This window comes from Thermobia domestica, chromosome 5, assembly GCF_964235325.1.
Source record: "Thermobia domestica chromosome 5, izTheDome1.hap1.1, whole genome shotgun sequence".
NCBI lineage: Eukaryota > Metazoa > Arthropoda > Insecta > Zygentoma > Lepismatidae > Thermobia > Thermobia domestica.
In genome coordinates, this window is record NC_137458.1 from 172,691,943 (window position 1) to 172,836,121 (window position 144,179).

The window sequence follows — 144,179 nt, forward strand, 5'->3', positions numbered from 1 at the left end:
AATGACTTCTCACGAAAGAGGGTAATAATTTCCCGGGCAAATAGTACCCTCTTGCTAAACTTTATAGAATTACAGTATACATTTCTCCTAAAAAGGGTAATAATTGACCAGGAAAAAATGACTTCTCACGAAAGAGGGTAATAATTTCCCGGGCAAATTGTACCCTATAGCTAAACTCGCTTGAACTACACAGTAAATTTCTCCTAAAGAGGGTAATAATTGACCAGGAAAAAAAGACTTCTCACGAAAGAGGGTAATAATTTCCCGGGCAAATAGTACCCTCTTGCTAAACTCTACAGAATTATAGTATACATTTCTCCTAAAAAGGGTAATAATTGACCAGGAAAAAATGACTTCTCACGAAAGAGGGTAATAATATCCCGGGCAAATTGTACCCTATAGCTAAACTCGCTTGAAATACACAGTAAATTTCTCCTAAAGAGGGTAATAATTGACCAGGAAAAAATGACTTCTCACGAAAGAGGGTAATAATATCCCGGGCAAATAGTACCCTCTTGCTAAACTCTGCAGAATTACAGTATACATTTCTCCTAAAAAGGGTAATAATTGACCAGGAAAAAATGACCTCACGAAAGAGGGTAATAATTTCCCGGGCAAATTGTACCCTATAGCTAAACTCGCTTGAACTACACAGTAAATTTCTCCTAAAGAGGGTAATAATTGACTAGGAAAAAATGACTTCTCACGAAAGAGGGTAATAATATCCCGGGCAAATAGTACTCTCTTGCTAAACTCTACACAATTACAATATACATTCTCCTAAAAAGGGTAATAATTGACCAGGAAAAAATGACTTCTCACGAAAGAGGGTAATAATTTCCCGGGCAAATTGTACCCTATAGCTAAACTCGCTTGAACTACACAGTAAATTTCTCCTAAAGAGGGTAATAATTGACCAGGAAAAAATGACTTCTCACGAAAGAGGGTAATAATTTCCCGGGCAGATTGTACCCTGTAGCTAAACTCGCTTGAACTACACAGTAAATTTCTCCTAAAGAGGGTAATAATTGACCAGGAAAAAATGACTTCTCACGAAAGAGGGTAATAATATCCCGAGCAAATAGTACCTTTTGCTAAACTCTATAGAATTACAGTATACATATCTCCTAAGAAGGGTAATAATTGACCAGGAAAAAATGACTTCTCACGAAAGAGGGTAATAATTTCCCGGGCAAATTGTACCCTATAGCTAAACTCGCTTAAACTACACAGTAAATTTCTCCTAAAGAGGGTAATAATTGACCAGGAAAAAATGACTTCTCACGAAAGAGGGTAATAATTTCCCGGGCAAATTGTACCCTATAGCAAAACTCGCTTGAACTACACAGTAAATTTCTCCTAAAGGGGGTAATAATTGACCAGGAAAAAATGACTTCTCACGAAAGAGGGTAATAATATCCCGGGCAAATAGTACCCTCTTGCTAAACTCTACAGAATTACAGTATACATTTCTCCTAAAAAGGGTAATAATTGACCAGGAAAAAATGACTTCTCACGAAAGAGGGTAATAATATCCCGGGCAAATAGTACCCTCTTGCTAAACTCTACAGAATTACACTATACATTTCTCCTAAAAAGGGTAATAATTGACCAGGAAAAAATGACTTCTCACGAAAGAGGGTAATAATATCCCGGGCAAATAGTACCCTCTTGCTAAACTCTACAGAATTACACTATACATTTCTCCTAAAGAGAGTAATAATTGACCAGGAAGAAATGACTTCTCACGAAAGAGGGTAATAATATCCCGGGCAAATAGTACCCTCTTGCTAAACTCTACAGAATTACACTATACATTTCTCCTAAAATGGGTAATAATTGACCAGGAAAAAATGACTTCTCACGAAAGAGGGTAATAATATCCCGGGCAAATAGTACCCTCTTGCTAAACTCTACAGAATTACACTATACATTTCTCCTAAAGAGGGTAATAATTGACCAGGAAAAAATGACTTCTCACGAAAGAGGGTAATAATATCCCGGGCAAATAGTACCCTCTTGCTAAACTCTACAGAATTACACTATACATTTCTCCTAAAAAGGGTAATAATTGACCAGGAAAAAATGACTTCTCACGAAAGAGAGTAATAATATCCCGGGCAAATAGTACCCTCTTGCTAAACTCTGCAGAATTATAGTATACATTTCTCCTAAAAAGGGTAATAATTGACAAGGAAAAAATGACTTCTCACGAAAGAGGGTAATTATTTCCCGTGCAAATTGTACCCTATAGCTAAACTCGCTTGAACTACACAGTAAATTTCTCCTAAAAAGGGTAATAATTGACCAGGAAAAAATGACTTCTCACGAAAGAGGGTAATAATATCCCGGGCAAATAGTACCCTCTTGCTGAACTCTACAGAATTACAGTATACATTTCTCCTAAAAAGGGTAATAATTGACCAGGAAAAAATGACCTCTCACGAAAGAGGGTAATAATATCCCGGGCAAATAGTACCCTCTTGCTAAACTCTGCAGAATTACAGCATACATTTCTCCTAAAGAGGGTAATAATTGACCAGGAAAAAACGACTTCTCACGAAAGAGGGTAATAATATCCCGGGCAAATTGTACGCTATTGCTAAACTCCATTAAACTACACAGTAAATGTCCGCTAAAGTTGGTAATAATTGACCAGGAAAAAATGATTTCGCACTAAATGGGATAATAAAATCTGATTCAAATTATACTTTATAGCTAAACTCCATTGAACTAAACAGTAAATTTCACCTAAGGAGGGTAATAATTGACTAGTTAAAAATTACTTCTGACGAAAGGTTGTAATAATATCCCGTGCAAGTTGCGGCATGTGATTTTACTGCATTTGGAAACTCCAAGGACGATTTTTTGAATCAGCTTGTGACCCAGGATGAAATGTGGTTTCATCACTTTGATACGAAAGCCGAAGAGGAGTCATGCGAGTTGCACCACTCAGGATCTCGAAGGCCGAATATATTCAAAAGCACAAAAGTCCGCAGGAAACGTGCTTGCCTCAATATTCTGAAATAAGGATGATGCTTTGCTCTCAGACTACCTTCCAATGGGCCAAATCATAACTGCAGATTATTACTGCAGTCTGCTGGCTAAGGTAAAGGACGCTATTAATGAAAAGACCCCTGAAAGTTGACACGAGGTGTTTTGTTTTTTCAGGACAATGCTTCCTTCCACAAGGCTAGCTGAACAATGGATATTCTGAGGGACCTAGGGGTACAGTGCATTGACCACCCACCTTACTCGCCAGATCTGGCTTCTTCTGATTATTATCTTTTTCCGAAACTCAAAAGAACAGTGAAAGGACAGAAATTTCACAGTGATGAAGGGGTGATTACAGCTGTGGAACAGTTTTTTGCAGAACTTGAGAAATCTTGTTTTATTTTTATTTTATTTTATTTTTTTTGAGGGGTTGGAAAAGTTGCAGAATCGAAGTGTCAAGTGTTTTTACCTTCGAGGGGGACTATGTTGAATAGCCTCAAACTTTCATGCCTGCAGTTCAAGTCCTTCTGGGTCGGGCCGAGAACTTATCAGCCCAGCCTCGTAGTTATGTGGTACAGACAACAACATAAATTAATACACAATCAACTTTCACACACACATTTAGAAATGCATTAACTTCTTACAATGGCACGTTGAGATGGTATACTTTTTGCATTGCTAACACACCTCGTGGGAAGAAATTATAAGAAAAAAACTATACGAATTCAAAACAATGTACTTTATAGATATCTTAATCAAATTAAGATCTACAGTACAATTTTCATGGGAAAGGAAAAACTTTTTAATGTTAAGTATAATCTTTTGTTATATACCGCACCTTCACAAAAATTTACAAACTACTTATTTAGAATCTATTTGATGTACAATTTGTACCAGGTATAGTAACCTCTTATATTGTGAAGTCATTTCCCTTTGTCAATATTTACTCTCACTTCGAAAAATATACTAAACTTTTAGTGAAATTTTTACAGCTATTTCCTGAGATTCCATTTTTTGGTCAAAATCTACCTAATTCTAGAGTCATTTACTACACAGTTTGATTAAATTTACCAAGGTGTAAAATTTTCAAGGAATATTATTACAACTTATTTTGTGAAGCCTTTTCAAAATTTACACACATATATATAGAACTAATATAAACAGTTTAATGAAATTCAGCTAGTCGGTACAATTTATCAGGGATATTGTTACCCCAAAGAATGCTTGATGTAAAGAAAGAAGTTTGTTTGTGATTCTTCGACTGCCTGAAAGCTTCTGAAAATACTTAAAGAAAGCGCAGTCAACTGGAGAAATCGACGACTCATTCAAAACCTGTACACACGACAACGAATGAAGCTGCGCTTGAATGAAAGAGAAAGAAACAGTATGAAGATTGAAAGAGGGGTCACACAAGGATGTAGTTTGTCACCCCAATTATTGAATATTTACATAGAGTTTAAAGAAAGAAGCATTAATGGGAATTGGAGATTTCAAGATTGGAGGACGATCATTCACAAGATCAGGTATGCAGATGATACGGTGATAATAGCTAACACCAAAGGAGGAATACAGGAGAAGATTGACAAAATAGTTGACTCTGGAAAATTGTATGGAATGGAAATTAACATCGAAAAGTCGAAAGTCATGAGAAAATCCCGTGGAAACACGGCTTACGGATCAGTGTACAACAAGGAGAACTTGAGGAGGTAGACAATTTCAAGCATCTGGGAAGTATTTTGACGAGAGACACTTACTACACCAAAGAACTCAGGTCAAGAATTGCCATAGCCAAAGAAGCATTCAAAAAGAAAAGATCAATCTTAACTAGCAGGCTCAATATTGGATTTAAAAAGAAGTTGGTCAAGTGCTATATATATGGAGCATTGGACTGTATGGCTCAGAGACTTGGACATTACGGAAGTTAGAGAAGAAATATTTAAAGAGCTTCGAAAAGTGGTGTTGGAGGAAGATTGAGCAGATAAAATGGACGAGAGGACAACAAATGACCAAGTTTTGAAAGGGATAGAAGAAGACACATCTAGGCACCTTCCTTCCTAAAAATGCGAACTGGATTGGACACACCTTGCGAAGAAACTGCCTTCTTCACACTGATAGGAAGGAAAGATAGAGAGGAAGTGAGGAATAGGAAGAAAAAGGACATGACTGACCCATGATTTGAAGGAAAGGAAAAATTATCGGAAGTTAAAATAATAAGATTAACATCGAAAAAACTGGAAGAACCACATCTAAGCCTAAATAAAAAATTGAAAAAAAAAACCTCATTAGTCCCAGCATATGCCTAAAATAAAGAATACATAAAAATAACAATTATCATTAACACCTTCTTGCTAAATAATTTTTTTGCTTAATTATTACCAACCTTTGGAAAAATGTAGAATGCTATGTAGTTGAACAGAGTTTAGATAGCAGGAACAATTTGCCCGGGATATTATTACCCTCTTTCGTGAGAAGTCATTTTTTCCTGGTCAATTATTACCGTTCTTAGGAGAAATGTATACTGTAATTCTATAGAGTTTAGCAAGAGGGTACTATTTGCCCGGGATATTATTACCCTCTTTCGTCAGAAGTCATTTTTTCCTGGTCAATTATTACCCTTTTTAGGAGAAATGTATACTGTAATTCTGTAGAGTTTAATAAGAGGGTACTATTTGCCCGGGATATTATTACCCTCTTTCGTGAGAAGTCATTTTTTCCTGGTCAATTATTACCCTTTTTAGGAGAAATGTATACTGTTATTCTGTAGAGTTTAGCAAGAGGGTACTATTTGCCCGGGATATTATTACCCTCTTTCGTGAGAAGTCATTTTTTCCTGGTCAATTATTACCCTCTTTAGGAGAAATTTAATGTGTAGTTCAAGCGAGTTTAGCTATAGGGTACAATTTGCCCGGGAAATTATTACCCTCTTTCGTGAGAAGTCATTCTTTCCTGGTCAATTATTACCCTTTTTAGGAGAAATGTATACTGTAATTCTATAGAGTTTAGCAAAAGGGTACTATTTGCCCGGGATATTATTACCCTCTTTCGCGAGAAGTCATTTTTTCCTGGTCAATTATTACCCTCTTTAGGAGAAATTTACTGTGTATTTCAAGCGAGTTTAGCAAGAGGGTACTATTTGCCCGGGATATTATTACCCTCTTTCGTGAGAAGTCATTTTTTCTTGGTCAATTATTACCCTTTTTAGGAGAAATATATACTGTAATTCTGCAGAGTTTAGCAAGAGGGTACTATTTGCCCGAGATATTATTACCCTCTTTCGTGAGAAGTCATTTTTTCCTGGTCAATTATTACCCTCTTTAGGAGAAATTTACTGTGTAGTTCAAGCGAGTTTAGCTATAGGGTACAATTTGCCCGGGAAATTATTACCCTCTTTCGTGAGAAGTCATTTTTCTTGGTCAATTATTACCCTTCTTAGGAGAAATGTATACTGTAATTCTATAGAGTTTAGCAAGAGGGTACTATTTGCCCGGGATATTATTACCCTCTTTCGTGAGAAGTCATTTTTTCCTGGTCAATTATTACCCTCTTTATTAGAAATTTACTGTGTAGTTCAAGCGAGTTTAGCTATAGGGTACAATTTGCCCGGGAAATTATTACCCTCTTTCGTGAGAAGTCATTTTTTCCTGGTCAATTATTACCCTTTTTAGGAGAAATGTATACTGTAATTCTGTAGAGTTTAGCAAGAGGGTACTATTTGCCCGGGAAATTATTACCCTCTTTCGTGAGAAGTCATTCTTTCCTGGTCAATTATTACCCTTTTTAGGAGAAATGTATACTGTAATTCTGTAGAGTTTAGCAAGAGGGTACTATTTGCCCGCGATATTATTACCCTCTTCCGTGAGAAGTCATTTTTTCCTGCTCAATTATTACCCTCTTTAGGAGAAATTTACTGTGTAGTTCAAGCGAGTTTAGCTATAGGGTACAATATGCCCGGGAAATTATTACCCTCTTTCGTGAGAAGTCATTTTTTCCTGGTCAATTATTACCCTTCTTAAGAGAAATGTATAGTGTAATTCTATAAAGTTTAGCAAGAGGGTACAATTTGCCCGGGAAATTATTACCCTCTTTCGTGAGAAGTCATTTTTTCCTGGTCAATTATTACCCTTTTTAGGAGAAATGTATACTGTAATTCTGTAGAGTTTAGCAAGAGGGTACTATTTGCCCGGGATATTATTACCCTCTTTCGTGAGAAGTCATTTTTTCCTGGTCAATTATTACCCTCTCTAGGAGAAATTTACTGTGTAGTTCAAGCGAGTTTAGCTATAGGGTACAATTTGCCCGGGAAATTATTACCCTCTTTCGTGAGAAGTCATTTTTTCCTGGTCAATTATTACCGTTCTTAAGAAAAATGTATAGTGTATTTCTATAAAGTTTAGCAAGAGGGTACTATTTGCCCGGGAAATCATTACCCTCTTTCGTGAGAAGTCATTTTTTCCTGGTCAATTATTACCCCCTTTAGGAGAAATTTACTGTGTAGTTCAAGCGAGTTTTGCTATAGGGTACAATTTGCCCGGGAAATTATTACCCTCTTTCGTGAGAAGTCATTTTTCTTGGTCAATTATTACCCTTCTTAGGAGAAATGTATACTGTAATTCTATAGAGTTTAGCAAGAGGGTACTATTTGCCCGGGATATTATTACCCTCTTTCGTGAGAAGTCATTTTTTCCTGGTCAATTATTACCCTCTTTAGGAGAAATTTACTGTGTAGTTCCAGCGAGTTTAGCTATAGGGTACAATTTGCCCGGGATATTATTACCCTCTTTCGTGAGAAGTCATTTTTTCTGGTCAATTATTACCCTTCTTAAGAGAAATGTATAGTGTAATTCTATAAAGTTTAGCAAGAGGGTACTATTTGCCCGGGAAATTATTACCCTCTTTCGTGAGAAGTCATTTTTTCCTGGTCAATTATTACCCTTCTTAAGAAAAATGTATAGTGTATTTCTATAAACTTTAGCAAGAGGGTACTATTTGCCCGGGAAATTATTACCCTCTTTCGTGAGAAGTCATTTTTTCCTGGTCAATTATTACCCTTTTTAGGAGAAATGTATACTGTAATTCTGTAGAGTTTAGCAAGAGGGTACTATTTGCCCGGGATATTATTACCCTCTTTCCTGAGAAGTCATTTTTTCCTGGTCAATTATTACCCCCTTTAGGAGAAATTTACTGTGTAGTTCAAGCGAGTTTTTCTATAGGGTACAATTTGCCCGGGAAATTATTACCCTCTTTCGTGAGAAGTCATTTTTTCCTGGTCAATTATTACCCTCTTTAGGAGAAATTTACTGTGTAGTTCAAGCGAGTTTAGCTATAGGGTACAATTTGCCCAGGAAATTATTACCCTCTATCGTGAGAAGTCATTTTTTCCTGGTCAATTATTACCCTTTTTAGGAGATATGTATATTGTAATTCTATAGAGTTTAGCAAGAGGGTACTATTTGCCCGGAATATTATTACCCTCTTTCGTGAGAAGTCATTTTTTCCTGGTCAATTATTACCCTCTTTAGGAGAAATTTACTGTGTAGTTCAAGCGAGTTTAGCTATAGGGTACAGTTTGCCCGGGAAATTATTACCCTCTTTCGTGAGAAGTCATTTTTTCCTGGTCAATTATTAACCTTCTTAAGAGAAATGTATACTGTAATTCTATAAAGTTTAGCAAGAGGGTACTATTTGCCCGGGAAATTATTACCCTCTTTCGTGAGATGTCATTTTTTCCTGGTCAGGTATTACCCTCTTTAGGAGAAATTTACTGTGTATTTCAAGCGAGTTTAGCTATAGGGTACAATTTGCCCGGGGTATTATTACCCTCTTTCGTGAGAAGTCATTTTTTCCTGGTCAATTATTACCCTTTTCAGGAGAAATGTATACTATAATTCTGTAGAGTTTAGCAAGAGGGTACTATTTGCCCGGGATATTATTACCCTCTTTCGTGAGAAGTCATTTTTTCCTGGTCAATTATTACCCTCTTTAGGAGAAATTTACTGTGTAGTTCAAGCGAGTTTAGCTATAGGGTACAATTTGCCCGGGAAATTATTACCCTCTTTCGTGAGAAGTCATTTTTTCCTGGTCAATTATTACCCTTCTTAAGAGAAATGTATAGTGTAATTCTATAAAGTTTAGCAAGAGGGTACTATTTGCCCGGGAAATTCTTACCCTCTTTCGTGAGAAGTCATTTTTTCCTGGTCAATTATTACCCTTTTTAGGAGAAATGTATACTGTAATTCTGTAGAGTTTAGCAAGAGGGTACTATTTGCCCGGGATATTATTACCCTCTTTCGTGAGAAGTCATTTTTTCCTGGTTAATTATTACCCTCTCTAGGAGAAATTTACTGTGTAGTTCAAGCGAGTTTAGCTATAGGGTACAATTTGCCCGGGAAATTATTACCCTCTTTCGTGAGAAGTCATTTTTTCCTGGTCAATTATTACCCTTCTTAAGAGAAATGTATAGTGTAATTCTATAAAGTTTAGCAAGAGGGTACTATTTGCCCGGGAAATTATTACCCCCTTTCGTGAGAAGTCATTTTTTCCTGGTCAATTATTACCCTTTTTAGGAGAAATGTATACTGTAATTCTGTAGAGTTTAGCAAGAGGGTACTATTTGCCCGGGATATTATTACCCTCTTTCGTGAGAAGTCATTTTTTCCTGGTCAATTATTACCCTCTTTAGGAGAAATTTACTGTGTAGTTCAAGCGAGTTTAGCTATAGGGTACAATTTGCCCGGGAAATTATTACCCTCTTTCGTGAGAAGTCATTTTTTCCTGGTCAATTATTACCCTTCTTAGGAGATATGTATACTGTAATTCTATAGAGTTTAGCAAGAGGGTACTATTTGCCCGGGATATTATTACCCTCTTTCGTGAGAAGTCATTTTTTCCTGGTCAATTATTACCCTCTTTAGGAGAAATTTACTGTGTAGTTCAAGCGAGTTTAGCTACAGGGTACAATCTGCCCGGGAAATTATTACCCTCTTTCGTGAGAAGTCATTTTTTCCTGGTCAATTATTACCCTCTTTAGGAGAAATTTACTGTGTAGTTCAAGCGAGTTTTGCTATAGGGTACAATTTGCCCGGGAAATTATTACCCTCTTTCGTGAGAAGTCATTTTTTCCTGGTCAATTATTACCCTCTTTAGGAGAAATTTACTGTGTAGTTCAAGCGAGTTTAGCTATAGGGTACAATTTGCCCGGGAAATTATTACCCTCTTTCGTGAGAAGTCATTTTTTCCTGGTCAATTATTACCCTTCTTAGGAGATATGTATACTGTAATTCTATAGAGTTTAGCAAGAGGGTACTATTTGCCCGGGATATTATTACCCTCTTTCGTGAGAAGTCATTTTTTCCTGGTCAATTATTACCCTCTTTAGGAGAAATTTACTGTGTAGTTCAAGCGAGTTTAGCTACAGGGTACAATCTGCCCGGGAAATTATTACCCTCTTTCGTGAGAAGTCATTTTTTCCTGGTCAATTATTACCCTCTCTAGGAGAAATTTACTGTGTAGTTCAAGCGAGTTTAGCTATAGGGTACAATTTGCCCGGGAAATTATTACCCTCTTTCGTGAGAAGTCATTTTTTCCTGGTCAATTATTACCGTTCTTAAGAAAAATGTATAGTGTATTTCTATAAAGTTTAGCAAGAGGGTACTATTTGCCCGGGAAATTATTACCCTCTTTCGTGAGAAGTCATTTTTTCCTGGTCAATTATTACCCCCTTTAGGAGAAATTTACTGTGTAGTTCAAGCGAGTTTTGCTATAGGGTACAATTTGCCCGGGAAATTATTACCCTCTTTCGTGAGAAGTCATTTTTCTTGGTCAATTATTACCCTTCTTAGGAGAAATGTATACTGTAATTCTATAGAGTTTAGCAAGAGGGTACTATTTGCCCGGGATATTATTACCCTCTTTCGTGAGAAGTCATTTTTTCCTGGTCAATTATTACCCTCTTTAGGAGAAATGTATACTGTAATTGTGTAGAGTTTAGCTATAGGGTACAATTTGCCCGGGAAATTATTACCCTCTTTCGTGAGAAGTCATTTTTTCCTGGTCAATTATTACCCTTCTTAAGAGAAATGTATACTGTAATTCTATAAAGTTTAGCAAGAGGGTACTATTTGCCCGGGAAATTATTACCCTCTTTCGTGAGATGTCATTTCTTCCTGGTCAGGTATTACCCACTTTAGGAGAAATTTACTGTGTATTTCAAGCGAGTTTAGTTATAGGGTACAATTTGCCCGGGATATTATTACCCTCTTTCGTGAGAAGTCATTTTTTCCTGGTCAATTATTACCCTTTTTAGGAGAAATGTATACTGTAATTCTGTAGAGTTTAGCAAGAGGGTACTATTTGCCCGGGATATTATTACCCTCTTTCGTGAGAAGTCATTTTTTCCTGGTCAATTATTACCCTTTTTAGGAGAAATATATACTGTAATTCTGTAGAGTTTAGCAAGAGGGTACTATTTGCCCGGGATATTATTACCCTCTTTCGTGAAAAGTCATTTTTTCCTGGTCAATTATTACCCTTTTTATTAGAAATGTATACTGTTATTCTGTAGAGTTTAGCAAGAGGGTACTATTTGCCCGGGATATTATTACCCTCTTTCGTGAGAAGTCATTTTTTCCTGGTCAATTATTACCCTCTTTATTAGAAATTTACTGTGTAGTTCAAGCGAGTTTAGCTATAGGGTACAATTTGCCCGGGAAATTATTACCCTCTTTCGTGAGAAGTCATTTTTTCCTGGTCAATTATTACCCTTTTTAGGAGAAATGTATACTGTAATTCTATAAAGTTTAGCAAGAGGGTACAATTTGCCCGGGAAATTATTACCCTCTTTCGTGATAAGTCATTTTTTCCTGGTCAATTATTACCCTCTTTAGGAGAAATTTACTGTATAGTTCAAGCGAGTTTAGCTATAGGGTACAATTTGCCCGGGAAATTATTACCCTCTTTCGTGAGAAGTCATTTTTTCCTGGTCAATTTTTACCCTCTTTAGGAGAAATTTACTGTGTAGTTCAAGCGAGTTTAGCTATAGGGTACAATTTGCCCGGGATATTATTACCCTCTTTCGTGAGAAGTCATTTTTTCCTGGTTAATTATTACCCTTTTTAGGAGAAATGTATACTGTAATTGTGTAGAGTTTAGCTATAGGGTACAATTTGCCCGGGAAATTATTACCCTCTTTCGTGAGAAGTCATTTTTTCCTGGTCAATTATTACCCTTCTTAAGAGAAATGTATACTGTAATTCTATAAAGTTTAGCAAGAGGGTACTATTTGCCCGGGGAATTATTACCCTCTTTCGTGAGAAGTCATTTTTTCCTGGTCAGTTATTACCCTCTTTAGGAGAAATTTACTGTGTATTTCAAGCGAGTTTAGCTATAGGGTACAATTTGCCCGGGAAATTATTACCCTCTTTCGTGAGAAGTCATTTTTTCCTGGTCAATTATTACCCTTTTTAGGAGAAATGTATACTATAATTCTGTAGAGTTTAGCAAGGGGGTACTATTTGCCCGGGATATTATTACCCTCTTTCGTGAGAAGCCATTTTTTCCTGGTCAATTATTACCCTCTTTAGGAGAAATTTACTGTGTAGTTCAAGCGAGTTTAGCTTTAGGGTACAATTTGCCCGGGAAATTATTACCCTCTTTCTTGAGAAGTCATTTTTTCCTGGTCAATTATTACCCTCTTTAGGAGAAATTTACTGTGTAGTTCAAGCGAGTTTAGCTATAGGGTACAATTTGCCCGGGATATTATTACCCTCTTACGCGAGAAGTCATTTTTTCCCGGTCAATTTTTACCCTCCTTTCAACAATATATTTGATTGACATGTAGGGTAATATTTTCACGATAATATTTGTACCCCTATTGTTGACGTCTAATTTTCCCGGGCAAATTTTACCCTCTAGGGTAATAATTTGCTAGGGTAAAAATTGCCCGTTACACCGGGATCACCACGAGGGGGAGGAGAGATGTACCGAAACATGTAAAAATAATCCAAAATGGCCTATATTAGTGTGAAATCCTTAGTTTTAACGGTTGCTGAGATGAATGGTGATTCTTCCAGAGGCGTTGACTTCTAAATACAGCTTCCAACGCTTGGGTGCCAGAGGCGTTCTTTTTAAATTTCGAACCAGGGGGTCTCAAGGGACGTTTCCCGCGATATGTAAAAGTAGTAGAAATTACCGATATATTTTCGTTTCGTTGTTCAGTTTATTTACATAGATATTTTATCTGACCCATGCGAAAAGTGGTTATTTTCAGCTAGTTATTATTAAATGCAAGAAATAAATTATTAATAATATACAAGGTGGCCCAAAAGTACGTATACAGTACCGTACTGTTCATTGCATTTTATATAATTTCTTATTTTTATCTATCAGGTAGACTTAGTTTCTTTATTATTTGTTCTTAATATGTTTTTACTTTTATATTAAGCTCAGAAGAGACAAAGCAAATGAACTCATAAACTAGAACGTTATAGTTGATCAATATAGAGGTGTATGCCTGTTTTTGGACTACGTGAACAGATAGGAATGTATTTTGAAAGAAAGCAACGAAAGTGTAAACATACATAACCGTATTTGACTTTATATAATCTATCCTAAACCGCGGTCACTAATCTAAGATAATGTAGGAAAAAATGCAAGAAAGTAATTAATAATAATAAATAAGAACATATAAAAATATATTTTGAAAGAAAAAAGTTCCCCTGGCAGAACTTGTTTACTCCAGACGCCGAAGCGTTAACCAGGGTTGGAGTGGGTCAGTAGGTCGGTGGGTCAAGTGGGTCGAGTTTTCTGAGTGGGACGTGGGTCAACAGCATGTGTCCCACTGTGAGCCACCACCCACCGTGACCCACTGCGACCCATCACCCACCATGACCCACTCTGCTCACTGCATTATAAACAGCATCTTCTGAACAGCATATTTTTTTCACCCTCGACTCTAGCCATTGAAACTAAAAAATAAAAAGAAGAGTATTGAAGAAGCAGTTGAAGTTAAATTTATATCATGGCAGACAAGGTGGTTCATATCAAGGACTGCCTAATATCAATATTAGGCAGTCAACTAATATCGATCGTTTTCAATTATTTTTAGAAATCAATCCTATATATAGAAATGCCCCCTCCCCCAACAAAAGGGAGTTTTAAAAAATGATATTGAGATCAGGGCCTAACTATGTATATGCCAAATGTCATTTCAGTTGACTTTGCAATTTGATCATGATGATCACGCATACATAGTTATGTTCAATTTTTCTATAATAATTCATACATTATAAGTGAATCAAAAATAATTCCAGTAGTTAGCTCCTCTAAAAACTCTCAGGCTGTGTCTGAAAAGTAAAGAAGTAAGTCCTATTGCTATTATTACAATTGCAAATATGATCAATTTCCTGAAGTCCTGCAAGAGTGCCTAAAGTTCTTTCTTCAATAGAAACAAATGAAAAAAGAAGAAAAAAGAAGGCATTGAAAGTAAAACTTAGAAAAATTCACCAGTGCTCAGAAGAAGCTGTCTACAAAAGTTTCAGTCATTTTTTCCGAAATACAGAACATCAACATTTTCGGTTACTTTCAAAAAAGTGGCCTCATAGTGGCCAAGCGCTCACTGATTATTGGCTGTGCCCATTAAGACTTTTCTCAGAGTCACAATATCTACAACATATCAAAGTTTGAGTCAGTTTTACCGAAATCCAGAACATCAATATTTTCGGTTCTTTCAAAAAAGTGGCTTCGTAATGTCCAAACGGCCAGTGATTAGTGCTTGTGCCTATTAAGACCTTTCCTCCGAAATCCAAAACATATGGCCATCTTCGGTTACTTCCAACAAAGTGGTCTCGTTGTGGCCAAACGGTCAGTGATTAGCGGGTGTGCCCTTTGAGACCTTTTCTCGGAATCACAAGATCTACAACATATCACAGTTTAAGCCATTTTTACCGAAATCCAAAACATCACCATGTTCCGTTACTTTCAACAGAGTGGCCCTGTAGTGTATTGGTTGTGCCCATTAGGACATTTTCTCAGAATTACAATATCTACAACATGTCACAGTTTCAGTTATTTTTACCGAAATCCAGAACATCACAATTTTCGGTTACTTTCAAAATAGTGGCCTGGTTGTGGCCAAACGGCCAGTGATTATTGGCTGTGACCATTAAGACTTTTTCTCAGCATCACAATGTCTACAACATATCACAGTTTCAGTCATTTTTACCGAAATCCAGAACATCAATATTTTCGGTTGCTTTCAAGAAAGTGGCCTCGTTTTGGAAAAACGGTCATTGATTAGTGGTTGTGCCCATTAAGATCTTTCCTCAGAATCACCATATCTACAACATATCACAGTTTAGGTCATTTTTATCGAAATCCAGGCCAGCAACATTTTCGGTTACTTTCAAAGAGTGGCCTCATAGTGGGCAAACGGTCAGTGATTATTGGTTGTGTTCATTAAAACCTTTTCTCAGAATCACAATATCTACAACATATCACGGTTTCGAGCAATTGCAATGAAATCCAAAATAACGTTAAGTTCTGCTGTTTGCAAAAATGTGCCTCCGTAGTTACCAAACGATCAGTAATTGGTAGTTGTGCTTATTGAGACTTTTTCTCAGGATCACAAGATCTACAACATATCACAGTTTCAGTCATTTTACCGATATCTAGAACATGGCCATCTTCGGTTACTTTCAACAATGTGGGCTGGTTGTGGCCAAACGGACAGTGATTAGTTGTTGTGCCCATTAAGACCTTTTCTCAGAATCACCATATCTACAACATATCAAAATTTCAATCATTTTACCAAAATCCAGGCCATCAACATTTTCGGTTACTTTCAAAGAGTGGCCTCATAGTGGCCAAACGGTCAGTGATTATGGGTTGTTCTCATTAAGACCTTTTCTCAGAATCACAATATCTACAACATATCACAGTTTTAGTTATTTTTACCCAAATCCAGAACATCGCCATCTTCGGTTACTTTCAAAACAGTGGCCTCGTAGTGGTCAAACGATCAGTGATTAGTGGTTGTGCTCATTAAGACCTTTTCTCAGAATCACAACATCTACAACATATCACCGTTTCAAGTAATTGCAATGAAATCCAAAATAACATTAAGTTCTGCTGTTTGCAAAAATGTGACTCTGTAGTTACCAAACGGTCAGTGATTGGGGGTTGTGCTTATTGAGACTTCTTCTCAGGATCACAATATCTACAACACATCACAGTTTCACTTATTTTCATTGAAATCCAGGATATCACTATGTTTGGATCTTTTAAAAAAAGTGGCCCTGTAGTGGCCAAATAAACAGTGATAGGTGGTTATGCCCATTAAGACTTTTTTCAGAATCACAATATCTACAACATCAGGGTTTTAGTCATTTTGTCCAAAATCATGAATGTCGTTTTCTTCGGCTTTTTTTAAGAAAGTGGCCTCGTGGTGGCCAAACGGCCAACGATTTATGGTTGTGCCCATTGTGACTTTTTCTCAGAATCACAATGTCTACAACATATCACAGTTTCAGTGATTTTTACCGAAATCCAGGCCATCACCATTTTTGCTTACTTTCAAAATAGTGGCTTCGTAGTGTCCAAACGGCCAGCGATTATTGGCTGTGCCCATTAAGACTTTTTCTCATCATCAAAATGTCTACAACATATCACAGTTTCAGTCATTTTTACCGAAATCCAGAACATCTCCATTTTCGCTTACTTTCAAGAAAGTGGCCTCGTTGTGGCCAAACGGTCATTGATTAGTAGTTGTGCCCATTAAGATATTTCCTCAGAATCACCATATCTACAACATACCATAGTGGTAATAGAACACAGAAGAAACGCAGATCAGGGTATATTCACACTTTATATTGAAGTGTGAATACAAGATGATCTGGGATTCCTATGTGTTCTGTTACCACTTGCACATGAAATAACATCATTTCCCTACGTAATGCAAGAGTAAGAAGTATCCTGGAGCACCGAAAACAAGGGTGGTCTCATGTATACTATTACCCTAAGTATTAACGTATAGATAGAGCAAATAGTGGAAATTACCTATGGAAAAAGACGAATTGTTAGCCCAATCGTAATGAAAAATCGTCTTTACTGTAGAACAGGTTCACTTTACGTGAGAAAATAAATAGCTCGGTTAGTTAAAGCAACGAGTCTGTATGCCGAAGGTAGTGGGTTCGAACCCCATGGAAGAGCTTTTGTGATTTTTATCAATAAGGTTATTTTATTTATTTTATTTGGAAAAGAATCAAATTGTAATATATGTGTAAAACTCATGACGATACCAAAAAAGAGAAAATGTCTTCGCATTTGCATTAGTGTCTCTAATTTTTGTTTGCAAACAGTTTCGTAATTATTTCCCCTGTGCTCACTGCTCACTCCATGCTCACTGATGCATAAGGAATGTTTTTTAGTAAATGTTAATTCTAATTTGGAGAATTTTATAAAGTTCACAATGTTTCTCACTACATAGTCTTCAATCTACGTGTTTGGGTATTCTGATAACAGATTTCCCTATTAAATGTTTAATTTTCCCTATAAATATTTGTCTTAAAATTAAATTGTTTTGAATTTACTACATAAGGAAAGTTTCCCGAAGGAGGAGAATTCAAGTAATTGATATTCTACGTAAAAGTAACCTATTGTAGAATGATGATGCTTCTTACCTTCAGCACATAACCTTAACGTTAGAGAGTCAGAGAGAGCGAAATCCTGTTTTTTCCTCCCCTATGACCACTCATCTTAAAGCTTTACATATAATGATTCGTGTCACATAATTTCGGCTCTCCAAAGACATTCATGTTATTATTATTATTATTATTATTATTATTATTATTATTATTATTATTATTATTATTATTATTATTATTATTCCTGAATATGTCACCCTTACATAATGTAGTAACTTTAGACATCTTTGTTTAAAGTGTTTTCTTTTGTAATAATTTGAGCAACCACGTCACAAAATTTAAGCTGTATGAAGGGGCACGTCGTTTTATTTCCCCCCTCTCTTTTCAGCACCCTCCAACAGAAAGTATTTCTGAGGAGCAGGGTAGTCAAAATGAATAAGAAATATATTTAGAGCATCCTTTCCTCCTTCGTGAATGGAATATCACGTAGCATTTTTTATTCTACTGAAGATGACCCTAGGTCGTTATGGTTAGGTAACAAAAGAAATACCTAATATATTTATAGCGCCCCTTGACTGTAATATTACCTCTTCTTTATTTGTTCGGGGCTACCGTACACCACCAAGGGTGACAAAAAGAATAGGAAAAGTGTCTAATGATTACAAAGCACTTTATATTTTGTCAGAAACAAGGCACTATATACACAGCATTGCTTTCGTTAACAAGTGTTTCATCCTTGAGTCGCTTATAAAATTAGGCAGAATAAACTTTTGCCGATCATTGTTCCAAAGGGATTTGTCCAGGATGGCTAATAACGATGAGTATGTTTATTTACATCACCGTTAAAGAAATAGCAAACTTTCTGAAAGGAACTTACTTAGGAAATATCAAATCCTCCTTATACTTAGCCAGAGCCCACTCTGAAAAATTGCATCTGGCGTTCTGAGTGAAAGTTCTATGGGACTATTAGAACAATATATATATTCCCGTTTCCACGCTGATGGTAGAATTTCTTAAGCAGTTATTGAATTACGTTCGAACCATTGGCGTAAATAGTGCCCCCGCAACCCAAAAAATTTACAACCCGCAACCCGTGTGGACCGCACAAGCTGCAAGGCCAAAAAATTTACAGAAAATACGCAGAGGCGGAGCAGGCCAAATTATCACACGGGCAAAGTGACTTTTTTGCGCCCTTCCCCTAGTACTAGCCTATATTTTACATTTTATCATAGTGTTTTTAATATTTTACACCCATTTTTCAAAAAGAAATCCATTACCTAGGGAAACTTCACAAAGAATATGGTCCAGTATAAACAATACGAACTCCGCCCCCCTGGTCTAGTAGCTAGTACGCCTGCCTTCCGTGGTACCGGGTCCAATTCCCGGTGGATTATTGTTGAACTATAAAAGTGGTTAGGATTCCACTATAAGTAGTATCCACATCTCCCTTGGCCATTAAGGCATAACCCTGGAACGCTAAACTCAAGTAATCAAACAAACAATACTTACTTCACGGCACTATATTCTACATGCCATCTCTCCATTTGTCGATACAGCCCCCTTAGTACTATGAAACTCTCTTCTTCCACAGTGAAATAAAAAAAGATCATGTAATTGCCACTATTTTACAAGAATATAAACCAAAAACGTCAGTAGAAAACACATTATAAACTTTACTTTTTGAGGCTCGTTTTGGCGCCCCTCTTTCTCTGGCGCCCCGGGCAGTCGCCCGGCCCTTGGTCCTCCCCTGAAAGTACGGACGCATAACTAAGGACTGCGGAGGAAAGGTTAACCTTCATGTTATGCCACTGGTTTGACGTGTGTGAAATGTTCAGTAAGTGATCGGTTAGTGAGATAATTTCAACGGTTACTGATGTTTAAAGTTTAGCTAAGACAAAGCTATCTAACCAATATATTTGATATCGCGATGTCACAATTTGATTTTTCCTCGCATAAAAAAGATAAAAACAATAGTAATAAAAACCCTTACTCGTACTGAACTCGAACTAACAACCTAATTCGTACAGACTAGTTGCTCTGACCAACTGAGTTTCGATTTCTTACGCGAAAGAAGTCTGTTATATTAAGAGGCATGCTTTTCATTATCAAAACTGTTCGAAGTAATATGAACATAGCTTAAGAGCAGAGACGGAACTGAATTACCACTCGATCGACCTTGAGGGCAAATCACCAAAGGGTAGCTATAAACGTAAGTTCAGCAGGCATTTTTGTGGAGTTCTGTTCAGTATTCCTATCTGCCAGTTATGCTTGTTCGTAGGAGTAATATTTCACAAACCTAATCTTTCGATAGAGCACATTGGCAGAGAACCAAAGGAAATGAACTCTTGCCATTGTGAACGTGGGATACCACCATGTGCAATAAAACTGTCGCGTCTCCTTGAAGTGATATTTCATCGAAAATAACTCGTTGTCCTTTATATGGTCTATCCGAAGTTTCTGAGGGTTTCAAAATGAGGAAACGTTACTGACCAACAAGAACGAATTTAGGGGTGGGTCCAGGGGGTCCGGACCCTCTCTGAAATCCCAACTTTTCTCTAAATTTAGCCTAACTTTGGGGATTATCTTTTAAAATTTTATTATAATTTATCCTAATATTGAAGTCGGATCCCTCGCGAAATAAATTACTGCATATGTGTCTGCTGACAATTTTCAATATATTCGTTAAACAATAAAGATAAATAACTAAATTAGGAGCAAAACGCTCGAACACGGGCTAACTTTTGTCCACTGCCAATATTGTTAGAAGGGATATTAATAGCTAAAACTGCTAGTCAATGCTGAACCTTGGAACGTCATCTTGAACAGCAAGCCTATTATTGAGAAGTACATATGAAACATGTTACCAAACTTATCCAGCTTTTATGTGGCATGAAATTATTATATACACCAAAATTCACTCTCCTAAAATGTGTATCTAAACATTGCTCTACGTATCTACGAAGCAATGAAATTTTTTTATGGAAATATGTGAGCAGGAAACTCTAACAGCCAGCCATTTCATTTAAATCGTAATAAACCCTCTAACCGTGCGTTAACGTGAAGACAAAACTTGGTCCATTGGTAAAGTGTTCGAAGAATGAAAATTCAATGTTCGTAGGTTCGAATCTATCCACTCACCAAAACACTTTATTCTAATGTGTAACGATGAAATAAGAAAGAAAAAATGTATAACCGTTAAGACAAAACTTCAACCAAGTCTCAAGAGAACAATATTAAAATAGTAACACAATGACGTCAACCAAGAATTATTTCATGTAGCGTTTGAACGAAATTACAGCTGTCAACAATTGCAGAAGTAAAAACAGGCTGATAGGTGTAATGCAGTATAGACTTCTGAATGCATTTACTTCCTGAAAACTTCCGTCTCGTCGTTGGTATGCCGTTAGTCATTGCAAAACTTTTAAATTGGAAGTGATATGACACAAACTAAAACAGTTTTAAATCAAATGGCTACGTATAAAAGTAGGTGTCTCTTATCTGTAGTTCTGAGTTCCTTTTACTTTGAAGTGACAAATGAGAGAAGAAAGTATGGTGTTCGAAAAAAATCAAATTTGAGATTTCAACGAATTTACACGTATTATAGCCCCTAACACCAAAAAAGTTATTTTTCGATACATGTCCATCTGTTCGTCCGTTCGTTCGCTACACTTTTCTGTGCACTCGCCTAAAGGCCATACCTTTCAACTTATCTGCACCAAATTTTAGTTTAAGATTTTGTTAGTATTTCCTAAATTTTATTTTATTTCCCTCCTACTCCCAAAACAAGGGTAGTTTCCTGTACGATGAAAACAGAAAAAAGATATTTTCTCATAACTGGCTCTAACGATCTTGTTTTCTTTCTTTTTTTATAAATCAATATTTAAGTAGCAACCCTATTTTGTGGTATAAGGCATTTATCTTAGAAAAATCTACAAGGGGTAGTTTATACTAAAGGGGTGAGTTTTTTCTCAGTGATTTTCTCAAAACGGACTCAAGTGTTTTCGTTCATATTTCATAAATGAAGATTTCATTAATAACTTAACAATATGGCATAACTCGTTTGTCCACAAAAATGCGAGGGGTAGTTTATTCTTGGTGGAGTGTGTTGTCTGGCCTATTTTCTCAAAAACGACTCAAAAGAGTTTATTCATATTTCAAAAATAAATATTTCGTTAATAACCGAACAATATGGCAAAACTCGTTTGTCCTGAAAAAATATGCGAGGGGTAGTTTCCTCTTGGTTTTTTTCCTCCATGGTTTTCTCAAAAATGAGTCAAGCAATTTTGTTCGTACTCAGAAATAGATATTTTATTAAAAAGCTAATGATATGGAATAACTCGCTTACCGTGAAAGAATCCTCAAGAGAGAGTTTATTCGGGGAGTTATTTTTCCCTCCCGATTTTCCCAAAAATTGCTCAGACAATTTTATTGATAATTTATAAATAAGTATTTCATTAATAACCCTATATTTTAGTATAAGTCATTTCTATGAAAAACAATTACAACGGATAGTTTATTTTGGGGGTCAAGGTTATTTCCCCGACAATTTTCTCGAACGACAGGCGATTTTGTTCAAATTTCGCAAATAAACATTTCATAAATAACCAAAAGTATATCTTAACTCATTGTTCGAAATAATTCACAAGAGGTAGGTTACTCCTGACGTGTTCTTTTTGAACGACTTTCTCAAAAATGACTCATTTGATTTTTTTCATATTTCATAAACAATGATTGCATTAATTGGTCTATTATATGTCTAATGAAAATGTGCTCAAAGTGTGAGTTAGTTTTGTAGTGTGGATTTTCTTCAATCGAAGTTTTTTTTATTCGATAATCTGACATTCGATGTATTCTAATAATACGATAATTTTATTCGTATTATCCAAATACACACTTCAGTAACAACTGCCGCTTAACACAGTTAAGAAATTGAATTGAAAAAGTTTAGTGCGGTGGCCCTGTAATTGAATATTTTTTGGTAACCTCCCTAGCTTTTTGTAGAAAACTCAGGGTTTTTTTCGAGTGACAAGAGAGAGAAGAAAATATAGTGATTGTGAAAATAATATATAAAATTCAGATTTCAATGGATTTACATGTTTCATGGCGTCTACATACCGAAAATGTGACTTTTCGACACCCGTCCTTCCGGTCCGTCCGTTTTATGCACTCGCCTAGAGGCCATACCGTTCAACTTATCTACACCAATTTTAAACTTAGGGTTTACGTAGTATTCCTACAGGAGATTTTCCAATTTTTTTCCTACCACCTAAAATAAGTGTGGTTTACCAACAGCCGAAAATCGAAAAAAGCTATTTTCTCAAAAATGGCTTTAACAATTTTGTTTATTTTTCATTAATCAATATTTAATTAACAACCAGATATTGCAGTATCAGATATTTCACTTAGAAAAATTTACGAGAGGTAACTTATCCTTGTAGGTGACTTTTTCTCGAAGATTTTCTCAGAAAAGACTTTTGTACACACTTCATAAATAAATATTTAACCTTACAACATGCTATAAATCAATTGACCTGAAAAATATATGAGTAGTAGTTTATACTTGGAGTTGAATTTATTCCCAGTGAGTTTCTTAAACACGACCAGTTGGCAACCCTGTATCTTAACAACCAAGCTGAATTCGTAAACTGCAAGAGGACCATTTGTCTCCTTTTGATGACACGAATCATCTCCCGAAGTTTGTGGACATCTTTCAGGTTCACCCTTAATGAAGCTTCTTTTCGAAAAGTTAGCTATTAACTTTAGGCATTGTTTATCTTTTTTAAATCACAAATGCCGTTATTAATTTTAAGGCAGAGAACTACTTCTGGGAGAATAGATTTTGAAAGTTAATTTTAAAACTTAGACTTTTGTTTTCCAGACATTCCAGACAAGACGAGACATTTTACAAGCTATCTCTGTCCAAAACATTTGCCTCGTCTTATCTTGGATGTCACAAAGCGCGTCTCGTCTCTTTCTCGAGACATGTCTTATCTCGTGTGCATTCCTTAACACTTGGAAAGGAATATCTTTCTACTCAAAGCATTGTTTTTATAATGGTTGCATATTTATGATAATTGCTGTCAACATAAATTACAGTCCTTTCAGTTGAATTAATTTTTATTATTACTATTAAAATTAAAAATAAAATGCAATATCTAGTTTAACGTTGCACAATTATGCACCTACGCTAAGAGAGAATGATGATGAATGAAATGGTGAAATGAAGAAAGTGTGAGGAAAATGGAAAATCTCAAGAAAACACATACCCATGCACACGGTATTTGTCCACCTCAAATTTCACTTGGCGCGAAGTGGAATCGAGCCACGGACCCTCTGCATCAAAGGTGAATGCTTTATTATTATTATTATTATTATTATTATTTATATTATTATTATTATTATTATTAATAATAATAATAATAATAATAATAATAATAATAATAATAATAATAATAATAATAATAATAATAATAATTGAAGCGAGCTTAACGAGTTTCAACCGTCCGACTCAACCAACGTTTGGGTGCCTGTTCGTTCGTCTGCTCCATGACAACTTCTCGTAAAAGACATTTTATTTTAATGAAACTAGTAAGTGCCTTCTTTTAGCTTTGCAAAGTAACTATTGCTTGGAATTTGAATCTCCAAAATATAAGAGGTAAAATTAACCAAATGGTGCAAGTTTCCACTCATGTATACAAAACAATTTGCAATATCAACTACGTGAATCTTGTCCCATAAAGGAGCCGAAACCCCTACGAAGAGCCCTCAGAGATTTGATCATTGTCCACACGGACTGAAATTGTCATTTGAAGCCAAGACTTTGATATGCAGCCAATAATTTCTTTAAAATAGACGAAAAATTGGAAAGTTACAACCCTTTTCATATTTTTGCCATTTCCCATAAGGGAGCCGTAGCCCCCTATAGTGAAGATCTCACCCCACGAGATTTGATCATTGTCCACTCGGACTGAAATTGTCATTTGGAACCAACACTTTAATACTATGCAAAATATTTATTTAAAATAGACGAAAAATTCGAAAGTTATAAACATGTTAATATTTTTGCCTTTTCTCATAAAAGTGTCGTATTAGCCCTCACTGAAGAGCCCCACGAGATTTGATCATTGACCACTTGGACTGAAATTCTCATTTGAAACCAAAACTTTAATATGAAGCCAAAAATTAAACTTTTACATCAATTTAAACTGATTGGGTTCCGGTTCACCCCACTATTGTTTTGTTTAGTTAAGTGTAATTTGTGACATCTTCACATCATCAAAAGAATGTTTCACTTCCCCGCCCCTCCCAAAGGAGTTCGTGCTGGATCCGCCACTGGAATCAATAGACAGTTTTCCTATTCTTTTTTCACCCTTGATTCTGTAGGGGCTCCCTCGTACAAATAAAGAAGCGGTAATATTACAATCAAGGGGCGCTATATATATTAGGTATTTCCTTAGTTCCCTACCCCTAACCGCACAGGGCCATCTTTGGTAGAATAAAAAATGTTACGTGATATTCCAATCATGAAAGGGGAGAGGATGCTGTAAATATATTTCTTATTCATTTTGTCTGCTCTGCTTATCAGAAATTACTTTCTGTTGCAAGGGTACTGAAATGAGAGGGGCAAAATAAAACGTCGTACCCCCTCCTACATGGTTGCTCAAATAATTCCTAAAGAAAGTATTTTAAACTAAGATATTTAAGATTTAAACTAGGAAACTAAGATATCCTTACATTATGTGAGGATGGCATATTCAGGATTATTATTATTATTATTATTATTGTTTGAATGTTTTGGAGCATCGAAATTTTGTGAGACAAACAATGGTATGTAGAGGTTTAAGATGGGTGGTCATAGAGGAGGAAAAACCAGGATTTTTCTCTGTCTGACTCTCTAACTTAAAGATTATGTGCGGAAGGTAAGAAGCATCATGATTCTACAATAGGTTGCTTTTACGTAGAATATCAATTACTTGAGTTCTCCTCCTTCGGGCTACTTACCTTACGTAGTAAATTCAAAACAATTTCAATTCAATACAAATACATTGTAAAACTTTTCCGTAATTAAACATCTAGGGAAAATTAAACATTTAATAGGGACATCTGTTATCAAAATATCCAAACACGTAGATAGAAGACTATCTAGTGAGAAATATTGTGAAACTTTATAAAATTGTCCAAATTAGAATTAACATTTACTGGGAAACATTCGTTATGCGTCAGCGAGCATATAGTGAGCAATGAACACAGGGGAAATAATTACGAAACTGTTTGCAAACAAAATTAGGGACGCTAATGCAAGTGCGACAACGACATTTTTTTCTTTTTTTTTGTATCGTCATGAGTTTTACACATATGTTACGATTTGATTCTTTCCCAAATAAAAAAAAATAAATAAAATAACCATAGTGATATAAATGACCACGGCACTTACATGGGGATCGAACCCACTACCTTCGGCACACAGACTCGTTGCTTTAACTAACTGAGCTATTTGATTTCTTACGTGAACTAAGCCTGTTCCGGTAAAGACTATATTTCATTACGATCGTGCTACCAATTTGTCCTTTTCCATAGATAATTTCCACTATTTGCTATATCTTTACGTTAATACTTAGCATATATTCATATATTTGGAGTTTGCAGATAATGCACGTAATAAAACATATTAGAAAGGTTTCGTTAAAAGTTTCGTTTGCAGATCCACATTTCCCACAATGACATAGATGCTGCTTCGTGTTGAACTGCAGAATTCCCTCGCGTTCTTGAAAATTTCCCAATTTAGCAGAGTTGGTAATTCTTGTGATTTCGGTCGATTTAATGTTTTTTGCTTCTAATTTATTTATTTTAAGCTAATATCTAACACAAATATTAAAAACGGGTTTGTTATTAACCTGTCCTGCTGGGGAAACCTTCCGAAATTTCGAACATATAAAGAAAACGGAGATATTATCAAAAAACTTCAAAATAAAGAGACGCGTCATTTATTTTGCTCATAGTAGTACATACATCTCGACTAGGGATGGCCATAATCGAACGAAAGTACTCCAATTGGTCGATTATTTTCGAATTGGTCAAAGTGTTCATGTTGTTCCATTCCAATTGCTCGAGCGACTCCTCACTAGCAGAACACATATTTTGAAATAAAGTTGTAAGCAAACTGATCAAGCTTCCAACTGTGTTTTCTTGCAATCTTGAAAGTCAATTTGTTTGATTTGTAGAAGGGAAACTTTTTATTTGTATTAAAGAAACAAGAAAACCATGCAATTATTCTTGACTCTATATCCCTCGATATGATTCACTCATAGTACCGAGCTCTTCCTAGCCCTACAATGGTGTGAATTCACTCGAGCAATATGTTTGGAGTTCTTCCCATGATACGAGAATTGCTAGAACAAAACAAGCATTAATCTCACTGCTGGGTTTCTGCTTTCGCTCAGTTCCTAATACTACTATCCAACAATTATTTGTGTATAGTTTCTAAACGGTGAATTTATGTCTTCCACTCTACAATGTAACTATTTACTGTATCCAAGAAATTTGTTACTTAAGATGCGTATATCTACTTAAAAGTATTAGATTACAAAGCACAAATAAGGAAAATACACCGCTAATCATTTCTTTACAATGCTTTTATTTTGTTACTTTGCTATTCGTTTCTTTGTTAGAATCAAATCTTGCAAGTCGATTTTCACGTGGACATGTAACCCGATCGTAATACAATATTTTTACATAATTTCCGTTCTAGTCAGTGACGACAGTAACATTTTCGAACCAGGGGAACACAAACTACTCTAAATTTTTTAATAGATACAAAGTCCCGAAGACAATAAAATATATTTTCAAAATTTTCCTCTTGCCATTGATACTAAAAGTAGTATTTTGGAGGTAGAAGTACAAGCAACTAGTTCATTCATACTGTATTAATTTCAACTTTCTTTTTCTTCTCCTTTCATTGTAATTTACAATATTTCCCAAGGCTTTAGCCACAAAATTAAAATAAATTAAAATATTTTTTTAAAAATTCCTTTAAAAAGAATGCTTTTATAAGTTACAGTGAAAAGGAGAAAATTTTCTGTGAAATAAAATGGAATAGAATTAAGGTCTAAATCACTGAGCGTTCTTAGTAATTTTAAAGTGAAGCAATTTGTATGAATATTAAATCGCGTCCAGTGATTTTAGCCCTAGTCGTACTTGTTCACTCAAAGTTACGAAAAGTTTTCTTTCAATGTAGTTTATAAATGTGTTTAACATTAATTTTACGGTTAATATTTTTTTTTTTTTAGTTTTTAGTCAAATCATTGTAAAATGATACAGAAATAAAAGAAAAAAGTAAGCGAAATTTAAATTAATATGAAGTCGTTGTTTCTGCTTTATGTTCCAAAATACTTGCAACTCCAGTGCCAAAGGCAAAACATATATAATAATATTTTATTATTATCAGGCTCACCTATTAGTAAGAAAGTTCAGAATTTCAGTTAGTGTGGAAGTGCGTGATATTTAAGTTACGAGATCTAGCCCTGACATGAGAAAAGCATTAAGAAGTCAACAACAGTAATAGAAACCGGGAAAGAAGATGGAGGGAAGAATGGTTGGGTATTGTATCTCGATTAAGCAGAACATGAAACTTCAAATATACTCAAATATCAACATGTATTTGTTTATTCAATAGAACTCAAGTTTACTCCTACTTGGAGTGTCCCGTTAGAACTAGATTTTACAAAGCGAACAGTATTTACCAATGATCTTCCAGATCATATATCCAACAGTGAAAAATCATTGATTCCTGATGATCTCAAAATGTACGCCAAGATAAACTCTGCGAACGATTGTCTTGATTTACAACACAGCTTAAAGACTGTTGCAAACTGGTGTTCAGTCAACAAACTTATAGTAAACATAACAAATGTAACATATTGTCTTTCAGCAGAAACAAAAATAACCTTAAATACGAACTTAGTAATACTTCTATCCCTTTCCAGCCCGAATTATTTTGTGTGTTGGAAAAACATATGTTCACAGTATTTGCTGTTGCAATGATGACACGTCCTAGACGATCTGTTTTGCTTCACCGCGAGTAAGTAGAGATACCAAGTTATGAGATTGACCCGAAAGAAGAGTGCTATGATTACATGGGGAAACTGCATGAATTAATATTAGTTTTATGATTATAAAAAGTTAGTGATTCGAAATGTTATCATCGGGCTGGAAAGGGCTATAAGCAGACCTAATACGGTTAAAGATCCAGGTGTTCCATTTGACCCGAAATTAATGTTTATTAAACACATCGAAAATGTTACTAATGATTCTTTTAAATTATTAGGATTCATAATTAGAAGTGGTAAGAACTTCAGTAATATTAAACACTTTTCAAAATATATTACTCATATGTACAATCCAAGTTGGAATATGCTATTGTGATATGGAATCCCTTGTAACAAAAGTATCTTCAACAAATTGGAAAAGTTCAACCAAAATTTCTTAAGTATTTGATACACAAAGTAACTGGAATTTATGCCTCACTGGAAAATCATAATAAACTAATAGATAATTATAATATTTACTCATTAGAACAAAGGCGTAATATTACCTATCTGGTATTCCTCCAAAAAATAGTTCACAATGAATTCAATTCCTCAAACTTTATATCAACATCAAATTTTCATATTCTTTTAGTTGGAACTAGTACTAATAGTACAGGTCCCGTCTATTGCAAAACGTCTAGGACAAATATAATGCCGAAATCACAAATCTGCAGAATATGTTCTGTCTAGAACGAACTATGTCAAAAATATGATAAAATTGATACATGCATAATGTTCTGCAGACAAAAATCAGATACATACAGATCTTGTATATGTACAAAAAACTGTTGTAAAAATATATTGTAATATTACAACATTCCAATTGGGCATCTGCTTCTTGTGTTGATAAATAAATCAATAAATAAATGTGTTGTTTTCCCTTTTAAAAAAACTGCTCGGTTGAGCTTGTGAAATTTTAATCTAAACGTTATTACCGAATCACTATAAATGTTTATCGATATTTACATCTTAGACTTTGCACTCTAGGAGACACATTTTGGATTCCAATGGGTGTACTTCCCCTCCGTTCTCGTCGTCAATAATTGAACATCACGTGTTTATTAAAGGTAACTCAAGGGTGAAAATTTTCGTGAAATTTTCTCTGATCTTCTCACAAGTTTAATTGACTTAAATTAAATTTTCTAAAAAAAAAAAAAAAAAAAAACTATATTAGCTATTTGTAATAAATTAATATCTTTAACACCTGAAAATATATTGCATAAACTACCTGTGCTACCACTAAGAACAGGAAAACAACAACTAAACCTTCCATTATGGATTGGACAGAAACATATATAACGCTAACGTCCCTCTCTTTTTACACTCCGTAACATCACATAACGTAAGAATTGAATACCGTGTTAACATCACAAGAGAAAAAAAATGGTATTACGTATTTCATATTAAAGACAGTACATTTTTAAATATTTATTAATATTATTTGCTACATTATGTACTCATTTCGTTATCTATTAAAAATGGGAATTTGTATTTTCAAGTATGGAAGCGCCTTCCTGTTTAATGACCTGTACCTCATTTCTAATTTTCGTTTCTTTAAACTCTATTGCAACTTTAAATGATAATGCTATCTCTACTGCTTAAACAATCAATGTAGAGCTTTGTTCTTTTTCAAGACTATATTTCTGTATAGCATGTATCACTGTTGAGTTTATGCTATGGGTTTAGTGGCTTTGTATTATATTTGTTTTATTTTATGTTCGAAATAGAAAAAAATAAGAGAAAGCATAAGTTTAAAAGCAAGATATAGGATTAAAACATACATGTAGGACATTCTGGAACATCGCCTTTATTATCGCCTTTATTATTATCGATTACCTGACGTTTTCCTTCCGCTTAACTGGCAAAGCTTTCCTTGAATACTTTAATTGTAGAAAGAGGACTTAATGTCCTACTTAACAGAGAATGAATATTGAGATTTACTAGATGAAGAAATATCTGGAACTAGCATCGACCACCCGCTTTCCTGGGTTAAAATGAAAATTCAAATGCACAACTCCGCATTTCATGTGTTTGGTATCAGTGAAATATGCTGTTTTCGTTTTTATTGACATCGATTTAAACGACATCGGAAAGACCACTGTTCATCTCAGCCACCCAGAAAACTATGGATTCGACACTAATATCAGTCATTTTCGATCATTTTTATATATTTCCCCCTTCTCCTACTCCATGTTGCGGTGCATTGCATCGGAAATGTCACCATTCATTTCACCGACTCCGAAAACTATGGATTCGACAGTAAGATCGATAGTTTTCGATCATTTATGAATGTTCCTCCCCCTCTTTCCTTCCCAAAGTTGCACCGCCAAAGTGATACAACAAAACCATTACAGGTCTAAACCTCATCTATGATGAAAATGTCATCGAGATTGGTCTTGTTATTGAAAAGTGATGAAGCCACAAAGACAGTTACTTTCCCTTATATATATATATCCCCCCTGCCTTTCCCCTAAGTTGCACTGTCAAAGCAAAATAATAAAAATCATCAGAGGCCCGAACGTCACCTATGCTGAAAATTTGATTAAGATCGGTCGAGTGGTTCAAGAGTAATGAAGTCACAGAAACAATCACTTTCATTTTTATTTTTTTACATATATCTCCCCATCCCTCCCCTAAGTTGCACTGCCAAAGTGAAATTATAAAAATTATCTCAGGCAGGAACGTCATCTATGTTGAAAATTTAATCAAGATCGGTTTAGTGTTTCAAGAGTTATTAAGTTCTGTTTTATTATATATTTAAATGAAATTATATATATATATATATATATATATATATATATATATATATATATATATATAGATAGATAGATAGATAGATAGATAGATAGATATAGATAGATAGATAGATAGATAGATAGATAGATAGATAGATAGATAGATAGATAGATAGATAGATAGATATAGATATTTCACCTCCTCCGCTCCTAGATTCTACTGTCAAAAAGAAAGAAAAATACAAAAACTTTTCAGTTCTGAATCTCATTTATATTGAACATTTGATCGAGATCAGTCGGCTGGTTCATGAATTATTACGTTTTATTAATTTTTATATCTCTCTCCTCCCTCTCATCCTCCCTTAAGCTCAACCAACAAAATGATATGATAGAAACCACCCCAGGTGCTAACCTCATCTATGTTGAATATTTGACTGAGAACAGTTCGGTGGCGCAAGAGTTATTTTATTTATTTTCATATATATATATATATATATATATATATATATATATATATATATATATATATATATATATATATATATATATATATATATATATACCTCTCCTTTCCCCCCTAGGTTTTACGGTCAAGATGAAATTATAAAAAACTTTCTAGTCCCAAATTTAATCTATGTTGAAAATGTGATTCAGACCGGTCATGTGGTTCAAGAGTTATTAAGTCACAAACCTAGTATCTTTTATTTTTTTATATTATTGTTTTTATTATTTTTATTTATATTTATATTGATTTATATATCTCCCCTCTCCTACCTTGTTCCCTCAAAGCGAAATGATAAAATCCATCCCAGTCTAAAATCTCATCTATGTTGAAAATTTGGTCGAGATCGGTCTGGTGGTTCCAGAGGTATTAAGTTTTATTTATTTTTTTCTATTTGCACTACCTCCCCTCCCCTAAGTTCTACCGTCAAAGTGAATAGCTAAAAACACTTCCAGGCCAGAACTACATCTACATAAAAAAATGGATCGAGATCGGTTTAGCGGTTCCTGAGATTAAGAGTTACAAACATAGTAGCTTTCAATTGTATAATACAGATGTAAGAATTTAAAGATATTTATGCTTCCTAATTAAGTGTTATGTAATTGACTTCCAGCGCCAGTGAAAGTTTGCTCTTTATTTTCAAACTTAAAATACGACTATTTACAAAATATCACATGTGTGGTAAATGAATAATTATTTTCCCTTAACAAAATTTTCAAATTTTCTTTCGTCCTCCAAGATGGTTACAGTATGAGTCGTTGGTGCAGGAAGCACGAGTTCGATCTCCGGTGTGAGCTCATGTGATTTGGATCCCCCGTATCATAGTATAGTTTCCCTGCTGAAAGGGACATTAAACTCCAATCCAAGCATCGAGGACATTTATCATATTATCACTTGTTGTCTCTCTCAAATACATTTTAACTGATTTGAGCTTTGAAAAGCTTCCCTTTACCGCAACTGTGGAAGAAGTATTTTCAGCAGTATATTCTGTGTGTTTCTATTTCCTCATAAGGTCAGGGAACATAGCTAGTGTCGCCAGTGATCAGAATCAAGGGCGATATTAACATTTTCAAACATGAAGCTAGAATTTGAAGTCAGCCCTTTTATTATTATTTATCCTCATCATTCCTCCCAAAACCCAACGAAAAAGACGTACTGTGCAATGTGTTAAAAAAAAGACTCTGTTTGCAAGTAGATGTGTTTTCTTTCGGCCAATAGTGTATGTTGCTTGTCAACAAGCGGAAACAAATTCGTAACGAGAAAGCAATAATTTTAAGAATTAGTATCGAAATTAAACTGACAGCTAGATGCTAGGTAAGAAGTTACATTCAAAAATAATCTTGTCATAGCACCCTTACGCTAAGACTGGAAACGCCACCATGGCAGTGACCGACTTCTAGGCTTCTTTTCAGTCGTAAAGAGATATCTCTTTCTCTTTGTGTGTATTTCATATGTTTATGTGAAAGGACCTTAAGAATTTGAAAGGGCAGACCTGCTGTGTTTAATTTTTAGTTGATTTTAACTTTTTATTTTCTTATTTACTCTTTGATTCTTTTAATTCATGTTAATATTTACGTCTTTTCTGAACATTTCAAAGTACACACAGGATATTTTCTTTCAAGAGAATAAGAGATTTTTTATATAATCTGTTAAGGAAATTGGAATCCCTTCTGGTTTGGCATATATATTCATGTTATAAGTTATCGCAATTATATTCTCGAGAATCGAAAAGGTCAGGAAGGTTAAATGCGTTTATTTTACTTATACTTAACTATTCGCTAGTTTTGGTCAGAGTAGGTCTTAGAACGGTCCGGTCCACAAAAAAACTTCTGTCTTTAGGGTGCTAGGTTGAAGTATAACTATCCCTCGGAAGAAGTATTTTAGTTCTTTAGAATGGTGATAACGTTCTACGAACAACGTCTTATTTTAACTTCTTTGTAGTTGTGTTGAATGAAACTCGAAGAAATTATTCGTCAACTGAATTACACATACATTTTTTACGTCTATGACGTATTATCGCTTCTCTCAGTGGTGGCGATTGGACGTTAAAAGTGGAGGGAGCAAGACTTAATAGAAGTTTGTATAACTAATAGGATACTATCTTTTTTTTTGTTAAAATACCGCATATCGTATTTCATATTTTATTACGTAAATTGACAAGACCAACGCAAGTAGGTACTAGCCCTTTTGTACTCTTAAACAGAGATTTGATTCCTTGCTCATGAACATCTTAAAATACAAAGCGGCTGATTAATATATTGAATCCTTGTAAGAAGTGAAAGTATGCTGAAATTGTTGTGTTTCAATAGGTTAATTTTTGAGTTATTTTCCGTGGTAATTAAAACGCAATTTCTGCAGCTTTCTAAACTCCACGGGAGGATAACCATCACGTACTCACGCAACGGCGAATATTATATGGCACAATTTTTTTTCTATGAAACAGTAATACATACAAACATTTTACATTTCCAAATCAAAATATATACATAAATGAGTTACATCAAAAAAGTGGGGGACAACTGCCCCCCTTTTCCCCTCTAATCGCCGCCCATGGCTTCTCTCACTTAGCTGTCGATGAACATTGATAAATTCCTTCCTCCCCTTCCCTCCTCTCAAGAGAAGCAAACGATTTACAACACGCTATTCTTCGAACGTATATTTCGCCACACACTTAGACTAGAACGGTTCCGCCAGGAGACAGTGCAGCGAACTTCCCAAGAGCCAGATTCTGGTTTTCTTATTACAATTCAAAGATCATTTCAACAGTATTTTAAAACCTTTTGTGTTTGTACCTCCTGCCATTCTCAAAAATCAAGAAAGACACCTTAGAACTTCAATGGGCCTCAAACATTAAAGAAACATATTCCTACACCACAATTGTCATCCATAAACTCATAGACAATTAATTAACTTAAAAACGTTAAAAAATCAAATTACCAACTGTTTTATTAAACGAATGGAAAGTACGTGTATCAGCAGTTATATATCACACTTAGCATTCTTCATTATCCAGAATCTTTGTCCTTATATCCGCTCACTTGGGTATTAAAAAAACAAAAAACTCACAACATATGAACGGTATAAGCTACTTTCCGAAAACTTAAACTAAAACCAAACTAATTACAATTTATAATTACCCTATAAAGTATTTTGGATTCATTCAATACTCTTTTTATTTCCAGTATATTTACTTCAATGGTAAAATGAATCTTTGGTTTCTAATTTTTGTAAATTATGTTGTTTGGTTAACATAAATCTTTTCTAAGTTAATTTTAATTGCGGATTTCAAAGTAATGAAAACTCCATCAGGAGATGAACGAATTACATCAGATGTGGAGTTAGTAATTTTATTTCAATGTGGAGCGGCAAAATAAAAGTCTTGTCACAAACATTTTATTATTAAAAATAATAAGTCTTAGCTAAATGGTCACATAAAATATTACACTAAATTAAGTATTATTATTATTATTATTATTATTATTATTATTAATGCCAACAGTTGCTCAATGGTATAGTACTAACCTCTGGTGCGAAGTGCTTCTGGTTCGATCCCAGGTCACGTGATCCTGTGATCGGCGATATCGTATTTGTGGGTTTTATCGGGCTTCCCCATTTCCTCCCACATTTTGATTCCATCAATTGTTTCATATGTGTTCGCTGTAATTAGTAATCCACTTACTTTAATCAACAATGCATAAACTAGACCATAGTATAATAATAATAATAATAATAATAATAATAATAATAATAATAATAATAATAATAATAATAATAATAAGAAGAAGAAGAAGAAGAAGAAGAAGAAGAAGAATAAACATTCCCTGTTTGATACAAACATTGGTATAGAGGAAAACGATCCTGAATAATATACATACGTATAATAAACATAGCTCTATACTCCTTCCATACATGAATTCCTGTTGTAATGTATATTCGTGTGCGCCCGCAGAGTGGAATAGGTGGAGTAGTAGTTATCTTCCCCTGGATTTTTGGAAGGATTTCTGTTCTTCGAAATACATGGCGAGACATATTATATTCACTTACTCACATGACAGAGGCAAAAGAAAGATATTCCGCGTGTATGCTACATCAAGGACGAAAATAACGAGATTCTGAAAAGTGAGAATAAGTTAAAGAAGAGATAGAACGACTACTTCCAGAAACTTCTTAATGAAAAAAACGCGAGAGAAACGTGAGGAAGTCTACCCACGAATCAGGAACTAGTTCGGCCTGTGACCATGGCAGAGGTAGAAAATGCCATGAAAAAGATCAAAAGTGCTAAAGCTCCAGGACCGGATAATCTCCCTATTGATGCACTGAATAGGTTAGGTAAAGATGGAATGCAGTGAAGCACTCAACCTTTAAATACGATATTGTAAACGGGAAATATGCGAAAAGAATGGAGAAAAAGGTACATTGTATCTTTTAAAAAACAAAAGAACATTTCTCTGAAATATTTGAAGTATATTTGCCAATGTGGACTGATTTGTTCCAGATCAGGTAACAGATAGTAAAATCTAAATGACTGAATCAGCTAGTGCTGAATTTCCAAACTAATTATACAGTTTTGATTCGTGGCAAGTGAAAATTTTACATCATGATTTGTGAGTAAAACTTAAATCACTACTATACGTCAGATGTTCGTAGATTGGGGTAAACTTAGATTATCTTTCTATACAATGTTTTCAACTTATGTTTGAACCACAATGGTAACCTAACTGTAACAAGTATTTAGAGGCTCTCAACATTGAAAGTCTCCTTGTCGCCACGTTTATTTCTTTCGGCATACGAATTCAAAATTAAAGTAAATATGCTCAGTAAACCAATTTACGTACCAAAGGTGAACAAGTCGAATAATTCAGCACAGGTTCATGTATTCTTGTGGTTGGCATGCGAAAAATATAAATATTAAGGGTTTATTATGATTTAATGTGTGTGTGTGTGTGATAACATAGATGTGTGAGTGTAGGTAGGTAATTAGTGAATGAACGTGATTAAGTTATAATGTAGTATTTAATCGTCATTAAAGTGATTGATATCTGTCATTATCGTAATGTTTCACATCTTGTGTATGTATTATCGGTGGCTCAAGTATGTAATAAGGGAGCCAATGCTATTAACAAGCAATATGTGTGCAAGTTGATATGTTAATGGTGGGAAAGTATGCACAGTCTACTGGAAATGTTATACGTAGTACATTGAAAGAATGCTAAATGGTGCATTCGGACTGTGAATGTATATCCTCAGTAGGTAAAGCTCAGAAGGGCAATAGAAGTCCGGGAGCTAGCTACTGCAATAAGAGGTAGCCAATGAATAATTGTGTTCCTTTTTTTTTTTTTTTTTTTTTTTTTTTGTATATGTTATAAGTAGGGTAGTTGTACATATCACTTTCCTCATAGTCACTAATTACAACGCATGTTAGGTTAAGTAGTACATTGCGTATTTAAGCATGTGTTCGTATTTAAGTTATACTAACCAACTAATGCATGTGAATCAATCAAATAACAATTTATTAACGTAACTATGAATCTATAACTGTGCTGATTCAATATTGTGGAAGTTATTTGAGTATTCTACATGAATATTTTGTTAAGCTGATCATCCAGAAGTTTCGAATACTTACTGTATACTGTACTGCTCCGAGTACTGAAAGTTGTATGAAAGAATTTTTTCGCGGACGTACCATGTCCGAGATGTCAGTTTGTCAACCCAAAATTAACAAACCAAATGATAATTAAAATAATTTGCAAATGAAGCTAAAGATTTCTTTATTTCATAAGTGTTAGTGAAATCAATTACTTAACTGATATACAGTAAAACTCAAATATTAGATACTACTGAAATGAAATGAAATTTAGTTGTGCTTAATGAAGAAGCAATGATCCAGTGGATGGGGAAGTTCTGTCCCTGACAAGAATTTGGAACAATGTTTTGTATTCTTTTAAATTATGACAAATTTCGGCCAAATGAACATAGAAATTCCGTTGCTCAATAGTTGTTTGTTATCGTTGGGTTATTGTGTGTTTATATTTGATTCAGTTAATTGTGTTCTGTGTAATCTTGAGTCTTCCCTGAGTCTAAATTGACTAGTCCCGTTCCCTAATAGGTATCCATATTGTTAATATTATCTGTAAACATTAAGCAAGCTATTCAAAACGAATATGTGAATTATCGATCTGTGTAGGAGATAGACTCTGAAGTCGTGTCCGTTCAGTCCAGATTATAAATGCTTCACAATTTCTGTTTCGAGTTAAAACGTTACAGTGATTATTCATTATAGATTCATGAAGATAGGTTTTTGGGATTCATATTAGAAAACCGTACTGGTCCAGGGAAGAAGGTAGACTGTTCTACGGAAAGAAAAAAATGAATAAAAAATAATAAAAATAATAAAAAATGTAATGATTCTTTAGAACACCTCAGTTTTGGAAACCACTACGACCAACGTATAAGTCCTCCATTATATAATTATTCAATTTTAAAAATAACAATAATAACAACGAAATGAATATAACCTTTTATTCAAGTTGTTATGACAAGGTAGATTTTAATAACATTAACAAAAAAGTACCAATTTTCTTTACGTTTACACTCCAGCAATGAGAGTGAAAAAGGAAAATTTATTCAGTCATTGTAAAATGTGACTACATTGCATGTAAAATCAGGAGTTATAAACTCTGTTCTTTGAAGTAGGAACATGCTAAAAAGAGGCAAGCCAGAGCAACTGAATAGAGTATAATACCAAATATTGTGATTTATATTGCATTAATAAATCTTTTGTTAACACCAATTAAGGTTGAACGCGCCATACCAATATAGTTAAAACAACTAAAGGCACTACTACGACTACGTTGCAGAGCCGCCTTTGTGTGTACGCTTAATTAGTTTTCGTTCCAGAGAAATAGTTGACCTCCTTCTGCTCTCAGATCGGTATATATGGATTCTCTATTTGATGAGAATAAATAGGCAACATTTTCATAAGTTGATTTGTTCTAAATATTTGAAATTGATAACACTCATTTCAGTTGAAAATAAGAACCAGTGACTAGACCGAAAGCGGGAACCTCCGATTTAATCTTCGTGTTAATTACCTTCAGAAGATTCCAACTAACGTTCTGTAGACGATAACTTATTACTGAGTCAGAAAGTGTCCAATGCCCTCTTATTGAAAGGCGTTTTTGTTTTCAACTAGTAATATTCCTCTTCGTGTTTCCTTAGTCTACACGACTATGTGTGTGATAGCTTCGCCAATAAGAGAAGATAACATGCTCTTAATAACACTTTGTTAAGACTTTAGTTGGTGCTATTGACATTTTTATTTATTTAATTGCAAGGTATAAGAAAACTGCAGAGATGACCATACTCATGTGTATTTAATTCTCTGCAGTAAGTTGACCTTTGGTATCGCTCGAGACATTATTAATATCATTATTTTCTTACGAGAGAGAGAACTCGGCCCAGAGTTTAAATAATGCTTAATATGTTATTACATGCAAATGAAGTACTGTTTGTTAAACAGAAAAACCTCCCATTAGTTTGCAATAATCTTCATGGTTGCTAATGAAAGTGAAAAACTATGATTTGGAAAAGTTATTATTGGATGCTAAATATAGCTGCTTTCCCATATTTATGTATTTCTTTAATGTGGTGTTCTACTGTTTGAAGGGGAAAATTCGTGGTTGAGTATTTGATAGCATAGGCTCAGTTTATGGTTAAACGGTATTATTACAGTAATATTATAAACGTTGCTTTCACAATGGATATGAAACAGTGTAATTGTAATGTCACCAAATATTTATATAGGCAGCTAATTTTATTCAAGTAATTCAGGATAAGATAGTTATTTTATACATCAGCAAAACTATATCTATTATTCAGAACTCGTTCAGTTTTATTTCATACCTTTGTTAAATATTGTAATTGTGATAATTAAAAGATGTAATATTATTTGACAATATTATATTAGATTAATTGGTGAAAAGGAAGAACCACATTTCAACGCTGTTAACAATAAATTGCAACATTGCATTTTCCTTCAAAAGTGAGAAACAGTTCGCATCTCTATCTACATTTTTTGATTCTCTCTTTTTTAGTTTAGTACTTTATTTCCCTTTAGAATAAGTAAAGGAGATCTGTCCTTTCCGTCTTCTTCAGGATGGATGAATAATAATATTAAAATGAATGGAAAACTTACAAATATTCAACACAGTATTTTTCATATGGTGGTTATGAAAAAAATGTAGTTTGTAGTTTGTAATCTTCTTTCGTTCCGTAATTAGAAAACTCTTACAGGTTTTTTTTTTTTTTTTTTTTTTTTGTAATTAGAAAAATCTTACAGGTATTTTATATTCCTTCTTGACTTGAAAGGACCGTAAGTTTTACACAGATAGCAGTGACAACATAAAATAATTACATGTAAGCAGTAAAATAGAATTTGTCGAAGCTATGCTTTATTGGTCAGATTGTGACGTCGCAGCACTTGCTTTAACAGTGGTTTTTGGTAAGACAATTTTTCGTAAGTCAAGTGAGAGGTCACGGTATAACTTACGGAGCAAGGCGAGGATCCGTTTATGTTGGAAACCTATGAAGTAGGTGTCTTAAAGTTAATGCATAGAATATAATTTCTAAGGAATATATAATGCACTTATTCTTCTTTGTAGTATCGCTCGATATGCGTATCTGTAGACGTTGCAAATGTTTTCAATTCCACGCATAAATAAATTATGAATACACTATGTTGTTTACTTCAACAAGGAATTCCTAAACATCCGCAAAGCGTTAGATGAGAAGAGAGTGAAAATAATTGTATCAGTTTTTGATCGTAGAAATAAATAAATGTTTATGAAAGATACACACAACAGATGTTTAGATTTTAGTTTTATTTTTTCATTCACTGAAATTTACATATGTGATTTAATAAAATGTACCGTATGGTCTACAAAAAGTGTTATACTCCACTATTAGTTTGAATCCAGTCTCTATAATATGATACTCTTGTGTATGCGGAAGGTGCACCACTTGCACATCCTTCATCACTGACGAAAGAAGTCACACCAACTTGGACGCCATCAACCACCAATGGACCACCACTATCACCCTAAAATGAAAATAAAGAAGATAGTTATAGAATAATATATATTCAACTTAGAGATAGATGCAAGGGCGCGAAAAAGAACGACTTTTTTTGGGAAAAAACTCGGTTTTTTCTGCTTCGCTTTTTTGCTTGGGAAATTTTGGGCTTTTTTGAAAATTTTGCTTTAAACTGATAAAGCAGACTTTGTTTCGCTTCTCTACAACAAAAAACTCATTTAATTAGTGGTTGATGCAGATAATAATATGAAACCTCGAAAAAAACCGTGAATTTCAAAAAGATTTTTTTAAAATTCTTAACATATTTACATTATGAATTCCAAAGGATTAACTAATATATGTAATAATATTTTAACCTCTTATTTACAATAAGTACTTTAAAAATGATACAAAAATAACTAGCAAAATTGTATGTAGCATTTTTACTTCAAAATATCACACACTCTTTTTGAAGCAAAATTAAGAAAAACTTGAGAGAAATCTGCACATCAAGAGCTTCGTTTCGGGTAGTTCTGTACATTATTGAAATTTTTCAGTTAAATGTTAACTTTCATATACATTGTATGAATATTTCGAAGAAATTTTTCACTGATTGATCACATACGTAATAATCTGTTACCACCTATCAGGTGCTTCGTATTTGCAAAATAGGTAAAGCTCCAAATTCTGTAATGCACTGACTGTTCCTTAAGCTTGTTCAGAATCGGAAAAGTATCGAATTTTCTGTTCATGGATCATATACGTAATAGACTGTTCATCTGAGCGTATGGTTTCCTAGGCTGTAGAATACATAACCACCATCACGGTTTACCCAGTCCTGAAGGTTTCTGAATTTTTAACAAGAAAATTCAACATATCTTTACGAAACTTTTTTAAAAAGAGGAAAACTATGGAATACATATAAAAAGAATGGAAGAATCAATCACTGTTAAAATTCACAAGAAATACGACAAAATTCATTGTAATAATTATAGAGGCATTTCTCTTAATATTCTATTAATAAGATTGACGCCACACGCAGACGAAATTATTAGAGATTATTAGTGTGGATTTAGTCGCAATCGATCAACTATCGACCAGATATTTACCATTCGACAAATACTAGAAAAGAAATGGGAATATATTACCCAGTACATCAACTGTTTATTGATTTTAGAAAGGCTTACAACTCGATTAGAAGGGAAACATTGTACAACATTCTTACAGAATTTGGAATACCGAAAAAGCTAGATTTATTAAGTGTTTAAATGAATCCCAGAGTAAAGTCCGAGTACAAGAATGCGAGCTTCCACGTCGAGATTGGCCTGAAACAAGGATATGCGTTATCGCCGTTATTATTCAGCTTTGTTCCGGAGTACGCTATAAGGAAAATCAAAGATAGGAACCAGGGCCTGGAGTTGAATGCTATTCACCAGGTTATGGTATATGCTGATAATGTAAATCTGATAGAAGAACAATCGAAAGAAATGCAGAGGCCTTATTAAACTCTTGCAGGGACATGAGTAAATGCAGAAAGAAAATTCACAAGGATCGTAATACGGCAAATTATGAATGCGTTAAAATATCAATTAATACTTTCGACACATTGGATACTTTCAAATATCTTGGATCAGTATTACCAGACCAAAATCATACCCACAAAGCAATTAAATGTCGACTGAAATAAGGAAATTCTTGTTATTATCCAGTTCAAAATATTTTGTCGTAGCAAATTCTGTCACGGAATTTAAAGCTTAAATATATAAAACGATAATCATGCCTTTTGTTCTGTATGGTTGTGAAACATGGTCGCTTACTCTGAGGGAAGAACGCAGACTGAAATTATTTGAGAATAAAATTCTGAGACGAATATTTGGACCCAAGAGGAACGAAAATGGAGAATGGCGGAAACTTCATAAGAAGGAACTACGTACTTTATAAGGTTTACCAAACATAGTTAGTCACCAAGTCTAGGAGGCTCCGGTGGGCAGGTCATGTACTCAAAATCTAAGAAAGTAGGAACGCTTTCAAAGTTTTAACTGGAAATCCAATCGGGAAACTTCTATTAGCAAAACCTAGACCCAGATGGGAGGACAATATTAAGATGGATGTAGCAGAAATAGGAATACAGAGTAGAAACTGGATTGAATTGGATAAGGACAGAAGTCAATGGAGAGCTTTTGTGGCCATAGAGAAAGAGAGAGAGAGAATACATTTAAGTTATTCACAACTGCACAACAAACATGAGTGAGTGGTTAGCTTTCGCGCTTCTATCGTGAAGTCCGGGATTCAACCTCGCATTCCACCATTTTGACAAAAGTTTTTCTTAATTACATCTGTGATTGTAGAGATAGTGCGTGTACTGTGAGTCCTGGCCGACTTCCTTTCTAATCGTTTTTAATTCTTTGTTATTACTAATTACCAGCAGTGATGGATTTGCGAAGAAGGTTAGGGTGGGGATGTCTTTCGAATTGAAGACTACTCCGAAATTACGGAATTTCTAAAACAAACGAAATATTAGTTTTGTCTTTACTCATAAAATTCAAGCTGTCCTCAAAAAATTAGGAATTATTAGAAAAACTAAGCATTAATAAGAAAAGCCCCTCCCAAAATACTTTTCTAAATCCACCACTGATTATCTGTATAAAATGTTCTTCAAGGTTGTATCTGGAAGATTATAGCTAAATATACAAACGAAACGAGATATTTGTTATGACTGTACTCATAACCTTAAGCTTCCCTTAAATAAAAGTTAGGAATTTTTAGAAAAACCAAACATTATTCAGAAAACCTCTCCCAAATATTCTTCTAAATCCGATACTGATTATTTTTATCAAATGGTATTCAAGGTTGTGTCCGGAAGATTATTGTTAAATCATTGCACAGCTACAGTATAACGGAAATGTGGAAGTAAGTTCTGGCAGATATATTGAAAAACGTACGCTCTGATAGATATACTGAAAAACATAAATTTAATTATGTGCTAGAAGTTAGAGTACTAAGCTCTAAGAAGCGAAATAGAGACGACTAAAAGAAATGATCTAGAGAAGAAAAAATGTCGATAATTCAGAAGTTAAAATAAAGTTAAATAGCTTCTAAAATTGCCCTGAAATACTACGCATTTTATGTTTACTTTAATTCATAAACCCTGTGCTCCATCCATCATGATGGTGAATTCCAGAGCAAAATATGGCATTTAAGTCATGGAATCTTATTAACCTTTAAAGTATACTATAAGAAAGCTATTTAAACATAAAAATTATGAAAATGAAAAAAGCCAAAATTTCCAAAATTATCGGTTTTTTCCCCCAAAAAAGCCGGCTTTTTATATGCAAGAAACCATCGGTTCAAAGCTTTTTTGCATCTCTAATTCAACTACAAATCAGTGCTAATATTATAACACTATAAGATTAAACTCATAATAGTCAGCATACTGAAATATCAAAGGAGTTATGCTTAGGTTACTAGCTGAAGACGACATCATAGTTATCTTATCCAGCTGTGTTAGAGACGAGAACGTGTAGCATGGAAAAATATACACTTTGAGAATGGAATTTGCATAAAGGGCTATACAATGCATCCAATAACTAGATGGATTTCAAACCAATGCTATTAGTAGATGTCTTGACTCATAACTTCGGTGTTGCATAAAAACGTGAAGCACAAATCCCAAACTCATAGTGTGAAATATAGTTGAAAAACTTTAACAAAGCACATTATGAAAAGTTATTGATAGTGCAGAAAGTTCTTTTGTATTTTATAACTTAAATTTCATATTCTGTAACTTAAATTTCATATTTTGTAACTTAAATTTCATATTTTGTAACTTAAATTTCAAAAAGCTCTGAACTTGTATAATAGTTTCTTTGAGTAAAATAAAAAGTGATCTATTAAAGTTTTACATATAAGATGCTTAAGAAAACGTGTAACATTATACATTAAGTATTTCTTTGTGCTTGTCTACATCTTCTATATTTGAAGAGAATAAGTCAAACTATTGAATGTAGGCTTTCTTATTAGAACAAGTACTGTATGTGATTACTAATATGACATCCACTTTTGTAGATGAGCTTCTAACTTATCAGGTAATAGATATGGCTTTTTAAAATTTATCTAATGAATAATATTTTATAAGTAAACAATTATTATCTTATCAAGATAAAACTACACATTCTATATATAATACATATTTTATGATAATATAATGTTTTTTTATACACGAACCGTGTGTTCCGTAGTTTTTCGATATAGACTACAGATTTTGTGTACAACGCTGAGATTGAAAATATTATTCTGATTGATTGATCTCTGTACAATATAACATGAAAGTATAATTTGTCTGTCGATTAACAAAACATACTAAATATTTTTAGCATTATATAAATTGATTGAGCTGTTCCTATTGATTTTCTAGATTCAACAGTGAAGCAACTAAAGTGACTTTAAGATGCCTCAATTAAGGAAGCTCACCACGTTTTCTAAATTATTACGAATTATTCAAACGTTTTTAAATGTAAAAGTAAAGAATGCACTTTCGGACAGTGTTTTCATAATCTAACAATGTTCTGCGTTACGTGTGTTGAAGGAATAATGTATTTTCATCTTCAAATTCATTTGAATTGATTCGATTTTAATCTTAGAACAGCAGTATACTATTTCCTCAAATAAGAATGTTAATTTTCTTACGACACCTGGAGGAGAACGCGATATAATTTACAAGGTTAAAATTAAATACTTTTTGCTTCTCGCTGTAATGCATTATACTTATGAACAGACTGAACTGAGAAAACTGAATTAGTTTAGTTTGTTTTCGTATTTATTTTAGTGCATCAAGTTAGTAAATGTCTCCCGACTTTCTAAGGGTCGGTTATTCATATTTTGAGAAACTGAAAACATTCCTTTCCAAACAGGAAAATGTTTCCTTGGATACCATACTAGCAGGGCAGGATATCTCTGGTTTTCTTTAGTGTCAATTTCATTATACAATAAATTAAAAGGTAAAAGAATGTTGTGGGTAGTTTTCCAAATTTTTTGGGTATTTCATTCCTTTCTATACAATTCACTAACACGACACATAAACATCGTCAGATGCAATTAAAAAATATATACTTTGAGCACTACTTCAGATATAGTATTAGCTACAACTTCGAAAATTAAAACTAACAATTTCTTAAATTCATACGGAACTCGAAGAGTTGGCACCTGACAGGTAATCGCTACAGAGAATAGTTTAAATAATACACATAATATAGCAGATTAGAAAATATTCTAAAATACCTGTTCACACCGGAATTGTTATCATTTTAAAGGAACTATGTGCTTTCAGCTGAGTGAGTGGGTGCAAGTTTTTTTTTTTTTTTTTTTTTTTTTTTTTTTTTTTTTTTTTTTTTACAACGAATTTGATATGAATGTGTTTTTCTGTTGTAAATATGTATGTACCAGACAGAAGAAAGTAATGTATCTGGGCAATGTATATGATGATGATGACTTAGAATTCAAATTTCGATCCAAATGTTACAGAGGCTTTTCTACCGTATAGCTACATTTTCCCATATTTTAACGAAACACAAGATGGATCAATACAACATACCTAGGTATGAAAACGAGAAATGCTAGTAACGTTGTACTCGTTTTTGTTATGAAATTGCTATAAATTGTGTATTGTTTCCGCTAGACATTTAGACTACATAGTACACATATTTAGAGAAATACGTGTACTGTGATGAGAACTTAAAAATGTAGCATATACTAAACTAAACTTCAACTTTTGAACTATGTAACTTTCTTTCTTAAGATTATCAAATAGCCAGAATATCAACAATATCTAAGCATTCAAGTTAAGAATGTCATTTTCATAACTGGTGTTCTGCACACCCATTAGAATCTTACTGATCCTTAAAACAGAATAGAATGTTAAAAACATATAATTACTGGTTGAAAGATTTTGAATACACTAGTATGATTCCCTTTACAACGGAGTGAACACAGTGTGTCTAACACTCACCATTATTTTGTGACTAGCATACAACTTACAACTTAGCGCTAAGGTACAGCCACAAACACAATTATCTATCTGAATCCCTTTCATTGTAGCTTTAAAACTGCGTTGCCCCAATTAAAAATAAAATATAATAAAAGTAAATCACTTGTAATAAATATTAGTGTTACCTTTTCTGCAATGTATCATTACCTTCATTAGAAACATTATATGAAAATGTAACACTTATTATTATTTACTTATTATTTACTAAAACTGATTTGCTATGGTTAAATTTTATTTACAATTATCCAATGGATTTGTAATGTTCTGACACTCTCATAACAAACACTAATGAAGTACTAAATTGTGTTTAATGTTCTCAGCACCAGTGGTTGAATGGCCTAATCTAAAACACATCTCAGTTTGTTTTCCAAATCATTAACTATAGATAATACTGTTCTTCAGCAATATTCTTACTAAATATCTAATAGGAAATTGTCGTATATTACCAGATCTCGTCTTTGCAGAAGATCCAAACAAATGATAAGAAAGAGATCCATGATCATTCCAATAACTTGGGGACATTTCATTAAGATCTTGCTGCATTACAGATCAATAATGAGGGATCCTCACGTGCTCGAAATTACGTATATTATCCTGAGTTCTCCCAGTTTCTATTGGTAATAATTATTTACGACCCATATTTTAAAAATATATTTATCGGAAGTTGTTTTGCTGTTAATTATTATATGTATCTACTGATCAAGGTTGCGTTCCAACTCATTAAGTAGAGGATTTAAAACTGCCTAAACCACATTTACTGACTGAAAGTTTTTTAATATCAATCATTTGTCACTTTGATGTCATTTTATCAGTTTTCAAAATTATGCAGAAAATATAAAACAGTGTGATATATCCTTACACGTTACTATTTCTACAGTAAAACTAAAGTTTGAAATGTTTGTAATGATGCTTATACATTTTCTACTTTCGTACATGGGCTTAAAAGAATCACTGTTCATAGAATCAGCGAATGACAGGAATGTGTGATCTTTAATCAACATTTTAAGAAACTTAGTTGATATATGAGGCTGGAAATGTCACCGATTTCTGTTTCAATTCGCATAAGTTATAAAAAGTATATACCATTTTAGTACTATTCGTTTCCAACTACTATTAACATTTGCTAATTATTATATGATACGTTCTTATTAAATATATACTTGTTGTTAAGAAGCGGAAATTGAAAACCTTTTTTTTTTTTTTTTTTTTTTTAGAATATCCTATTTATAATACAAAATAAATGTTAGTCTCTACGCAACGATACCTCAACAGGTGAAGCTGGATTGTGCGAGGGCATAGGCAGTCAATATGGCGTGTGACCACCACGAACAGCTATACAGGCACGACATCTGGCCTGCATGCTGCAAATCAGAGTGTTGATCAAGTCTTGCGGCAAATGGCGCTACTCCTCGAGGAGAGCTGTTTGCAGATCAGGGAGAGCGCGTGCTGGTTGACTGCGCTGCGCTATTCGCCGCCTAAGAGCATCCCACACATGCTCGATGGGTATCAAGTCCGGCTAATATGCAGGCCATGCAATACGCGTAATGTTTTTGCACTCCAGATACTCGGACACAAGATGTGCACGGTGTGGGCGGGCATTTTCATCCATGAATAGGAAGACTGGGCCAAATGCTCCGCGGAAATTGCGCACATGTGTATTGAGAATTTCATCCCGGTACCGTTGTGCTGTCAAAGTGCCATGCTACACAATATGGAGGTCCGTTTTCCCAACCAGCATAATTCAACTCCACACCATAATGGAACCACCGCCATAGGACGGCCGTTCAGCAATGAAGTTTGGATGATAGCGTGTTCCTGGCTCTCTCCACACTGAAGTTCGACCAGAATAAGACGACAGGCTGAACCTCGACTCATCGGAGAACATGACACGCCCCCACTGGTGTTCCCGCCAAGCAACATGTTCCTGACAACATGTGTAACGCGCACGTTTGTGCTGCAGTTTCAGTGGCACACACAGCACAGGCCTTCTTGCATACACTCCTGCTCTATTGAGCCCCCAACGAACAGTTTCACGACTCACGCATTGTCCTGTAGCCTGAAACAACTATTGGCCAGTTGAGAGTACGAAGCTTGACAGTTACGTTTGGCAGCAATTGTGAGAAATCGGTCATCGACGGCCGACGTCTTCTTCGGACGGCCTCTTCCATGACGTCTATTGACTTCACCTCCATTTTGGAAGCGACTCCACAGCCTCGACACAATTTTTTGTTCACGTTGAATTCCTGCGCCATTTCCACTTGCGATCGGACCAATTCCAACCGACCAATTATTCGCCCGCGGTCAAAGACACTCAAATGTCTACCAGCCATTGCAAGGTGTGTACCCCACACAAAAACCACTAACTCAATGCTTGGAGCCTCGGACACTATTGGGCTGTGGTGTACGCCTCATGGCATAATTTGTTCACCGTGGTTGCAACGGTGCTGATTATGATATAGAGTGGGTGCTCGCCTTGCTTGTGTGTCTCTGTGTATGTGCATGTCACTAACCAGTGTTGAATGGGCCCCACAAGTCACTTATACCACGTTCTCTCGGGTTGCTTAAGTTTTGTGGAGCAGTGTATATTCAGATTTGATCATTAATATTTATTTATTTCTGCAGCAATACTTTATATGGATTTAATAGATTTAATTGTAAAGTGAACTATATCTGTTTCAATTTATATTTTAGAAAATGGATAATGGTGATCCTGAATTTGAACGCACATTGCTATGTATTATTAGAAGAAATAAAGAAATGGAGCTATTAACTAAGCAAGATTTATCCTTTAGTGCACAGAGGGTAGAAGACTTAGGTGAAACAATTAGTGGCAATAAAATTAATGTTACATCGTGAAATTAGAGTTATCTACTTACATTGCAGGGACTCTTTCCACCTGGAGCACCGGCGCAAATCTTGGTTTCGTCGATGACATCTCCATAAGACTCAGCACATTCATCGTTGGTAATAATGGGTAACTCTACGTATCTCAGCTCTGGACTAATACTGACAGCATCTGCCAAAAAATAAATAAATAAAATAAAATAAAATAAAAAATAAATAAATACTTGATATAGTGAATATGCTGGAACAAATACTACTATAAATTTACTATCAACATTCTATGAGAGTTTTTAGATTATTTCCCAAATTTTCTACGTTTAATGTTAGTTCAAAATTTTCAAATTGCAACCATTTTATTGTTGCGTTGATATAGATCAATATAAAACATAATTCATTGCATTACATTTATACAACTACAAGGGAGTTAAGGAACACTGTGATTATTTCTCATAACGTATTATTATGTGCAATTACGGCATCAAAAGTTACGCAGTGTATGAACATAAACCAACTCAAAATTGGTATATTTAACTAAATGGCACTAAGTTTACCTAAAGATAGTAAACGTAATACATGATTTTCGTTTCCAAAAAAATTAATTGTTATATTACAGACATACATATTCAATTTCAGCACTAGAAATGAGATTTTTAACCTATTGAGATTAATTGTTTTCTCGTGAAAAATATAAAATTTCCATTAGGAACTACTAAAAAATATAAATTTCCATTAAAAAACTACTAAAAATACGTAAAAAGTCCAAAAAGTTAATAATATCTATAGATCAATTGCAAAACTCTTGGATGTATTTCTGTCTATCGAACTATCTCCTTTAAAAATTTATAGACAAATCAATTTTGAATAAATTTTAAATAAAGTTGTTTGAATTTCAAAGTTCCATCCCGTTCGAGTTTTGAAAGAAGTTCGTTTGTTCTCAAGAGAGAAAATAGCTGGTATGTTTACTAGTTTGCTAGAAAATAACAATGAAAGTCGCAAATGAAATTGGAAAAGTTATTTTTATGTTTTGAAGTTGAAATAAAGAAGAAAAGTACAAGTAACCTGTGGAAACATTATTTTGTCGAAAATAGAATTTGAAACGTTTCAACCATAAATAATTATCATTATATGAGGTTAATAATGAATATAATACTCTTACTTTATATATACAGGGTGATTCTTTGTAGGGTTTACAACTTCAATCAATTTATAATTCTTTATTGGAACCACATGCAGACTTGGTTTATATGTCATTATACTGCAAAACACTTAGTGGTTTGACTTACGTAGTGAGTACTTGCGGAGTTGACCACACGCTGCGCCACCGGTGAGTCTTTGAAAATGAAGACTTCCACTGGTACTGAAAGAGCTAAGTGCGTGCTTTTGTTTGAAGAAACGAAGTCAGCACCGAGTGTACAGCGAAGTCTCGCACACAATACGGCAAAGAACCATCAAGTAGACCAACCGTGCACAAATGGCACCAGACATTTGTTGAAACAGGTTGTTCTGTGCGACACACAAAGGCTTCAAGGCTCTCACCTGTGATTGATGATGTGGTGGAAGCAGTTAGGAAGAGTTTTGTCCGAAGTCTTCGAAAATCTACACGACGTGCATCAGAAGAAACTGGTTTTCCTTACAGCACTTTTGGTGTGTGTTGCATAGACGTTTGTCCATGAAGCCATACAGACTGTCTTTGGTTCAAGCACTGACTAGGGATGATACCATACCGGGACCAGGTACTTGGGGAAAACCTACATATCGTCTGAAAGTTCTTGCCATCACAAGTACGAAACCGTTTTCAAATCACGGGCAAACCCTAAAATTGACCCTATATGGAGCCAGTTTGTTGGTGTTTGTGACCCTATGTATGGTATATTCAACAGAAATAAAAATGAATATTACGATGCATCACACGTAAGTCCCTGAGCCCATCATGTTTCAAATTGGCTCACTGCTAGAACGTGACTCGGGTAAGGGTTTGATAATATCACTTTGCATCCAAACGTATACATTTCGTTAGTGTTGCCAACGAATTGTAAATACACCGTGGCAGATGGTTTCTGTACTACTCGATCAGGCACGTAGCCAAGGGGGGTCGGGGGCCGGACCCCCCCCCTCGAGACCAGAAATGAAAAAAATAAGGAAGGATGAAAAATGAAATGAGAAAAAGAAGGATCGCGCTAAAAAAAATTTAAAAAATCAGGAAGCTCTTGGTTACTTTTTCTTATGAGATTTGTATTACTTGAAATATATGGTGGCGAGGCGAGCGAGATATCCTGGAAGAGTCAGGGAATATTAGATTTCTAGAAAATTCACGGAATTCTCAGAATTTCTGCTGCTAGTCAGGGGAATTTCAAGGGAAATTTAAAGCTTCTGAAAGTATAGTACCGTTGTGTAACAACGTGGACATTTTTTATCATAAATTTTCGTTATCGCATCCTTGCAGTATCAAACATGTTATTTCAAAAACAAATTTCTAATGCTCCTTGAACATGTCATTGGAACAGACAGTAGTTAACGGAATAATAAAAACAAAAATTTATATGGAAAGAAAGTTCTGTTAACATTTGATTCAACAGAGAAAGGAACGCAGGTATTGTAAAATATTTTACAAGACATTATTGAGCATGTACTTTTTTATAATAGTGAATATGTACTTTTTATAATAATTGGGGTCATAATGAAAGGAAAATTGTTATATTTGAATGAACAGAGGAAGGATGTAATTATTGTAAAATCTTTTTCAGCACGTTTTTATTTTTTTGTTTATTTTTTATTTTACTCGAGATTTCTAATAGTTTATTAAAATATAATCATTTTATTGTCCTAACAAACCAATATATGTTGATAGTAATGTAGTTTAGATTGATCGAGCTTCTGGGCATTCAGAATTTCATGTCACCCCTCCCCCCTTCCGTGACGAAATCCTGGCTGAACGAACCAATATATGTTCCAGTAAAATAGTTTAGAATGATCGACCCCTGTTGTGATGACCACAGTATTTCATGTGACCCTCCCCCCTTCACGAAATCCTGGCTACGTGCCTGACTCTATGTATATCCATAAAAACGCGACATAAACATCATTCGTCACTGGAGAAAATATACTTCGGAATATTCCTCTTCCAAGGTCCCCAGTTTATCACTGTTGCCAACCAAGTATAAAAATTAGAAATTGTAAAATACTTTCCGTATGAGACGTATGTATGAGACGTTTATACACCAAGCTTAGCAGGAACATCACACGAACTATAGCAAAAGGATATTGAGTGTGGCCGTCTCCCAACCATTCTAAGTTGTAATTGTTGCCAACAAGTGCAAACATCACAATGTTGAAAATGGCCTGACTGCCATTGAAAGAATATATGAAAATATGACAGAAGCAGCATTGGACAATGGAAAATAGTATACGTCCCCGTCTCCCAACTATTCGAGTGTAGTAGTATTGCCAACCAATGCGAACATTCAAAATTTTCGCATGAAGTCTACCGCATTGGCAAACATGACATGTTAACTTGTGAGTTCACTAACATACTACAAACTTAGTATGGGCCACAGTCTAATTATATCCGCCACACTGAGGTGCTTTGGAGATGGGAACACTCACACTATCTTTTCCATTGTCCAATGCTACTTCTATCACTTTTGTCATATATTTGTTCAATGACATTCACGCCATTTTCAAAATTGTGATGTTTACACTTGTTGGCAACACTGACAACCTAGAAGGTTGGGAGACGGCCACACTCAACATCTTTTTTCCATAGTTCGTGTGATGTTTCTGCCAAGCTAGATGTATAAACGTCTCATCGTACGGAAAGTATTTTACAATTTCTAATTTTTATACTTGGTTGGCAACACTGATAAACTGGGGTCCTTGGAAGACGAATATGTCCGAAGTATATTTTATCTAGTGACGAATGATGTTTATGCCACATTTTCGTGGATATACATCGAGTGGTACAGAAACCATCTGCCACGGTGTATTTACAATTCGTTGGCAACACTAACGAAATGTATACGTTTGGATACAAAGTGATATTATCAAACCCTTACCTGAGTCACGTTCTAGCAGTGAGCCAATTTGAAACATGATGGGCTCAGGGGCTTATGTGTGATGCATCGTAATATTCATTTTTATTTCTGTTGAATATACCATACATAGGGTCACAAACACCAACAAACTGGCTCCATATAGGGTCAGTTTGCGGGTTTGCCCGTGATTTGAAAACGGTTTCGTACTTGTGATGGCAAGAACCTTCAGACGATATATAGGTTTTTCCCAGGTACTTGGGCCCGGTATGGAATCATTCCTAGTAAGTGAAGCGGATAAACATACCTGACATGAATTCTATGTTATCATGTTGGATGGCATTAATGGTGATGAGTCATTCTTGAAAAATACGGTATTCGGTGACGAATCAACTTTTCATCTTTCCGGCCGAGTTAACACACACAATTGTCGTATTTGGGGCAAGGAAAATTCACATGCGCACGTGGTTCGAGACAGCCCCAGAGTGAACATGTTTTGCGCTGTTTCCAAAGCAAACGTGTATGGACCATTCTTCTTTGCGGAGAGCACCATCACTGGCATCGCCTACCTTGATATGCTCGAGAACTTCCTTGTTCGACAGTTAGATGAAGATGACCACTATGGCCGCTTATGGTGACAACAATATGGCGCCCCGCCGCACTAACTGATTGACGGAAGGGAATTTCTTGGTCAGCGTTTCCCAGATAAGTAGATAGGTCGGGCTGGACCAATTGCTTGGCCGTCACGGTCTCCAGATTACACGTAACTTGACTTCTTTCTGTGAGGGTTTGTGAAAGATAAGGTGTACCCCTCTCCTCTACCTGATAATTTTTATGAACTGAAACATCGCCTCACAACAGCCATCGCGGACGTTACACCAGAAACAGAAATTCCGGATACTGTTTGGCAGGAAATCGGCTTTCGCTGGGATGAGTCCAGGATGACCGCAGGTGCTCATATTGAGCCTTATTGGATTTGTCACAAAAAAAAAAAAGAAACTTGAAGTTTTTTGCAGTACAATTACATATAAACCAAGTCTGTATGTAGTTCCAATAAAGAATTATAACTTATTGAAATTGTAAACCATATAAAGGACCACCCTGTATAGATATATTATATTTCTGAATGTGTCATGCTTTCTTAGATTCCTGTTTAAAATGTCATAGTGAATAACGTTTAATAATTCTAATAATAGCAGTAACGAAACAAGAAAGAAAATTAATTTTAGATCTATGTTTGTTGAATTTTCCTTGAAATGTTACACCATTGTTATGCGCATAGTTAGGTTTAGCAAAGTTTTTCTTCACTTGGAATATTATTTCATTCTTTTTAGTTAAAAACACACACCTCATTTTCATACTATACCATTAGATCTATTTTATCTTATTCAGTTATTTCATTGAAACCAATTATTTATTTATTGAACAAATTCCCAGATACAGCATAACTTTGCCATTTTACACAGGGAAATGTTAACCAACAGAAAAAAAGAAAAACAACAACGACAACAACAAAAACGATGTCAATAAATATTGCAAAGATAATATTGTTTTGTCAAAACTCGTTCAATTGTTCTTTCAAACGTCCACATCAGTTGTTAAATGATTATAACAATTCGATATTCTGTAAAAAAAAAAAAAAAAAAAAAAAAAAAAAAAAAAAAAAAGAGAGAGAGAGAGAAGATGGAATCGGTGGGTGTTCCGGGTTAGGCTCGAAGGGACACGTAATGATAGTTCTTGAAGTAATTTTTCCGATCTCAAGTTTCCAGTAACTACTTTATGAAGAAATTTCAGATCAGAGTTATTTCTGCTGACTTCCGGAGTCTGAATATTAAGATATCGCAAGAATTCCTCCCAGTGGCGTAGCAGCTGCCCCCGCAACCCCCGCAGTGCGGGGGGCCCCGAGGTATAGAGGGCCCCGAAGTCTTGCGATGAATAAAGATTTAAAGAAGTAGAACTTCAACCTTACTTCTGTCGGCTTTACAACTAGGGCCCTTTCTCTATACTTTGCGGGGGGGCCCGCAAAAATGTGCTACGCCACTGATTCCTCCTTAGGTAATATTCGAAGTGAGGGAATACGAAAGCGTACTATTGCAATAATAAAGAAATTATTAATAGAATCAAGTCTAGAGAGATGTGTTGGTGAGTCCATGGCCCATATGGGAGAGAAGTATTCGATCTTAGGCGCTATTCGAGTTTTATAAAAAAAACTTGCTAAGGATGAAACAGTGCGTAGTTCAATAAATCGATAAAGAAGTCCCAATATGCGTATTGAATTCTTAAGTATTGAGGAGATGTGGTCAGAGAATGTGAGTTCCGAGTCAAAGATAACACCAAGATCATTATGACTAGCAGAATGTGTAATGGGGAAATTGTTGATGTGGTATGTAGAGGAAACAGGAAACTTTTTCAGTGTAATTAATGGTAATACTGTCACATTTCTCACTAAGTTTCAAGTGCCACTAATCTTAATCAAGCATCACTTGTTTCTATCTTGATGTTGTTACCAATTTCTAATTTTCAATACTACTATAAAATTTGTTCCCTTCAACCCATTTATAACCAATTTTCATGTATGTATCAATTAGTTGTTAACCATAAACTGAAAATCTCCTGGACAGAAGCGAAACCTAAAAACCGAAAGACAATACACATGAATAGGAGGACTTATGTATTTATAAAATGTTAAAGTAAAACGACGTTAAAAATTTTACTGTTAGTTCGCACAATTTTGAACTATTTTTGTATTAATATTGCTACATAATAGTTATACTTACCGTCGGAAGGCTTACCCCACCCACTTTCAGTGGCTGTCGAACCTACATAGTCATTTGATCCGCTTGCAAGGTCAATAGTAGCGACATAATCTGTTTAAAAGAAAATACAATTAAAACATATATTGTTCACAGAAAAAATATAAGAAAATATTTAAGTCCAATTTAATAGTATCATTAAAACAATAAACAAATGGACGGTTTCCTTGCAGCTAGAGATTAAAATCATGAAATCATTTTCACATTCAGACGTTCGTAGCAAATATTATTTACGTTTGTAGTAATATTGTGAAAAAATAATTGAAGGACAATTAACTGATAAATACTAATGTCATGTACATCATTATTGTGAATGTATGTACAGGGTGTCCAAGAAGTCCTTCCCTGATTACAGAAATTGATAACTCAGGCTAGAAATAAGATAGAAATATGAAACTGGTGTTGAATTGTTTACAAACTATAAAAGTTTTTGTCTGTGTTAGGTTTGTTCTGTTTTACCAAGTCTCAATTTTGTTTGTTTTAGGTTTGTAGTACATAAGTAAGAAGCCCAAGAAGCCATGCCAACCAACCAGGAGAAGGCACAGTGTGTCCTGTGGTACCATGAGACACGATCACCAACCACGGTGCAGAGACAGTTCCAGACAACATTTGGGAGGACTCCAACTGATGTCAAGAGCCAATGTATATAGAGTATTACAGGTAGCACATTTTCTGATATCGAGAGAAAAAATTACCCAGAATTCTTGCGCGACGTGACGTCACATGGAAGAGAGCACGAAACAAACACATTGTAGGGAATACAGTAAGCGGTGTCGATGCGTGAAATTTATAAAGAATGGGTAACTATTGAGACAAAAATAAATAAAAATAACTTTGTTGTTGCTCAATATCCGAATTGATAAAGGAAGACTCCATGTATAACATAGCACCCCTTCTCTAAAATGTTGTTGGTACAACGACAGTGAGTTTCTCGGTGTAAACGCGCAGACAGAATCGATATAACAATGCTATATTTATTCTATTTATTTCTTACCAAAAAATTATGAGGCAGACTTTCAACACGAACTTCATAAGGTACCTGTAAGAAAAAAAAGTTCCGCCCTCATGCAATTTCTTCTCTGCATATATCGAATTAGCATGGTATTGTTAAGAACGAACGGAAGTAAAGGCTTAAAAGAAAATAATTTACTTTTCAAACATATGAAGTTGAAGAACTTGAAAGAAATTTAAATAACTAGTCATGGATGCCGATCCTGTAGGACGAGCAAAAATGTTAGAAAAGAGGATTTGTCCATTTTGTCCCCATAACTCGATGAAACCAAAAAAATAATCGAGACAAAAGTGATTGGCTGCTCTCTTTTCCACCAGTAATGCTCGCTCGAAACTAGGTTTTCCGTATGCCAACTGTAGTGTTCATCGCGTTTATTCTTATTTAAATATTCACTTTAACGTTTAAAATGGTTACATGTGCAGCTAATGGATTCCTGTTCGTTACCTTCAATGGGGCTCGCGTTCTTATTTCCGTTGAGGCTCGTGCTCACTTGGGCTAGGACTCATCCTCCAATAAGGATCACACTGAGGATGGGATCCAGGATTTTCTGAGCGGGAGTGCACCAATAATTACCAAACTAACCAATCACACTGAAACTCTTCAAAGTGACGTGTGACAATATTCTTTACCCTTGACAACGCTGATACATAGAACGGGGGAGGGTGTTATTTTAAAGAAGGTCGCATGTTTTCTGACCTACATGACAAATGTTATATTGTTTTTACTTGGTGAATTCTTTTCCTTCAACCTTCAGAAAATCGACTTAATGTATTGCTTTTGCAAAGCTCTGCTTTCTCTTAAGCCCCAAACCGAAAAATAATGGCAGAAAGTTTCGGAAAGTGTTGCTATTCTCACTGCTAGCTTCTCATATTAGATAGTGTATATTTACAACGAAGGGGTGCACGTGCACCGGTGCACCCCCTAAATCCGGCCCTAATCACACTCACTAGACTGCTGGGAGCTCGTGCTCACTAATTTCATTGGGGGTGGAAGCGCGGTGGCTCAGTAGTAGAGCGTTCGCCTCCGGTGCTTGGGGTCCCTGGTTCGATCCCAGCTCGCGCCGTATAGACTTTGTGGTGGACAAACACCGTGCTCGTGGGTTTCTCGAAGTTCTCCCAATTATTCCCACTTTCTTCATTTCACAATTTCATTCATTTCTCATAATAATCGTCTCCTTTAGCCTAACCGGCATAACTGTGGGACGTAAAACTTAAAGATTTCATTTCATTTTCATTTTCATTTCATTGGGGTACACATTTATTGGGTTTGGGCTCACTACACTCAATAAAGCTCGGTCTTACTAATCTGAACTAGAGTAAGTGTCGTGCTCCATGACGTCAGTAGAGCTTGCAATGAGTTCATTACTTTCAGTGGGGAAAGCGTTCACTATTCTCGTTAAGGCTCGCTCTTACTCAAGCTAGGGCTCATATCCTTCAATGAGGCTCGCGTTTACTCGGTCTCGGTCTCACATCTTCCAGTGAGGCTCACTCTCACTAGGCTCCTTGGAGATCGCGCACCCTAATCTATTTCGAGTGAGCACACGATTAGTTAGGTTCGGGGTAACTAACCTTAATTAGACTCTTGCTCACTCGCGCGTGCTATCCTCCGTCAACTGGGGTCGAGCTCACTCATCAATGGGGCTCAAACTCACTGACAGAAGTGTGTATTAATGCGGGCTCGGGTTCCATATTTTCAGTGGGGCTCGCGCTATTTATTCTCGTTGAGCCTTGAGCTTTCTTGGTCTAGGTCTCACATTCTTTAATGAGGTTCGAACTCACTAGGCTCCTTGGAACTCGCGCTCTCTAGTATCCTTCGGTCACACACTTGCTTGGATTCGGGCACACTAATCTGGATTTGACTCGTGCTCACTTGTGTTGGCTCACTTCCGTCAGCTGGGCTCGATCTCAGTACCATCAATATAACTCGAGCTCTCTGATTTCAGCGCGGTTTTCACTAATGTGGGCTCGGGTTCATTACCTTTAGTGTGCTCGTGCTCATTATTCTCGTTGAAGCTCGTGCTTATTTGGCCCCGGGCTCATATCTTTTAATGAGGCTTGCACTAACTAGGTTCTCTGGAGCTCATGCTCTCTGATCTCGTTCTGGCAAGCGCTTACTTGGGCTCAGACTTCAACATTCAGTGGGACTCGAGCTCACTGGCGTTAGTAGGGCTTGTACTCATTTTTGCTTGGGCTCACATCCTTCATTAAGGCTAGTGCTTAGTCAGGTTCTGGCTCAGATCCTTTAATGAGACTTGCAATTATTAGCCTCCTGGCACTCGCGCTTACGAATTTTGTTTGGGTACATTTTCCGCGAACTAAACCCAAACTATAGTGGAAACACGTAAAAACAAGAACATTTATTTGAGTAATCTCAACCTAAAAAAATAAAGCCCAAAGAATGAAGAAACACGGTGCAAGGAAACAATCAATGCGTCCCGGGTTCTGTGACTTCTGAGGGCTGCAATTAAAATTATCACTAACATTTCCTATCAATATTCATAAAACAACGAGTGGATGATAACATTAATATAAATTTATTATAATATAGCAATTTACCCTGCGTATTTGTAGTGTTAGAATTAGTAATATTTTTGTCTTTATGTAGTTTCAACAATCAAATGAAATTAGAATATGCTCGGAGTATACAAAACGTATATGCTAAAAGCAGAAGACGCGATTTTCTCTCTTCCGCGTGACGTCACACTTCCACCGACCAATGCCAGTTCGAATCGCATATTTAGCAGCCCCTGGTCAAGAGCATTAAAGCCTGGTATGAGAAGTTCAAGAACACAGGGTCGGTTGCTGATTTTCCGAGGTCTGGTCGACCAAGAACCTCAGCAGACACGGTGGAGGCTGTGCGGCAGTCTTTTCTGAGAAGTCCTAAGAAATCGGTGCGCAGGGCCTCACGTGAATTACAGATGCCAAAAAGCTCTATACATGACATTTTACAAAAACGTTTATTGTTTCGTGCTTACAAAGTGCAACTCGTTCAGGCCTTGTTGCCCGACGACGGTACACGTCGATATGACTTTGCGGTCGAAATACTATCACGTATTGAGGACGATAATGGTTATCTCAGACGAATTGCCTTTTCCGACGAAGCGACATTCTTTGTCAGTGGAGTAGTGAATCGCCATAATGTACGCATTTAGGGTTCAGAACCCCCCAGGGAGGTCAGGGAGTTCACCAGAGGCAGTCCAAAGTTGAATGTTTGGTGCGCGTTATTGCATGATCGAATTATCGGGCCATTCATCTTCGCTGAGGATACCATCACATCTGCAGTGTACCTGGATATGTTGCAGCTGTATGTTGTACCTCAGCTGCTTCAGTATCGCCCCGATGTCGTTTTTCAGCAAGACGGTGCACCACCTCATTGGGGTTTGGACGTCCGTGCCTATCTCGATAGGACATTTCCTGGGCGATGGATTGGTCGTGATGGACCAACAGCTTGGCCTCCACGCTCTCCTGACATAACCCCATTAGACTTCTTTTTATGGGGTTATGTCAAGGATGAGGTCTACCGAACACGTGTACCAGATCTTGAAACCCTGCAGCAACGAATAACCACAGTCGTTGCATCGATCCCTCCAGTGATGTTGGCTAATGTGTGGATGGAAATTGAATATCGCCTAGATGTGCTACGTGCTACCAAGGGTGCTCATGTGGAAGTGTACTGATGTGACCAAAACTTTTATAGTTTGTAAACAATTCAACACCAGTTTCATATTTCTATCGTATTTCTAGCCTGAGTTATCAATTTCTGTAATCAGGGAAGGACTTCTCGGACACCCTGTATATTTGATCCCTATCGATTCACTGCTCACGTATCGGTTGATATTGTCGAGCACCGATAATCGATGACCAATGAACGGTTGTATGGGAACTAGTTATATTTATATTTCTATTTCTGCTATAAATGTGTATATATAATATATAGACAATCACGGAACTTCTATTATCGCATGTTATTAAGGCCAATAAGACTGAAAAGTTGCATCTTGCCTTCATGATTTTCTTCTACTGTTTCTGATTTTGTACAATGTATAACAAATAATGAAACGAACAGTTCATCTCAAAATGTTATGGGATCATGATCTAATTTACTCAGTTTTCTCAAACATATAAATACAACAAGGACACGCACTGCCACATTATATCCTGATTTTATTCCTTACAGTTTTCTTTACACCTACCTTCTGAATTCGAAGACAGCATTATGAGCCTAGGTAATAAGTTGGCCATTGAAAGAGAGTTATTGGATATTTATTGTGCCCTTTCTACGCTATCATGTTTTGTAACTAAAGAACTACGTTTATATACGGCACAGCTAAAAATATTATTGTAGATCTTCATGCATCGTATGAATTATTATATAATATATGTAGTTCATTTTCCATTATGTGTAACTGTATACTTTCTTTCCAAGAGAGCTGTGGCCGACTGATTAAAAATATTGGGTGCTAATACATATCTTTCCCATTTATATTACATACTGTGATCGTCCCACAAACAATTTTATAAACTGAAATAAAATAGAGAGACCTCCTACAATTCCTTTCACTCTACCATGTTATCCTCAGCCCTTGACAGATTTTTATTGACAGCGACTGTCCAGTGAGCCTAGATGGTTTCTTTATATCCATACCCCGGACTTCTTGTCTTCATGGCGATATAACAAATTGCTAGGATCTGTTAAGATGTGCGTGATCTTCGGAGGAACAGACGTTACGAGTTTGGTACAAAAGAAATATACGGTATGTCAGAAGTATTATAAATTGTCAATATCGAGCAAATCGAATAAATCGAGCTGGATAAGTTGAAGTAAATTCAATATTCTTGAAAACTGTAGCTCTGAAGTAATTTTGCTTGGTTTTATGACACACACGCTTGTAGCTTGTCAACGACTAATATCGAATCTATGAAAGAATGAGAAGCCTAGACATTCAGGCCAAGATAATTACCTGTACCTCCTGAAACATCTCTTTTTCCTAACCGAAAACCTCACAATATCCAGACACAATCTCTTTTTCACTAACCTTCATTTTATGTCTACTAAGATTTCTGGTGTTCCCAACCAGAAAAAACAGGGAATATACACTGTCTTGATTTCCAGTACTGCTCATCTAAGCCAATCCCTGAGTCTTAAACTGATATTGAGTGTTTTGGTATAAACTGGAGATTCTGCATGCTGCTATACTACTACTACTAGCTCTGTATTCTCTCTACCTTGTGCCATACTCTTTTGCAGAATTCATTCTTGCTTGGCGCATAATACACTCTCGTATATATATGTTATACTAAAGAAGAAAGTACTTGAACTTTATTCAATAATCGTAATAAAATGTGTATATCACATATGGATGAGAGATTTAACATGTTTGAGATGGTAAAACGTTATTTGGACATGTACTGACCATGTACCTCTATAAAATATGCATTTTATTAAAGTGTATAACAAAATTTAAGAGAAATGGCACTTCAAATGATATCCTCAGAATGAAAATAAAAGTACAAAATGCAGTACTGAAACATATGTTAGTTTCACTCCTACAGCCCATGATTAATGATGCACTATTTTTGCACTGTGTTTCTTACACTGAATTATGATATTTCATCAGTATGCTATGTACTTTAAATAAATGATCATTTGCATTTCTTAACTTTTTGTGATCCTCTATACAACGTAGTTTTTAATTTTGTTCATAATTTAGCATTACATTCTCTCAGTGTCATGCTGTGAGTGTGGAGAGAATAATCATTGTCTTTCATTTTTCTTATGGCTTTTGATTTTATTTCTTTTGCGTATCATCAAGAGAATAATTAGCGGTAACCACATGTTTAGGCCTGAAGTAAGCATTACTCATAAACGTTAATGTATTATGTTACTATAGCATTAGTGTGCTAATTTGATATTCATGATTCACAATGTGTCATTTAAAAGTTAAAAGGGATTGTAGAAAAAGAGCTAAAACATTGAAACTAACTTGCAGCTAAAATTATATTTGGGTATTTTATAATTCATATCAAAAGACATATTTTAATCAAGGTCGTTCATGAGAGGTAGTGTCTGAGGTTGCAAGTATGGTTAAAGTTTAAACGAATTATTGTTTTCAGCGTATGAAGATATTCAAGGAAATTTATATGGAGTATCTTCGACAATCGGAAATGAAATGCTCATAATGTGAATTCTGCATAACATTTTTGTAAGTACGGTTTTCTAACTCATCTTAGTTTTGCATCATGAACATATTTAATTAGATCTTCCCCTAAATCATGTTAAGTTGGAAATGCTATTTTCAATCATAGTGTACTATTCAGAACATGGTGGGGTTTCCTATTGTTCTTAATACGTTTACGATCAAGTCATGCAATAACACATCTCTGATTAATAAATTCAGTTATTTGTTTTCCATTAATTTCAGTACATTACATAGGTTTGGAAGAACATCTATGAACCACTTTCATTTAAGATAAATTTTCCATTAAAGTAGAGGTTAGTTGTCAATCTAAAAGTAACGCAGGCCATTATTGCCAGCTGGTTTGAACCTGTACATAAGTTATTATAAAAGATTTGTTAGGTTTCTGAAATAGAATATGTGATATTAAAATTGAATGTAGGTTTGAAAGCATATAACTAAAACTTTAAACTTAATCAGTCGTTATAGCCCATGAGTTCCTATTACCAAACAGGCTGCTTTCAGGTAGTATTTTATAGTTATCACGTCGCCTTTGGTTTCCATTATTCCTGACACACCAAAATTTAATTGCATACAGCTTAATTCAATTAATTCTACAACTGTCTTGATCGATTGAGTTAACAAGCAGAATTAAAAAAATACGAACCGTGACGATAATTCGAACTTTATATTTGAATGTTTGTATATTGTCTGTTACTTCAAAGAACGTATTAGTGTCAAAATTGTTGGCTCGTGTTCTTTATTTTTAATCTCGTTACCAGATGTTTACGCTTTCTATATAAGTAATGGAAACTTTATGGGTTATAATCTGGCTTCTGGGAACATATATTATGCTTGTCCATTTGAACTAAGAACGCGTAAAAGAAGTCGTAAAGTATTGAATAAACAAACCTGTATCAAAAATAATATAAATAATTTATATTTATCTCTTGTACATTTAGAGAAAAGAAAACCGCATAGGACATGTACAATCTGTATTTAAATACAAAGTTTTCTTTCCTTGCAGACTGTATATTATTCAAAATTGAGAATTGAATACGGTTCGAGAATTTGTTCTTTGAGTTAACGCTTATAGGACAGACAAAATAGTATAACCATTTTCTTTTAATATTACGAAGTAGAACACTGAAATAAGGATTTATACTAAGTTCAATATCATAATTAATTAATCAGTTGAAAATAAGCTAACTTACTGCTAAGAGTTGCTGGTCTTCTAAGTTTGATGAGAGCAATGTCATTGCTAACGGTGTCAAAGCTCCATCCTTCATGAACAACTACTTGAGTTGAAAGTATTATCTCTCTTCCTTGCTCTGTCAACGATTCCACATTCTGAGCTCCTATGTAAACCTCAGCTAGAAAAACTCTGGAAGAAAGAAATATTTTTATTTATTAATTCGATCCCACATATGATGATATTATACAAAAATGAAACTAAATCTTCAGTTAATAGAATTGTAATATTTGATCTAGTGTGAGAGTGTCAGTTTCATTTTGACGTCGATAAAGAGGAAAAAGAAAACTATTTGACAGAAAATAATTAAATCAAAAATTAATATATATTTCCTCCCTGATAAACACCACCTTTACGAAGACACTTATGTGTCGGGTGGGGAGGATTGCATGCTACAGTGAAATTTAGAGCTGTGTCGGTGGTAGTTCACTAACAGAAGTGCCACCCCTACCGAATTGGTCTAAATGGAGTAGCCAGACGAAAAGTATTCTGGGAGAAGGCAGAAGTTCTCCAGTAGCCAAGTTGGCGGAATTCATAGTGATTGGTACGGCAACTTGGATATTAGTCCCAGGCGTGGTCAGTGTGACTTTAACGGTGGTATACTGCAGGGTGGAAGGCAACGGAAACCATCACTCTAGTTTGCTGGCAGCAAAAATAGAACATATGAACAATGGTCCTTGGCAGGTCAAAATGTAGTTCCAGAGGTAAAATATCCCCCATTCGGATCTCCGGGAGGGGGATGGCTTGGGAAGGACTATTGCACGAGAAAGTAATAATGTGGGAAGATAGACAGAGAAAGAAAGACAGGGAAGAGCCAAAGGTTTATGATAGGACATGGAACGTACGTACTATGTTACAGGGCGGAAAATTAGAAAATCTTAAAGAAGAAATGAAACAAAATAATTTAGACTTGGTAGGCGTTTGTGAAGTTAGATGGGAAGATAATGGGGTATTGAACAGCGAAAAATATAGAATCTTTTACTCAGGTAATGAAAAGGGCGGTCATAATGGCGTAGGAATAATTCTTGGAAAGCGCTTAAAGGAGAAGGTAGTGAAAGTAGAATTTATTGATGATAGAGTTATGATGTTAATACTTAAAGGGAAAACGAAGGATCTAGTGGTGATACAGACATATAAACCGACGACTTCGCATACAACTGAAGAAGTAGAGGAAAATTATGAGAAAATAGAAGAAATTATAGATAGGAGAAGAAGGGTGTGTGTATAATTCCAATGGGATATTTCAATGCAGTTGTAGGAGAAAAACATGAAGGTAGTATCGTAGGCAAATATGGTTTAGGCGAAAGAATTGAAAGGGGAGAATGCCTGGTGAATTTATGTAGACAGAATTCACTAGTACTAATTGGGAACATCTTGTGCTGGCCGAAGTAGATATTCAACTGAAAAATGTAGACAGAAGAAAAGTAGGTAACAAAGTGTTGAATACTGAAAAGTTGAGAAACGAGGAAATAAGAAATCTTTCCGTTGAAAAATTCGAAGAAAAATGTTCAAACGAGGCGCAGGTTGTAACGTACGGTGGGAACATATTAAACGTTGCTTACAGCAGGCTGCAGAAGAAGCAATAGGTTACCGCGAACACAAAACTACTAAGAAACCATTAGTTACAGAGCAGATGTTGCAGAAAATGAGGGAGAGGAAGGTGTGGAAACAGGTTGATACAGAAGAGGGCAGAAAGATGTACAAAAAGTTAAATAATGAATTACGAAGAGAAACAGACAGAGCGAGGGAAGAGTTTTACAAAAGAAAATACGAGGACATAGAAAAATTAGAAAGAGTTGGAAAATATGAGGAAATGTACAAGGAGGTGAAATCTATGGAATTTCGGAGGAAACAAGGGGGTATTATAATGGCAGTAGAAAATAAGAGTGGGAAGGTAGTCAGTGAGAGAAATGAGGTCATAGGAAGGTGGAAAGAATATGTCGAAGACTTATATGAGAGTAAAGGTAGACCGTGTAGCCTAAATGTTGAAGTAGAAAATGAAGTAGGCGAGGATGATAAAGGATTTAGTATTCTTCGGGATGAGTTTTAAAAGGCTATATCCGAAATTAGGAGTGGAAAGGCAACCGGAATACATAACATACTAATCGAATTCATTAAAAATATAGGAGACAAGAGAAAAAAAGAACTGTTACGACTATACAATGAAATATATGAAACAGGAGAATGGCCAAAAGACTTTCTGAAAACGATCATGATACCGGTGGCTAAGAAATTGAACCCAAAGAGATGTGAGAATTATAGAACTATTAGTCTCATATCTCATGCAGCTAAAACTCTGCTCCGAATACTGAACAGAAGGTTATATGACAGAACAAATAAAGATGTTCAGGAGGAGCAGTTCGAGTACAGAAGAGGCAAGGGAACAAGAGATGAAATTGGATTATTAAGTGCAATCGGTGAAAGATTTACAGAAAAAAGGAAAGAGATGTATGTTGTATTTATTGATCTAGAAAGGGCTTTTGAACGCGTGAATTGGGAATTGTTGTTGGGAGTTCTAACGATATGGTTGGAATTGAAAGAAGATTAATAAGAAACTTATACATGAACCAACAAGTAAGTGTTAGGATAGGGGAAGAACTAACCGAAGAGAGTGCAATTGGAAGGGGAGTTCGACAGAGATGCAGCCTCTCGCCAACACTATTTAATGCCTATCTAGAAGAGATGGGGGAAAAAGGCCTACATTATGATAATGGCATTACGGTAGGATGTAGAATGATTAGGTGCATAAGATTTGGAGACGATATGGCGCTTCTTGCAGAATCTGAAAAGAAAATCAATAAAAGGTTAGAAAAAATGAGAAAGGGCTTTGAAGAATATGGGATGAAAACAAATGTTAGAAAGACAAAAGCCATGGTGATTGGAACGAAGGGGTCTGTGTCAAATATAAAAGTAGGAGGGGAGAAAATAGAACAAGTGAATAGTTTTCGATGTCTGGGTAGTATTCTTAGTAATAACATGAAGGGCGAAGGCGAAATAAAAGCAAGAATAGGAATGGCGAAAGAAGCCTTTAGGAGGAAGAAAAGTCTGTTTTGTGGGACCTTGAATGAACTGTTGAGAAAAAGACTTATGAAATGCTTCGTGTGGAGTGTTGTACTGTATGAGGCGGAAACGTGGACATTACGTAAAGGTGACGAAAATCGACTGGAAGCCTTCAAGATGTGGGTGTGGAGAAGTATGGAAAGAGTTAATTGGGTGGAGCGGAAAACGAATGAAAAAGTGTTAGAAGTGGTGGATGAGATAGAGCACTTTTAGATATTATTAGGAAGAGAAAGAGAAACTGGTTGGGACATTGCCTAAGAAGATATTGTATCATGAGGGACGTGCTAGAGGGTATGGTGCTTGGAAAGAGAGGGAGGGGCGAAGGATACTACAATTAATGGATGATATTATAACAGAAAGATCATACGCGAAGACGAAGAGGTTAGCGGAGGACCGTGGAACATGGAAGCTTATCAGCTGCGGCAAGTGACCTCCGATAAAGGCAGAATACCTATGAATGAATGAATATCTCATTTAGTGGAATGTCCGGTCATTCACAAGAACTTCTAGCTAAAACTCTTCTAAGTAATAATGAATATGTAAATTGATAGAAGCGAGCATAGCTAAATTTCTACAATTTAACTCGATCGGCATCTGTGCGCTCGCCTGTTTGACGATAACTCTTGTTAAGCTTATCCTATTTTAATGAATCTTTGTATATCGTTTGTTTCAATTTGCATAAATAACCATTTTGTTTCAGATTACAATCTTTAAAGTATAACGGCTAAGAACTCACATCATTCTGGAAGTTTAAATATATACATGTAAGACATTTTTCCAGTATTAAGCAGTTTTTATTGATTCTTGGTATATGCCTACATTAAGTTCGAGTAAGATTTTAACCCCAAGCTATAGAGATGACCAAAATGCTCAAAAGAAACCGTACACTGTTTTGCCATAATAGAATAATTGTCTTGTATGTATGCATATTCAAGCTTATAACATATGTGTAGATTTTATTCTCTCTCTGCTTGGCCTCAAATAATAAGGACATTTTCGCGTAAGGTTGTATTCCATGATCATTTTTATTTAAAAGAAGTGATCGATTTTGCTGTATTAGGTTCGTCCAAATACATTGTCTTCCCTATGTGAGTTGTTTTCCAAGGCAAAATATTAACACTCCAATAAGTGGTTAAGCAAAATACTCGGTATGGACAACCACACACTGTAATAAATGATGATTTAACTATTTTATCTCTCATGAGAAACATATGATGGATCATTCCCATTATAGTCTACCATATCAGCAACAACACCTGTGGTGGAGAATCGTTTTTTAGAAAACCACGTTGACCTCGAACTAACCCTTGTCCTAACTGTTTACGATTGTCAATCCAATGAAGTTCAATGTACTGAAGAGAATATGCAAAAGAACAAAAATCGCAATTTATATAGTCCGATGTTTTGTAATTAAGGAAAAATTATAATTATGCGAGTGGTAAGTCTAACCTTCCGTGTAGTATTTAAAAACTTGACTCCTTTTGTTATAAAGTTATCACGTACACAGCTAGACAAGTTAAGACATTCAGAAACTTGGAAATGACAGTGCAAATAGTAGATGAAAAAACTGCCAAGCTACTTAAATTCAATATCATTGGATCGGATAACTTATTAGTAAAACACCATTGTCTACTGAAAGTCACCTGTAGAATATTCCATATTGGGATCTCCTCAATGCTATTTAGGAGAAGATTGTAAATTATCTGGCCAAGGTGTTATAGAAGTAGGCTGGGATTATAAATAAGAAGCCAGTTGAACTGCACAAAATTCAGCCAGTAATTCTTACAATCAATTTCGCTATCTATACTCCCGAAATTTGCAAAGGGTAGATATCATAGACTAGAAGTTTGACAGTACATTCCCAATTCTCGTTTTTGTTTTAAATATCAGCAATTCTCGCACACGAGTAAGTCACATGGGTGCTGTTTTTGTGAGTTTTGTCAAAGAACTCATAGTGCAGATATTTGTATAAGCCCTCTTGTGTTAACTCCAAATGTGATCATTCTCTTTCGTCTATCGACTATCCTGCCTTTCAGAGAGAATTCATATCCGAGAACTTATAATTGTTGAAAAGATTTCCGCAGCCAATGGAAAATGTCATTTAATGAGAGTATTCCAACCTTGTATCCTGTTCCGTTTGCCTTTGTTACTGTTATTGCATGCAAATCTGTGGCTCTCAGGAAATCTGACATTTGAACGCAAACAGAGTTTTCTCCAGACTAAGAACCCTGAATAGAAAACTCCAGTTATTACTTTATTTTCCAAGTGAAATTCCTCATGTTTGTAATAATAGTCCCAAGCTAACATTACCACATCGTCACTTGCTAAATATTGACATCAAATTCACATAGTCTTAACTACTCTATCATTCACTAAATAAGTAAAAACTCGAATAGTTTTATACCTACCTTTGATTTCACTAAAATCTGATTTGATGAAGAACAGTCTGTTGCATATCAAGTGAATTTACATTGGCTCATGAGTAAAGGGTCGATATAAACGTTAATTTTCCCAACTATGGTGCTTATAAGAATGCATTATAACGACTTAGGTAGTCATTTTAAGGAATTAAGTCAGCTGTTATTTGTCATTCACCAGCTTGTATCTGTTTGCACGAAACTAATTTTTAGCCAACTCAACCATCTGCTTTTATCCTCTTCACGATTTATAGGTGTGATAAATATGCTGAGCTTTCTTTCCTCGACTGATGACAATATGTTGTATATTACTTTTGCAAAGACTTTTGGTAGTCAATTTGATTCAGTTTTAAAATCACCGCTGTTGATTCCAGGTGATCTAAATACGTATATTCGCCTATGGGGCTCTTATCTGCATTTATAAATGTGGCCCTCAGGTAACGGAATTCCTTGGTGCGAGTGGGATGCCCGTCCTTAATGACAGTCGTTCCTTTAAACTTTTCATAAAATCTATTTCAAAATTTGTTATTTTTATTTTGCTCTCTCAATCTTTAGGTTTTATGTTTGATTTTAATCTTTTTCAGTAGTTCCATTGTGAATGTTTAGTTCGCAGCTTTCATCAGACGTTGATCTTATGTTGATAAGGACAAATAGAATCGCTATCGACTTCCTCATTAAATTTTAACCAATTAAACAATAAACTTAATACAACAGCCTGAAAAACATGATAATTTAAATAGTGTGTCTTTTGTTTTCATATGGTTGTTCATTATATGATATATTGAAGTTGCCCTAAGCTAAGCGTCCTTATTTGTTTAACACTAGTTGTTTAATTTACAGTCAGAGAGAAACATTAAATTTGTTTATGAAAACCTTAATGATCTACGAAATTGAAGTTCTGTAATATTAGTCTATATACGGTATTGTAATGTCAACATAGAGATTCAAAATGTAAATACAAGGTGCGTGTTTCTCATAAAAGGTACATGATCATACAAGATGGCAATTTTACTTTTTCTTCTTGATTTCAGTAAAAGTTATAATAAGCCCCTTTAACCTACGTGGTATTATTCCTTTAAGAGTTGGGCATTCATGGTTCTAGCTTATACAATGTTTAATTCTACCGTCCTTTGATCTTTTTAGTGATTTAAGTCAGGGAACGTTACTAGTGCTAGATATATATTAATTTATCATTTAAGAGCTTAAATTCGTCAGACGTAAGGAGGAAAAAGGAAACTTAGCAGATATTGGCAATAGAATTGTATTTACAAATGAGAGATATGGGTCAACGCATTCAACGTTCTCCGCCTAATTTCTAAAACTAAATCACATTATACTGTAGTTAATAATGAAAAATTTATATGTGAAATGTAGATAAAATTATAAAGTGGTCTGGTCAATTTTTGTCCGAATAAAAACCCCAAAAGTAAATGATCCCTTCTGAATATTTTCATAAGAACTAATTTACGCAACATTATGGATATATATATATATATATATATATATATATATATATATATATATATATATATATATATATATATATATATATATAGATAGATAGATAGATAGATAGATAGATAGATAGATAAATAAATAGATAGATAGATATAGATATAGATATAGATATGAGATATTTATATATGAAATATGAACAAAATCATCTGAGTAGTTTTTGAGTAGATCAACGAACAACCTCAATTATCCCTTGTGAATTATTTCAGAACTGGTTAATATTGCCAGGTTAATAATAATATACGAAGGAAGTCGTTTCTGAGCAAATTATGAAAGGAACTTATATCTAATAATAAACTACTCATTTTTGGATTTTTCTCAGAGGAATGATTTATAGTACAGTATAGGTCTTTTTTATTAAAAATGAATTATTATATTAAAACCAAGCCGTGTGTACTGTTTCAGGAAATATAACAATCTTTTATTAACACTCTTTAGAAATTTACCCCTATTTCTGGGGATAGAAAGGAAAATAGAAAAAGGACCTCCTACAAAACATTATCAAAGTCTTCCGCTTAAAATTTGATACGGAAAGTTGAACCCTATTGCGTCTAAACGAATAAATATGTCTGAATTGAGAGGAACGGCGGGATAGATATTTAAAAGTAGGGGCATTTTATCGCCAAGTAGGGGCTATTAAACGTGTAAATCCGTTGAAATATTGAATTAGATTGTTTTTATGATAACCATATTTTATTCTCACCTTTCGTAGCTTGATAATCAAAAAGTGATAGATCTCAAGATATATTAGCAGAACGTACTAGAAAGACACTAGAGTGAAATGTTTTCTCTATTGATCTCTTTTACTTTATAAATAAATAAGGAAGGATAAAAATGTGTTGTTATACTTAGTTTGTTTTTTGCAGGTCTTTTAAACTAGTAGATGTTCAAAATATTCAACAAGTAAATAAAATGAAATTACTGATATATGTACTTACCCGTCAGCGCAATGAGCAGCTGTGAGCACCCATTCAGTTGAAATAAGAGAACCTCCGCAAAATGTGGCCAAATCCAAAATAAGAGCTACTTGATAAGGGAACTGTCCATGAGTTGCAACTTCTCCATTAACTATTCTACTGCCAGGAGCTTAAAAAAGGGAAAATATTAACTTTATATACAATGGATATTTTCCTGTAAGATCGTTTATTCTATTTCAAAGTAAATAGAAAATTGTTACTGAGTAGATTTACCTTGTATGTTCTATTTCTGTATTTCAAGAGATCAATTTTCTAAATGAGAAATTAGGATATAATATTATAAATCCCCTCTTGCACCTTGCAATTCCCATTCTACGCTGAAACGTAGGCCGACATTAATAGTGATGGCATATATAGGTTTTCTTTTCGATTTTGGTTTTTACGTCACAAATTCCGTGACATGAATACATTTAAATTTGCGTATCAATTTGTAAGTTTTATATCTCATTTTCATCAGTGTAAAAATTTGTTATTATTATTTGACTGTTTTATGTGAATGCTACGGTAGCCTTCCAAATTATGCGGGTTCCATACGCTAACTAGAAGTACATCTGAAACTACTGGTGGCAATAGATAAATAAGATTAAAGATAGAACCTGTTCTGCGTACGCTGAATCCATATAAAAACACTACTAGCTATCTGTGGATGATTTCTTTCAACGGTAATAAAGGTTGAAACAGAAAATCATTAATTATAACCACTTCTGATTTAAATAAAGGGTTAAGGAAAGAGATAGAACCTATTCTTGGGAAGCTAAATCGATCGCAAAAAAGCTCATTCCAATATCTTTAGCTACTTTTCCTCTATGAAAATCAGTATTGAAACCGGAAATATTAGTAAACTTCAACTACATCTGATTTTGATAGTATGTTACTGGTTGCGATGGTATGTTCCAATGAGATGCTGAATCATTTGCAAAAATCCACTTCTTGTTATCTGTTCCCTTTTCCGTTCTATGGCAAGAAATGTTTAAAGCGAAAATGGTTAATTTGAAGTACTTCTGGCTTGAATAGTATCTTAGTGGAAGAGATGAAACCTATTCTTGGGACACTGAATTGATTCCAAGAAACCGATGCTCGACATCTTTTACCATTTCTACTGTATGGGAATCAGTATTGGAAGAATAAATAGTAGTAAATTTTAATTACTTCCGTTACCGTACTCGTAGAGTGTTGGGATTGTGATGATATGTTCTCTTGAGGCCCTGAATCGATTGCAGAAAAGTTTTCCAACCTGTCCAGATCAGCGACTTCTTCTCCCCTTTTGCAATATCAAACAGGTAGGGTGAAGGGAAGTTTATTTGGATTGCCTATGACTTTATCTGAATGGAATCATAGATAGATTGTGTAGTTATGTGCAGTTAGTATTGAAAGCGTCTACACCGAGTTCGTTAAACTTGAGAATTGAAATTATGCAGTAAATCTTAATTCTTACAATAAAGACTCAATGAATTAATTGCACTGAAATGTCCATTTCCTAACTGATGTTGTAACCAAATGTTGCTTGATCCAGTCAATTTCTCACTTTTCTGAAACTTCTAAACCAATCACTACATTTGTTTCTCATTTTCAGTGGAAACAGGAAGGCATGGTAATAAGAATATTGTTAAACTAATGCTATGTAATGACCAGATGCGTCCTTTATGAACTTGTTAAGATAGATTTAAGTAATCATAAAAATATCTTTAAGCTTTACATCCCATGGTTATGCTGGCTAGGCCAAAAGAGAAAATAAAGTTCAGAAATAAATGAAACCTTGATGCACAAAAGACTACGTAGTGCCTACATTTTTCTAGTGAATATTAGAAATCAAGGGAGACCTAAATTCGGAGGCATACGGTAGATCTGTATTATGTAGACATTGAACTTTGCGAAAATTCTGTATGCCAACTTTCCTCGAAAATGCTCACTAAGGTTAGAGGTTCTTTACTTTGATGCAAAGAGTATGAGAAAAGTTCCCCACGCTGTCAAGATCAGCGACTTGTTTTCCACTTCTGAAATAACAAAGAGATAGGTAGAAGGGGAGTTCGTTTTGATTACTTATAAGCTTATCTAAAATGAATCATACATAGATTGTCTAGGGCAGCGTTTCCCAACCGCGAATGGACCGCTGGTGTGCCGCGAGGAAATGGAAACAAACTTATTAATTCTTTAGCAACCAAATTGCAAGACATAGGAAAAAAATATATTTTTGTATTTCACATTACTATGAATTTCTATCATGGAAAAAATTACTGTAATTGTAATATATATTATTCTACATCTATTACTGTGTAGCACACAGTATTTCGGCTCGTACACATTTTCATGGTTAGCTGTTATGTTACGCTTCAATTGAGAGATACTAATACCGAGAAATGGAAGCAAGCGTCAAGTGAACGTTCGTAGAACATTAATTCGCACGTGAATGACAGAAGTATACTTTGTTCAACAGCTGTTTTTTGACTTCAACGCATCGCAAGCTGTGTGATTGCAATAATATGCACCGGTTTTGGTTAAAACAGTAAAGTTAAAATTACAAGAAATTTGTTTGTTCGTTCGTTATTTAGTGATCTTCGTTCTTAGTGAAAGGTTGGATACAGTTTTCGAAAAAGAAAGCGTATTTTTAAAAATCTGAGTCCTATATTTCATTGCAATTGTTTTCTATTTTAAAATTAGAATAAAAAATAAGCATAATGAATTAGCATATGGGAAAACCAGTGATCGAGTTTTCATCTCTGTGAGAAAATGATCAGTAATCACAGGAAAAAAATTAGCATGGTATTTTATATTAGCAAATAATAATAATAATAATAATAATAATAATAATAATAATAATAATAATAATAATAATAATAATAATAATAATAATAATAATAATAATAATGAGTGTGCCGCGAGAATTCCAGTTACACCCGTAGTGTGCCGCAAATTGAAACAGGTTGGGAAACGCTGGTCTAGGGTGTAATTAGTTTTGAAAACGTCCAGGTCAACTTGGCTGAATCTGTAACGACATCACCGAAGTGAGACACAGTAAATTAATTTCACGCAAACATTCATTTCCTAAGCGATCTTGTAATCAAACGTTGTTTGTTCCAGTCAATTTCTCATTTTTCGGAAACTTGTAAACCAATGACTACATTTATTTTTCATTTTCAATGGAAACAAGAGGGCATAGCAAAAAGAATATTGCTATGTAGCGACCAGATATGTCATTTATGAATTTAACATAGCTTGAAGTGACCTTAGAAAGACAGAAGGGCAGAACAGATCTTACTCCTGAAGACCCATGTATCAGCTACTGATCTTGACTCCAAAAGCAAGGAGAGGTCTTACATCTGGAAATCTCATTACGGCGTTTGATTTCCACATGCTATATATAACGTCAAGGCACATAAGATACACTTTTTCACCCATTTTATGCCTAGTTTTCACTAATATAGTAGTAGTACAAGTATGTAATTAGGTTGGTGTGTAGTTTCGATCTAATATGTGAAAATGCAGCAATTGAATATGTAAAAGATAGTGGCAAGATATTGACATAATTAAAATTATGGCAAGAGAGTGTGTGATCACCATATGTACACACGTGTATTCCAGAGAACCAGGTGTGATTTCGATCTTCCTTACTGGCTATTGTTTACTGGTTCCTCTCCTTAGAAGAAGTATTTAGAAAAACAAAGGATATAGATTTATAAAAACAATATTGGGTGATAGAGCATCTGCTAGTTAATACCCTTTTAATTTTTCATCCGTGCAGAGTCTATTTGTATTTATAGAAGTAGTTTACTGATATGTGCTAGAAATCAACCCTCTTTCTTGATGCTTGGTAGAATGATGGAAAATCAACATAACGGAAACTAACGCCCCAGAGATATACGTATAACAATTAGTTATAATACTCTTTACAAAATTATTTAGATTCAGATTTTAGAAGGATGAACTAACACTTTCCTCCGATCAGTAATGACAGAAATTTCACAGATTAGGATAATATGGCCATTCTCATGCTTTTTAAGTAAAATATTTGGGGACCTTTTGTCACATTGATTTATTTCCTTAAGATATCAGATAGGAAATTGGTAATAGTATAGTATTTATCACCTATTGATCCACAGTTAATAGCAAATTGACTAAATGTCAATCATTTAAAACACAATTCCCCGAACAAATAATTCTCTGGGTATTTACGTAACTCGTTACAGAGAAGCCCATCCATCTTATCAGCAGTGAAATTCATTTCTAAAAATATGTTTAAAAGATCTAAATATTCACTTACTTCTCGTAGGTGCAGTGTCTAGCAGTGGAACCTTGGGCATCACAGTTTTAAGATTCCTGTGTCTCTCAGGGGCAGCCTGGAAAAAGTTAGAAATTACATGGTCTTACACTCTTGTAAAATATTTAAATATTTTTACTGAATAGTTTCGTAAAAGAATATAAGAGTATAATTCTTAGTATTATGACATTGTTATTATTCTATTTCATTATAACCTTTGTGTAATCTAAAATCATGTACTGGCCTGCTAAACTTAGGAACGAGATAGATAAAGTAAGACGAAATATTGCGTAGCCGGTGGAAATAAATTAAAGCTGAATAGCATGTTTCCATAAGTCTCTCACATGTGCACAAAGAAAAAGGTGTTGCATAGCCTGAAATAAAGGAGTTTATAGAGCCAAATAAGACTGCTACTCGCTTATACAACACTTGAATAAAAGGGACGAAACAGTGTCTGTGTCAGTCAGAGAGTTATTAAGATGCTTGTGTAGGTGTTAAACAATATGGCCCAGAGACAACACATGGGTGACATCACACTGGCAAGAGAGTTATCAGGAAACTAAAAAAGGACGAAGTGTGACGAGTGTGGCCCTGAAGTTCGATATTGCCACAGCTTTGTTTCATTTATATGGGGAGCAATCCGAACCATAGGCAATGCGTGCGAAGGAGAAATGGTGTTTGAGCACGGTAGCTATACTGCAAGAGATCATTACTACATTGTGAAAAAGCAAGAAGAGACTGACGTCAAATTGAGTGCAATTCCAAACACACCAAACAAGACTACTAGCCGCTCAATCTCAAGCTCACCAGTGGCAGATCGACTGCATGTGGGCGATCTCTTTTGCTGATGACAATTACTCTGTATTTTTTTGACATGCGCACATTGGCAGGATCACTTGCAATGGTGTAAAAAACCGAGATGGTCATTACTTTACGGGAAAGAAGGAGTTAGCGTTCTCTTCTCTATTGAGAGTAGATCAGTCTGCTTAGTGATTGTGGATCTACATTCATCTAACAAGAGGTGGGAACACGCGATAAACCCAGGTACACTGTAAAACAAGATCATATTTGTGGTTGGGTGGTCTTCTGTGGGAAGGCATAATGCTTCCTGGCTTACCGACTTCCCAATTTTTGAACGTGGTACTTTAACCGGTGTTGTTATACTGTGCTTCTTTTGTATCTCTGTTTCTCTTGAAATACAGTCAGCCCGACTTCATTTTTATGGATGATAATCCGTGACTACATTAAACAGTGGAGCTCTTACAACCAGATAATACTTGGTGAATGGACTGACCTATAGGTTTCCCCGACTGAAACATCATCGAACACATATGGAATGCTATTCAGATACGTCTCACAGTACGTCCAGATACACCAAGAACTATGCATTAGCTATCACTAGCATTGGTGTAGTAATGAAACTGCACACCATAACTATTGATTGTCAACTATCTGGAGCATGGGAGCATGCGAGAACATTGCAAAGTATATATCACTGTCCTTGGTGATCACACATAACTTTAAGACCAGCCTATTCCTTCTGTAGTATCAAGAGCATCATGAGTCGTAGTGCTTTCAGTCTTAGTTATTGCCCCTGTATGAAAGTGCATTTTTGTTATTCTAATCACATGTTTTTTTTCTGTCGTTTACTCTATCGTATTGTAACAATACTTTCTATGTATTGTTAAAGTGTTACCAATCTACAAGGGCTTGATAAAAAGTCATCTCAACCTTGTAATTTGTAGATGACTTTATGCACAGAATAACTTCTGTTACATTCCTTTAACGTAATCGTCTCCAACTTCTATCACCTTTTGCCACACGTATGGAAGGCGTCGTACACAGTCAGAGCGTCAAACTTTGTCAATGGCCCGCAGAGACCACCATATGATATGGATTATGGTTTCTTATGTGTTGTAGTACTTCCATAGAAATGGGCCCTTCATTTTGACGAAAATGTCGTCATGATGTTCCTGATAATTTCGCTGTGCTCAACACTAACGGGTTATCTTTGTATCACGAACTAAAATTTCCATATATTTGGGTAATTTGGAAACGAAATAAGCATCAAGTAATACAAGTAACGTATGCTATTAATTCCTGCAAGAGATCCGAGTTCGATTCATGGCAAGAGCTCATATGCTTCGAACCCTACGTTTAGCTGTATATCCATGTTTAGTATAGCCTCGCTGCTTGAAGTGATGCTAAACTCAATTGAAATCAAAAAGCGTGATAATATTTTCTAAGTTAAAGGATTATGCTGCACTGAGTACAACAGGATGAACTGTAAAAGTAAGAGAAACAAAGTGAAATATTTAATTTCACCGGGTATAATGAAATTACCACATTAAAATACGATGTCTGAAAATTTGATTTAACTAAGAAACTTCTAAATAACAGCATTAAAGTGTCTAAGGGGTAATACTTAGTTCATACTATTTGATTGTTATAAATTGTAATTAGACCTCTTTGACCCTTTGAGAACTGAGTGAATCCTGCTTTAAATTTAAATTAAAATAAACTCAATCAACTAAAGCATGCAGAGAAGAGCTAACACTTAAACATGAAAATCGTTAAAATTGTACTTTAAACAAGATACTGGATGATTTTCATTTATACATTCCTTCGCATTAGAAAACGCAAAGTATGTGTAATATTAAATTCGAACATCCACGGAAGCATAATGGTTCAGTGGTTCAACCCTCCGTAGTTTGATCCCTGACTATGTTAATTTGTGGTGTACACCGTTATGTCCGTGGGCTTTATTTTGGTTCTTCCCAATTCCTCAACGTACTGACTCCATTAATAATTTCAAAATCGTTCAATTTCGTTAATCATCCATTTTCTTTATCTTTCTGGAAGCAACCGTAAGTCGAAAAACCATACATTTCATTTTATACCGTTCTTTCCTTAAAATAATTGTACCACATTTGAAACAAAGATCTAATAAACGTTAATATTAAGTTAAACATATGATTGGATGATTAAAGAACATGATGTTGTTTAGAAAATTATACGAGTTCGCACTTCTGCACGAAAGATAAGGTGGAGTTTGGTTCCCAGATAATACAGGTTTCTTCAGAATTTCAAAATAACTTCATTTTTTAAAAGATTCAAAAGCAGTCCACCTTCTAGAACACAAATGAGTCTCGTTTTGAGAATATAAATAAATGAACGGTTAAGTAAGTACGTATCTCATTCACTAAATTCATTTCCGTAAAAGGAAACACTTTACCTACAAACACTGTATTAGTAAGATTTTTTCAAATCCAGTCGCAAAATACAACTTCTTAGTATGCCCTGTTTCTTATTAGGATCACAAGTGATACATAACCTGAAACGAGATTATGATTCTCATGATTGGAAACGTTAAGTAACTGGAGTATTGAAGTCTTTAATCTGTGAATCAAAATAAATAACAAGCCAAAAGATTATAACACTATTTACAGACACTATTATTCAGAAAATTTAAAGTGAAATTGATTACTAGACACAGCAATGAATATGTGAGATTATACGGACAACGTGCGACTAAATTAAAAGGGAAAAGAATACAAACGAAAAATGAAATAAGATATATGCGAAACATCGTCCTAACTATATAAGTAGCCATTACTATGAAGGACTATATAAAGCATTAAAGTTAACGTATAAGTCATTCTCCTTTCTATTGCGAGTACATTTTAAGTATATAAGAAGACAATGAACACACTTTTATAGCGTACATATAAAGTGCTAGGGAAGTCAATAACAACACATATCTACTTATTACTCAAATGATTATATTAAACAAATATGCTGCTGTTCTCATTTGCGGGATATACTGTTTGTAAAAATTGTAATATCAAGGAGAAATTACTGAAATGCATTTACACTCACATAATTTATAAGATAGTACATGGTGTACGAACGCTTGCAATCTTGTCTTCAATGGGTGCATCGTTGAATGACTACGCTTGAAAGCTCAGCATAGTCAGTTTACAAGGAGGTGACGCGAAATTAGTGCTTGAACACAACATGCTGAAGTAAGTGACAGAAGAGAATTATATGCAACAACAACAAGCAAGATGGATCGTACACCGCCGTTTTGCAGTGTTTGCGCGAAAACTTTAATAGCGCCTTTCTCCACGTGGGAGTGGCAACTATATATTCTTTCTTCAGACAACTCAAGTACCAAATTTCAACAGAACGTTATAAGATCACAAGAATCCTAGAATACCTATTAATTGTACTTCCTATTGTGTCCGGAAGAAGGTACATAGCTATCAGGGCGAGTTTCAATGGCACATGAAGTAGGCAGGATCGGTATTTAGTAGGCCTCCTTTTAGAAACCAGGGTATCCCGGACTTGGGTTGCACTCTGCCAAGCTGTGGTCATACCGTGGAATCGGTGCCTTGGTGTTTCAGCACCAAGGAAGTTGTGAGATTGCCTTAATTCACCGCTACAACACATGCAGATGCTGGCGGAATCCCATTGACTACAGAAATCGCCTCCACCAGTAGGTAGATCTAGGAGGTTTTGATTCGCCTCTCGCAAAATTGGTCGGAGCCCATTACGCTATAAAGTTAAATTCAAATGATAAATGTCTGAGAGTAGTATATTAAAGGAGCAAAAACCTTAAGACTTAGGATCTACCTTTTGGTTTAAAAGTATAAAGTTTCGACCTTTGAGACGGGAGATTGCCTCTCCATAATACAGACAAATCTGAAATATATATCCTTGAATGTGAATGCCTTGCTCGAGGAAGACGGGTATACCTGATTCCAAAGCCTTCCTGTCATTTGACAATTCAAGTACTGATCATGTGGTTGGTTGGAATTAGTTGCATCTTATTCGTCGGTTTCCTTCTTAAGCTTATTTCGACGTTTTGTGCATTCACACACAAGCTGCATGGTAGGCGATTTCTCAAGAGCATATCGAACGCCTATTTCATTGAATTTGAAGATGTAGAATGCATATATGTTCTGATTGCACTAAGTAGAGAACGCGTTCCATACTGTTTTATAAAGACTAGATTTGTGGTACATTTTTGAAATTATAAGTCTTCTATGTACGGATGTAACACTATATCTGCGGCGATAAAAATTCCATTCTTTTTTCAATTTTCACTAATAGCAGTGTATGAAAGGGTCAAATCTGGATAAGCAATAGATAAGCAATAGATTAACTATGGACTTGAATCACATAGATGTTAACAGATCAACAACTAGCCTGCTAGTTTGTAATATATTATTCAATTATTTACAGAACATGAAAATATTTACCTGTGCTGCCACCAGGAGCAGAGCAAAAACAGCGAAAACTTTCATCGTGAATCTTAAGAAATGGAGGCAGATTTACTTGTTTACTTGCTTTTTATACTTTATTGTGTCATTGAAAAATGTAATTTCAAGATACCGTATTGGTTGTCGCTAATACTTTGGATTTTCCATATCAGAATGTCTAATAGTGAACGCTATCACCAACGTCCTAGAAGAAAAAGATTACATTTAAATGCGATTGTTGGTTATTGTTTATTATCTAATAATAGATTTAATATGTTCCTCGTATTATCTATTGAGTGTGTTTGCTATCCTTGTTATTGAGCAGAATCGTTCTGCTTATTTTTTTAAAGTTTATTAAAAGTTATTTTTATTAGTTAAATATCATTATCAATTGGAAGAGATAATTGTGTAAAAACAATTATATTGTTGTGTTAAAAGGTACGAAACGACTTCATGAGATCCACAAGATTACATAAATATTAATTGGTTAAACTATGAAAACTGTTCTGGAATATACATTTACGAGAATACTTTGTAAAAAAATGTAGAATCTCACAACTATGTAGTATTACCACCTTTGGTGCAAGTAAACCAGCTTCTATACTGGGCTGGATGAATGGACTGAGATTGGAAACCATTGATAAAGTTCTACGTTAATGTATGATACATTGCAGCTTCACTGCTAAAAACGAAAAGATTGTCTCAAAATACAAAAATGATTAAAAGCGATATAAGATGTAAACTATTTCCTTGATGCAGTGTTACAGAAAGAACATGGGAGAGTAAATCTTGTTTGATTTTCACGATCTGAAAATTGGGTTTGAAATATTTGCCTTATATCCTTGATGTGTTTAAAGAAGTTTGGCTACAAACATCGCGGTCGAAACCTCACAGCAAGAATCTGGCAGGTCCTAATCCTGTTTATTCCAAAGTATTATTTATAGGACTGTACCGCGGTTACTTTGGCAGACATCTGCTAGCAGAAATTTGAAAAAACCAGGGTTGCCAGAATACAAAACAAATATTTAAATACAGTTACGGTGGAAGACCGCGGTTACTTTGGCAAACATCTGCTAGCAGAAATTTGAAAAAAAAAAAAAAACCAGGGTTGCCAGAATACAAAACAAATATTTTAATACAGTTACGTTGGAAGAAACAGGCCAATTGGAAACATAAATTTATAACTAATAAAACTATGATGAGAATGACAGAAGGGGTTTCATCGTCACGGAATGGTTTAAAATATATGAAGGTAAAATTAATTACCATAAGAAGGAAAATTGGGTATACAGTTTACAATATAATGTAGCGCAACATAAAAATTATATTTTAGAAAACTAGACAAAACCATTTCAAATAGTAAAAGAACTACGAGAATTGAAAAGGGTGCACCCATCGTAACGGCCCGGTAAAATGAAGTAACACATTAAATTAATAATCACGAGAGAGAAAATTGTTTCTGCAATTAACAATATAAGGTAGCGCAACCAAATAATTAACTTTTAGTAAACTAGACACGACTATCTATAAATAGTAAAAGAACGACGAGAATTGGGGAGGGTGCACTCATCGTAACGGCCCGGTCAAAAATATAAAAAGCTTAAATTAATAATCATGAGGCAGAAAACTGGGTCCGAATCTAACAATATAATCAAGCGCAATCAAATAATTAACTTTTAGTAAACTAGACACAACTATCTATAAATAGTAAAAGAACGACGAGAATTGGGGAGGGTGCACTCATCGTAACGGCCTGGTCAAAAATATAAAAAGCTTAAATTAATAATGATGAGGCAGAAAACTGGATCCGAAACTAACAATATAATAGAGCGCAACCAAATAATTAACTTTTAGTAAACTAGACACAACTATCTATAAATAGTAAAACAACGACGAGAATTGGAGAGGGTGTACTCATCGTAACGGAACGGTCAAAAATCTAAAGATCTTAAATTAATAATCATGAGGCAGAAAACTGGATCTGAAACTAACAATATAAGGAAGCGCAACCAAATAATTAACTTTTAGTAAACTAGACACGATTATCTATAAATGGTAAAAGAACGACGAGAATTGGAGAGGGTGCACTCATCGTAAAGGCCCGTTCAAAAATATAAAAAGCTTAAATTAATAATCATGAAGCAGAAAACTATGTCCTAATCTAACAATATAAGGTAGCGCAACCAAATAGTTAATTTTTTGTAAACTAGACACGACTATCTATAAACAGTAAAAGAACGACGAGAATTGCAGAGGGTGCACTCATCGTAACGGCCCGGTTAAAAGTATAAAAAGATTAAATTAATAATCATGAGGCAGAAAACTGGGTCCGAAACTAACAATATAATAAAGCGCAATCAAATAATTAACTTTTAGAAAACTAGACACAACTATCTATAAATAGTAAAAGAACGACGAGAATTGGGGAGGGTGCACTCATCGTAACGGCCCGGTCAAAAATATTAAAAGCTTAAATTAATAATCATGAGGCAGAAAACTGGGTCCGAAACAAACCATATAATAAAGCGCAACCAAATAATTAACTTTTCGAAAACTAGACACGACTATCTATAAATAGTAAAGGAACGACGAGAATTGGGGAGGGTGCACTCATCGTAACGGCCCGGTCAAAAATATAAAAAGCTTAAATTAATAATCATGAGGCAGAAAACTGGATCCGAAACTAACAATATAATAGAGCGCAACCAAATAATTAACTTTTTGTAAACTAGACACAACTACCTATAAATAGTAAAAGAACGACGAGAATTGGGGAGGGTGCACTCATCGTAACGGCCCGGTCAAAAATAAAAAAAAGCTTAAATTAATAATCATGAGGCAGAAAACTGGGTCCGAATCTAACAATATAAGGAAGCGCCACCAAATAATTAACTTTTAGTAAACTAGACACGATTATCTATAAATGGTAAAAGAACGACGAGAATTGGAGAGGGTGCACTCATCGTAAAGGCCCGTTCAAAAATATAAAAAGCTTAAATTAATAATCATGAGGAAGAAAACTGGGTCCGAAACTAACAATATAAGGTAGCGCAACCAAATAGATAATTTTTTGTAAACTAGACACGACTATCTATAAATAGTAAAAGAACGACGAGAATTGGAGAGGGTGCACTCATCGTAACGGCCCGCTAAAAAATATAAAAAGCTTAAATTAATAAAAATGAGGCAGAAAACTGGGTCCGAATCTAACAATATAATCAAACGCAACCAAATAATTAACTTTTAGTAAACTAGACACAACTATCTATAAATAGTAAAACAACGACGAGAATTGCAGAGGGTGCACTCATCGTAACGGCCCGGTTAAAAGTATAAAAAGATTAAATTAATAATGATGAGGCAGAAAACTGGGTCCGAAACTAACAATATAATAAAGCGCAATCAAATAATTAACTTTTAGTAAACTAGACACAACTATCTATAAATAGTGAAAGAACGACGAGAATTGGGGAGGGTGCACTCATCGTAACGGCCCGGTCAAAAATATAAAAAGCTTAAATTAATAATCATGAGGCAGAAAACTGAATCCGAAACTAACAATATAATAGAGCGCAACCAAATAATTAACTTTTTGTAAACTAGACACAACTATCTATAAATAGTAAAAGAATGACGAGAATTGGGGAAGGTGCACTCATCGTAACGGCCCGGTTAAAAGTATAAAAAGCTTAAATTAATATTCATGAGGCAGAAAACTGGGTCCGGAACTAACAATATAATAGAGCGCAACCAAATAATTAACTTTTAGTAAACTAGACACAACTATCTATAAATATTAAAAGAACGACGAGAATTGGAGAGGGTGCACTCATCGTAACGGAACGGTCAAAAATCTAAAGATCTTAAATTAATAATCATGAGGCAGAAAACTGGGTCCGAATCTAACAATATAAGGAAGAGCAACCAAATAATTAACTTTTAGCAAACTAGACACGATTATCTATAAATGGTAAAAGAACGACGAGAATTGGAGAGGGTGCACTCATCCTAAAGGCCCGTTCAAAGATATAAAAAACTTAAATTAATAATCGTGAGGCAGAAAACTATGTCCTAAACTAACAATATAAGGTAGCGCAACCAAATAGTTAATTTTTTGTAAACTAGAAACGACTATCTACAAATAGTAAAAGAACGACGAGAATTGGAGAGGGTGCACTCATCGTAACGGCCCGCTAAAAAATCTAAAGATCTTAAATTAATAATCATGAGGCAGAAAACTGGGTCCGAATCTAACAATATAATAGAGCGCAACCAAATAATTAATTTTTGTAAACTAGACACAACTATCTATAAATAGTAAAAGAACGACGAGAATTGGGGAGGGTGCACTCATCCTAACGGCCTGGTCAAAAATATAAAAAGCTTAAATTAATAATCATGAGGCAGAAAACTGGATCCGAAACTAACAATATAATAGAGCGCAACCAAATAATTAACTTTTAGTAAACTAGACACAACTATCTATAAATAGTAAAACAACGACGAGAATTGGAGAGGGTGCACTCATCGTAACAGCCCGCTAAAAAATCTAAAGATCTTAAATTAATAATCATGAGGCAGAAAACTGGGTCCGAAACTAACAATATAAGGAAGGGCAACCAAATAATTAACTTTTAGTAAACTAGACACGATTATCTATAAATGGTAAAAGAACGACCAGAATTGGAGAGGGTGCACTCATCGTAAAGGCCCGTTCAAAAATATAAAAAGCTTAAATTAATAATCATGAAGCAGAAAACTATGTCCTAATCTAACAATATAATCAATCGCAACCAAATAATTAACTTTTAGTAAACTAGAAACAACTTTCTATAAATAGTAAAAGAACGACGAGAATTGGAGAGGGTGCACTCATCGTAACGGCTCGGTTAAAAGTATAAAAAGATTAAATTAATAATCATGAGGCAGAAAACTTGGTCCGAAACTAACAATCTAAAAGAGCGCAATCAAATAATTAACTTTTAGTAAAGTAGACAAAACTATCTATAAATAGTAAAACAACGACGAGAATTAGAGAGGGTGCACTCATCGTAACGGAACGGTCAAAAATCTAAAGATCTTAAATTAATAATCATGAGGCAGAAAACTGGGTCCGAATCTAACAATATAAGGAAGCGCAACCAAATAATTAACTTTTTGTAAACTAGACACGATTATCTATAAACGGTAAAAGAAAGACGAGAATTGGAGAGGGTGCACTCATCGTGAAGGCCCGTTCAAAGATCTAAAAAGCTTAAATTAATTATCATGAGGCAGAAAATTATGTCCTAAACTAACAATATAAAATAGCGCAACCAAATAGTTAATTTTTTGTAAACTAGACACAACTATCTATAAATAGTAAAAGAACGACGAGAATTGGAGAGGGTGCACTCATCGTAACGGCCCGCTAAAAAATCTAAAGATCTTAAAATAATAATCATGAGGCAGAAAACTGGGTCCGAATCTAACAATATAATCAAGCGCAACCAAATAATTAACTTTTAGTAAACTAGACACAACTATCTATAAATAGTAGAACAACGACGAGAATTGGAGATTGTGCACTCATCGTAACGGCCCGGTTAAAAGTATAAAAAGCTTAAATTAATAATCATGAGGCAGGAAACTGGGTCCGAATCTAACAATATAATCAAGCGCAACCAACTAATTAACTTTTAGTAAACTAGACACGATTATCTATAAATGGTACAAGAACGACGAGAATTGGAGAGGGTGCACTCATCGTAAAGGCCCGTTCAAAAATATAAAAAGCTTAAATTAATAATCGTGAGGCAGAAAACCATGTCCTTAACGAACAATATAAGGTAGCGCAACCAAATAGTTAACTTTTAGTAAACTAGACACAACTATCTATAAATAGTAAAACAACGACGAGAATTAGAGAGGGTGCACTCATCGTAACGGCCCGTTAAAAGTATAAAAAGATTAAATTAAAAATCATGAGGCAAAAAACTGGGTCCGAATCTAACAATATAATCAAGCGAGACCAAATAATTAAGTTTTTGTAAACTAGACACGACTATCTATCAATAGTAAAAACTCGACGAGAATTGGAGAGAGTGCACTTATCGTAACGGCCCGCTAAAAAATCTAAACATCTTAAATTAATAATCATGAGGCAGAAAACTGAGTCCGAATCTAAGAATATAATCAAGCGCAACCAAATAATTATTTTTAGTAAACTAGACAGGACTATCTATAAATAGTAAAAGAACGACGAGAATTGGAGAGGGTGCACTCATCGTAACGTCCCGCTATAAAATATAAAAAGCTTAAATTAATAATCATGAGGCAGAAAACTGGGTCCGAAACTAACAATATAATCAAGCGCAACCAAATAATTAACTTTTAGTAAACTAGACACAACTATCTATAAATAGTAAAACATCGACGAGAATTGTAGACGGTGCACTCATCGTAACGGCCCGGTTAAAAGTATAAAAAGATTAAATTAATAATCATGAGGCAGAAAACTGAGTCCGAAACTAACAATATAATAGAGCGCATTAGTAATCGCCCCACTTGAGGCAAATTTTACCGCCCCTGGAGCGTGGCGCCCGCCGCCGCCGCCAAATTTTGCGCCCCGGGCGCCCGGCGCCCATTTTTGGGTTACATGTCCCGGGGTCAATGACCTAGGGGGGCGCCCACCGCCGCCAAAATTTTGCGCTGCGGGCGCCCAGCGCCCATTTTTTGGGTTACGTGGCCCAGGGTCAATGACCTAAGGGGCGCCCATCGCCGTTAAAATTTTGCGCCCCCAGGCGCCCGGCGCCCATTTTTCGGGTTACGTGGCCTGGGGTCAATGACCTAGGGGTACATAGAACCACCCCCTTTTAGATCTTGGCAGGTACCTTGGCCCACCCCCTAAATTTTGGCAGGGGTACCTAGGACCACCCCCCTTAAATTTTGGAAATTGCCAAATCTAAAAATTGGGTGTGGTAGTCTAGGACCATAGTATGTACCTCTATCAGTATTGGGTGTCTATGTCGTTCCCTTTCATGGGTAAAAAATTGCCAAAAAAGTCAAATTTCGGGGGTTTTTTGACCTAATTTATCCCCTTTGATGAGGTATTATTACCCTATATGGTTATATGGGCGTATACAGGGATTCATTACCTTTTATAAGACATGGGTATATTGGTGCACCCCTTTAAATTTTTGGGAGGTGTACCTTGGCCCACCCCTTTAATTTTGGAAATTGCCCAATTTAAACATTTTGGTACAATAGTATAGAACCCTAGTATGTATTACTATAAATTTGGGTGGTCCACTTCGTTCCCTTTTAGGGGTACAAAATTGCCAAAATATAAACGTAAGCATTACGTTGTACCACGTGTTTGGTTTTTGACCTAATTTATCCCCTTGGATGAGGTCCTATTACCTTATATAGTTATATGGGTGTATACAGGTGTTTATTTCCTATTGTAAGACATAGGTACATTTGTGCACCCCTTTAAAAAATTTGGCAGGGGTGCCTTGGCCCACCCCATCAATTTTTGGAAATTGCCCAATTTAAACATTTTGGTATAATAGTATAGAACCCTAGTATGTATTACTATAAATTTGGGTGGTCCACTTCGTTCCCTTTTAGGGGTACAAAATTGCCAAAAATTCAAATTTCGGGGTTTTTTGGCTCATTTTATTCCCTTGGATGAGGTCCTATTACCTTATATAGTTATATGGGTGTATACAGGTGTTTATTTCCTATTGTAAGACATAGGTACATTTGTGCACCACGGCAGGAGTGCCTTGGCCCACCCCTTAAATTTTGGAAATTGCCCAATTTAAACATTTGGTATAATAGTATAGAACCCTAATATAGATCACTATAAATTTCGGTGGTCTATCTCGTTCCCTTTTAGGGGTACAAAATTGCCAAAATATAAACGTAAGCAATACGTTGTACCACGTGTTTGGTTTTTGACCTAATTCATTTCCTTGGATGAGATCCTATTACCTTATATGGTTATATAGCCATGTATAGGAGTCCATTCCCTATTATGAAACATAAGTACATATGTGCACCCCGGGAATGTTACCTTGGCCCGCCCTTAAGTTTTAGAAATTGCCAAATTTAAACATTTGGTATCATAGTACTGGACCCTAATATATATTACTACAAAATTTGGGTGGTCCACCTCGTTCCCTTTTAGGGGACATTTTGTTCCGCTTTAGGAGTGAACATGGATACCTTGGAATCGTCCCGAGTTTGATTCTTGGAAATGTTGAATTTAACGTCCCCGCGAAAACGGTGAGAGATGATAGGACGAAACATGAACTTACTTGACTGAGGATTGAAGCAGGGACCTCATACAGTAGAGACAAGCGCTGAGCCATCGTATACGTGTGTTGATTACTATGCAATGGTCCCGAGTTTGATTCTAGGTGTTAGTGTTAGAAAAATTTAACGTCCCACTTGAAACGATGATGAGAAATGAGAAAACATCATAAACTTACTTGCTTGCGGATTGAAGCAGAGACCTCACACATCAGAAAAAAAAAACGCTGAGCCACCATGCCAACTTCAGTGCGAGCAGTTTTGCGTATGAAAAAGAACATGAACAGATTATGTTACATTACTACATATTTCTGCTCGTTGTTACGCATAGAAGCTTGTTATTGTGAAATTGCAGAATCTGCTTATACTACATCAGCATTTTTTTTCTCAGCTGACGGACTTTTAATGCTCAACTTTACATTTATGTCAAAGACAGTTTCGTAACATATCGATGAGTGTTACATTTTTTTTTTCAATCAAGTTTAAGGAAAATGAATCACATTTTAGATGTGGTAATTTGAATGTCGTAAGAAACTAACGAGTCAACGGTATGATGTCATGATCAAAATTGCGATACTAGATGTCGTAACGATTGATGTGTAAGGAGAGAAAAAAAAAACATGAATAATGTCACAACCAATCAGATTGCTTCTTACATCCCGTTTCGGCTCATGATACATGATGAAAGCTGTGTTTTCATTGGTTCTCCGTGATGTCATTGATTCATTTTCCTCGTTTCTGATTGGCTGATAGTGTTGTCACTTTATAGTTGAACCTGTTTCAGACCTAAATAAAATTCTTAATTTCATTTTTGAAGTCCTACTTCCACGAAGATCGTGAATGAACGTAGGTGTACCTCTTGTGACAGCGTGACTTTACTCCGTTCCTTGAATTTGAGGTAAGTATCGACCGCGTTTTCTTAACATCAATGGAGTGTTTTTGCATGAGGATAACATTGTTATCATTGTTTTTATTTAGCATGAATTATTTAGCAAATGGAAGAATAACCCTCACTTACTTGACCGGGGATCGAATTAGGAATCCCACACATTAGAAGTAAGCACGAGAAAATTGTTGATTTTGGTTTTAGCGTCCCTTCAGTAGTGGGGGGCTAGGAATACAGCTTAATGTTGAATCTGATCGCATACTGGGTGTTGAACCAGGGCCAGCGTTGCGTAACGCTAACCACTTAGCTCAGTTTCTGAAAGTAAACAAAGAAACTACGCACGATTTTGTTCCCTACAACGTGAGACGTGGACTTGCAGTTTAATGTGGGATCTGATCTCCCGCCGAGAAACGAATTCGAGTATTCCTTGTCTAACCGCTTGAAAAAAGCAAGCGCATGAGATGTTGTTTTCGTTTCATGTTCGTCATACGTTTAAAGTTCAGTGTCAGAGGAAAAAATGCTTACTACAATGATTCTTTCAGCACAGTTAGAAAAACAATTTCATTCATTCTTTTTATCACTACAGAAACTTAGGTCATTTACATGTTGATGTTGGTCCGGGTTTGATTTCCAGTATGACGACAATAAAAATTTTAACAGTAAAACTATTTGAGATATGATCATTCTTTTAGGATTGATCGTGTAGTCATTTGATAATGTAGTGATCTCTGAATTCAATTTTAATTCGTGCTTTTTTTTTCTCTTCTCGTTTTAGATATTTGTTTTCTTTGCCTATTCTTTTTTTTTGCTTACCTTACCTTTTTTCCCTATTTGAATATGGCTACTTCTGGCTTTACTGTCTTGCGAGAAATCAATAGACATTATCGGCGTTTTAATCTCGAAGGACGAATGCTGGAAATTCAAATTAATGCTCCGACCAGTGGCACCGATATTGTGGAGTGGGTTCAGGCCTCCTTTCAACAGATGTTGGATTATTTATTGGAAAACGTCGACGAATCATCGATGGTTGGATTATCGATTTTATCCCACGATGAGAAGAACAAGCCATTTTATTTATCTTTCCGGCATGCAAGTAATTTGACACTGGAGACTTTATGGGCATCCTTTGATCGCATTCTTCAAAGTAACGATAGTTTTCTCATGAACGAACCGTTCATTGTCCATTTTCATCATGTGGATGTGGCCCGTGGATTTGGATTGGTGCGTCGAGGTCTTTTATCAAACGACGAATTATTAAAGTGCAAGAAAGGCATTTTACGTGTAAAAAACACCGACAAGAAATGTTTAGCGTATGCAATTGTGATTGCTATTGGCCTAAAGAAATATAAAGATACAAATCAGAAACTGTACAATCAATATCGCAAACAGCTCAAGTGTGTTGTTATTCCAGCCGTACATGAACTTTTGTCTCGACCCTCAGTGAATTTAGACCATGGGGGATCCGTGGAAGAATTACGACAATTGCAACGCTACTTGATAAATTATAAACTTACCGTATACACCAGCTTTTCCGGAGAAGATATTCTGTATGAAGGGCCTGGTGGCGAAGACAAAATTCCAATCAATTTAATGTGCATCAATTCACATTATGACATCATCATGTCATTAACGTCTGTTTTTTCTACTAAGTACTATTGTGCTGCATGCCATAAAAAATATGATCATCGTATTGCACACGTCAAGAACTGTTCGGCCATGTGTGAGAAATGTTTGCAGAAACCGCCATGTAGTAAGACCAATACGGAGAAGCAGTGCCCAGAGTGCAATCGTGAATTTTATGGTGAAACATGCTATACAAATCATCTGACTCTACCATATCATAAAGGCCAACCAATATGCAAGATGGTGAAACAGTGTGCCAAATGTCTACGCATTTATTCGTTTGTCCATACAGGGGAAAGACAACATGATTGTACAGATTATTTTTGTAATGTGTGCCATAAACACGTTACGTCTACCCATCAATGCTACATGAAGCCTGATACGACTCAATTAAAACCTGGAGTTCCATCAGTGTTACATGCCAAGAAGGCTATGATTGTCTTCTATGATATCGAAGCCACACAGGATACTTTCTTCGATGAAGACACGTTCATTCATAAGCCCAATTTACTGGTGGCCCAACAAGTATGTTACAACTGTGTTCAAGATGAAGATATATATCATCCGTGTGAAGTTTGTGGACAGCGAGAACATATTTTTCAAGATGATCCGATCAATGCCTTTCTTGCGTATTTACGTCAACCACGACCCAACATCAAACTTATTGTATCTTTGGCACATAACTGTAAGGGATATGATGGTCATTTTATTCTTAAATCTTTAGTGGAAGAACATGAATTGAAACCTACTTTGATCTTGAACGGAGCAAAAATTTTAAGCATGAAAGTGAATCACTTATCGTTTATTGACTCTTTAAATTTCATGCCAATGGCTTTAAGTAAATTATCCAAGGCATTTCATTTACCAGCGACCAAAGGATATTTTCCACACTTTTTTAATACTGCTGCAAATCAAACGTATGTAGGAAAATTACCGGACATCCATTATTATGGTGCAGATGAAATGAAAGTGGATGAACGAGAGAACATCATGACATGGTACAGCGAACACCAGAACGATACGTTTATTTTCCAAGAAGAATTGGTAAACTATTGTGTCCAGGACGTCAACGTACTTCGAATGGCTTGTATATCTTTCATGACCACTTTTGAACAAGAAACTCACGTCAATCCTTTCCTGGAGGCTATCACTTTGGCGAGTGCGTGCAATTTAGTATTTCGACGAAATTTCTTAAAACCCAATACTATTAGCATTCTTCCTGCACGAGGATATCGTCACAGAAACAATCAGTCACGGATTGCTTTGCAGTGGCTTGCCTACATGGAAGAAAAAGAGGGTCATTCAATTCAACATGCTGCGAGAGGAAAAGAAGTTTATGTTGCTGGTTTTCATCTGGACGGCTACTACCAAGATCCCGACACTAAAGAGGAACACGTGTATGAATTTGAAGGGTGCAAATTCCATGGATGTCCTCTATGTGTCCCTACAGGCCGTGATCAGCCCATTTATGAAAACTCCGAAGAAACAATGAACTATCGCTACGAGAGAACACAGCGTAAAATGAAATTATTACGATCCATGGGATATAAAGTACATGAAATGTGGGAATGTGAATTTCGTCAAGTGTTAAAATCCAATCCAGCATTGGCCTCTTCTTTAAGCACACATCCTTATATGAATAAGACACCATTAAATCCAAGAGACAGCTTCTATGGTGGCCGTGTTAATGCCATTAAATTGTATCACGTCGCAAATGAAAATGAAGGCGAAGAAATAAAATTTTTGGATATCGTTTCCCTGTATCCTTATGTGAATAAATGTGGACGATATCCAATAGGGCATCCACGAATATATCTACAGGGAGATCCAGAAATGCCCGACATTCAAGATGTCAACGGATTGGTCAAGTTGAAGATTTTGCCTAGCAGAAATGTGTTTCATCCAGTGCTGCCATTTCGCTCAAATAAGAAGTTGTTGTTTCCACTTTGTGCTGCATGAGCCACAGCATTAAATCAAGATTCTGAATGTACACATTCGGACAGTGAACGAAGTCTAACAGGAACATGGGTGTCCTATGAAATTCAAAAAGCCATTGAACTTGGGTATCAAGTCATTGAAATTTACGAAATTTGGGATTACGACATCACCGTATATGATCCAGAAACCAAGACTGGCGGATTATTCAGCGAATACATTAACACATTTTTGAAATCTAAGCTGGAAGCTTCTGGTTGGCCTGCCAATTGCGTCACCGAAGAAGAAAAGCAGCAGTATATTCAAGTGGTACAACAACGGGAAGGCATAACTTTGGATGCAGCAAATATAATGACAAATTCAGCACGTCGTAGTCTTGCAAAGCTCTGTTTGAATGCCTTCTGGGGACGACTCGCTATAAGAGACAATTTCAGCCAAACGACCATCATTAACGACCCCAAAGAACTGTATCAAAAATTAACTGCTCCAGATATAAAAGTCAACCAAATTTTACCTGTTAACGATTCGATATTATACCTTTATTGGCAGTATGAAGATGATGTTCCAGTACAAAATCACAATGCTAATGTTGTCCTTGGAGCATTTACAACGTGTCAAGCTCGTCTGGAACTCTACAAATATTTAGAACTGCTGCAAGAAAGAGTATTATATTTTGATACAGATTCCGTGATATTCACGCAGCGACCATCACAGCCCACAATAGAACCAGAAGTATTTCTTGGTTCAATGTCAAATGAACTTGAATCAATTGGACCAAAAGCATACATTAAAAAATTCGTGTCTGGTGGCCCAAAACAGTACGCCTTGGAAATCTACAACCCCGACACGAAATCAACCAGTTATGTATGCAAAATTCGTGGGTTTACGCTCAATTATACAGCAAGTCAAAAGTTAAATTTTAACAGTCTGGAGCAAATGATCAATCGAGTGAATCAATCGAGTGAAAAAATCTCCATTAGCACGCCGCACAAAATTTACAGAACCCACGATCATCATCTTGTCACAAAACCTGAAGAAAAGAAGTACAGTTTCAACTATAAAAAACGCCGATTAATACCAGACACATACGAGACATTGCCCTATGGGTATAAAAAAGCCAGAACAGAATAACAGCTATATTTTCCCCTAATCCCACCAACATCACTTCCCAAAGACGGGGCAAAGAATCAACGCAACACGGGACATGCTTCAACGAGGCACGAGCGGAAACAAAACTCAGATGACATCACCTTGCAGAAACCAGTGGAGAAAAAAAAAAAGGAATTCAGGTACGTCACATTTGCGTTTCTTTTCTCACCTCACTATCTCTTGATCAGTTAGTTCGATGTTAATAATCTGTTTTTCTTCTTTCACAGGAAACAAAATAAATATTACCATGTATATTCATATGTTTTATTTTCTCTTTACAGAATTTGTACCCGTCACGGACACGTCTTCCTTTGAAGAAAAAAGAAATTCTGTATTCATTTTCACATGCTAAAAATAAATGTACAAAAACATGATTCTGTGTTTTTATTTCACATCCTAAAATCAAATTCTTTTTCCTGTACTGCGATTTCAATTTCTTTTTTCTGAATCGGTTTACCGGTAAAATAAATCAATGTTTTGCGGGAAAAAAAAATCAAACTAAATTTTTGTTTCAGAAAATTTTTTGTGTACGAAAAAAAAACTGATTCAGAAAATTTTTGTGTACGAAAAAAAAAATGTTTTCAGAAAAATTTTTTGTGTACGAAAACAAAATTCTGTTTCAGAAATTTTTTTGTGTGTACAAAACAAAAACTGTTTCAGAAAAATTTTTATGTACAAACAAAATTCTGTTTCAGAAAAAAAATTTATGTACAAACAAAATTCTGTTTCAGAAAAATTTTTGTGTGCAAAACAAAAATCAGTTTTCGTCACGAAACTGCTCCGACTAAATGAATCGATTCATTCTGATAGTGTTGGCAACACTGGAAAAATTTCGGTAAGTATCGCTCAGGCACTGAGTTACAGCGAACACAACTAGATTCGAACCAGCAACCTTACATGTCTGATTCATCTCTAAATACAGCCAACTAAACAATAAGATTATGTGTATACGTCAAAGCTTTGCACTGAGTCAACAAGGTTTTCTTCAAGGTCAAAGTTGCACACGAAGTAAAAAAAGATGACAACGCAGATCTTCTATCTTTCTATATGAAACATAAACCTAGTATAAACTGCTCGCACTGAAATGTGTAATGTAACATAATCTGCTCGTCTTCTTTTCATACGCGAAACTGTTCGCACTGAATGGAGTACGGCGGCTCAGCGCTTCAATCCACAACGAAGTAAGTTCATGTTTCCTCCTATCATTTTTCATCATCGTTTCAAGGGGACGTTAAACTCAACATTTCTTAAACTAACACAAAAAAAAAAATCGAACTCGGGACCATGACAAAGTAATCAACAAACTGATGTGTGAGATCTCTGCTTCAATCCGCAAGCAAGTAAGTTTTATGATGTTTTCTCATTTCTCATCATCGTTTCAAGTGGGACGTTAAATTTTTCTAACACTAGCACCAAGAATCAAACTCGGGACCATTGCATAGTAATCAACACACGTATACGATGGCTCAGCGCTTGTCTCTACTGTATGAGGTCCCTGCTTCAATCCTCAGTCAAGTAAGTTCATGTTTCGTCCTATCATTTCTCACCGTTTTCGCGGGGACGTTAAATTCAACATTTCCAAGAATCAAACTCGGGACGATTCCAAGGTATCCATGTTCACTCCTAAAGCGGAACAAAATGCCCCCTAAAAGGGAACGAGGTGGACCACCCAAATTTTGTAGTAATATATATTAGGGTCCAGTACTATGATACCAAATGTTTAAATTTGGCAATTTCTAAAACTTAAGGGCGGGCCAAGGTAACATTCCCGGGGTGCACATATGTACTTATGTTTCATAATAGGGAATGGACTCCTATACATGGCCATATAACCATATAAGGTAATAGGATCTCATCCAAGGAAATGAATTAGGTCAAAAACCAAACACGTGGTACAACGTATTGCTTACGTTTATATTTTGGCAATTTTGTACCCCTAAAAGGGAACGAGATAGACCACCGAAATTTATAGTGATCTATATTAGGGTTCTATACTATTATACCAAATGTTTAAATTGGGCAATTTCCAAAATTTAAGGGGTGGGCCAAGGCACTCCTGCCGTGGTGCACAAATGTACCTATGTCTTACAATAGGAAATAAACACCTGTATACACCCATATAACTATATAAGGTAATAGGACCTCATCCAAGGGAATAAAATGAGCCAAAAAACCCCGAAATTTGAATTTTTGGCAATTTTGTACCCCTAAAAGGGAACGAAGTGGACCACCCAAATTTATAGTAATACATACTAGGGTTCTATACTATTATACCAAAATGTTTAAATTGGGCAATTTCCAAAAATTGATGGGGTGGGCCAAGGCACCCCTGCCAAATTTTTTAAAGGGGTGCACAAATGTACCTATGTCTTACAATAGGAAATAAACACCTGTATACACCCATATAACTATATAAGGTAATAGGACCTCATCCAAGGGGATAAATTAGGTCAAAAACCAAACACGTGGTACAACGTAATGCTTACGTTTATATTTTGGCAATTTTGTACCCCTAAAAGGGAACGAAGTGGACCACCCAAATTTATAGTAATACATACTAGGGTTCTATACTATTGTACCAAAATGTTTAAATTGGGCAATTTCCAAAATTAAAGGGGTGGGCCAAGGTACACCTCCCAAAAATTTAAAGGGGTGCACCAATATACCCATGTCTTATAAAAGGTAATGAATCCCTGTATACGCCCATATAACCATATAGGGTAATAATACCTCATCAAAGGGGATAAATTAGGTCAAAAAAACCCCGAAATTTGACTTTTTTGGCAATTTTTTACCCATGAAAGGGAACGACATAGACACCCAATACTGATAGAGGTACATACTATGGTCCTAGGCTACCACACCCAATTTTTAGATTTGGCAATTTCCAAAATTTAAGGGGGGTGGTCCTAGGTACCCCTGCCAAAATTTAGGGGGTGGGCCAAGGTACCCTGCCAAGATCTAAAAGGGGGTGGTTCTATGTACCCCTAGGTCATTGACCCCAGGCCACGTAACCCGAAAAATGGGCGCCGGGCGCCTGGGGGCGCAAAATTTTAACGGCGATGGGCGCCCCTTAGGTCATTGACCCCGGGCCACGTATCCCAAAAAATGGGCGCTGGGCGCCCGGGGCGCAAAATTTTGGTGGCGGTGGGATAATAGTAATAGTAAAAGAACGATGAGAATTGGAGAGCGTGCACTCATCGTAACGGCCCGGTCAAAAATATAAAAACCTTAAATTAATAATCATGAGACAGAAAACTGGGTTCGACACTAACAATATAATAGAGCGCAACCAAATAATTAACTTTTTGTAAACTAGACACGACTGTCTATAAATAGTAAAAGAACGACGAGAATTGGAGAGGGTGCACTCATCGTAAAGGCCCGTTCAAAAATATAAAAAGCTTCAATAAATAATCATCAGGCAGAAAATTATGTCCTAAACTAACAATATAAAGTAGCGCAACCAAATAATTAACTTTAAGTAAACTACACACGACTATCTATAAATAGTAAAAGAACGACGAGAATTGGAGAGGGTGGACTCATGGTAACCGCCCGCTAAAAAATATAAAAAGCTTAAATTAATAATCATGAGGGCGAAAACTGGATCCTAAACTAACTATATAATAGAGCGCAACAAGATAATTAACTTTTTGTAAACTAGACACGACTATCTATAAATAGTAAAAAAACGACGAGAATTGGGGAGGGTGCACTCATCGTAACGGCCCGGTTAAAAGTATAAAAAGCATAAATTAATAATCATGAGGCAGAAAACTGGGTCTGAAACTAACAATATAATAGAGCGAAACCAAATAATAAACTTTTAGTAAACTAGACACAACTATCTATAAATAGTAAAACAACGACGAGAATTGGAGAAGGTGCACTCATGGAAACGGCCCGGTCAAAAATATAAAGATCTTAAATTAATAATCATGAGGCAGAAAATTGGGTCCGAATCTAACAATATAATCAAGCGCAACCAAATAAGTAACTTTTAGTTAACTAGACACGATTATCTATAAATGGTAAAAGAACGACGAGAATTGGAAAGGGTGCACTCATCGTAAAGGCCCGCTAAAAAATATAAAAACCTTAAATTAATAATCATGAGGCAGAAAACTGGGTCCGAAACTAACAATATAATAGAGCGCAACCAAATAATTAATTTTTTGTAAACTAGACACGACTATCTATAAATAGTAAAAGAACGACGAGAACTGGAGAGGGTGCACTCATAGTAAAGGCCCGTTCTAAAATATAAAAAGCTTAAATTAATAATCATGAGACAGAAAATTATGTCCTAAACTAACAATATAAGGTAGCGCAACCAAATAGTTAATTTTTTGTAAACTAGACACGACTCTCTATAAATAGTAAAACAACGACGAGAATTGCAAAGGGCGCACTCATCGTAACAGCCCGCTAAAAATCTAAAAATCTCAAATTAATAATCATGAGGCAGAAAACTGGGTCCGAATCTAACAATATAATCAAGCGCAACCAAATAATAAACTTTTAGTAAACTAGACACAACTATCTATAAATAGTAAAACAACGACGAGAATTGGAGAGGTTGCACTCATCGTAACGGCCCGTTTAAAAGTATAAAAAGATTAAATTAAAAATCATGAGGCAAAAAACTGGGTCCGAATCTAACAGTATAATCAAGCGCAACCAAATAACTAACTTTTTGTAAACTAGACACGACTATCTATAAATAGTAAAAACACGACGAGAATTGGAGAGAGTGCACTCATCGTAACGGCCCGCTAAAAAATCTAAAGATCTTAAATTAATAATCATGAGGCAGAAAACTAGGTCCGAATCTAACAATATAATCAAGAGCAACCAAATAATTAACTTTTAGTAAACTAGACACGATTATTTATAAATGGTAAAACAACGACGAGAATTGGAGAGGGTGCAGTCATTGTAAAGGCCCGTTCAAAATATAAAAAGATTAAATTAATAATCACGAGGCAGAAAACTATGTCCTAAACTAACAATATAAGCTAGCGCAACCAAATAGTTAATTTTTTGTAAACTAGACACGACAATCTATAAATATTAAAAGAACGACGAGAATTGGAGAGGGTGCACTCATCGTAACGGCCCGCTAAAATTCTAAAAATCTTAAATTAATAATCATGAAGCAGAAAACTGGGTCAGAATCTAACAATATAATCAAGCGCAACCAAATAATTAACTTTTACTAAACTAGACACGACTATCTATAAATAGTAAAAGAACGACCAGAATTGGAAACGGTGCTCTCATCGTAACGGCCCGCTAAAAAATATAAAAAGCTTAAATTAATAATCATGAGGCAGAAAACTGGATCCGAAACTAACAATATAATAGAGCGCAACCAAAAAATTAACTTTTTTTAAACTAGAGACGACTATCTATAAATAGTAAACGAACGACGAGAATTGAAAAGGGTGCACTAATGGAAACGGCCTGGTCAAAAATATAAAAAGCTTAAATTAATAATCATGAGGAAGAAAACTGGGTCCGAAACTAACAATATAATTGAGTGCAACCAAATAATTAACTTTTTGTAAACTAGACACGACTATCTATAAATAGTAAAAGAACGACGAGAATTGGAGAGGGTGCACTCATCGTAAAGGCCCGTTCAAAAATATAAAAAGCTTGAATAATAATCATCAGACAGAAAACTATGTCCTAAACTAACAATATATGGTAGCGCAACCAAATAATTAACTTTTTGAAAACTAGACACGACTATCTATAAATAGTAAAAGAACGACGAGAATTGGAGAGGGTGCACTCATCGTAAAGGCCCGCTAAAAAATATAAAAAGCTTGAATTAATAATCATCAGGCAGAAAACTGAATCCGAAACTAACAATATAATAGAGCGCAACCAAGTAATTAATTTTTAGTAAACTAGACACAACTATCTATAAATAGTAAACGAACGAGGAGAATTGGAGAGGGTGCACTCATCGTAACGGAATGGTCAAAAATCTAAAGATCTTAAATTAATAATCATGAGGCAGAAAAATGGGTCCGAATCTAACAATATAATAGAGCGCAACCAAATAATTAACTTTTAGTAAACTAAACATGATTATCTATAAATGGAAAAGAACGACGGGAATTTGAGAGGTTGCACTCATCGTAAAGGCCTGTTCAAAAATATAAAAAGTTTAAATTAATAATCATCAGACAGAAAACTGGTTCCGAAACTAACAATATAATAGAGCGCAACCAAATAATTAACTTTTTGTAAACTAGACACGACTATCTATAAATAGTAAAATAACGACGAGAATTGGAGAGGGTGCACTCATCGTAACGGCCCGGTCAAAAATATAAAAAGCTTAAATTAATAATCATGAGGCAGAAAACTGGGTCCGAAACTGACAATATAATAGAGCGCAACCAAATAATTAACTTTTTGTAAACTAGACACGACTATCCATAAATAGTAAAAGAACGACGAAAATTGGAGAGGGTGCGCTCATCGAAACGGCCCGGTCAAAAATATAAAAAGCTTAAATTAATAATCGTGAGGCAGAAAACTATGTCCTAAACTAACAATGTAATAGAGCGCAACAAAATAATTAACTTTTTGTAAACTAGACACGACTATCTATAAATAGTAAAATAACGACGAGAATTGGAGAGGGTGCACTCATCGTAACGGCCCGGTTAAAAATATAAAAACCTTAAATTAATAATCATGAGGCAGAAAACTGGGTCCGAAACTAACAATATAATAGAGCGCAACCAAATAATTACCTTTTTGTAAACTAGACACGACTATCTATAAATAGTAAAAGAACGACGAGAATTGGAGAGGGTGCACTCATCGAAACGGCCTTGTCAAAAATATAAAAAGCTTAAATTAATAATCATGAGGAAGAAAACTGGGTCCGAAACTAACAATATAATAGAGCGCAACCAAATAATTAACTTTATGTAAACTAGACACGACTATCTATAAATAGTAAAAGAACGACGAGAATTGGAGAGGGTGCAATCATCGTAAAGGCCCGTTCAAAAATATAAAAAGCTTGAATTAATAATCACCAGGCAGAAAACTGGTTCCGAAACTAACAATATAATAGAGCGTAACCAAATAATTAACTTTTTGTAAACTAGACACGACTATCTATAAATAGTAAAAGAACGACGAGAATTGGAGAGGGTGGACTCATCGTAACGGCCCGCTCAAAAATATAAAAATCTTAAATTAATAATCATGAGGCAGAAAACTGGGTCCGAAACTAACAATAAAATAGAGCGCAACCAAATAATTAACTTTTTGTAAACTAGACACGACTATCTATAAATAGTAAAAGAAGGACGAGAAATGGAGGGGGTGCACAAATCGTAACGGCCCGGTCAAAAATATAAAAAGCTTAAATTAATAATCATGAGGCAGAAAACTGGGTCCTAAACTAACAATATAAGGTAGCGCAACCAAATAATTAACTTTTAGTAAACTAGAGACAACTATCTATAAATAGTAAACGAACGACGAGAATTGGAGAGGGTGCACTCATCGTAACGGCCCGGTCAAAAATATAAAAACCTTAAGTTTATAATCATGGGGCAGAAAACTGGGTCCGAAACTAACAATATAATAGAGCGCAACCAAATAATTAACTTTTTGTAAACTAGACACGACTATCTATAAATAGTAAAAGAAGGACGAGAAATGGAGGGGGTGCACAAATCGTAACGGCCCGGTCAAAAATATAAAAAGCTTAAATTAATAATCATGAGGCAGAAAACTGGGTCCTAAACTAACAATATAAGGTAGCGCAACCAAATAATTAACTTTTAGTAAACTAGAGACAACTATCTATAAATAGTAAACGAACGACGAGAATTGGAGAGGGTGCACTCATCGTAACGACCCGGTCAAAAATATAAAATCCTTAAGTTTATAATCATGGGGCAGAAAACTGGGTCCGAAACTAACAATATAATAGAGCGCAACCAAATAATTAACTTTTTGTAAACTAGACACGACTATCTATAAATAGTAAAAGAACGACGAGAATTGGAGAGGGTGCACTCATCGTAACGGCCCGCTAAAAAATATAAAAAGCTTAAATTAATAATCATGAGCAGAAAACTGGATCCGAAACTAACTATATAATAGAGCGCAACAAAATAATTAACTTTTTGTAAACTAGACACGACTATCTATAAATAGTAAAAGAACGACGAGAATTGGGGAGGGTGCACTCATCGTAACGGCCCGGTTAAAAGTATAAAAAGCATAAATTAATAATCATGAGGCACAAAACTGGGTCCGAAGATAACAATATAATAGAGCGCAACCAAATAATTAACTTTTAGTAAACTAGAGACGATTATCTATAAATGGTAAAAGAACGACGAGAATTGGAGAGGGTGCACTCATCGTAAAGGCCCGTTCAAAAATATAAAAAGCTTAAATTAATATAGTAGATTGGGGTGAATAGGACCACTTTCAAGAAAATTACCTTGTACTGCTACTATTGGTGCTTCATTAAAGAACTTTTTACAGATTTATAATATACCATATCACTACAATAAAGTTCACAAAAAAAACATTTTCTTCAAAAATTTTATAATACTATAAAAATGTATATATATACTCGCCTCGAATGGCAATATTCATCCTAACATATCTGGGTGAATAGGTCCGTTCGTAAGGTGAAGAGGGCCACATGTATTAAGTGGTTTGAAACCACAAACAATTGTAAAGCCGTACTAAAACATAGAATAGAATTCGTATACATAATATTTTAGAACAATAGAAGGTGTAAACGGTAGATTTACGTGCTTATAAAGTTATATATTTATATTTGACATTTCTTACTCTGCAGACCTTGAGTTGTTAGCGTTAATGTCTGCTTCCTTATTAGATATTTCAATTATGCAACAGGACAAAAAAATTATACTGCTTTTTTTACGTCATCTGTGTTTAACGCTCATAATTTCCCATCTGAAATAAGAAAGAGAGACAAAAAATATCGAATTCTTATATCACCACTATGTATAAGACGATAGATAGGATGAATGGCTGGGGTGTGGTTGATGCATGCATTCGTACAAAATTAAAGTGGGAAAAAATCTTCGAGTTTTACTTCCCAAGGTTATGCAGGGTAGGCTAAAGGAGACGGGGATGATGCGAATGAATTAAATGTTGGAATGAAAAAAGTAGGAGTAAACAGAAAAACTCCGATAAAACCCATCTACACGGTGTTTGTCCACCACTTGGCGCGAGCTGGGATTCAACCAGGGACCCCACACACTGAAGGTGAACGTTCTGCCACTGAGCCATCGCAGCTCCCTAATCAAAAAGTATGGCCCTCTTCACCGTAACTAGATATGGTCCTATTCACCCTAATTGGTAATATATAGAAAAATGGGTTGGCAACCCTGTTTAGGATCTTCCACGATTATCATGCTAGTCATAACATCTTGAGTGAACCTTGTTGAAGATAAGAAAATCAAACTTCTGCACTTCCAACAAAACTACATAGCGTAACAAGAAATAATACAGGACAGAAGTATTAAAAATACGCTATTTTTCTTAACACTTGCATTCAATTGATGACGAAATTTGCTCTGTAATACAATCAGCGTCCAGCATTCACTCAAACTAACTGCACAACGAACTTGTAGAGACTCACAGTGAAAACACGGCAAGGCATTCGCTTCGCTGCTTCTGTTCTATAAACAAGTAAGGTGAATAACGTAACGAGTGGCCCTATTCATCCGGTGGCCCTATTCCACCGAAGCTACCCTAATCATGAGGCAGAAAATTATGTCCTAAACTAACAATATAAGTTAGCGCAACCAAATAGTTAATTTTTTGTAAACTAGAGACGACTATCTATAAATAGTAAAAGAACGACGAGAATTGGAGAGGGTGCACTCATCGTAACGGCCCGCTAAAAAATCTAAAGATCTTAAATTAATAATCATGAGGCAGAAAACTGGGTCCGAATCTAACAATATAATCAAGAGCAACCAAATAATTAATTTTTGGTAAACTAGACACAACTATCTATAAAAAGTAAAACAACGACGAGAATTGGAGAGGCTGCACTTATCGTAACGGCCCGGTTAAAAGTATAAAAAGTTTAAATTAATATCATGAGGCAGGAAACTGGGTCAGAATCTAACAATATAATCTAGCGCAACCAAATAATTAACTTTTAGTAAACTAGACACAAGTATCTATAAATAGTAAAACAACGACGAGAATTGCAGAGGGTGCACTCATCGTAACAGCCCGCTAAAAATCTAAAAATCTTAAATTAATAATCATGAGACAGAAAACTGGGTCCGAATCAAACAATATAATCAAGCGCAACCAAATAATTAACCTTTAGTAAACTAGAAACGATTATCTATAAATGGTAAAAGAACGACGAGAATTGGAGAGGGTGCACTCATCGTAAAGGCCCGTTCAAAAATATAAAAAGCTTAAATTAATAATCATGAGGCAGAAAACTATGTCCTAAACTAACAATATAAGGTAGCGCAACCAAATAGTTAACTTTTAGTAAACTAGACACAACTATCTATAAATAGTAAAACAACGACGAGAATTGGAGAGGGTGAACTCATCGTAACGGCCCGTTTAAAAGTATAAAAAGATTAAATTAAAAATCATGAGGCAAAAAACTGGGTCCGAATCTAACAATGTAATCAAGCGCAACCAAATAATAACCTTTTTGTAAACTAGACACGAATATCTATAAATAGTCAAAACACGACGAGAATTGGAGAGAGTGCACTCATCGTAACGGTCCGCTAAAAAATCTAAAGATCTTAAACTAATAATCATGAGGCAGAAAACTGGGTCCGAATCTAACAATATAATCAAGCGCAACCAAATAATTAACTTTTAGTAAACTAGACACGACTATCTATAAATAGTAAAAGAACGACGAGAATTGGAGAGGGTGCACTCATCGAAACGGCCCGCTAAAAAATATAAAAAGCTTAAATTAATAATCATGAGGCAGAAAACTGGGTGCGAATCAAACGATATAATCAAGCGCAACCAAATAGTTAATTTTTTGTAAACTAGACACAACTATCTATAAATAGTAAAACAACGACGAGAATTGGAGAGGGTACACTCATATTAACGGCCCGGTTAAAAGTATAAAAAGATTAAATTAATAATCATGAGGCAGAAAACTGGGTCCGAAACTAACAATATAATAGAGCGCAATCAAATAATTAACTTTTAGTAAACTAGACACAACTATCTATAAATAGTAAAAGAACGACGAGAATTGGGGAGGGTGCACTCTTCGTAACGGCCCGGTCAAAAATATAAAAAGCTTAAATTAATAATCATGAGGCAGATAACTGGGTCCGTAACTAACAATATAATAGAGCGCAATCAAATAATTAACTTTTAGTAAACTAGACACAACTATCTGTAAATGGTAAAAGAACGACGAGAATTGGAGAGGGTGCACTCATCGTAAAGGCCCGTTCAAAAATATAAAAAGTTTAAATTAATAATCATGCAGCAGAAAACTATGGCATAAACTAACAATATAAGGTACCGCAACCAAATAGTTAATTTTTTGCAAACTAGGCACGACTATCTATAAATAGTAAACGAACGACGAGAATTGGAGAGGGTGCACTCATCGTAACGGCCCGCTAAAAGATATAAAAAGCTTAAATTAATAATCATGAGGCAGAAAACTGAGACCGAATCTGACAATATAGTCAAGCGCAACCAAATAATTAACTTTTAGTAAACTAGACACAACTATCTATAAATAGTAAAACAACGACTAGAATTGGAGAGGGTGCACTTATCGTAACGGCCCGGTTAAAAGTATAAAAAGATTAAATTAATAATCATGAGGCAGAAAACTGGGTCCGAAACTAACAATATAATAGATCGCAACCAAATAATTACTTTTTTTTTTGTTAACTAGACACGACTATCTATAAATAGTAAAAAAACGACGAGAATTGCGGAAGGTGCACTCATCGTAACGGCCCGGTTAAAAGTATAAAAAGCTTAAATCAATATTCATGAAGCAGAAAACTGGGTCCGAAACTAACAATATAATAGAGCGCAACCAAATAATTAACTTTTAGTAAACTAGACAGAACTATCTATAAATAGTAAAACAACGACGAGAAGTGGAGAGGGTGCACTCATCGTAACGGCCCGCTAAAAAATCTAAAGATCTTAAATTAATAATCATAAGGCAGAAAACTGGGTCCGAATCTAACAATATAAGGAAGCGCAACCAAATAATTAACTTTTAGTAAAATAAACACGATTATCTATAAATGGTAAAAGAACGACGAGAATTGGAGATTGTGCACTCATCGTAAAGGCCCGTTCAAAAATATAAAAAGCTTAAATTAATAATCATGAGGCAGAAAAATATGTCCTAAACTAACAATATAAGGTAGCGCAACCAAATAGTTAATTTTTTGTAAACTAGACACGACTATCTATAAATATTAAAAGAACGACGATAATTTGAGAAGGTGCACTTATCATAACGGCCCGCTAAAAAATCTAAAGATCTTAAATTAATAATCATGAGGCAGAAAACTGGGTCCGAATCTAACAACATAATAAAGCGCAACCAAATAATTAACTTTTAGTTAACTAGACACGATTATCTATAAATGGTAAAAGAACGACGAGAATTGGAGAGGGTGCACTCAACGTAAAGGCCCGCTAAAAATATAAAAACCTTAAATTAATAATCATGAGGCAGAAAACTGGGTCCGAAACTTACAATATAATAGAGCGCAACCAAATAATTAACTTTTTGTAAACTAGACTCGACTATTTATAAATGGTAAAAGAACGACGAGGATTGGAGAGGGTGTACTCATAGTAACGGCCCGGTCAAAAATATAAAAACCTTAAATTAATAATCATGAGGCAGAAAACTGGGTCCGAAACTAACAATGTAATAGAGCGCAACAAAATAATTAACTTTTTGTAAACTAGACACGACTATCTATAAATAGTAAAAGAACGACGAGAATTGGAGAGGGTGCACTCATCGTAACGGCCAGGTCAAAAATATAAAAACCTTAAAATAATAATCATGAGGCAGAAAACTGGGTCCGAAACTAACAATATAATAGAGCGCAACCAAATAATTAACTTTTTGCAAACTAGACACAACTATCTATAAATAGTAAAAGAACGACGAGAACTGGAGAGGGTGCACTCATAGTAAAGGCCCGTTCAAAAATATAAAAAGCTTGAATTAATAATCATCAGGCAGAAAACTATGTCTTAAATTAACAATATAAGGTAGCGCAACCAAATAATTAACTTTTTGTAAACTAGACACGACTATCTATAAATAGTAAAAGAACGACGAGAATTGGAGAGGGTGACTCATCGTTACGGCGCGGTCAAAAATATAAAAACCTTAAATTAATAATCAGGAGGCAGAAAACTGGGTCCGAAACTAACAATATAATAGAGCGCAACCAAATAATTAACTTTTTGTAAACTAGACACGACTATCTATAAATAGTAAAAGAAGGACGAGAATTGGAGAGGGTGCACTCATAGAAAAGGCCCGTTCAGAAATATAAAAAGCTTGAATTAATAATCATCAGGCAGAAAACTATGTCCTAAATTAACAATATAAGGTAGCGCAACCAAATAATTAACTTTTTGTAAACTAGTGTGCCGGTGCTGTGTCATCAGTTATAGCTCAGAATATGAAATAAATAAATGCAACCAAATGGGGATGGAACTGATGAACAACACGGTACTTAACTGTAAAATTGTGGTTGAATAAATAAAATTCAAATGTTTCTAATTTAGAAATGACTAGTTGGGGAAAAGGGTGAGAGAAAGAGAAAGGTTGTAATTAAAGAATAGGAATGAGCACTAGCCTGATGTATCCAATGAAGCTGGCGTCATCCTGGTCATCTGGAATGAATATCTGGAGAAGTCTGGATTAGCTGGTGACAGTCAACATCTGGATCTTAATTCTGTTGAACTGCAAGGGGCGACGATAATGCGTCTTTGCGATGTTTCCTCCTACACCTTCATTCTACTACTCTGGTGACAAACTCAAAGGTGTCTGCGGCGATGAACCGTCAGAATGGTACTCTTTGACTTGTGGAGTCGGTGGTCCTCCAATGGTGGGATCCGCTTCTCTCCGATGATCCTGCACCTCTCTAGATCGCGTGTCGAATACCCCTTGTTGTTCTGTTCCTCGTCGTTTCGAAATAGACAAACCATCTTTACTAACAGTGTGACCTAAAACATCTAATGAAAAATATCCCAATTTTGTTTTTTGTGGGGAAAGCTTTAAACCAATTTCTTTTATTCTTTGAAGCAACATACGAGTTAACTGCAGAATTTCATCAAAACTATCACTAGACCAAAAATAATCGTCAACATAAGCAAATATTTTATCTTGTGGAAGACCTTCTAAGGTGAGTTTCACTAATCTGTTCATACCACTAGTAGATGTCTTTACACCTTGAGGCAAAAAATTAAAATGATATGATCCCACGCCTGGAATCGAAAAAGCTGTAATAGGTTTAGACTCTTCAGTGAGGGGAATATTAAAGAATGCTCCAAAAACGTCGCTAGAACATAGATATTTGCGTCCTGCCAAATTAGTCAAAATATCCTGAATAGGAGGAACCGGAAAACTGTCAGGAACCATTTTTTTGTTCAAAAATCTCCCATCCTGTATAAATCTATACTGTCCATTCTTCTTTTTAACAAGCATTACCGGAGAATTGTACGGACTAATACTAGGCTCAATGATCTTACTTTTCAATAAAATGTCTACTTGTTTTTTGATCTCATCCCGTAGATGAAATGGTATCGAAAATTGGGGTCGATTTACTGGGATATTGTCTACTAATTCAATTTTATGCTTATATCCTTTAGCACAACCATAATCAAATTCATTCCAAGAAAAACTAGAATAAAATTCCTCTACTAAATCATATAATTGCTGTTGTTGATGTGGCAACAATTCAGGGTTAACTTTTACACGATATTTATCATAACCTTCAGGAAAAGATTTCGTATCTACTGCATTAACCTGATGAACCTTATTGTTAGTGGTATTTTGTTTCTTGAAGTTGGTATCACTGATAACATTTTCGGCAGAACCCAAAACAACATCTTTTTTCAAGTAAAGTTTACTTTTGGTAGGATTAATCACACAGATTACCGGATGAATTTCGTCAACAACTGATTTACGCACAAAAATTTCTGCCTGCGTATCTATTAACTCATTGGGAACTAGTAAATTGCGAGTTCCTGCAAGATCATTTACTTTTTTCAATGTAACTTGAACACTTGAATTAGGAGGCAAAACAACAGAGCGAGCCACTAAAAATTGAGGTTTATATAATTTCGCTATATGGTTAGAAATTTCTTCAAAAGATACGTATGGCGGCAATTCAACTTTTGGAGGAATACCAAATTTAACAAAACTAAAAGAATTCTTATTGTGATCAACCATTGCAAGATGATTTTTCAAAAAATCTTGGCCAATTATGCTATTATACGGAAAATTATTATACACTCGAAAAGGATGCGTAAAATACTGTCCTCCTAATTTAAATTTAACTAAAGCGATTTGATCACTTCCTTGAGAATTTCCTGTGATACCTCGAATAAAAGTCGTTCCTTTGAGTATTTTATGCTTATTGCTTAAACTATTACCAGAAATTAAGCTAACAGTGCTGCCTGAATCCAATAGAAATAAATGCGGCTTATTATCTATATATGCTTTAACATGAGGCAAATCAGCTTCATATTGAATAGGCACATAATATCGCTTACTATTTCTAACATTATTACACATATTATTGCCTACTTTATTCCTATTATTCGATTTAACATTCTCATTTACATTGCCTGCATTGACAGAAGCAAACCGTTGCGAGTGAGAGAAAGATGCGTTGGATGTATTTCTTCGCTCCAAACGCGAATGCTCATAAGATTGTATACACACAGATTTTCCTTTGTGTGCGTGAGAAACTTTTGCGAGCGCTGTTCTTTGCACAAGATCTTGTAACTGGACTTTGATACCGTCCAACTGAGCTATCAATGTATTTTTTTCTTCAGGCTGACTTACAATTTCATTTTCGTTCTGAATATTAACATCTAAAGTATTTTCTTTTTGCTGTATAGCATTCTTACTAACAGGATGTATATTGTATTCGTTTGTTATTTCCAAGGACTTCGATTGCTGATTACGCATGCTGACAAGAAAATTAACTCTTTCCTCTAGACCTAAGGACTTTGCTAACTCAATAACAGTCTTATATGATTTTCTTACGACTACAGAATAAAATGAAGGCAATAACCCATCGATTATCAAGTTAATTTGTTCGGTCACTGGCATCTTCGGATCGTACTCGAGTATTAATTTCCATTTATGAAAAATGTAATCTAAGACAGATTCAGAATCTAACTGTTCTCTATTTCTCATTTCTTGCTCTAAAACTTGCGAAACTATATTATCTTCATAAGCCTCTATTAATTTCTTCTTAATCTGTACATACATGAGATTATCATATTCTGCGGTTGATTGTAAAGCTAGCAGATAAGCACGAGCCCCATTTTCTAAACAATACGGCAACAAATGACGTTTCTGTACATCACGTAGGTTATGAAGGACAGAAAAATCCTCAAAATGACTAAAAAATGATTGAACTGACTCGTTCAATTTGCCGGAAAATTTGGGGGGTTCTACTAAACGATCTATAGGAGAAGACATAACAATAGTATTCTCCATTATATCTATTTTCAAATCACACTTGAGAGAAATATCTTATACTACTATGTATATATATCCAACACCACAAAGAAAAACAAAATATAATAACTTGGCAAAATTTTCTCTTCTCACCCACTTATTATTCGATTAAAATACAACAAAACAAAAAATTACTCTAACAGAGCAAATGAATAAAGTAGCGAGGGTGGGCGGGTGGGTTAAAAGTAACTCTACTTAATTTCTGACGACAAACTAAAATTACACAGTACAAATTACTCAAAATTTGGGATCTTACAACATTTACCGAATATTTAGAATCGTAATTTATCGAAATTTTAGGATCGTAACAAAGGCGTAAGCCTCACAACATCTCCACCATGTGCCGGTGCTGTGTCATCAGTTATAGCTCAGAATACGCAATAAATAAATGCAACCAAATGGGGATGGAACTGATGAACAACACGGTACTTAACTGTAAAATTGTGGTTGAATAAATAAAATTCAAATGTTTCTAATTTAGAAATGACTAGTTGGGGAAAAGGGTGAGAGAAAGAGAAAGGTTGTAATTAAAGAATAGGAATGAGCACTAGCCTGATGTATCCAATGGGGCTGGCGTCATCCTGGTCATCTGGAATGAATATCTGGAGAAGTCTGGATTAGCTGGTGACAGTCAACATCTGGATCTTAATTCTGTAGAACTGCAAGGGGCGTCGATAATGCGTCTTTGCGATGTTTCCTCCTACACCTTCATTCCACTACTCTGGTGACAAACTTAAAGGTGTCTGCGGCGATGAACCGTCAGAATGGTACTCTTTGACTTGTGGAGTCGGTGGTCCTCCAATGGTGGGATCCGCTTCTCTCCGATGATCCTGCACCTCTCTAGATCGCGTGTCGAATACCCCTTGTTGTTCTGTTCCTCGTCGTTTTGATCAATTCAAGAATGATGACCTAATCGGGAAGTATCAGGCTGTGCTCGAAGGTATGCGGAAGGGAAAGAAGGAAGCTAGTCGAAGTTTATTTAACAAATGTGCATTTACAAAAGCCGTCTGAGAATGTACAGTTGTAGTCAAAGTTTTCAAAAGTTCATGTTTCTTTATATCCAATACATAGTTACTTCACACCCCCTCCTCGAAACTCAAATACACGAAAATTTCAATTTTCCGTAGTACAAAAATAAAAAAATAAAATAAAATTTTTGAAGAAATTCCAGAAAAAAAATGTTTGTTGGAAATAAAAGAGTTCTTTGTACGACATACTGTTTGTTTTGAATTAATTCTCGGACGCAAACTGCTGAGTGTATATTTCTGAGATTGTCCATGTAGTTCAGTAGGTTGACCTTGTGATAAGTAACGACAGCGTCTCTGGGAAGATGGAAAATAAGAAAAAGAAAAAGAAACATTAGTGCTTGCATAATATCATTGTGAGTGACATGTGTTGTAAAACGTTAGGTAGGAGTTCCGTTAAGTGCTCAGGGAAGGGAAATGAAAGGTAGGAATAATACTAAATTTAATTATCACTAACACAGATTATCAAAACTTAGATACGTATAATAAAAAAAAATCATAATCAAATAAATAAATATTTCATAATCCAATGTAGACCTCTATATATATGTATGTGTATGTTCCTCTAATGCAGAAAATAACATCAATATCATACGTGACTAATACGCGAAAAGAAAAAAAAACGGTGTAATACTATCTAGCTAACCAAAGATAGTAAAGTTAGACTGCACAAGAAGGGTACTGATTTCAGTTTGAGAAAAATGAGCTTTAAGTTATTTAGGCTTAAAGCGTCCGTAGACTGGAAAAGAATTCCAAGATATGGTTATAGCCCCATATACTGGCTGTAATCAAACTATATGAAATCAGCACGACAGAACTATTCACCACATATAACCTACAACCCTAACTAACATATAAGTTCTTCTTATCTTCATCTTCTTTCTTCTTGAATCTTGTCCTCTTCGGGCATCGAATGCTGGACATCAATCATGGCATCGAATCCTAGACATCTAAAGGGATGGAGCTTGGTTCTTGCAATCTTGACTTCAATCTTCTTACATCTTCTTAATATATCCATCGAAATATCTATCCATACGCGTGTCGTTGATTTTCTTCATTCTTCACATACTCACATTTCAAAAAAAAAAAAAGTAAGAAACTTCTGTAGTGATACGCTGTCAAATCAAATGAAATGGTACAATTCTTGAAGATACCAACGTGTTCCAAAATTCGAAGTATTCCAAGTTTCAAAGTGTTCTACCGGTAGATTTGGATGCACAAATCAAAACCAAGATAAACTAACTTCTAAGCGTGGCCAGTGCTAAAAGAAAGTTCATCATCCATCTGCAAGGTGTTCCTATGCACAATCCAATCTTCAAGAAAAGTAATCCACATACAAGTTACGTGCGGACAGACGGACTAACAGATTCTTCATCAATGGGAAAATATATGGGGAGTAATCGCTGATAAATGTCCCAATTCTCTCTATCATAAACACAAAATACGACACGGTTTACGTCATCAAGATGTTCTTCTAAAAATATTCTTGTTGTAGCCAAGGCAATTTTGGCAGCTTCTAACTTCGGAAACTTAAATGCTCCAGTCGAAATGTTAGGTAATACAATTGTAGAAAGATCATTCTCCAACATCACTTTAAAACAATTTTTATATGTCTCTCGTAAAATCTTCTTGTCTGAATTCCGTGGTCCACATGTCATAATTACATAATTAGCAGGTAGACGATAACCATTGGCAATCTTCGCTTCTCCTGGCTTCAATGATGATATGGTCAAACATTCTTCTAAAAATTCAGATCCAGCTGCGTCTTGAATGGCTTTATCTGCACCACCTAAAGGAGTTAAGGTTTCATTCGTCGGATTTACTAAAGCATCTGCTTTTATGTCCACTATGTTACCTTTATAAATACTAATCTTCTGATTGATGGCAGTATTACAAGCAAATTTCGGTTTTTCTTCTGTAGAATTCTTCCCTATAGTTGCCCACGTTGGTAGATTTTCGGCAATCACAATATCCTTAATATGAAGAGAAGGGATGAAAATTTCTTCTTCCAAACATTGTTTCCTGGGGTTGAAGATCTCTTCAGTTGGTAGTTCTTGATGGTCTTCGCATCTCGTCTTCTTCTTTTTCATCGTATGGTCTTCCGTGCAGACGTTGATAGGCATCTCTTCGTCAGAGTCTTCAAGGTGGTCTTCCTCTTCCGGGTTTTCCTTCTCATAAAACTTCTTCAATCTCTGAACTACTATGCTGTCTATCTTGTAAGATCCTCGGGCGGTCTTATACTTAACAAAATATGAATTTGGATTTTCCACACGTTCAATTATGCCTGGACCAATAAACTTTCCGCTGAATGCTTTGGCGTGACCTTTTTTTCTTATGGTGTCTAAAATCCAAACTTTTTCTCCTTCTTTAAAAGCAGGTTTCGTATGTCTCTTGTCAAAAAATTTTGTCGCCGTTTTATGACGTTTGTAAAGATTTTCTTGCGCTTTATCTCTAATCTCTTGTAATTGCTGTAAACGAATGGCATTATCTTCGTATTGACACGGAGTATTTAAAATTGCCTGATGAAGTAACCTAGGTTTGAAGCCAAAAAGACATTCAAATGGTGAAATTTGAGACGATAAGTTCTTGGTGACGTTAAGCGAAAAAACTATGGGTTGTAATAAGTCAATCCATTCTCCTAAATCTTTGTCACATAAGGCTGATTTTAATCGTTGTTCTATGTTTCTAATAGTAACTTCACAAACACCATTACTATAATGCCCATGTACATTTACAAAACGCATGTTAGCACCAATCATAGCACATAATTCTTTAAAAAGTCCACTAGTGAAGGCACTGCCTTTGTCTAAGACAATTTCATAGAAAATTCCAAACTTTAAAATTACTTTGTGATAAAGAAATGAAGCCAAAGTACTTGCTGTAACATCAGGAAGGGAATCTGCAATTATGTATCTAGTACAACTGTCTACTACAACTATCATATATTTGTGATTTAACATATTATTGGGGGAATAATTCCCAGCTACATCTATGTGGATGCGATAGAAGGGGGGAACGGAGGGATAAGTAAGCAAAGTGCCATACGGAGAACCAATTTTCGATTTCGATACTTGACAAATCGTACATTCTTTACACTTCTGATATATATATTTCTTCATGTTGGGAAAATACACTGTTTTTACTAACATATCATAGGTTTTAGAATAGCCAGAATGAGATGATCCCAATGCAGACGTATGACAAGCATTAAAAACTTTATAACGCAAAGAAGTAGGAACTGCAACTAAAAATTTTATACCTTGAGAAGTTTTTTGTTTTCTATACAAAATTCCATCTTTAATAGTAAAATATAATGCTTGGCGTTCTATTTTAGGATTTCTATTTTCTTTCTGTTCCAACCAAGAAAAAATATCTTTAAAAAACGGATCTTTACGCTGTTCTGTTGCCAAATTTGATTCATTTAAAATTGAAAATGAATTTGTGGTCTGAGTAAACAAAATTTTCGGATCTTCTTGATTCTTTTTCTCGTCTTCCAAATCTCTAGGGGGGTTAGAAAAACGTGAAATGGCGTCTGCCTCTACGTTACTGGAGCCACTGATATGTGAAATAGTGAAATTATACGATTCGATTTCACTCAACCATCTAGAAATCTTACTTACATTCTTTGTTTGCTTCAAATAAATTAAACTATGACAATCTGTCTTCAAATAAAAATGACGTCCCAAAAGAAAATACCTGAATGAACGTAATGAGTACAATAATGCTAGTAATTCAAGCTGATATGGGTGTAATTTTCTCTCGCTAGGAGACGTTGCACGACTACAATAACTAATGGGAACTAGATTTGTATCGTCAGGTGAATTTTGAGGTTGTTTGATTAGTCCAGAAAGAGCGAGTTTGCTAGCATCAAAGTAGAGATACAGAGGATAATCAGGCTTGTATCTCATGAGACAAGGTGCTGAAATGATGGCTTGTTTGATATTATTGAATGCTGTCTCCTGTGCGTCCTTCCAACGAAAAGGAGCGTCTTTTTTCAACAAGGAAAGTAACGCTTCTGCTAATTGACTGAAATTAGGTAAATACGAACGAACAAAAGAAGCCAATCCTAAAAAACTTTTGACCTGTTTCTTTGTTTTGGGACGTTGATAGTTGGAAATTGAGTTAATTATTCGTTTCGAAATAGACAAACCATCTTTACTAACAGTGTGACCTAAAACATCTAATGAAAAATATCCCAATTTTGTTTTTTCTGGAGAAAGCTTTAAACCAATTTCTTTTATTCTTTGAAGCAACATACGAGTTAACTGCAGAATTTCATCAAAGCTATCACTAGACCAAAAATAATCGTCAACATAAGCAAATATTTTATCTTGTGGAAGACCTTCTAAGGTGAGTTTCACTAATCTGTTCATACCACTAGTAGATGTCTTTACACCTTGAGGCAAAAAATTAAAATGATATGATCCCACGCCTGGAATCGAAAAAGCTGTAATAGGTTTAGACTCTTCAGTGAGGGGAATATTAAAGAATGCTCCAAAAACGTCGCTAGAACATAGATATTTGCGTCCTGCCAAATTAGTCAAAATATCCTGAATAGGAGGAACCGGAAAACTGTCAGGAACCATTTTTTTGTTCAAAAATCTCCCATCCTGTATAAATCTATACTGTCCATTCTTCTTTTTAACAAGCATTACCGGAGAATTATACGGACTAATACTAGGTTCAATGATCTTACTTTTCAATAAAATATCTACTTGTTTTTTGATCTCATCCCGTAGATGAAATGGTATCGAAAATTGGGGTCGATTTACTGGAATATTGTCTACTAATTCAATTTTATGCTTATATCCTTTAGCACAACCATAATCAAATTCATTCCAAGAAAAACTAGAATAAAATTCCTCTACTAAATCATATAATTGCTGTTGTTGATGTGGCAACAATTCAGGGTTAACATTTACACGATATTTATCATAACCTTCAGGAAAAGATTTCGTATCTACTGCATTAACCTGATGAACCTTATTATTAGTGCTATTTTGTTTCTTGAAGTTGGTATCACTGATTACATTTTCGGCAGAACCCAAAACAACATCTTTTTTTAAGTAAAGTTTACTTTTGGTAGGATTAATCACAGAGATTACCGGATGAATTTCGTCTACAACTGATTTACGCACAAAAATTTCTGCCTGCGTATCTATTAACTCATTGGGAACTAATAAATTGCGAGTTCCTGCAAGATCATTTACTTTTTTCAATGTAACTTGAACACTTGAATTAGGAGGCAAAACAACAGAGCGAGCCACTAAAAATTGAGGTTTATATAATTTCGCTATATGGTTAGAAATTTCTTCAAAAGATACGTATGGCGGCAATTCAACTTTTGGAGGAATACCAAATTTAACAAAACTAAAAGAATTCTTATTGTGATCAACCATTGCAAGATGATTTTTCAAAAAATCTTGGCCAATTATGCTATTATACGGAAAATTATTATACACTCGAAAAGGATGCGTAAAATACTGTCCTCCTAATTTAAATTTAACTAAAGCGATTTGATCACTTCCTTGAGAATTTCCAGTGATACCACGAATAAAAGTCGTTCCTTTGAGTATTTTATGCTTATTGCTTAAACTATTACCAGAAATTAAGCTAACAGTGCTGCCTGAATCCAATAGAAATAAATGCGGCTTATTATCTATATATGCTTTAACATGAGGCAAATCAGCTTCGTATTGAATAGGCACATAATATCGCTTACTATTTCTAACATTATTACACATATTATTGCCTACTTTATTCCTATTATTCGATTTGACATTCTCATTTACATTGCCTGCATTGACAGAAGCAAACCGTTGCGAGTGAGAGAAAGATGCGTTGGATGTATTTCTTCGCTCCAAACGCGAATGCTCATAAGATTGTATACACACAGATTTTCCTTTGTGTGCGTGAGAAACTTTTGCGAGCGCTGTTCTTTGCACAAGATCTTGTAACTGGACTTTGATACCGTCTAACTGAGCTATCAAGCTATTTCTTTCTTCAGGCTGACTTACAATTTCATTTTCGTTCTGAATATTAACATCTAAAGTATTTTCGTTTTGCTGTATAGCATTCTTACTAACAGGATGTATATTGTATTCGTTTGTTATTTCCAAGGACTTCAATTGCTGACTACGCATGCTGACAAGGAAATTAACTCTTTCCTCTAGACCTAAGGACTTTGCTAACTCAATAACAGTCTTATATGATTTTCTTACAACTACAGAATAAAATGAAGGCAATAACCCATTGATTATCAAGTTAATTTGTTCGGTCACTGGCATCTGCGGATCGTACTCGAGTATTAATTTCCATTTATGAAAAATGTAATCTAAAACAGATTCAGAATCTAGCTGTTCCCTATTTCTCATTTCTTGCCCTAAAACTTGCGAAACTATATTATCTTCATAAGCCTCTATTAATTTCTTCTTAATCTGTACATACATGAGATTATCATATTCTGCGGTTGATTGTAAAGCTAGCAGATAAGCACGAGCCCCATTTTCTAAACAATACGGCAACAAATGACGTTTCTGTACATCACGTAGGTTATGAAGGACAGAAAAATCCTCAAAATGACTAAAAAATGATTGAACTGACTCGTTCAATTTGCCGGAAAATTTGGGGGGTTCTACTAAACGATCTATAGCAGAAGACATAACACTAGTATTCTCCATTATATCTATTTTCAAAATCACACTTATAATAAATATCTTACACTACTATGTATATATATCCAACACCACAAAGAAAAACAAAATATAATAACTTGGCAAAATTTTCTCTTCTCACCCACTTATCATTCGATTAAAATACAACAAAACAAGAAATTACTCTAACAGAGCAAATGAATAAAGTAGCGAGGGTGGGCGGGTGGGTTAAAAGTAACTCTACTTAATTTCTCTCGACAAACTAAAATTACACAGTACAAATTACTCAAAATTTGGGATCTTAAAGCATTTACCGAATATTTAGAATCGTAATTTATCGAAATTTTAGGACCGTAACAAAGGCGTAAGCCTCACAACATCTCCACCATGTGCCGGTGCTGTGTCATCAGTTATAGCTCAGAATACGCAATAAATAAATGCAACCAAATGGGGATGGAACTGATGAACAACACGGTACTTAACTGTAAAATTGTGGTTGAATAAATAAAATTCAAATGTTTCTAATTTAGAAATGACTAGTTGGGGAAAAGGGTGAGAGAAAGAGAAAGGTTGTAATTAAAGAATAGGAATGAGCACTAGCCTGATGTATCCAATGGGGCTGGCGTCATCCTGGTCATCTGGAATGAATATCTGGAGAAGTCTGGATTAGCTGGTGACAGTCAACATCTGGATCTTAATTCTGTAGAACTGCAAGGGGCGTCGATAATGCGTCTTTGCGATGTTTCCTCCTACACCTTCATTCCACTACTCTGGTGACAAACTTAAAGGTGTCTGCGGCGATGAACCGTCAGAATGGTACTCTTTGACTTGTGGAGTCGGTGGTCCTCCAATGGTGGGATCCGCTTCTCTCCGATGATCCTGCACCTCTCTAGATCGCGTGTCGAATACCCCTTGTTGTTCTGTTCCTCGTCGTTTTGATCAATTCAAGAATGATGACCTAATCGGGAAGTATCAGGCTGTGCTCGAAGGTATGCGGAAGGGAAAGAAGGAAGCTAGTCGAAGTTTATTTAACAAATGTGCATTTACAAAAGCCGTCTGAGAATGTACAGTTGTAGTCAAAGTTTTCAAAAGTTCATGTTTCTTTATATCCAATACATAGTTACTTCACACTAGACACGACTATCTATAAATAGTAAAAGAACGACGAGAATTGGAGAGGGTGCACTCATCGTAACGGCCCGGTCAAAAATATAAAAACCTTAAATTAATAATCATGAGGCAGAAAAGTGGGTCCGAAACTAACAATATAATAGAGCGCAACCAAATAATTAACTTTTTGTAAACTAGACTCGACTATTTATAAATAGTAAAAGAACGACGAGGATTGGAGAGGGTGCACTCATAGTAACGGCCCGGTCAAAAATATAAAAACCTTAAATTAATAATGATGAGGCAGAAAACTTGGTCCGAAACTAACAATATAATAGAGCGAGACAAAATAATTAACTTTTTGTAAACTAGACACGACTATCTATAAATAGTAAAAGAACGACGAGAATTAGAGAGGGTGCACTCATCGTAAAGGCCCGTTCAAAAATATAAAAAGCTTGAATTAATAATCATCAGGCAGAAAACTATGTCCTAAACTAACAATATAAGGTAGCGCGACCAAATAATTAACTTTAAGTAAACTAGACACGACTATCTATAAATAGTAAAAGAACGACCAGAATTGGAGAGGGTGCACTCATCGTAAAGACCCGTTCAAAAATATAAAAAGTTTAATTAATAATCACGAGGCAGAGAACTGGTTCCGAAACTAACAATATAATAGAGCGCAACCAAATAATAATTTTTTTGTAAACAAGACACGACTGTCTATAAATAGTAAAAGAACGACGAGAATTGGAGAGGGTGCACTCATCGTAACGGCCCGGTCAAAAATATAAAAACCTTAAATTAATAATCATTAAGCAGAAAACTGGATCCGAAACTAACAATATAATAGAGCGCAAACAAAGAATTAACCTTTTGTAAACTAGACACGACTATCTATAAATAGTAAAAGAACGACGAGAAATGGAGAGGGTGCAATCATCGTAACGGCTCGGTCAAAAATATAAAAACCTTAAATTAATAATCATGAGGCAGAAAACTGTGTCCGAAACTAACAATATAATAGAGCGCAACCAAATATATAACTTTTTGTAAACTAGACACAACTATCTATATATAGTAAAAGAACGACGAGAAATGGAGAGGATGCACTCATCGTAACGGCCCGTTCAAAAATATAAAAAGGTTGAATTAATAATCGTCAGAAAGAAAACTATGTCCTAAACTAACCATATAAGGTAGCGCAACCAAATAATTAACTTTAAGTAAACTAGACACGACTATCTATAAAAAGTGAAAGAACGACGAGAATTGGAGAGGGTGCACTCATCGTAAAGGCCCGTTGAAAAATATAAAAAGTTTTAATTAATAATCATGAGGCAGAAAACTGGTTCCGAAACTAACAATATAATAGAGCGCAACCAAATAATTAACTTTTTGTAAACTAGACACGAGTATCTATATATAGTAAAAGAACGACGAGAAATGGAGACTGTGCACTCATCGTAACGGCCCGGTCAAATATATAAAAAGCTTAAATTAATAATCATGAGGCAGAAGACTGGGTCCGATACTAACAATATAATAGAGCGCAACCAAATAATTAACTTTTTGTAAACTAGACACAACTATCTATAAATAGTAAAACAACGACGAGAATTGGAGGGGGTGCACTCATCGTAACGGCCCGCTCAAAAATATAAAAACCTTAAATTAATAATCATGAGGCAGTAAACTGGGTCCGAAACTAACAATATAATAGAGCGCAACCAAATAATTAACTTTTTGTAAACTATACACGATTATCTGATTATCTATAAATAGTAAAAGAACGACGAGAATTGGAGAGGTGCACTCATCGTAACGGCCCGGTCAAAAATATAAAAACCTTAAATTAACAATATGAGGCAGAAAACTGGGTCGGAAACTAACAATATAATAGAGCGCAACCAAGTAATTAATTTTTATAGTGAACTAGACAAGACTATCTATAAATAGTAAAAGAACGACGAGAATTGGAGAGAGTGCACTCATCGTAACGGCCCGGTCAATAACATAAAAACCTTAAATTAATAATCATGAGGCAGAAAAGTGGGTCCGTAACTAACAATATAATAGAGCGCAACCAAATAATTAACTTTTTGTAAACTATACACGACTATCTATAAATAGTAAAAGAACGACGAGAATTGGAGAGGGTGCACTCATCGTAACGGCCCGGTCAAAAATATAAAAACTTTAAATTAATAATCATGAGGCAGAAAACTGGGTCCGAAACTAACAATATAATAGAGCGCAACAAAATAATTAACTTTTTGTAAACTAGACACGACTATCTATAAATAGTAAAAGAACGACGAGGATTGGAGAGGGTGCACTCATCGTAACGGCCCAGTCAAAAATATAAAAACCTTAAATTAATAATCATGAGGCAGAAAAGTGGGTCCGAAACTAACAATATAATAGAGCGCCACCAAAGAATTAACCTTTTGTAAACTAGACACGACTATCTATAAATAGTAAAAGAACGACGAGAATTGGAGAGGGTGCACTCATCGTAACGGCCCGGTCAAAAATATAAAAACTTTAAATTAATAATCATGAGGCAGAAAACTTGGTCCGAAACTAACAATATAATAGAGCGAGACAAAATAATTAACTTTTTGTAAACTAGACACGACTATCTATAAATAGTAAAAGAACGACGAGAATTAGAGAGGGTGCACTCATCGTAAAGGCCCGTTCAAAAATATAAAAAGCTTGAATTAATAATCATCAGGCAGAAAACTATGTCCTAAACTAACAATATAAGGTAGCGCGACCAAATAATTAACTTTAAGTAAACTAGACACGACTATCTATAAATAGTAAAAGAACGACCAGAATTGGAGAGGGTGCACTCATCGTAAAGACCCGTTCAAAAATATAAAAAGTTTAATTAATAATCACGAGGCAGAGAACTGGTTCCGAAACTAACAATATAATAGAGCGCAACCAAATAATAATTTTTTTGTAAACAAGACACGACTGTCTATAAATAGTAAAAGAACGACGAGAATTGGAGAGGGTGCACTCATCGTAACGGCCCGGTCAAAAATATAAAAACCTTAAATTAATAATCATTAAGCAGAAAACTGGATCCGAAACTAACAATATAATAGAGCGCAACCAAAGAATTAACCTTTTGTAAACTAGACACGACTATCTATAAATAGTAAAAGAACGACGAGAAATGGAGAGGGTGCAATCATCGTAACGGCTCGGTCAAAAATATAAAAACCTTAAATTAATAATCATGAGGCAGAAAACTGTGTCCGAAACTAACAATATAATAGAGCGCAACCAAATATATAACTTTTTGTAAACTAGACACAACTATCTATATATAGTAAAAGAACGACGAGAAATGGAGAGGATGCACTCATCGTAAAGGCCCGTTAAAAAATATAAAAAGGTTGAATTAATAATCGTCAGAAAGAAAACTATGTCCTAAACTAACCATCTAAGGTAGCGCAACCAAATAATTAACTTTAAGTAAACTAGACACGACTATCTATAAAAAGTGAAAGAACGACGAGAATTGGAGAGGGTGCACTCATCGTAAAGGCCCGTTGAAAAATATAAAAAGTTTTAATTAATAATCATGAGGCAGAAAACTGGTTCCGAAACTAACAATATAATAGAGCGCAACCAAATAATTAACTTTTTGTAAACTAGACACGAGTATCTATATATAGTAAAAGAACGACGAGAAATGGAGACTGTGCACTCATCGTAACGGCCCGGTCAAATATATAAAAAGCTTAAATTAATAATCATGAGGCAGAAGACTGGGTCCGATACTAACAATATAATAGAGCGCAACCAAATAATTAACTTTTTGTAAACTAGACACAACTATCTATAAATAGTAAAACAACGACGAGAATTGGAGGGGGTGCACTCATCGTAACGGCCCGCTCAAAAATATAAAAGCCTTAAATTAATAATCATGAGGCAGTAAACTGGGTCCGAAACTAACAATATAATAGAGCGCAACCAAATAATTAACTTTTTGTAAACTATACACGATTATCTGATTATCTATAAATAGTAAAAGAACGACGAGAATTGGAGAGGTGCACTCATCGTAACGGCCCGGTCAAAAATATAAAAACCTTAAATTAACAATATGAGGCAGAAAACTGGGTCGGAAACTAACAATATAATAGAGCGCAACCAAGTAATTAATTTTTATAGTAAACTAGACACGACTATCTATAAATAGTAAAAGAACGACGAGAATTGGAGAGAGTGCACTCATCGTAACGGCCCGGTCAATAACATAAAAACCTTAAATTAATAATCATGAGGCAGAAAAGTGGGTCCGTAACTAACAATATAATAGAGCGCAACCAAATAATTAACTTTTTGTAAACTATACACGACTATCTATAAATAGTAAAAGAACGACGAGAATTGGAGAGGGTGCACTCATCGTAACGGCCCGGTCAAAAATATAAAAACTTTAAATTAATAATCATGAGGCAGGAAACTGGGTCCGAAACTAACAATATAATAGAGCGCAACAAAATAATTAACTTTTTGTAAACTAGACACGACTATCTATAAATAGTAAAAGAACGACGAGGATTGGAGAGGGTGCACTCATCGTAACGGCCCAGTCAAAAATATAAAAACCTTAAATTAATAATCATGAGGCAGAAAAGTGGGTCCGAAACTAACAATATAATAGAGCGCCACCAAATAATTAACTTTTTGTAAACTAGACACGACTATCTATAAATAGTAAAAGAACGACGAGAATTGGAGAGGGTGCACTCATCGTAAAGGCCCGTTCAAAAATATAAAAAGCTTGAATTAATAATCATCAGGCAGGAAACTATGTCCTAAACTAACAATATAAGGTAGCGCAACCAAATAATTAACTTTAAGTAAACTAGACACGACTATCTATAAATAGTAAAAGAACGACGAGAAATGGAGAGGGTGCACTCATCGTAAAGACCCGTTCAAAAATATAAAAAGGTTAATTAATAATCATGAGGCAGAAAACTGGTTCCGAAACTAACAATATAATAGAGCGCAACCAAATAATTAACTTTTTGTAAACTAGACACGAGTATCTATAAATAGTAAAAGAACGACGAGAATTGGAGAGGGTGCACTCATCGTAACGGCCCGGTCAAAAATATAAAAACCTTAAATTAATAATCATTAAGCAGAAAACTGGGTCCGAAACTAACAATATAATAGAGCGCAACCAAATAATTAACCTTTTGTAAACTAGACACGACTATCTATAAATAGTAAAAGAACGACGAGAATTGGAGAGGGTGCACTCATCGTAACGGCCCGGTCAAAAATATAAAAAGCTTAAATTAATAATCATGAGGCAGAAAACTGTGTCCAAAACTAACAATATAATAGAGCGCAACCAAATATATAACTTTTTGTAAACTAGACACGACTATCTATAAATAGTAAAAGAACGACGAGAAATGGAGAGGATGCACTCATCGTAACGGCCCGTTCAAAAATATAAAAAGGTTGAATTAATAATCGTCAGAAAAAAAACTATGTCCTAAACTAACAATATAAGGTAGCGCAACCAAATAATTAACTTTAAGTAAACTAGACACGACTATCTATAAATAGTAAAAGAACGACGAGAATTGGAGAGGGTGCACTCATCGTAAAGGCCGGTTCAAAAATATAAAAAGTTTTAATTAATAATCATGAGGCAGAAAACTGGTTCCGAAACTAACAATATAATAGAGCGCAACCAAATAATTAACTTTTTGTAAACTAGACACGAGTATCTATATATAGTAAAAGAACGACGAGAAATGGAGAATGTGCACTCATCGTAACGGCCCGGTCAAGTATATAAAAAGCTTAAATTAATAATCATGATGCAGAAAACTGGGTCCGAAACTAACAATATAATAGAGCGCAACCAAATAATTAACTTTTTGTAAACTATACACGACTATCTATGAATAGTAAAAGAACGACGAGAATTGGAGAAGGTGCACTCATCGTAACGGCCCGCTCAAAAATATAAAAACCTTAAATTAATAATCATGAGGCAGAAAACTGGGTCCGAAGCTAACAATATAATAGAGCGCAACCAAATAATTATTTTTTTGTAAATTATACACGACTATCTATAAATAGTAAAAGAACGACGAGAATTGGAGAGGGTGCACTCATCGTAACGGCCCGGTCAAAAATATAAAAACCTTAAATTAATAATATGAGGCAGAAAACTGGGTCCGAAACTAACAATATAATAGAGCGCAACCAAATAATTAACTTTTTGTAAACTAGACACGACTATCTAAAAATAGTAAAAGAACGACGAGAATTGGAGAGAGTGCACTCATCGTAACGGCCCGGTCAATAATATAAAAACCTTAAATTAATAATCATGAGGCAGAAAACTGGGTCCGTAACTAACAATATAATAGAGCGCAACCAAATAATTAACTTTTTGTAAACTAGACACGACTATCTATAAATACTAAAAGAACGACGAGAATTGGAGAGGGTGCACTCATCGTAACTGCCCGGTCAATAATATAAAAATCCTAAAGTAATAATCATGAGGCAGAAAACTGGTTCCGAAACTAACAATATAATAGAGCGCAACCAAATAATTAACTTTTTGTAAACTAGACACGACTATCTATAAATAGTAAAAGAACGACGAAAATTAGAGAGGGTGCACTCATCGTAACGGATCGGTCAAAAATATAAAAACTTTAATTTAATAATCATGAGGCAGAAAACTGGGTCCGAAACTAACAATATAATAGAGCGCAACCAAATAATTAAGTTTTTGTAAACTAGACACGACTATCTATAAATAGTAAAAGAACGACGAGAATTAGAGATGGTGCACTGATCGTAACGGCCCGGTCAAAAGTGTAAAAAGCTTAAATTAATAATAATGAGGCAGTAAACTGGGTCCGAAACTAACAATATATGGTAGCGCAACCAAATAATTAACTTTAGGTAAACTAGACACGACTATCTATAAATAGTAAAAGAACGACGAGAATTGGAGAGGGTGCACTCATCGTAACGGCCCGGTCAAAAATATAAAAATCTTAAATTAATAATCATGAGGCAGAAAACTGGGTCCGAAACTAACAATATAATCAAGCGCAACCAAATAATTAACTTTTAGTAAACTAGGCACGACTATCTATAAATAGTAAAAGAACGACGAGAATTGGAGAGGGTGCACTCATGGTAACGGCCCGCTAAAAAATCTAAAGATCTTAAATTAATAATCATGAGGCAGAAAACTGGGTCCGAATCTGACAATATAATCAAGCGCAACCAAATAATTAACTTTTAGTAAACTAGACACGACTATCTATAAATAGTAAAAGAACGACGATAATTAGAGAGGGTGCACTCATCGTAAATGCCCGTTCCAAAATATGAAAAGCTTGAATTAATAATCATGAGGCAGAAAACTATGTCCTAAACTAACAATATAAGGTAGCGCAACCAAATAATTAACTTTAGGTAAACTAGACACGACAATCTATAAATAGTAAAAGAACGACGAGAATTGGAGAGGGTGCACTCATCCTAAAGGCCCGTTCAAAAATATAAAAAGTTTAAATTAATAATCATGTGGCAGAAAACTGGGTCCGAAACTAACAATATAATAGAGCGCAACCAATTAATTAAATTTTTGTAAACTAGACACGACTATCTATAAATAGTAAAAGAACGACGAGAAATGGAGAGGGTGCACCCATCGTAACGGCCCGGTAAAGTAACATAAAACCTTAAATTAATAATCATGAGGCAGAAAATTGGGTCCTAAACTAACAATATAAGCTAGCGCAACCAAATAATTAACTTTTAGCAAACTAGACACGACTATCTATAAATAGTAAAAGAACGACGAGAATTGGAGAGGGTGCACCCATCATAACGGCTATTAATAATTCTACTTTGGAGCAAAAGTTTCAATACTTTATCCTCTGCAATTACAAAGGAAAGGCGAAAGATACATTTTTCCGTTACGCACGGGACAGCGAAACATGACATTTGAAAACTACGATTTTTGCCTACCAGAATAAAACATTAGTTAAAACAAAATTGTCAAATTTTTGCCAAAGGTCCACTTCATATATTTTGCTTTTGTTCATATAGTTACAGATTTAGAATTTAGTTTAAAATTATTTGAAAATTGGGATATGTGAACAGTATTGAGCATGGTGTAGAACAGATAAAGTTTATGTGGTCAAAACCTAGTAAATATATCTTACAAAAAGATTTTAAATGTCTCAGTATATAGTTACGCTATTTCTTAATAGAAAAACATTAACATTATAGTTTCAAATTAATTTTGAAAATTTACTGACATTGAACCACTTGCCAGAGAATCGCCCACTACATGGATATTTTTACATTTGTTTGAGATAAAAACGTTACGTGGTCAGTTGAATGATATTCAATATATTTTTTTTTCCTTTTCGGTTTGCTTTGATTTCTCCGTAATAGAAATAAAAAGCTGTTCGTTTATTGTTGAGCATTGTTTGGTCGTTTACATTCTCATATTAGGTAAGGGGTAGAAGATGATGAAACGATACCGCGATATGTTTTGCTTTGCATTTATTTAATAGTACGTTCTTGAGTGAAGCAGTTGCATATATTTGGGGAAGAACTTCTGAGAAAGTATTGAAGAGGAAATCACATCCAAGTAAGTAAATAATATACAATAATGTAATAATAATGTATATATATAATGTATTATAATAATGTAATAATATTTTACAAAATTGCATGTTATCTTTTAGCCCTTATAAGTATACTTTTGTGAGACTAGCATTTTATAAACTGAAGTTTTGGCACCAAATTTTCTTTATTGTGAATGCTACATCTAAAGTGCCCAGGTACAATATGTAGAAAGAAATATTAATTAACTTAATTTGAGGTGACACAATAACAATTCTGGCACACTGATATGAAGATATAGTATACGCCAATCATGCAATATGAATTTCTAACAAGGGTTAGTGTTTAATAATACTCGTACAATATATCCAAAGTTCCAACCTTTTCAATCTATTATGTATTAAAATTTCTTTAGTTTTACCACAACCATCTATCTTGAGTTAAATTGTGTTTTCGATCTTTATCCCTCCCTAAATGCAGCTAATAATGAATTATGTACCATATATTAAATAATTATACATTGGCTGATTCATTCTATTTAAGCCAGCAGAAGGCCCGGACGAGATGTGCAACTGCATGCGGAAGCAAATATTAGGGGATTTTATGGGGCGATAAATTAACTGCTGGTTAACCTTACATAATTACAAGTTTTGCTTGCAAATAGTAAGCTGAGAATTAAATATTTTGTTCAAATTACATGGCATAATTGGCTACTATTACATTTCAACCAATTTCTGTTTATTCTTTTAGTCCGCCATAGCAACTGTTCCGCTCTTAATAAACCCACAAGACACACTTTTGTTGACTCATCGTCCATCGTGAAGCTGTGCAATTACATTTTGTCCATTCTTGAAAATTTCAGCAATATTCAATAATCGTTTTAGCTTTCCTAGTCAGCGCCGTAACTAATTTTTTTTTCTGGGAGGGGGAAAATACGCGTATTTGGGACCCCTAGAAGAAGTTGTTTTTCTCATTCTTGGGCCCCCTCTTTCTAGTTTTCACTTAATCTTTATGAGCCCCTCGGAATCTGTGGGCCTCCCGCACGGCAGTCTGCGGGGCCGTTAGTTACGCCCCTGGGTCCGTTCCATACATAACAAATAAATTAAGGGGACAATATTAACAAATCTCAAAGCCATACGAATAAATATTATTTCTAGGACAACTAATTGTAAACATTTCTTACTGAAATGGGCCCACGACTCATTTTTGTTTTATTTATTTTACGTGTGCTGTTTTGTTTATGTAATGTAGTGAACCTGTTTGATGCTTCATTTATAATTTCATGTTCGTATTGTATATAGAGTAAGAACATTTTGTCTTAAAATTTGCTCCCTCGAACGGCGGGGAGCTTCCCTGGAGGGGCAGTTGCCCCTGGCCGCCATAAGTTACGGCCCTGCTCCTAGTTATCATATTCATTGTTGATTAATCTTTTTATGTGTGATACTTCATAGTGAACTTAGAGATGGTGTAAAAAAAAAAAAAGTGCTGCTATCGCCATTTCATCGATACAGGCGCTTCTACAAAGAAAGAAATGTAAGAAAAAAGATTTAGTTGACAAATAGAAACTAAACTTTTAATTAAAAGGTCCTTTCTATTAAAACGAAGTAATCTAGTTTCTTCACTCGTGTAAAATACCAAACCGATCGTTCTTCCGTTACCGCTCAATTATAAGCGTAGATGTACAGTTGTACAGTCACCAGCAAAAGTAACTGCACCTCTGAGTGCTATAATCGCATTACTTCGTGTCCAGAACATTTGCAGTTTGCAAATCCTGGACAGATGCTACTCAAAGCACACGAATCATTTCTCCGCTACGAGAGTAGTAGGCAGCTGCAATTGTAAATAGGATGCTACGTGAAACAGTTCTCCATTTTAAGATTTTTTTTTTTTTTTTTTTTTTTTTTTGGAGTGTGTTGTCCAATGAACACTATATATTAACAACATTATAATATTGGTATGTGTGTAATGTATTATTTCGCTACATACTGCATGAAGAAAGAAAAACACTGATTGTACGTATCTTAGAAGGTTGAATGAAAAGGGAGTGCACGTGCATTCCTCCTACGTTTAATTATGTAGAATTTACATTAAATGTGCATGGGATTTTATAATTCTTTTCCTAGAGAGGATTTGCTATTTAGGCAAAATCATCACCGTAACACTGTTATAATATCGGCATCAAAACCAGAGGCGGCGCTACAGCCCCTGCAAAGGCAGAATGGTGTGGAGGGAGCAAGGCTAAAGGAAGCTTGGCTTGGACCCTTTCTTAGCGGAACGATACCAAGACCATTGCTCCGGGCAGTGGCTAGCTTAGCGAAGCATTCCAAAAGTGTTCAATTTTAATTATTTTTACCTTCTTCCAAGTAGGGGTCTATGCAGCACATGAGAACTGAGAAGCCCAATTCAAGCGCACAATTATAGAACTCCAGGTACGGATCTTACAGAGTGAGGATTCGGAGACCCTACTTTAGAATTCTGTAGCATGAGTTCTTAGTATGCAGAATGAGGTTTACGAGGCCTTCTTGCCAAATGTGCGATACTCCAGTAAATCCGTGAGTTTCTGAAGGAATTAGACTCCCGACCACAGAGTCTGTTACTTGGAACCTAGCGGATGTGTGGCACCTCCAGACCTCTTTTCTTTACCTCCCGTTAAATTATCTGAAATTACGTATTTGTCAAGAGGGCTCAAAATCTGAACAGCCATCACTGTTCAAAACAGGCAAATAATTCCATTAATCGATTATCATCTCAAGGGACTTCTATCTTAGGAAATTTGGGAAGGGTCTCGGCTACTCTTCAGAGTCTAGTAATCAGGTGTTGAGTAACTTCATACAGCTGTATTCAATATACTTTATAAATATGACGTTATGTCAGTTCTGCCCTTTGGGATTCATTCTTTTTAAAATAGGCCATTAAAAGGACCTGTCAAAATGAAGTCCTATTGTTATTGGTGCACTTCTTTTTAAAAGGATGTTCGATAAAACAAATTATAAGGGCCCATGTGGACATGACCGTACCTAAGGAGGCACCATCAATGATGAAGGGGCCCTTTTGGGCTCGATGATCAAGGGGACCCCTGGCATAGAATTAGTTCTACTTCAGTGATAGTATGTGAAAATTTTTATTATTATTATTGACTCAAGGGGCGCAGACGGGAATTCCCGCCTTTCCGCCTGGACCAGTCCACCCCTGGTAACATATGATCAATTCACACAGCAACAGACGTCTGCCAAGTTATAGGGAATCTCTAAGTTCCTTTGGGGAATACCTCGCACACATCCTGCGGAGGCTTGAAACATACATTTTTAAATCGAGCAGGTATGACTTCGAGTATCATGTTTTAAACCACACTCTCTATGTTGCTTTGTTTTTGAATTACAACCCTCCGAAGTTCATTTTCTCACATTTTCGGCACCTTATATCGCCGAAACTACCACTTACTGACCAAAGTTCCATAGGACTTTTTTGTTGGTTTCGGTGTCGAGAATCAGCTCCCGAAGTTTGTACAAATAGTTTTTTTTTTACCATCCTGTATATGCAGGGTAATTCTTTATAGGGTTTACAACTTCAATCAGTTGTAATTCTTTATTAGAACCATATACAGACTTGGTTTATGTGTCATTACAGTGTAAAACATTTCAAGTTTGACTAACGTAGTGAGCAATTGCGGAGTTCACCATACGCGAAGCCACCGGTCAGTCGTTGAAAATGGAGACTTTCACTGGTGCGGAAAGAGCTAAGTGCGTGTTTTGGTTTGAAGAAAAGAAGTCAGCAACAAGTGTGCAGCGTAAGTGCCACCCAGCTGACCAACAGTGTACAAATGGCACCAGACATTTGTTGAAACCGGTTGTTCTGTGCAACACACAAAGGCTCCAGGGTGCTTACCCGTGACTGACGATGTGGTGGAAGCAGTTAGGGAGAGTTTTGACCGCAGTCCTCGAAAATCTACACGACGTGCATCACAACAAACTGGTATCCCGCAGACCACTGTTTGGCGTGTATTGCGTAGACGTTTGTCCACGAAGCCATACAGACTGTCCTTGGTTCAAGCACTGAGCGAAGTGGATAAACATACCCGACATGAATCCTATGTTACCATGTCGGATCGCAAAAGTAGTGATGAGTCATTCTTGAACAATGTGGTATTCAGTGACGAATCTACTTTTCACTTTCCGAGTCAACACAGACAATTGTCGTATTTGGGGCACGAAAAATCCACATGCGCACCTGGAGCTGGTTCATAGAGTTCCAAAGTGAACGTGTTTTGCGCTGTTTCCAGAACAACATTAACTGCATCGCTTATCTTGATATGCTCCAGAACTGCCTCGTTCCACAGTTAGATGAAGATGACCACGATGGCCGCTTATGGTGCCAACAAGATAGCGCTTGGCCGCACTATCTGGTAGACATAAGAGAAGTTCTTGATCAACATTTCCCAGATAAGTGGATAGGTCGTGGTGTACCAATTACCTGGCCGCCACGGTCTCCAGATTATACGCCACTTCTTTCTGTGGGGGTTTGTGAAAGATAAGGTGTACACCCCTACTCTACCTGATAATGTTAATGAACTGAAATATCGCATTACAAAATCCATCGCGGACGTTAGCCCCGAAATGCTGGTTACTGTTTGGCAGGAAATTGACTTTCAGTCGGATGTCTAGGATGACTGCAGGTGCACACATTGAGCCATAATGGATGTTTTGCAGTATAATGACATATAACCCAAGTGTGTATGTGATTTCAATGAAGAATTATAACTGATTGAAGTTGTAAGCCCTATAAAGAATCACCGTATATATTATGTTATTTGTTTTGGAGTTTAACGTTCCTTTTCAAGCAGTGAGGCTTTACAGAGACGGGACACTTAAAGTGAGATCCGAACCACTACTAAGCTTTAGGCTTCCAGCAGGTTTGAATTTGCGACTACGCGCGCCGACGGCGAGCGCCCTATCCATGAGGCGAGAGGAAACCTACATACATAAATATTTCTTTTAAAATAGAACACAATATAAATTATCACTAATAATAATAATACAATACCAATTACATAAAGAAAATAAGTTCAATGATAAAATATAATTTCTGCCAGAGATTCGAAACCGAGTTTCCCCTCTCGAAGTCTCGAACGCTACCATTACTCCACAAATAGTGATAAACTAAACTCTTAGTTACGGAAGATAAATCCAGGGCTTAATACAATTCAAGAAAGAATGCGAAAATGTATGTTCTTCCAAATTAGAAGTAAGGCTGAGAAAGAATTATAAAGTAAATCGAGGCCACTCTTAGAAATGATGAGTCAATCTTAACTTGAGGAAAGTTTCAAAATATTTTCGTTATTGAGGAAGGTCTAACTTATTTCTGACTAGAAGAAGGAAATCCTGAAAGTCGGAACTCAAGTGTCCTTGCCCAAGGAACGTCTGTTCAGACAAACATTATCTTGTGTACCTAGTACATAGTCTTACATGAAACGTCTACATAATATATCAACACAAGTGACGAGGTAGATAAATGGTTAGCGCTTTTATCTTCAATTCATGAGATTCGGGTTCAACTCCCAGCCAAATACAAACTTTGTCCAATTCTTCAACTTCCAATTAGTGTGACAAGCAATATATTCTCTTGTCGAGAAGGAAAAGGATGTTGATATGAACGATAATAGAATAGGCCCATAAATAGAGACAATTACCTAGGTATTTACAAATTCATTTTCTTCGATTGTTCTAGATTTGATATTTTCATTGAATTTCAATCATTTTCTAATTCATGTATGATCTAACTAAATAACTCTATGGCTTATGGAACCCGTAGGTTCAATGCCGCGTTCAGAAAAACTCTCCATTGACTTCCGTCCTTAGCTAACTGAATCCAGTTTCTACTTTGTATTCCTATCTCTGCGAGATCCATCTTAATATTGTCCTCCCATCTGCGCCTAGGTCTCCTTATTGGCCTTCTTCCAATTGAATACGCCCTCAAAGTATGCGCCCTTGTTTCGCTACCATACAATACAACAGGCATGATTTTCGTTTTGTATATTTTAAGCTTCAAATTCCTCGACAGAATTCGGGATGATAGAAGATTTTAAAATGAATAATAACACACGAGTTCCCTGCTTTCTGTCGACACCTTCATACACAACAATGATATAATGTTAATAAATAGTGATCATTGGACAACGCTCCAAACATTAGAGATTCGTCTTTGAGTGCGTAACTGTTTCATGTAGCATCGTACTTACAATTCCAGCGGCACAAGACCTGGTTCACTGCTGCCAATTGCTTTCGTAAGGGAGAAATGGTTAGTGTACGTTAGATTGCATCAGTCCAGGCTTTTGAAAACTGTAAATGTTCTGGAATTTAATACACAGGGGTTCAGTTATATTTTTTAGGTGCTGTCTGTTCTGTTTTTCAAACAAGTATGAGATTTTCTTGTTATTTATTTTCAAATGGCCTGTTGCCAAGTAATTTCCCGAAGTCCCGCTTTTCAAAATACTTCTCTTAGAAGAATATTATTTGTTTCTAGGTATTCATTGCTATACGCTATTCATTGTAGTTATTTGTACCTTACGTAGCACTCTCCATTTGTGAAATAGTAAAGGCGAAAAACATGTTGATAGTACTAAAAGTAAAAAGTGTCAGCAGACAATGATGTGAAACATTCGCTTAATTTACAAACACACCTAAAAATGCTTCAAATGCATATATTAGTTTCTGCTTGACAAAATAAAAATACATAATACAAATCTTCAGTATGTACAGGGTGGTCCATAAGTCTTAGTACAGTGGATTATTTTGGAAACAAACATGATTAAAGCAAATCTGACTAGCGGAGGGCGGACTTGGGCAAAGGAGGTAAATATTGATGCATGCTTGGTGAATGGCGGCCATCTTGGATCCAGGTTATTTTTTTCAAACGGGAAGATAGGCATGTGAAACATCAACTAACACTGTTTTTTTTTTGTTTGTTTTTTTAAGGGGAATGCAGTTCTGCAAGCAGAAATGCGTTATCATGTCCCGTTCCAAAGTTATGACTCCCCAAAATCCCACCTACAGGATGTGCTCCACACGTTGCCTGTTCATTGCAACACACAACTGAAGTCTCTTAGTCCAGTCATCCTGAACCCGTAACAACACAGCGGGGGGGGATGCAATCACAGGCGTCCTGAATACGTCCCTAGGTGTGCAACATCCCGAACCTTCTCCCGATACACGTGGTGTTTTAAGTGTCCCCATAAAAAATCCAAGGGATTGAGATCCGGCGACCTGGCTGGCCACTCCACAGGGCCTCGGTGACCAATCCAAGGAAAATGCAGATTCAAGCATTCCCGTACAGGCAGCGCATAGTGCGGTGGGGTACCATCTTGCTGAAAATATCGCGGCAAGGTGTCATCAGGGCGGAGAAGCAACGGAAATACAAACTCCTGTAACATATCCAGATATTGGACACCATTTAGGGTACCAGGAATGAATAAGGGTTCTATGATCGACGTGTTCTGTATGCCACACCACACCATGATATTACCAGGGGTAACCCTCTTGCAGGGATTGATCGCATGTGGGTTTGCATCCGACCAATATTGCATGTTCTGGCGATTCACTTCCCCATCCAAATAAAAGTTTGCCTCGTCTGTGAAGGGAAAGCTGGCTGCGAAATGCGAATCTCTGTGATATTGTGACAAAGCCCAATTGGCGAATTCCATGCGCCGGTCTGGATCATCTTCTGAAAGGTTGTGGACAAGCTGCAGCTTGAAGGGATGCCACTTGTTCGTGTGGAGAATCCTCATCAGAGAAGCACGTGGTATGCCTGTTATCGCTGATAGTTGTCTTGTGCTGCGCTTCGTACTTTTCACACTCGCAGCAAGCACCAGTGTGGATGTCTCCTCATCTGTCGCGGTTTGTGGGGGACCTGGCCGTGGTCTGTCGGCAACATTACCAGTTACACTGAATTTCCTAATGAGGTAGCTAACGGTGTTATGGCTTATTGCAGGTCTTTCGGGGTGGCGCGCGTTGAAGTCCTGGGTAATTACACGACTACTTCTTTCCCCAGACATTAGGGTGATCTCAATTGTTTCCTGCTTCGTCAGTGCGATCTCGCTTTACCTGCAACGAAAAGAAAACCTGTCAAGTTTGGGGCCATACGCCTTTCTTGCAGCATTAGTGCCATGTCGCTTTCCCTGCAAGGAAATAGAAAACCGTCAATTTTGGGGCGTCATAACTTTGGAACGGGACATGATAACGCATTTCTGCTTGCGGAACTGCGTTCTCCTGGAAAAACAGTGTCAATTGATGTGTCACATGCCTATCTTCCCATTTGAAAAAAATAACCTGGATCCAAGATGGCAGCCATTCACCACGCATGCATCAATCGGTAGCTCCTTTACCCAAGTCCTCCCTCCGCTAGTCAGATTTGCTTTAATCATGTTTGTTCCCAAAAATAATCCACTGTACTAAGACTTATGGACAATCTGTATTTGCAATAAAATAGGAATTTCGTATCAATGGTACTACTGCGTTAAAAAGCACTTACCTAATCAGATGTCAAAATACCATTTTTCTTTCTGTTGAAACTTCTACGAACATGTTTGTTGCCCCTAAAACACATGAAGTTGCGAGTTGGCATAACATAATTAATGATTCACATACATGGACACTCGCTAAGAAGATTTGAAACAGCATCTTTCTCCACTTCAAGATAAATCTTTCAGAAAGTAAAACCTTTGCTGTTACACTACTACAAATAATTTCATTGTAAAATGCATTGGAATGTTCTTATAGTAATACGCTATTTGGAATTTCCCTATTGCTAGCGATAGATAAATGAATATTATAGATGCATTTGATATACGACACTTCATTTTGGTTTTTGGAGGTAAACAATAAAATCAAATTGGATAACACTACATGAAAATTACAGTTGTAGTTCAAGAGTAAGATGCCTGTGCTTTAGGAAATTAGTACAATGTGGGAGTGGATTGAACCCTAATGAAAAACATAGATATTTTAAAATTAGATTACGTAATGAAAATATCCCGTTAACAAATATACATCCATAACTTTCAAAAGACATAGAGAGCAAAGAACATAATCAAGCTTATAGAATAGTGGTGCGTGCATGAAGCTGAAATACGCAAGCAATGTTTTAGTCACAGACCATAGCTACGCGTACTATGGTCAATACTGCAGCATGTTGCAACCGAAAGTTCGTGGCAATGTCAGTAGAGTTCTTGTATTTGAATCTAAGGTCATTGGTCGAATCTATGGTTTATTCCCTTATAACTTTTATTATGTATTTATTTTCATTATTTTAATTTTATTGTATTTTTTATTTTGTATTGTTCTTCGTTTCAATTATTTAGCATTATAGCTGGTAGATATAGTCGAGTGGTGTCCTCCCCGATGATCTAGTGGCTAGCACATGCGTCTTTGGTATACAGGCTCCCGGGTTCTATTCCCGGTGGGAGAGCCTTTGTGATTTTAACTGTCCTCGATGTTTCCGTGTTCATGTCCCTATCGTTCTAGGTGATTGGTAAAAAGCCAAGTAAACGAGTAAAGCAAGTAAAATTAAGTAAAAAGTAGTTTAAGTAAGTTTTAAAAAAAGTGGTCTGCGGCACTAGGTTGTGGATTACTCACTGAGTGGCATGGGTTCGAATCTGGTCCAGCCGCTTACAAGTGGTTATTGTAATAATAAAAGGAAAATACTTCAACGAGACGATTACTCGTGTTTACAGATTGAAAAACCTAAGTATTACCAGAATGCCAATAGCTCGCGTTTGTTTAAACCATCAATTTCCTTTATTCAGCAAAAGAACTATGAGTAAGTAAAGTGAGAATTACCCCGTTACCCGCAACGAAAAACGAAGAACTTTTCTTTATGATTGCAAATTATTTTCAGCACGTTAGAGTCTATTTTTACGGCCGACATACGGAAAGTGGTATTCCCTTGTGTTTCTCTGCTTCGTACTACAACTTTAGTTGTTCAACATAGATAAAATAATGAAATAGCAGTAAGATTACAGACGAATGCGATATTCATGTTAACTACACAATGAACGAATGACAAGTCATAAGTACGTATGATAGGAAAGAGGTACCTAGTAATCTATGGCCTTGATTTATTTATTTATTTATTTATTTATTTCGTGTTTTTTGTATGAGTGTGACGCAAACAGAATTAAAGGTGAATATCTAGTACCAATACTAAATTAGTAGGGAATAATTTAGTTTCCGGGGGTGGGGTATAATCAGCAACGAAACATATACAATCTATATATCAATCGATTCAGCTTGACAAAACAAATCCATCGATACCAAATTTAACTACTTCCGGTTAACCACTTCCGGTTTACTGAGCCTAATTTAGTTTCCGGGGGTGGGGTATAATCAGCAACCAAACATATACAATCTATATATCAATCGATTCAGCTTGACAAAACAAATCCATCGATACCAAATTTAACTACTTCCGGTTAACCACTTCCGGTTTACTGAACCTAATTTAGTTTCCGGGGGTGGGGTATAATCAGCAACGAAACATATACAATCTATATATCAATCGATTCAGCTTGACAAAACAAATCCATCGATACCAAATTTAACTACTTCCGGTTAACCACTTCCGGTTTACTGACCCTAATTTAGTTTCCGGGGGTGGGGTATAATCAGCAACCAAACATATACAATCTATATATCAATCGATTCAGCTTGACAAAACAAATCCATCGATACCAAATTTAACTACTTCCGGTTTACTGAGCCTAATTTAGTTTCCGGGGGTGGGGTATAATCAGAAACGAAACATACAATCTATATGACAAACGATTCAGCTTGACAAAACAAATCGATCGAAACCAAATTTAACTACTTCCGGTTCACTGAGTCTAATTTAGTTTCCGGGGGTGGGGTATAATCAGCAACCAAACATATACAATCTATATACCAATCGATTCAGCTTGACGAAACAAATCGATCGATACCAAATTTAACTACTTCCGGTTAACCACTTCTTGTTCACTGAGCCTAATTTAGTTTCCGGGGGTGGGGTATAATCAGCAACGGAACATATACAATCTATATATTAATCGATTCAATTTGACAAAACAAATCGATCGATACCAAATTTAACTACTTCCGGTTAACCACTTCCGGTTTACTGAGCCTAATTTAGTTTCCGGGGGTGGGGTGTATAATCAGCAACGAAACATATACAATCTATATATCAATCGATTTACTTTGACAAAACAAATCGATCGATACAGCTTGACCAAGCAAATCGATCGATACAGATTTAACTTCTTCCGGTTAGCTTTATTTCGGCCATTTCTTTTTGTGTTTTATCTCATTTTTACTTTTTGTCAGAAATGCTTTTAAATAAATATAAATCTCGTAAATTTAACTAAGAAATTCGTGTGCCTTCAAAGAAACAGATGTTTTGGGTACAACTGTTAAACATTAATATGAGCACGTTCTTGACAACGTCAACATTTAAGAATTATTTTACCTATTGTTTTTATTGAATTTTAAAAAAAATTGAAAGATCCGTGTGAATTGGCTCACCCAACTTTTACTTTTATATAACCTTATGATTTTTTCGAAATAAAATATTTTCTCTTGAAGCCACTCAATAAGAAAGGAAAAATAAACAATTTGGTTGTATTTTGAATCGGAATATAAAAGCAGAAAAGTAGTTTGAAGACCAGTGTGAAGTTGACCACCAAATATATCTTCAAACGTATTTTTTTGTGTTTTGAAAAAGGGATTTTTTTCTTCAAAACAATCAACAACAGATAAGTCTCTTTCTATTTTTCCAAACAAACAAAAAAAAAATCCTTTCAAAATAACCAATAACAAATAACCGATAGCATTTGCTTTGATTCGAAATATGGTGTTACCAGTGTGCACAGTAAAAGATGGTTGTGTTAATTCAACTCAATTTTAACACAGGGCAGTGGTTCCAGCGTGATTACCACTATACGGTGTTAGTTCAACACACATACGCCGCAGTATTGGCGTTTAACACAAGAGGTGTGTTACGTCTTTGACACAACCGGTGTTGAGCCGTGCCGCAAGAGTTAATGAACCACAAAATTACTCACCCAAAATATATTAAATCGCCTATATGAGTAATGTGCCTATAGACATTATGCTAAGTCTAAGAAAAACACTTTAAACAAGTAAAAAAATGTACTCCAGTGGCGGGGGGGGGGAACAAACCACCTACCTTTCAATTACTAGCCGCGTGCTCTTCCGACTTAGCCACGAAGGCGATGAAGAAATCGTCGCTTGTAGAGGGATAAATTGTTGAGGTGTTTTGAATTTGGCTAATCAGGTTGCTCCCTTAAGCCGCGTATATTCGACGATAACCGTTCGGGATAAGATAAAATCTGCTCGCCATGTAGACCTAATTCTATAACAAAATGATGACTGTCTATTTACTTTAGTTTATAGTTCTTCCATATTCACTTTCAAATGATCGGCGCCAGTTGCCATCTAATAAAGTCGATGCGTTTGTTGCTTCTAGTACAGAATCGCTTAGAAAAAGAAACAATAATGCATCAAATGTGTGAGATAAATTTAGAACACCTAAATGGCACATGTCTAGCACATCTTGTGCTGTTAAGAGTTTTTCAGAAACATTACGTAAAACAATTGAAAACACATCGCGCGGTTTGCATTTTGAAATTTTGAGTATACCTGGATTTGTTTAAGTATTTCTTTCTACTGTGTTTGTCTGTAGCTTCAATTCATAAGCCTTTATAATTACATGCCCAACATATTTGGCAATCACGCAGAAAACAACACCGAAGATTCTACACTTGTGTTAATTTAACACACAGGCTGTGTGTCATTTCAACTACCGGCATTTGACACACAACTTCAAATGGAGAGTGAGTTGTTCTAACCATTTGTTTGTGTTATATTTTAACACAATCGTGTTAACACATAGGCATGTCGTTGAAATAACACAACGATTTTTTACAGTGTGAAGTTTCATCACCCATTTCTTTAGTAAACACTTTTTATGTTTTTCGAAAACTGTTTTTTCTTCAATATAATCAACAATCAAACCTCAAACAGTTGATTTTGGTTTTCAATCGAAATTTGTAAGTATAGGGACTTGGCTAAATTTGGCCATATCTCTACTTTATTTTGTAAATATCTTCCTACTATTTTCGAAACAAGCTATATTTTTTTCTTCAAATCAATTAATACGAAACAGAAAACAAACGATTGGCTTTACTTTTAAAGCAAAATTTGAAAGTATTGGAGAGGCCAGTGTGAAGTTGCCTCGGAACTCCCTCGATTATTGGATAAATATATCATTACGTTTTTCGAAACAAACGATTTTTACT

At 35.4% G+C, this 144,179-nt stretch overlaps 1 protein-coding gene across 2 annotated transcripts; it reads right to left on the reverse strand.

The window, feature by feature from the left end:
- Positions 1-40,811: 40,811 nt before the first annotated feature.
- LOC145684732 (brachyurin-like) lies at positions 40,812-91,288 on the reverse strand. Of its 2 annotated transcripts, XM_081757109.1 has the most exons (8): positions 91,153-91,284; positions 82,676-82,880; positions 77,415-77,490; positions 73,118-73,265; positions 65,150-65,319; positions 56,713-56,802; positions 49,940-50,079; positions 40,812-41,048 (listed from the first exon to the last, which is right to left on the reverse strand). In XM_081757109.1, the coding sequence occupies exons 2-8, from the start codon at positions 82,718-82,720 to the stop codon at positions 40,899-40,901; spliced, it is 819 nt and encodes a 272-aa protein (XP_081613235.1). In that variant the 5' UTR covers positions 82,721-82,880; positions 91,153-91,284; the 3' UTR covers positions 40,812-40,898. The 2 variants fall into 2 exon arrangements, with proteins under 2 accessions (XP_081613235.1, XP_081613234.1); XM_081757108.1 differs by lacking the exon at positions 82,676-82,880 and having other exon boundaries at positions 91,153-91,288.
- Between the last annotated feature and the right edge of the window lie 52,891 nt (positions 91,289-144,179).

What these genes read in the sequence shown, in the direction of transcription:
- LOC145684732 (XM_081757108.1), bottom strand. Translation starts at nt 91,254, where the DNA reads ATGTTCTTTTTCATACGCAAAACTGCTCGCACTGAAGTTGGCATGGTG. An exon ending in AGACACTGCACCTACGAGAA is followed by an intron (nt 73,266 to 77,414) that starts GTAAGTGAATAT and finishes CCCTTTTTTAAG; the next exon opens with CTCCTGGCAGTAGAATAGTT. An exon ending in AAGACCAGCAACTCTTAGCA is followed by an intron (nt 56,803 to 65,149) that starts GTAAGTTAGCTT and finishes TCTTTTAAACAG; the next exon opens with ATTATGTCGCTACTATTGAC.